Raw genomic sequence first — 143,505 nt, 5'->3', positions numbered from 1 at the left:
CTGATAAAGGCCTGAGCTCATCAGCTAGAACTTGGCAGGCCTTAAAGGAAGGCAGCATGTGGCTAAGATTGCGTTTGCTCCTAGTGTGGCCACAAGCCAGTGGGAAGAAAAGCCCGCAAGTAAAGCAGAGATACTGGGCGGCTGGTCTCCCTTCAGCCAGAGAGTGACTGACTGGGCAAATGGGAGACATGCCTGCCCCCCATCACGGGGGTATTCAAGTCCATGCACGTGCCTCAGAGGAACCCAACCACTCGGAAAGGGGAGCTCTGCATGGGCCTTTCTATTCAAAGGGGGGCAGATGGACGCAGGATGTGAAGGCAGATGCCTGGCGTGCTTTCTGGGGCGGGGGGCTCCTCAGGGAGAATACAGGGGCTGCACTGTATAGCTGAGAGGGGCTGGGGGGGGAAAAGAGGCAGTTCAACATGCAACAGGGTTTACAAACAGCCTTGAAGTAAACAATGAGGTTATAAAAGTTCATGGGTCTGTGCTTTAAATAGTCCATAACTAACTGCGCCCTGGGCCCATCTGGCAGCTCATGCATTGGCTCCTGACTGAAATTCATTGCATTGCACCAGAAAGCCTGATGGGTGGAAAACTTTAACAAGAGCCCGGGAAGCCTGTTTCGGTGTCAAGCTAATGGGAGAGCACAGGAGACAGGATGGGGTTGCTGGACTCCACTTTCACCTACCCCTGCCCTTGGCATGTTCCCTGGCCTCTCCAGGGAAAACACCAGTTTTCCCAGCCCTGGGAAGGCAGGATGGGGTAGAGCAGAGGGAGAGCAGGAGGCTTCAGAAAGAGAGAGAAGATCAGAGCTGAGAAAAGGGGAAAGATGAGGGTGGTGAGGAAGAGAGAACACAGCAGAGAAAGGGGCATGTTCCCTCTTATGGGGAAGAGCAGGTTGCCCAGGGCCGGGACTGGGGATAACCAACAGGTGCCCAGCACCACATGGGCAGAGTGTGAACCCAGTGCCATTAGATTGTGAATCAAGGGTTTGAACCCTGCCATGTTTGAGTAGATTCAGAACCAGGCCAAATAAGTCCATCCAACCTATCTATAGCTATGGCTAGATAAACAGATACATGGCACATGCAGACATGCACAATGCACATGTTCACAAATGCATGTGCACTCACACATGCCGGCCAAAAACCTACACACATACAGACACTCTATTTACACCGATAGAGAGAGAGAGAATTAGCTTTCTGATGCTACTACAGCCTTTTTCCATTTGTTCCCAGATCCCACCCAAAGCCTTCCAGCCACACCCTCTCTGGGAAGTCCCCTTACTTCTTACCTTTGGGATGCATTTGAACTAGTCTCTGTCTCTCCATGAGTCTAACTCATGCAGCCTAAAGATGGATTCTGGGATCTCCGGGGTGCTGTACATACAAGCTTCCCAAAAGAGGACAGAGGGACATCCCTGTTCCAACCACATGCAGCCCTTTGCAGCCAGCTTAAAGTGTCCCTTGTGCAGGAAGGAGGAGAGAAAAGTCCTTAACAATAATTTATTACAGCAGCAAGTGCATTGACTTCCTGGTCAGTAGCAAGTCTGCTGGCTGCATTAACTCCAGTGCCTGTGCCAGTAGAGAACAATGTGCCAGTCAGTAGCTGCTGTTGGAAGGTATTTGTGTTTAATTCCTCAGGGAATCTTAATTCCCTCTGCCTGGATTACTGTGCACTGGCGAACCAAGGCAGTCTGCACAATGGAAGTTCCTTAGCAAAGGCGTAAGCATCATTTCCCAATGGAGATAGCCCATGGCATCAGGACAGGAAGATGCATCTCCTCAGATTACTGTCCAGGACTTTAGAACAACGAAAGAAAAGACTCCACTCCAGAGAATCCGACGGGGAGGCGGCTTTGGGTGTTAAGACACTTTGTGGGCTGGCTGATGCAATGCAGACATGGTCCTTAAAGCTCAGTTATGGACCTGGCTAATGAGGTTCAGTGCTTCGATTTAAGGAGACCTCAGTCACATGGGACAACGTAGGAGGAACCAAAGGGGCAAATAACTTTGGAACATAAGAATTGCCATATTGGATCAGACCCACAGTCCAACTAGAGTGGTCACTAGGGCCAGGAATTGTCACTAGGTTTTTGGCATGCCCAGCTTCTGCTCAAACCAGAAACGCCAGCCAAACGGTTCTGTTCACAGGCATTTGGAAAGAGTAACAGGATGAAAAATGAAGACTAAAAGAAAAGTCATCCCAAATACTTCAAACCTGAAAAAAGGGTTCAGGACCTTGCTGCCAGATTATTATGATCTAATCCAGTTTGTCCATTCCTAATTTTGTCCTTTGCAGATGTTCTGATGCCTTGGCCAACTCTGTTGCCCCATCAAAGCTTTTCATCCTCATTTTTGTCAATATAAGAGAAATAAATAGGCCAAATCTCTGGGGCTCAGGCCTGTAGGGATGTTTCTGTGCGCTCATACAGAGCTTTGCTGTCACCCCACGGACCGGGAGAGAAGGCGCTGTTCCTGCCAGATGTATTATCATACTTTTTGGCTCATGTAATACATTTCCCAAAGAACACACACACAGAGCAAGCAAGATCACAGAGCTAAGGCTACCATAATAAGGCCAGATTAGGCTGTGATATCATTCTCCCATGAGGACCTGCTCATGGATTGATATTCCAAGACCACAGCCCTCACAGAAAGCACAATGGGGAACACATGTCAGCTTTAATCAACTGTTGCTTTAATTATCCTCTTTATATTATGTGATCGTATTTTTATATGATTTGTTTGTTCTGAGCTGTCTGCTAATTTGGCCTCCATTATTGTGAATCTAGGAAGTGTGTGCCCCACACACTTAATATCTGTGGGTTATGGTTAAGTGTTATCTATAGCCAAGGATGCCTCTTGTCTTCTCTGGGCAGGATAAGGGAAAGTCTTCAGGACCAGAAGTCTCTCTGTGGGATAATGAAGAGCCCATCTGGCTATTGCTGTAATAGTTAGCTGTAGCAGGAATACTTGACATTACTAGAGTGCCTCCCATCAGAGGGTCTCAATGAACACTAATGACCCTGGAAGTCTGGTACTTATTGTTCTCTCTTCTGGCCCCAGTGTCCCAATCTGATGCCAGCATCGGCCCTCTGCTTCTTGGTAGCAAATGTCCGGGGTCCTCCAGGTTGGCCTCCCATTGCAGGGGAAATCAGTTATGTGCATTCGGAGTAGGTTGTAAGTTTAATTTGTTTTTGTTTGACACGTATAGAACAGTTCTGGAAGTCTTCCCAAGACTGAGCATTTGCCTGCACATTAAGAATTTGGAAGACTAAGTGTAACTCCATCTGGTGACTCCATAACAATACCCTGCCCATTTTCCAGCAGAGTAAACGGAAACACAGAAAAGTTAAGTGATTCACTGAAGGCCAAGCAGCAAGTAAGTGGCAAGCATGTGTCTAGATTCCCAGTCTTCTGCTCTAACTAGTAGATGACATTTCCCAAAAAAACAGAGAGGACATGCGAATCGGTGAACTACTTGGAGCATTTAAATCATACAAATTACAGCCTTCCTGTCACCGTTACCACCCAGGGAAGCCTGTTGGATCTCAATATTGTTGCATTTTATTGGTCTTCCTGTCTGCAGTAAAGAAAAATTGACGTCTGCTGAAGCGATTGCCCTGTTCCGTATTGAGGTGTAGTGCAGCCTGGGAGTGTTAAGAAGGTTAAAATAACTGGTGACGACCGTGCATTGCAGAGTGAGAGCTTCACAATAAATCTCTGACAGGCCCAGCTTGTGTGGCTGAGGGGACACAATGGCAGCAGAGAGGGGGTGATTGACAGGCCTGTTAATCCCAGAGAAGGCCTGACTGACAGCTGCTGTGGCCAACGCCCAGGGCCTCTTCACAGCTCACTGAGGTGCAATGTTCCGTCAGAGAAGGAGAGCTTGTCCCCAGAGGGGCATTCAGGACCTTTAACCTGTTTTCTCCCCCTCCTCCTCACCCCCGTCCCCCTGCCTTAGCCAGGCTTTCGACTTCTGCTGAACCCCAAGCCCAGCAGGGCTGGCGCTGCTGGTGGCAAGGATGTGTGTGTGTGTCTATAGGTATGTGTGTGCAGGCCCATGTGTGATTGCATGCACACACATGTGGGTGCAGGTGAATGTATGGAAATGCGTGCATGCGGGCGTGTCTGTCTAGCCATGTGTTTGTTCATGTGGGAGAGCCTGTGGGTGTATGTGGAGAAATGTGAACATTGTGTGTGTGTGTGTATTTGCATGTGTGTGTAAACAGGTGGCAAGTGCCTGCGTGCCTCTATAAGTAAAATAGTTTTATGTATTTAGCTGGTCGTATTTTTGAGATCAGACATTCCCCTTTCTGACTCTCCCCGCCCGCCCAATATTCTTTGAGCCAGGAGAGACAACAGACCCTCCTTGGACAAACCTACACTCAGGTTCACTGTGGATCCGGTCGTGAGACCAGGGAATTAGTTCTTGTCTCTCATCCCCAGCCTTCCCTGGTGCAGGAGGGGATGGGTCAGCCCAGGGCTTGGGATGCCCTGGTCCGGGAGTTGCAGGCTATATCACGCCTGCCCTCTCAGTAATGGAGTGGAGGCAGGAAGGGAAAGCCATTTTTCTAATCTGGTATTTAATTAGGAAAGGTTGGGGTTTTTCAAAGTCCTCCTTCAGGCTGAATGTAAAATAGGAATGTGGAAATACCACCTATTAATATCCCAAGCAGCTGAGGACACAGCCTTAGCTCCTTGCCTCGGAGATTAATTATGCTTTTTTCACAGCAATGAGGCTATATTAACCATGTCAGCTGGAATTTTAAACAGCGTGAAGAGGTTCCAGCCTGCGCTGCCACGGCTCACAGAGGGGGGCGCCGCGGCTCCACTCATGGAGGGTGTGAACTGGAACCTCAAGAGGGGAATGAGCAGCCAGGGCCGCTCAATTCCCCCCCGCCCTCCACTAAAGGCCATGCAGTACCGTGCTCATTAGCGGAGGGGGCGTACAGGGCTTTAACAGTTAGAGTAAGGCACTCAGAGTCAGACCTGGGTTATATCCCTGCTGTGGGAGGAGAGTGGGGTCTAGTGGTTAGAGCAGGGGACGTGGGAATCAGGACTCCTGGGTTCTCTCCCCAGCTTGCTAGTGACTCGCAGTGCAAAGCTAAGCAGTTTAGAAAGGGCTGTGCTGGAGAGGGCACAACGTTGGAACAGAGTCAGGTGTGGGATGGAATTGCTCCCTGAGCTAGGAGCATACCAGGCCCTGGAAAGACAGGGATCCTGAGTAATGCTAGCTGAGCTCATTGGAAGCTGCGCCCAGATCTCTCCTGCTCCATGATAGGTCAGCCTGAACCAGCCTCTCTGGGGGGCAATAGCTCCCCAAATCAGATCCCCCTGGGCCTGAGCCCGTTACAAAGGGAGTATTGGAGCTGTGCGTCATGGAATTGTTTCTATCTGACTTTATCAGCCAACCCTCCATTGGGCTCCCAGGGAGATGACCCTTAGCCGCATCCTAGCCAACTCCAGGGGTTCCTGGCAAACTGAGCTGTCCCCTATCATAACGCAGAAAATGTGGCGTTGGGAGAAGTAGGGATGGGAGAGAAGCGGCACGTTCGTGCGGAGCCCCCGCGCCGGGGATGTGGCCAGATGTTCCCGATAAGGGTCTGTGATTCCTTTTAATTAATCGCAGCTGTTTTCTTGTGCGCTGGGCTTTACGGGCAGGAACGACGGGTGATAGTGCAGGAGAGTCCTGGGCGGGTGGGATATGGAGACACGCCACTTCCCCAAAGCAGGCAAAAGTGGTTGCTTTCACAGGAGGTGACAGCATGGGTCTTCTCCTCCCCACCCTTCTGCAGAGTGATGCAGGCAACAGAACCTGTCTCCTTTACAGGGAGCACTGGTTTGTGGGTAATCACCAAGCTACCTCATTCAAATAAATCATTTGCTCATACTTTCGCCCTTCTCCTAGGGCTATTCACTTGGCGGGACTCAGAACACTTTGCAGCCATTTAGCACAGGACTCCTGTAAGACAGAAAGGGAAAAACAGAGACATCTAATTCACCCACCACTGAGCTGCGACCTCCTCTGGGGCAGGACAAGACACCTCTTTACCAGCCATGCAGAACAACCACTTAAGACAGGAAATGCACAATGCTGTCCCAAATTGAAACCGCACAGGGAAATTCGAAGGAGGCTGAATGTAGTGACTGGGATTAGGCTTGAGCCAAGCCACCCTGCCTCCAGAGGGAAGTGCTATGAGATCTTATTGACCACAAGTCGTCCGGATGTTGGCTTTACACCCCATTGGAAGGAATGCTTGAAGCTCTATCTTCCCTTTGCCTGTACTTACAGGCTATTCCAGTGCCACAGACTCCTCCCTTTGGAACTTAGTCACTAGCTGACTTGAGGGAGGTGATGAAGGCAAGCACAGAGCCCAGGTGAGGTGAGCGGGAGCTGACACTGGGAAGGCTGTCGCTGGGGAACAGGCAGTGCTCTTTACCCTACCAGGATGGAGCTCAGCGCATTAACCTGACACCTCCAGAGATCTCGGCTCAACTCCTGACACAAACCAAGAGCAAAAACAGGCTTGAGAGTTCTCATTTGTCCACCTCACAAAACCAACATGTTTCAGCGTGACCGGCAGCCTCCGTTCGAGAGGCTCAGGGCGGGATGATCAGGGCCAGGAATGAGAGACGCTGCAGAGCTAAGGGGGTCTGGGCAGGACTTCGGTGGGAGGGGGCCCAGGACTGGACTAGGAGGGGGCTGCTGGCTGGGACTGACCTTCACCAGAAGAGCTTTGTGGAGACCAGGATGGGCCCAGCAGGGAACATGTTGTAAGTGAGAAAAGACATTATTATTTATTTGTGCTGGAGTCCAAGCATGGCCCAGTACCCTCTTGTGCGAGGTGCTCTATGAAGTGCATTGGGAGAGCTGCAGGGCATGGGAGAAGCTAACACATGAGTACAAAACTACAAACCCCAGGTGGCGCATGCTGACTTCCTTTCTGTAGTGCCAGGGCCCAGCAGGATGGTAAGTTTCTTGACACGGAAGTTACTTGTGGGGGCCATTGCTTGGCACTTACCTGTCCTCCCCAGTTGCTGGGGTCACAGCCAGTGAGAGCAGCTGGTGTGCAGGGCCTCCATCCAGCTGCCCCAGCCGCAGAATCTCCATGTTGGTGTTAAATATAAAGGAGTCCCAGTTTATCCCCAGCACAAGTCCAGCATGTTCCGCAGTAGGGCTAGTATTCCATAGGCAGGGGGTGGCCGTCTCTTCGCACATGGGCCTGGCAGCATCAGCCAATGACAGCCAGCTCCGATCAAGTAAAGCTTCAGACGTGGGTTTAGAGTAGGTGAGCATGTTGGCACTTAATATCCTTGCTGGAGCTTTGGCAAGGGGTGGAGTTTCTCAGGAAACCTCGGAACTGGACTTCACCAGGCTGGAGAAGTTCTCAACCTACTACGTTTTGTCTCCTACTACAATAAAAAAGAAACACTGTCATTAGAGAAGGAAAAGACCTGTTCTTTCACGTGGGGTCCACCTCCCTCCTAGCTTAAATTTTCCCTCTGAGTAATTCATTCAATTTCTCCTATTTTCATCCCCCGCCTTATAGCACCCGTGTCCAGATGGATGCTGTCATCATTCAGAACACACAGCATATGTGCTCAGGTTTACAATATGTCCACAGTAGGGCCATTTGCATTCAGAAATATCATCTCACAGAATGAAGTAGAATAGGGCCCCCGATATAAATAATTGACTCATACATAAATTGCCAAGTGCTGCTGCATCCCTTGGAACATAGATTCTTGTTCTTCATGCTGCACAGGAAAAGTGCGGTAAGCAGACGGGACTGTTCTTTGCTTGGGAGTGGAAGACTGATAGCTTAGGCTGGAACACTAAAGATGGATACTGATAACTGTAGTTAGGTAGAGAAAGTGAGAGCTCAGACTAGAGGGTCTCTTCAGAGAAGTCCCCAGTATTGGCTGCTTCAGGATAATGTGCAAGATATCCCATAAACTAATATCTATCGTGGGTATTTGTCTGACCCCCATTATCACAATGTCTGGGCATCTCATAATCTTCACTGGGATCCTCCCAACAGCCCTTCATAGTAGGGAAATTCAGATGGGGGCACAGAAACGCTAAGTGACTTGCCCAAGGTCACACGGGCTGACAGGAGGTCTGTGGCAGAGCAGGGCTGGAATACAGGGCTCCTGAGTTTTCATATCTGTACTGCTCTGGCCCAGCTTGGACTGAGACTCTGAGCCTGACTGTATCAGCACCTGCAGAGAGCACCCGAGAATGAACAAGGCCCCTGAGTGACACACGGCTTCCTAAATTGTCTCCATTGTTACAAGGGGCTTGTCAAGCCCTTTGAGCTTTAGAATTAACCCACCCTCTGAGCGGTCGCATTTGCTGGCAGCTGGGGCATAAAGACAGAAGGAGCTCTCCAAAAGAAGGCTCTGGTCAGTCCAGTCTCTGATCTTCCACAGGTTCCAAGGGATCAAGCTAATGGTGGTCCCAGGAGATGAGCCCAGCGCATCTCACCCCCACTGGATTTTGACAATTGGACCATGACAGCAAATGTAAATCATTCAGTCCCCGAGCTCTTTGCTTGTGCAAGCCCAAGGGCGGCTGCAGAAGGTGCAGCCTGTGGCTCTCAGCATTCTCAGGGAGGCAGGTCAGGCACAACCTGGGCATCTGGATCCATTCGCTTTGAACGGAAAGCCAGTGACTCCATACAGAGCAGGTACAGCATGGGAACAGCCGAGGCATGCTGGGCCCATCCTCCCTGCCCAACAGTGTGCTTCACTCCTGACCTGGAACAACCGGCCAGCAAGAAGGGGGTTCATTTTCCAGAGCTCGCGTGATCCTTGAGCACTGTGCCGAGGCTGCCTGTCTGGGGGCTGGCTCCTGCCAGCGAAGATGGGGAGCGGACTAAAACCGCCCACTCTGCTGGTATGGACGATGCCACAACCACCAGACCCTAACCCCACTGTGGTGACCGCTTACTTGGGCCACCTTCCAGCCCATCACTTAGATGAAATGTGTCCCAAGAGCCATCCCCTGACCATCCAGCCTCGCTGATCCTTTCTGGCTGCTTAATCAGCCCTTGTGTTGTCTCTCCTGGCTCAAAGAATATTGCGGAGGGAGTGTCAGGAAGGAGAATGTCTGATCTCAAAAATACAACTAGATAAATACATAAACCTATTTTTACTTATAGAGGCACGCAGGCACTTGCCACCTGTTTACACACACATGCAAATACACACACACACACACACACACAATGTTCACATTTCTCCACATACACACACAGGCCCTCCCACATGAACAAACACATGGCTAGACAGACACACCCGCATGCACACATTTGCATACATTCACTTGCACCCATATGTGCGTAGGATCAGATCAGGAGGTCAAAGATGAATGAGGCATAATTTTAAATGTTTGCAGGATCATTAGGTTGTAAAGAGAGAGAGAGCGAGAGAGAAATAATATTTTCTGACCAAACCACAAACAATTTTCAGGTGCTTTTAGAATTATGAAAACAGACTGACTGACAGATTGATTTCCCAGTTACAACTAGCTGCGACCGCCATGTCTGGAACACCTTACCTGCTTTAGACAGGCGTTAAGCCAGACCTGGTCCAGTAGGTGTGAATGGGACTTAAATGGGATCTTCTTGGGAGGGCCTTTTGGACACGGGTGAATTTCACCCAGAAAGCAGATTTTAATTTTGCATGCCTAAATGCTCCTTTTGGAAGTGCTTTTGCGCTCATCCAGTCAGGGAACACAAAAAATAAACAATATCATGTGACGTATCCAGCCAAACACCTCATCTAGAATTTGGAATATCCTGCACTGAACACTCTCAGCAAACTGCCTGCAAGCAATCCAGAGAGTGTGAAAATCCAAGATGAAAATTCTCCCAAGTAAGTCCGAGTAGTAAATAAATTGTGATCAGCTCCCAGATAGAGGCTAATTTTGTTATTGGTTACTAAATATTCACACTGTTCAAATGACAATAATCTACCCTGGGGTTTGTCAGTTACCTTGCTGAGTGTCTGTTTTCCTCCAGTGTGGCACAGACTGGGTTGATCACCTTCTGTGCATCGACTGCAGCTTTTCAAAGCTCTGATATTCCAGCACGTGGTGTAATTATTAAAACCAGCAGAAAACAAATAAAACCTTTAATTGGTCATAATTGAACTGAACTGCACAAAGCATGAGCAAATAGCCTGTAGGAAATGAACCATCCTGAACTCGCTGAAGGCACTGGAATGGACGCACGTGGCTGGTTTTCCCACCTCTCATTTCTATGAGTCTGTACTTTCAGATCCCTCTTCAAAATACACCTTTTGCTACATCCTTCAATTGCTTCCAGCCCATCCCAACATCAGTTGCACTATGTGTTTTGTCCATGTCTGAACTGGCTTATAAGCACCTGGCAGCAGCTGCATCGTATCCTTTGCGGCTGAACAAACCTGCCTGAAACATTTTAAAATTTCAATGAAAAACAGTGAAAATGTTCTGCAAAAGTTTTCACTGATTTCCCCCTGGACCATCTATTTTATCAGACATGCCTAGTGTTTATACAGAACTCGACTGAATGGTAGAGCTCATGAAATGATAACATCAGAACAGCCATAGTCAATGGTTCATCAAGTTCAGTATCCTGTTGTCTGACAGTGGCCGGTGCCAGATGCTTCAGAAGGAATGAATAGCACAGGGCAATTTTGAGTGATCCATCCCCAGTTGTCCTGTCCCAGCTTCTGGCATTTGGCAGTTTAGGGACATCCAGTTGCATCCCTGACCATCTTGACTAATAGCCATTGATGGACCTATCCAATTCTTTTTTGAACCAAGTTAGACTTTTGACCTTCACAACATCCTGTGGCAATGAGTTCCACAGGTTGTCTGTGCGTTGTGTGAAGTAGTACTTCCTTATGTCTCCTTTAGACCTGCTGCCTGTTAATTTCATCAGGTGGCCCCTAGTGCCTGTGTTATGTGGAGGGGTAAATAACACTTCCCTATTCATTTTCTCCACACCATTTTATAGACCCCATCATATCCCCCTTCGTCTAAGATGAACAAATCCAGTCTTTTTGATCGTAGATGGAAGCAGTTCCATACCCCTAATCACTTTCCTTGTCCTACTCTGTACCTTTTCCAATTCCAGTGTATCTTTTTTTGAGATGGGGGCAACCAGAACGGTTTGCAGTATCCAAGGTGTGGGCAAACAATGTGATGTGCATCACTGCCCTCTCCTGGAGGGAGTCAGAACAGCTCACCTGTATGTCATAGACCATGTAGTACCAACAGCTGTCAGAGATTTCTCTTTGGGCTTGGGCATCTGGAGCAAAAGGATCGGAGTTCTATCCCCATGGCTGCCATCAAGTTCTGCAGGCCTGGGATGTGCCGCACAGAGACATCTGGGAAGTCATGGCTGCCACTAATTCATTACAGTGATAAATACTAAATTATGGGGCATTACCATTCAGGACTGGAGGGCTCTCAGAGTAACTTTTCCCTGCCATGTCCTCTTCTTCCTGAATTTAATTTTCAAATGGGAGTTTTAAAAACAAGCCAGCCGGGAGCGACCAGCCCTCCCTGCCCCTCTGCTTCCTCACCTCCACTAGCTCACTTAGGTCTGTATTTTCCTGCTTTGCCAAAGTCCTAAATGTAGCAAACTAAGTAGCATTGCTGGGTCCCGTGGCTTTGTCCCAGGCTCTCACATTGCATCGTTGGCTGAGGCTGGAGGAGGTTAACGTTACAATGGCACCATCTCGTGGCCACAGCATGCAGGTTTGGAAACTACCTGTGCTGCCAGATCACTGTTTTGTGGACATCTGTGCTACTGAAATATGCTTTTCACTATGCACAAACCCTAGGAATCCTGCATTAACAGCACACCCCTGTGTACATCACTTGGGTGACCATCCCCTTTGCATTTCACAGTACTAGGCAATCACCTCACACTTTCCCTGTGGCGGCAGAATGAATTCTGATTCATTGCAGACACTGCAGCAAACTTGTTTCCCTGCACAAGTTTCATTCTGGACACGTGGAGCACTGGGGACTTGAAAACTCCCTCCTTATCCACAGAACCAATGGATAGCAGCTGGTCGAGCCTGTCCTTGGCCAACCTCCCTCATGAGAGGATGAGCACCGTGGGCCAGAGGAAAGTTCAGTCTCCGGGGTCTGTTCTGTCTGCAGTGCTAGCCGGGCCTGGCCTGCAAATCACAAAGGCTCAATGGCTCTCAACCATCAGTTGCTCAGTTACCCTGTCCCCGTGCTTGGGCAGGGGTGGAGAGTGGGGGGCAAAGCTGTCCTTAAGGCACCTTCATGCTCCCTGTATTCAGGGGTCTGCTTGGCCCTCAGTATAAATTACAGCAGCCTGACAGCTGCTCTAACTCATGCTCTGCTTCCCATAGGCCCCTATGGTCCACGAGAACAATTAAAGGATTAGAAAACCTGCCTTACAGTGATAGACTCAAGGAGCTCAATCTGCTTAACAAAGAGACAGATAAGGGGTGACTTGAGTACAGTCTAGAAGTACTTATATGGGGAAGAAAGAGTTAATAATGGGCTCTTCAATCTAGTGGAGAAAGGTATAACATGATCCAGTGGCTGGAAGTTGAAACTAGACCAATTCAGAGTGGAAATCAGTTGTACAATTTTAACAGTGAAGGTGATTAACCATTGGAAAAATCTGCTAAGAGTTCTCCACGCCTGGCAACTTTTACATCAAGATTGGCTGTTTTTCTAAAAGATTTGCTCTAGGAATTATGCTGGGGCAGTTCTCTGGCCTGTGCTGTCCAGAGGGTCAGGATCACAATGGTCCTTCTGGCCTTCGAATCTTAGCGTAGTTCAGTGAAGTGACGCTACTCCCATCTGTCCCCAACACCAGTGGGAACACTGGGTCAATGCTGAGAATTTCTGAACATCCCATCCCTCATCCCCTCCAAGAAACAAGAACCATAGAGCACTGTAGCCTCAGCCTTGGGTGCCTGAGTGCTTTCGAGGCACTCCAGCCATGCACTGGGACATTCATAAATGTCTAGCCATATTCCCCTCCAAAGGAAATAACCCCCCCACACCACGCTCCCCAGGCTGAACCTTCCTCCACCAGCCTGCACGGAGGGAACATCATCAAATATTGAAGCTCAGTAGGATGCCTCAAGGGAAACCACTCTGCATGATGCAGTCAAACAGCCTTGAGGTGGAAGAAAAGTCTTGGCTAAAAGTAAAATCCACCTCTTGCAAAGTTATAAGATTTGGGGGGTTTCCCGTTGGGTGCTGCAACCTTTTATGCCATTTTCCTGACTTATGGCCGGTTCAGATGTCTCCAATCTGGGCAAACATAGCTGGGGTTGGTTTTTAATTGGGGCTCTGAATGATACAAGAGAAAATAATGACCCCGAGGACCCAGACTCTGGCCACACTACTGTGCTCACAGAATTATAACGAACTCTACCCACAGACAGTAATACGCAATGAACCTTTTGCCACACAATTCAACCACTACGCTTGACCCTAATGGCCCAGAGCGGTAGAACAGTTCGTATTTATTACCCACTAGATCTGTTTGTTTAGTATGCAAAGAAATATTGTTCTATTCCGCAAAGTCAAAACTACTGGAAATTGAGGCCTGGGATCTGTTGTCAAAATTCAGGGAGTCCCCATAAAAGGCTCAAGTTAAAGCCCATCTCTAAAGAGAACATCTGTGGTTAATGCAGTAGTAAAGACAGGAGAATAATATTCATTGGCTCTCACCTGGTGAGCATCTTGTCTATTTAAACTGGGAGCTTTTGGGGGCAGGAGCTGTCTTTCGCTCTGTGTTTGTACAGCACCCGGCACAATGTGGCCTGCCGTCACCACTGTACTATACTTCACTTGTAATGCAAACACTTAACAACATAAGCAAAAGACCCAGGGATCAGTTCATGCCTCGCATCTTCCTGCAATTTACCTGCTTCAATTTGCTACTTTCCCAATACTTCACAAAGTCCAACTCCTATGCTTTTTTAAGGGGGCAGGAGGAGAGGTACCTGCAGTTTCGATTTAACAGCCTGCAGGAACTAGGTGCCAGGGATGTGCCAAGGAGCCTGCCACAGGCTCTGGTCTGCTCAACGTTTAGCAAAGGTTCCCTGGAAACATACACCGTCTGACTCATTCAAGACCCAGGATTGCTATTCTCACTGCTAAGTCCCTGGTGTCTTTTATAAACCATCTCTCCTAATGTGACAGGTGGGATTCAGTGAGTGATTTCCTTGCCCTGGCTCAGTCTGGGGCTTCGGAGGGTGGGGGGAAGGTCTCCGTTAAATTTCAATTTTCCCACTTGCTTTCAGATCATTTATAAAGCGTGGGAGTAAGGGAGATGTTGGGGGCCCTTTTGACACAGTGTTAACTTCATCACGACTCCAGCACTGAGCTGAGATGGATGGAGCATCCCTAAGGTCTGTCACTGGCAGATTAATGTGGTTGGCTAAATGGCCCTTGGATGGCTAGGAGGCCAAAAAATTTCATAGTCATAGGAATAGGAGGGGGGATAGCTACTCTCCAGACCCAGGCTAGGCACCCTCATCTGGCAGAACGCACCATAGATTGCACTGTCTGCGCCTGGAGGAGACAACGCCTTGGAATAAATACAGCTCGATCAGATTTTGGGGCTCTGTACCTTTTTCATTTCAACGGGCCCAGAACAAATACATGTTCCAGGGGCAGGTGAGCCTGTTTAACTGAGGAGCAGGCCGGGGAGAGAAGACTGTGCTGTTGCGCCAGATGCCGACAGACAACGCAGCAAGGAAAACTGCATCCAGGAGCTTTGACAGCGCAAAGGTTGGGTGTGGGCTAAGACAGCATTAGACTGAGCCGAGGCCCAGTGAAACTGCTCAGATCAGGATTTAGGCTGCCCCCAAAGCTCAGGGCTGCTCCAATCCAAGGTTTGGGTTGGACACAGCATAATGATAAAAGGGCCCACTGGAAAGTTCTGCTGCTGATCAGGGTTTGGGTTTCAAAGCTCCCCAAGACTTCAGACTGGGGTGTCAGTTCAGGCCAGTCTCAGTTACTGTTACTATTAGTAGGGCCCTACCAAATTCATGGTCCATTTTGCTCAATTTCACGGTCATAGGGTTTAAAAATTGTAAATTTCATGATTTCAGTATTTAAATCTGAAATTTCACAGTGTTGTGATTGTAGGGTTCTGATCCAAAAAAGAGTGTGTGTGCAGGGGGGTGGACAGGGTTGCAAGGTTATCGTAGGGGGGTTGCGGTACTGCTACCCTTTCTTCTGCACTACTGCTGGCAGCAGCGCTGCCTTCAGAACTAAGCAGCTGGAGAGCGGCAGCTGCTGGCCGGGAGCCCAGCTCTGAAGGCAGAGCCCCCGCCAGCAGCTCCGCAGCAGTAAGGACGGCATGGTCTGGGATCGCCACCCTCACTTCTGCGCTGCTCCCTGCAGAGCTGGGCCCTCAGTCAGCTGCTGCCACTCTCCGGCCACCCAGCTCCAAAGGCAGCAACACAGAAGTAAGCGTGGCAATACCACGACCCCCTAAAATAACCTATTGACCCCCCCGCAATTTCTTTTTGGGTCAGGACCCCCAATTTGAGAAACACTGGTCTCCCCTGTGAAATCTATATAGCACAGGATAAAAGCACAGCAAAGACCAGATTTCATGGTGGGAGACCAGATTTCACAGTCCGTGACACGTTTTTCATAGCCATTAATTTAGTAGGGCCCTAACTATTACGCCTATGGACAAGTTTCTGCAGCATATCTGGTTGAAATAAAGACATGGTCTGGGATGTCCAGGGCCAAGAAGGGGCTGGCCCAGGCTTTAGGGGCCTTTAATCTTCTGATTTCCTACTCACCAGGCACTATCTAAACTCAGCGCGGTCCCGTACAGCACACTGAGCTCCCTTCATATGCCCAGCAGTGGCTCCACTTCCTTTAAATTCACCCTGCCAGTGTTTCTATGTCCCAGGAGAGAGCTGGTGAATCACCAATCAGTCGGTTGGGGGCTGGAATGAAAAAACAAACATTTCAAAAATGTTGATGTGGAACAAACCAAAGTCTTTGTTTCTGAGGGAAGGGAGGGTGTTTCTGGCCAAAATTGTTTGCTGAATTTGACCCAACCCAATCATTTCAGAGCCTCCAGCCAGATCCTGCACCCAATGATGCCCAGGTTGCCCTGTGGCGTTTCACCAAATCCCACAGGAGCGACACGGTGGGATGACATCAGTCGCCATTTAAACCCTCATTGAAATGACACTCAAGGGGCCACACTCTCCTTGCTCAGCACCCCAGCACTGAGCCCAAATAGCAGCTATTCACCGAGACACAAGCTGCTGTTAGCTCGCCTGTCCAGTTCTCTGTGTCAATTCCCCGTTCCCTCGGCCCACCCACTGCTACAGCCTTTATGGCTCTGCAGGTCGGTGCAGAGCAAAGTGCCCAGCTCCACCTGGCTCCCCCACCACCCCTATCAAATCCAGGCACCCCAGGACACTAGAGACAGAACAGCCCCCAGATTCCCCTGGGGCTGCCAGTCTGCCTAACACAGCAAGTTATGTATGTGCCCCTCTCCTCATAACTGCACACCCCCAAAAAGAACAGGCAAAGTCTGGCCCTGGCTCTGATCAGCAGCACAATGAGAAATGACAGCAAGCCAAGGCAAGTATCAGGGCAGAGGGGGACAGCAGCAGGCAATGGTCAGGGAAAGCTGCTTTGTGGAACAGTCTCCAGCCAGTAAATCCTAGGAACATTTATGTGTGTTTCTCCCTTGGTGCTTCATAACAATTTTCATACATGGGCCCTAGAGTGGAGCTGAGGAAAAAAGGGGATGAGCCTAGTGATCAGGAGAGGGGCATCCCACCCTGAGCTAGCTTGGGCTGCATTTCTGGCAGCTTATGACATAGGCACTCCAGGCCCAGCTTCTGGAGCCAGTTGCTTACATCAGAATCTCAGCAACGTCTGCCTGAGTCTGCTGAGAGCCTGGAACAATAACTCTAAGGGGCATAAACTGAGGGGGACTCTCTGCTGCAACCATGGCAAGTGTAGGGTGGAGCTACTGCAGGCCTGTGTCCTGATGCGCACAGGGTCTCGGATTGCCCGAATCCAGCCCTGTTTCACTCTAACAAAGGAAAAAAGAATGGGGAACCAGAACCATGGCTCTGAATCGGAGAGAAGTAAGAAGTAACTAAGGAAAGACGCACGGCAGCCTTCTAAGCCAGCCATCTTTTTCTTTATGACAAGGGAGAAAATTAAATTATCTGCGTGCTTTCGCTAAAAACACAAAACCGAATGTAGAAGAAGAGAAGAAGAAGAAGAGAAGAAGAGACTTTTCCCCTCATCTGTTTCTGCTTCTTTATTTTCCTCATTGCATTTCTGATAACAAAGGACCTGAAGGAAAAGATACTGATGCTGAGTTAGTCACCTGCTCGGTTCCAAAAACAAATGCACTCAGTACATAGTTCATGGCTCTGAGATGTGCCCCCATCCGTCACTCCCAGAGAGGGGATGTGCCAGCTAATGAAATGGTTGAAAACCAGAGAAGCTAAATAATTGTGACATGGCTGTTTAGAAGACACTGCTCCCACCCCTACTCCCATTAACTCTTGAGGGGGTCTTTTTGTCCTTTAACCCCCATAGCCAGGTTTGGGCATGTAATTAAGGATCCAGGCAGATGAGGTTCAAGAAGCTCACATGTTCTTCACGCGCACCCCCTCACACACACACACACACACTCTCTTCCTTTCACATGTCCACTTTGATATAATTTTTCACATTTTGAAAATACAGATGATTGTAGCCTGGGTCCATCTGGTTTCCCAAATAACCTGTCTCTTGATAAATAACGTAAATTAAATTAGACAAGACAAACAAATAGTTTTTTTTCTCTCCCCCTTTCGGTCTGTTGGAAAAAGAAAGGGAAAAAAAAGAAAAAGAAAAACATAATTCAGTGACTGCCTTGAACCCCCTGAGGAGCCGTGCAGTGGTGAAAGCTATGATTATAAACGTGTCTGCAATATTAACCTTTAACATGACCAAAGATCATTGCTTCCCTCTGCTTCGAAGCTCTTTAATTTCTTTGCCATGATATGATTTCCCATGAGTTGGCCAGCAGAATAACAATGGTCACTTTTATCACTCCTGTTATCCAAAGTGCTTTGCAGAAACATTCATGAGTGGCACCACATACCTTGGAGGTATTATTTCCCTTTTTATAGAGAGGGAGGCCCCAGAAAACTGAGGCCCAGAAAAGTGCAGGCCAAGGTCACACAGCAAGACCATGGCAGAGCTGGCAATACAGCCCAGGTGTTCTGAAGAGTCCCCTGCTCTAACCACTACACCACGTTCTCCACCAGAGCCAGGAACAAGCCATAGGAGTCCTGATTCCCAGTCCTCCCTGCTCTAATGATTTGACACTGCATCACCATATGATTAGAGGTGGGAAACAATGAGCTAAGCAGATTATTTCAGGTGCAGCTGCTGCACCTTTCTGCTGTGATTTCTCTCCAGGCCAGTCCCAGCCAGCTGGGGTCTAAACCTCCTTCCGTCTCACAAGATCTGGTATTGTCCTACTTTACTGGATTAGCGCAGAACTGCCGGAGCTCAGCAGACACCACAATCTTAACGTCCCTTAGTATCTGCCCCTCACTCCGACCTGGAAGGTCTGTCCCTAGACAGTGTTAAACTCTATGGCATCAAAGTTTGGTGTCATGAAGGCCAGAAGGAACCACCAGATCATCTAGTCTGAACCCCTGCATAGCATAGGCCACTATACCTATGCAGCACCGGCTCTAAAGCTAGCAACTGAAATTAGACCAAAGAATCACAGCCCACAGGAGACTAAGCTATTATGTGCCCAGGCAGAGAATAGGTGGGAGTCAGGGACTAAGGTGTCCAGTTCCCTGCCAGGGCCTCGGGCACTGGATTTGGTGAAGTATACCCAGATAATCCTGGCCAGTGACCTGTGCCCCATGCTGCAAAAGACGGTGAACACCCCCCTGCCTTTTCCGTAAAGGACTTTGCCAATCTGACCTGGGGGGGAAATTCCTTCCCAATCCCGAACGTGGTGATCAGTGTTACCCCAAGCATGTGAGCAATTTAACCAGCCTGCGAAGTGCGAGAGAATTCTCAGCACCACTGGCCACCCCGACCGGTGTCCCGTCTCCAGCCAAGGCCATCTCTGATGCTTCAGAAGAGGAAGACAAAACCCCCTGCCATATTCAGAATACATCACTGCGGGGTGGGAAGGAGAAGAAAAATACCTCAGATTCCTGCAGATGATCAGTAGAAGCCATGAAGCAAAAGATTTTAGGAATAAAAAACACATGAATGCAAGTGACCCCCAGGAACTGCTGAGTCCAGCTCCCTTCCACCTCAGGCAGACCTGTCATACAATCCCACGCATCAATTTATCACCAGTTCAATGTCCCACTTTAAAAATACACAAGTGAAAGCAAGGAATGGGAGAACGGGCTAGAGCCATTGGGAAATGGAGCTATTGTGTGAGCTTCCCCAAAGGCGTATTTGTTTCCCAGTCCAGACCAACAACTATCCTGCAAGTTCAGACTTTCCACAGAACTCTGCAGGCCTGGGCGGAGTTGTACTAGCAGAGATGTTATTCTCTGATTTCTAGCTCTCCTAAGTCCTGCCTGGAACAATCAATAGCTCTCTACCCAGACTGAGAATTAATATTCTGGTTATGATTTTCCAACACACCCTCCCCATAGGACCTGACAGCCAACAAGACTTCACCCTTGTTTTGCTGCCTTCCTGACAAGCACTTTGCCTCACCAGGGTACTCTGCCCCTTAATTAGTTAATAATGTTTATAGAGTTGTGTGTCCATTTTCCAGATTGAGCTGTGAAGTGAATTACTCAACTTTACACAGTGGCAGAGCTGAGAAGAGAACCCATGAGTCCTGACTTACAGTCCCCTATTCTGATCATTAGACATCACTCTCCTCCCAGAGTTGGGAACAGAACCCAGGAGTCCTGCTTCCCCACCACTAGTCCAGCCTGATGTCTTGCTTAGTTCAGAAAATTCAGCTGGCTTGTCTGGACTAGAGATGGCACTTGCTGTAATGGGGAAAGTGGGGAAGTCTCTCTCTCTCTCCGCATCATCCCAGTGCCGGGAGGAGAGAAATGGATCAATACCTCAAAATGAGCCGAAGAGGCTGAGTTAATATGAGAGACGGAGGTGGGGTGGAGCCTGGAGGGATTATACCTCAGCAACAGAAGCAGGGAGTGGTGAGATGGATGGGAGCAGATGACAAAGATCAATAGCAATTGGAAAGTGACAAAGGAAGACAGACTGGGGCTAACGGTGGGATTCTTCAATCCCGGAGAGCAATGTGCCACCTGGAACATGGGATGCTACTGCTCAGTCTCTCCCAGTGCCTCACTTCCCAGTATTACAGGGAGCTTTGCCAGCACCCTCCCACTTACTCACCCCGCTGGGAAAGACTAAAGAGTTGCCTTCCCACCACTGTGCAGCCTCAGGATGTGTCTGAGCTATGAGGGACAAACAGCAGCCCCGCTAATTGGTCCTTCCACCAACAAACTCCAGATGCTGGCAATGGGACAAGGGGTCTGAGTACCTCAGACTTGAGCTGAAGCTGAATCTCTGCATTCCCTGCTTTGAGACTTTACATTTGAGACTCCATATATAGCTTTGGGGAGCTACAGTTATATACCTCGACTTATATAATTAAATCCCATTAACCATATTCCCTCCTGCATCCCCCTCCCCCAAACAGATACCCCTCTCTGACACCAGGATTATACTGCTGCCTATGTCACTAGTTCACGGGGGGGCCTTTGGACGTCAGTTTATTCCCGTTTAGGAGAGGATGGTAACTCACTGACTCGGAGGAGTCTAATTAGATTGTGAATATCTAATTAGCTGCTAATTGTGAAGCCTAATTAGATTGGGTGAAGTGCTTTGAGATCATTCGACCAAAGGCAATTAATAAATACAGTATATTACTATATCCTTACCCTTCGCTGATAGGGAATATACTGTACACCAAAAATGCTTATAGCTCGAACTGGGTCTCCATTGTGCTAGGTGCTGATCAAATGTAAGCTCCCTGGTGCAGGTACTTCAGGTTAGACATGACAAGACACAATGGGGTGGGCAACAGAGGTAAGAGTGAACCAACACTGTTTTTGCAGAAAGCACCTGTAACTTGCAAACCACAAAGTCCAGTCATACCATTTTCAGGCCAATTGCACATGCACTGACTCTGGCTGGGAAGTGAAGTAAGTGACAAACTACAATCAAACATGCATTACCCTGTTGCTGAAAATTCCTCATCATCTACTGAAAGGTTGATTTGATAGCAGGCCGATCATCATGCAAGCTCCTAACCATTAAGGCAGAAAATACTCAGATGAGAATTCCACAGCATTGTTAACAATTAGCTGTCCACATAGGTCCTGATTCAAAGCCCGTTAGAGTCAGTGGAAAGACTCCTATTGACTGCAATAGGCATTGGACACAGCTTTTGATGACCTCGGGAAAGGTTGTTGCCTGCCCCTTTCTTTCTCGGGCTCCCACTAACTCTGCAAGAGGCTAAATACTAATAGACTAATTCCTTTAAAAAAAAATAAAAGGAATTATGTGTTTGTGTTTTTTCCCCTTTCGCTCTACTCCATATTTGCCCATAACACAGCCAGAGGTAATCATTAGGAAAAATGGATCTAAACAAGAGTTTAAAAATCAGCAATAATTATGGTATCTTAAAATTAAAGGTAGGGCATGATACACTTCATTAAGTCACGTTTAATGTAACATTAAGGGTTCTCTAGCTGCACCGCCTAATATAAAGCCACAAAGAGAGCTCTGCTTTGTGCACATTGTTGTTTAAAAATCTATTTTGAGCTGTGGAATCAGTCTGGCTTCTGCTGCATCACATCCACACAGGCCCTCCACCTCCCCCCCAGCTTTATCCTCCCTAAGACGTACCTCTGCCATGATGCCTACAAAACCTGTTGCATGATCTGAGCTGGCTGTGGCCAGCTGCTTACCAGGTATAGCTCCTGACTTTCATTATTGCCCCATTTCCCCCACTCATCTATTTGTTTCATTCGCCTCCTGCATGGTGTTGTAAACCAATAGTGGAAGCTTTTGGGGGTATTGACTCTTTGCCTTTCTTGCATGCACAGCAGCTAGCACAATGGGGCCCTGATTCCTGAGTGGGGCCTCTAGGAAAGACTCTCATAAATGAATAAGCACTTAGCAGAGGGCTAGGAGCTGCTCAGTTGTACCCATGTAAATCTGGAATAGTGGTTAGTGGACGGAATTAATCTGGATTTACACTGATGTAGCAAAGCCAAATTTGGCCCATAATGTATATTCACAGCTGGTGACTGTACTGGAACATTTTACACACATACTGCAGATAGCCAGAGTTGGTCCAAATGCGGCAGCTCCACATGGTTTAACTTTAGTGTCAGCTTCATGTGGCTTAGCATCTGACTATGGCAGAGACTGATTCTGACCCTGTCCACTACCACACCACATATACTGACTGAGGGTTTCTTACGGACATGCCCTAGTTTTATATGCCTGAGGATGGCAGCAAGCCTGCAAATCGAAGGGTTCTCACCTCTGTCACTTACTCTATATAGAAGCATACCACAGCCTGCTTAGTGGTCATCAGAGCATGAGACAACAAAGCTCCTAGTTTTAGGCCAAGAATTTGCACGACTGGGTGTAAACCTCACAAATCGCTCCCCCACTATGGTGAGCATGAGTGGTTAACAGAGGGAGGCAGAGATTATTGCTTGCCCCTATGAGCAATCAATCACACTCCCTACTGCCCATGAAATAAGGGCATAATACATTCCTATATAAGCAAACTACATACCTGATGTAATTTAGTTTTCTTCCTTTAACACCGACCATTCCTCTCCACACATTAACATAGTCCCCACCGCATGTACATGCCCACCCATCCACACACACCCCTTTCCTACTAAAATAAATCCTAGAGATGGAGCAAATCTTAGAGCTGGTTACTTCTTCCTCCCTCACCAAAAAATCCCCCAGGATAATAACCTAGACCCCATCCTCTGAAGACATACTTCTCTTTACTGCCAGCAGTCCCACAGATTTCCATGGCACCAGAGAATAACCCACAAAAGAACTCTGTTTTTACCTCTCATGGAATGACAGCAGTCTGCTAAAACTTCTGGGATTTGAACCTGTCCTTCCAAAAATATATAGCTGCTTTCAGTTCTACTATATAGACAACTAAGCTGCTAAATCAGAACAGCTTCTTTATTTCTCTTATTGATACATCATGCAGAAGCAGGGCTATTTTACACAAAGTAAAAATAAATGTATTGCTGGTTGCTACAGGCCCAACTGTTCTATCATCCACAGCATCAAGTTCTGTTATTTAAACTAAATTTACTGACTCATGTAGTTACTTAATGTGTTATGATCATGAGATTAATGGCAGCATTTAGTAATTGCCTGAACTCCTGCACCTTTGCTGGGGGAAGCAAAGTGGTTTTTTTCTCCACTCCCAAAGCTTCAGAAGTTAAATTTTTTTCCTATTTTTGTTATAAGCTCTTCAGGCCTGATAGTGTTTTTCCATTTAGGAGACACCTACCTAGCATGCTATGAATAGTCATCCCTGGATAACAGTTCTAGGCTTAAAGGAGAGCTAGGTACCACTCTTATGCTAGGTCATCCCATTGGCCTCTACTCAGATCTATCAGAACCACGGCAGTTGGACAGGGTGAGCCCTCTCTGGGTACTTTACCTCACCTAGGAGGTGGTGGTCGACTTAAGAGCCATCCAACACAGTGGCAATCCTGAGTCTCTTCATCATCGATGATCCCTCGATTCGAGCATGATCTCTACCACAGATTTACAGATAGGTCCTGAGATGACTCAGGAGTCCAATCCTGGAACCATAGATCCGTCCACAGTAGTCCTGAGTCTCATTAGGTGACAATGGATATTTTAGGATTCCATGATGGAAGACTATCATGATTAAATTGCATTTCCTTTTCAAGTCACAGATACTATTTAAGGGCTTGTGCAATTCTAAGAAGAAACTAGCTTCTCTCCTCTTGCCTGATCATTCTCTTGGTGCTCTCTAGGGGCTGGAACTGTTAGCAGAGCCTTTAGGGAAACAATAGTGTAGCTTCTCATGAGATGCAAAATTCAAAATAGTTTTCTATGGTTAGAAACAGCCACATGTTTAAAAACAAAGTAAGAATCAATTATTTTGAGTCCTCTGGTTGTTTTCCTGTAGGCAAGTCTGTGCTGAATTAGCTTAATTTGCACAATAATATAAATAATTCCAGGAACCAGAGAACAACCTAGGGAGTTGCGACTCCATCCTCTTTTCTTTTAAGTCCCTCATTAAAACTCACCCTTTTGCATTCTCTCTACAGAGAAGCAGTAGTCAAACTTGATGGCTGAAATCCCAAAAATCCAGATACAGAGACCATGGAATTACCAAGAAACGTGCTAGGAGCACTCTGGATTGTCCAACCTAATGCACACTTTGTGGATACAGCAGAATTACACACAGGGCACAAGTGTTTGCATGAAACAGATCATCAGTCAGCAGGCTAGCAATGGGTACTATATTGGAAAGTTTTCTTAGAAGAAAACTACTTTTCTCAGACTAACTTTGCACTTCTATAGCACCCTACAACCAAGAATCTTAAAGGCATTCACACAAAGGATAGTCAGACTGGAAATAAAAACAAACCGAAAATACAGATACACTGTGTGTCTATACTACACCTAGCACAACATGGCTTCAATCCTGATTTGTGAGGGGTGGAGGGAGGTTTCAACATGGCAAACAATTAAAAAAAAAAATACTACAAGACAGGATTGTTCTATGGAAGCATATAGGAAACAAACATTCCCTGTCAGATACTATTGTTTTAATATAGATGAGTAAGAGATGTACTATATTACATTCCTAAGGTAAATAAATAGTTAATATATCATAACTTGCCAATAGCCAAGACACACCCCTCACCTTTTGGGGCGGGGGGAGGCGGCGCATGGTCTCTCACTATCGCAGCAAGCTCTAAGCCAGTTTCTCAAACTTTTGTACTGGTGGTCCCTTTCACACAGCAAACCTGAGTGCAACCCCCCTTATAAATTAAAAACACACTTTTTTTGTATTTAATACTTATAAATGCTGGAGGCAAAGCAGGATTTGAGGGTGGAGGCTGATAGCTCGTGACCCCCCCATATAATAACCTTGTGACCCCCTGAAGGGGTATGAGAACCTCTGCACTAAACCCAATTACAACCACTCTAGACAGAGTAACTGTTTGTGCTAATCTGTGTCACATTAATGTGACGTTCAGGGAATTATGAACACCTTGAACTTTGATTTAATGTGCCTTCCTTTTCTCAAAGCATTTTATAGCTCAAGTCATTGAGTACAACACTTTTTACCTTATTAGCACATTCTCTGTTCAGTAGCTCTCTGCTACCCTATTGGGTTGGTGCAATGCTCCTGCCAAACCATAAATAACTGGAGATTTGTCTAAATTTATGGCAGCCACACAGCCTAAATGCAAAGAGCTATGTCTGAACAAGTTGGAAGCCAAAGTTACTGTGTGTGCAGAGCTAGCGATGAGGAGTTTGACTGATAGTAACAGCTCAGCCTACTGAGTAAAATGAAGTAAGGAGGTGCAAATATTTATTTGAATATATTTAATGAGAGAAAAAGTGCACCAAGAGACTGAATAGCACAGATATCTGGTAAAGAGACACTGGCTACTTCTAGGAGTACAAACCCACCCAGACCCCAGTGTTGCAGCAGCTAGCCCATGCTACTGTGGCGATTCTATTTTAGCACGCTAGTTCCAGGGGAACTAACATGAGTAGGTCTACTCGAGCTGAGAATCACACCCCCAGTTCCAAGAGCAGACGCAGCCAGTTTCACCTCTAGGTCGCCAGTTCAAATCTGGCGAAGTGTAGCAGTTCATGCATATTTTTAGCCAACAATAAAAGTAGTTTTGTTTAGAAACTAACAAAACCAAACTATTAAAAAAGGAAGTTAAGGAAATTTACTCTCAAGTCCAAGAACGTATATGAAAATATAACCCCTATGAAAAAGACCTTACATGGAGTAAAAGACACCTTTTACTAAAGCAGTTCCTCTTTGTGCTAGCCCATAATAGGGCCCTCTAGTGTGGCAGCGGTGACAGAGAAAGCAAGCTTGGTAGATAAATATATTCTTTGAAATACTTACACACAGCTGCATGAGATTTTGTAAATTAATTTTAAACTTCCACAGAAATTTAAAAACAAAACAAAACACATTTATTGTAAAATTGTACTCCAATAGTACCATAGTTCCTTATAAACACAATATACATTAAAATATTTTACACCACCAACACACCAAAAAGTGTGCTTATGAAATTACAAAATGTACAACTCAGGATTCTTCTGTTATCAGGTCAGCATCTTTAGCATTTCAAATCAAGCTTTAGGAACATGTGGAGTCTTTAAGAATTAGCCTGCATGTTACAGTGACTAAGTTTTAGCTTCACACATTCACAATATAGCCAGGTGCACGTTGTACACTCTTACTGATCTTCCAAGTTTCTGTTCCTGCCTCAGACTTTAGAATCATTGGGTACAGTGGTTCTTTGCTAGTATAAAATCTTGTTTCTTCTTTCTAAAGAAGGCCTTACATTTCTGTCTGCACTACAAAGGGTGAATTCTAATGGAAGATGGCACCTTGGTCCAAAACATGGCAACAGGCAATTTAAAAAAAAAAAAAAAAAGTCTTCATTTGTGTAAAATGAACCTCTTCACATACACATCAGCATATCATGTCTACATGTATGTGAAGTTTGGCTGTAAAAGTTAGGGGAGGGGGAAGAGAAGAAAAGCTACACTGCTGTTCTATAAAAGAAGGTTAACTTTATAAAAATAAAAAAAGTATTTAAAATGTAAGCCATAACCTTTGGGATATCAAGTCTGTATATAGTCAGCATTAGAGAAAGTAGTAGATATAAAAGGAAGATAGTAATACCGTAATACTGCAATTGTAAACAGCGTATGCACACCAGTGCTATTAAGGACATCACACATCCCAATGATGCAGCCCTCGGTCCTTTATATATCAGTTCTCCACAATACAGAGGTGGTACAGTTATCCTAAAAACAGACTACTTCACTAATAGAATTGTCAGGAGGAAGTGGCACTGAGTAAAAACATTTGAGGAGTTGTACTCCACAAGATCTGCATCCTGTAGTGTAATTTCAGTAATGCTTTGGCACGAAGTATTAACTCAGTCTCTGCCCATCTAAAGCATGGACTATTTTAGGTTTTGCTGGTTGTCCTGGAAAAGACCTTGTGGGGTATACAAAGACTTATCTGGCAGCACTGACACAGGTAAAAAGAATCCAGGCAAAAGAGAAACAGTTTTCCATTGGTGCTTGAAGCTAGAAATTTGCAAAGCATATACTGCCACTGGCAATGAGACATGATGTAATTACTGTCCCCAAACAAAAACATTCAGCTCTCCAAGTATCGGAATATGCTTCGGCTCTGGTTCCCTGGTGTTGCAGAATCATCAGTCCTGGGCCGTTTGGGTGAAGGTGTTACCATCGCTGTAGGACCTCTTTTCATACCCTATAAGAAAGCATGATACGTTGGCAATACAAATCTGGGATTATTCAGGACAGTTACAACAAGATTTCCCATCACCACTGTCCAATGAGAGCACATATGCACATCCTAATCCCAAATATTCCACTCGGTTTTCCAGTTTGTCCCTTATTTCAGGCAAAGCACACAAAACAGCTCTTACTAAATTGTGCATAGTGCTATAAATTACAAGGTCAAATTTGAAACAAAGTGTAGCTGTCCCCATCTGCCTATCAGGATTTTGCACCTACACATTCTTTAACATGGCAACATATGCAAATTGACACTATTGGCACATCCCACAAATCTGTACCTGCGGTTTTGATTTCTCCTTTGCCTCTTCGCTCTTGACTGGGGAAAGCGTGTGGAAGACGAAGTTTCGTGAGTTTCGAGGAGCATTTGGATTAAGGTCTGACATGGCTGCAAGCTTCTGAAGGACAGCTTTAGGTCTGTTCAGAAGTGATCCATTCTTTAGCTGAAGACAACCAATGAATGTCACATTAAAACACACTGCATGAATAATTTTAATACACTGCAGTTCCTTAGAGAGAGGACCACACTGCACCCACACTCCCCAAAACCCTTCTCTATCTGGTCAGTCATCAGTTATCTGTATTTTTAAATGCATTCTGTAGATGCAACATGAAAATACACATCCAAGTTCATGCCATGCAGGTACCAACCTGAAGGTCACTGGTAGGTCTGAATGTTTCAAAGGGATTTCTTGGTAGTGATTTTGTTTCTTGTACAGCTGCTACAGGATTGGCTGAGGGGGGGAAGAAAAAACACAGAAAATAAATTCAATTTCCAAGTATCATTAGAAAAAAAAAATATTTGTACCAGACAGAAACACTCACAAATGACAGCAATCCTGTTCCAAGAAATGCTGCAGTCTGTTTTAAACTGACCAATGAGTCTTATAAATTGATCAACAACAACAGCAACAAAGTCTATCACCTGGCAGGGAACTTGTTTATTTCTGAAGTAGTTATGTAGTCTCAGAATCATATTTTTGCCATGTGCAAGTTAAAAATTGACTAGACTATTTGATCTAAACCACATTATGCAATTTTTCCTTAAGCAGCTTGCCCTCTGGGAAGTGGCATGCTGTGCTGACTGTCACTACACTCAAAGAGTCTTTATGAGGCAGTGACCAAAAGAGGAAGACGACAGAGCACAGGGACATACTGCCATACTAACTTTAAAAAAAAAAAAAAAATTAATGGAAAAGAAATATTTTAGCAAAGAAAAATGTCCGAGGCCATCAAGGTTGCAGCTACATCTCTTAGTGCCAGACAAGTCAAAGCACTAACGAACTTGGAGCCCATCCTGCACTGGCATGGGGGGAATGAGAATAGATCTCTAGTCTAAGAGCAACTTTCACTAGTGCTTGGAACAGTCAGTAGCTAGTCAAGGTTTTCTTTCTTCTTGGATGCCACTTCAGTGTGAAGAAAACTTACCTTTCTTCTGCAAGGACTTAGCAGTCACCTTCTTTGCTAGTTTCATGAACTGACTATTTTCACCAATTTCTTCTTCCTCCTCCTCCCCTTCGTTTTTTCCTTTCTCTATCTGAAAAATAAATGTTTTTTAGACTGCTAATTCATAAATAAGCAATGGCAAGAATCAGAATGCACATTTCTTTCAGTGACTTGAACATACTAACTCTTTTTACTACATCAGTTTTAGGATACAAGGCCAATATAAACCAGCATTTAAAGTTTCCTGCAGTTTTTCAGGTCGTTTATCTTTTTATCTATCACAACAGTCGAAGCTTCAAGATACCAACTAGATTTCATTCCTCAGATCCTATGTTAATTAAAGCAACTTGATCTGGAAATTTATAGGCCATGGAATTAGGATTCTGGAGCAGGAAAAACAGGATTCTGGCTCTGCCACCAACTCAGTGCATGACCTCAAGACAGGGAAACTGCTTGCTAAGATCACAGCGGAAAAGCAAAAAGGTGCTATACAAGAGAGAAGTGAAAAATTATAATCGATATGGTTTTTAAACTAACAGGATCAACAAAACCGAGAGCTCTGCCAACAGTCTATCATGCTTTGTTAATGGTATACAGAAGTATTAAGCAGTCAGCCTTTCTGCAGGCTAACACAATACCTGCTCACGGAGCCACTGCTCTCGTTCAAATCGCTCCTTTCTCCATTTTGTCTCTGTCTCATCAAGCTGTTCTTCATTCTCATCATCATTATCGGAGTCTCTGTGAAACAAGTCCATCTGGGAAGCATCATCTAGAAAAGAAGAGACAGTTCTCCCAATCAGAGAGGCATGAGGAATGCAGATGAGCTTTCCTGTCCATTAAAAAGAAACTTGTACTTCCAAAAAGGTTCCAGAAAGCACATAGGTTTTGTTTAAGAATGTAGTAAGTGCACACACAGAGTTTAGGTCTCTCCCCATCAGAAATCAGTAAGAATTTCAGAAACAATGAAGACAGAAAAAAAAAAAAAAATCCAACCCACACAAACAAGTTATTAGAACTAGTTAAGCTGCAACGAAATCCTTTCTGTCCAGAATTCTCTTCTCCTAAACAACTCCTGGCAATGAATCTCTGAAGTGAATTACATGCAAAATGCTTCCTCTCATTTAGATGAATGACACAGATGGAATCAAAGCATTTAGCAAAACATCCAGTGGAAATGTTTCCTGTAAGGCGTTTTAGAAAGCATCATTCAACAAGATTAACAGCTTTAAACAATGTAAAGAACTAAAGCAGGGTACTTAAGCAACACAAATTTTGTCTGCAGAATGCTCATTCTGTTTAACCACATTCTTGTTTAAACATACAAGATAATGTTCATTTACTCTTGGCTACTAAATTAAGATTACCATACATTTACAGTTGCCACAGTCTACTGCTTATTCCTTACTGACATCAAAATTAGCAGAAACATTCCCTGTGCACACTGTTTGTATACACTGCACATAATGGTACAGGCTGGAGACCGACTTATGAATAAACAAGTCTTGTATCAGAGGCACAGTCGTTATACAAGAGATCTTGCCCCAGCAAATTAAGTGCGCTATGGAGTACCCAGGAATAAACCCTAAAACCAAGCCATCAAGAACAATTTGTATATTTCCAGTAGAAACGAGCAATACTCAATCAGAATGTCTGTAGGATTCTTCTTTTTGCCCAACTAACCATTCCTCCTGCTCCCAAGCAAATGGGCAATGGCAGTCAATACTAAGAGTCTGTTTAATATGTCTGTGCCAAAATGCAGAGATAACAGGGATGTTTCAGAACAGAGTAGAAGAGTTACAAAATCCAGCAAGAGGCAGGGAATTCCTCACTTCACATCTAGAAAAAAAAAAGTAAGTGACTCCTTAAAGGAAAGCTATTGGGGGGAAAATATAGACGGTATCTTGTCACAATAGTATTGTCCTAGGGGAGTCCAGAACAGCAACATATGAAGTCTTGCTAAAAATATTAAGTACATGTGTGTGTAACAAACTGGCTCTGTTGTATTCCCCTCTAGTGGCTACACATAGAGTAAGAACCTTCTGCTGACAAAAAGTGATTGGAGATGCTCCTATACCTCCTCAAGTGGTAGAGGCCTGTGCTGAAAGTTCCAGGTTCAAGTCCTGCAGACAACCTATAATGGGGATCATTATATACACCTTAACTAAAAGATTCAAAGTCATGCCCATCAACTTTCTGTTTACTTTTTCCTGGACTTAGCCTGCAGAAGAGCAATAGACAGCATCTATATTCTATTTTAGTTAGATGGTGGGATTTAAAACCACTTAAGACTGGGAGAATTTTTTTTTTAAAGTTATTTCTTTATATTAGCTTGAAGTTATCGATCCCCCAGGAGTGTTCTGTTTTCACTAGCCTGTGATCCAAAAATGGCTTTAAATGGTTTCTTCTTCAGACTTTTCAAGCCAAGGTTCTACTGTGGTCTGAAACCAGGCAAGAGAAGTCAAAGCAAGTCCCCCACTCCCAGTTACAAGCAACGTGTGTATTAAAACAAACTAGGGCTCAGTACATCTTACAACCTTAAGCCTCATATTAAAGTACTTGCTAAAGAGTTTTCTTCCCCTGATCTCTCTCACTGTATTTTTTACAATACAATAGAAGATTAATATGCCAGCATTATACCTATGTTTTTCCATTTGAATTTTCTCATTCTCCCAGGACCATCACTGTGCAGGTCTCCATCAGCAAGGTATCTTTCTTGGTACAAGCGTAACTGACGCTTATCATCGTCAAGCATCGCCTTCCTAATGTTATTGTCCAAGGGAGAGAAGCCTAGGTTAGTTTTGCAATTCCAGATTATAACCGATTATAACTTTAGATGTGCATTTGCTGTACTGTACAAGTATACTAGAATTGCTACTGACATGTGTATTTTGTTAATTTGATCCTGTAGTTCCACTTCAGTAGGGAGTTCTTCATCAAGAATCTCTTCTTCATATTCATCCAACTCTTCACCATCATATTCATCCTCACTTCCTACTTCACTCCCAGACAGTTCTGCCTCATCTTCCAAGAAATCCTGCAGTTTTCTATAAGAGAATTTCCAAAGGAGTTAAAGTTAGAATGTTTAGCTGCATCACGTGAATCTTTGAAAGCAAGAGCAAAGTCTTTCTGGAACTACTGTGTATGCTAAATTAGAGATGCTATTATTCAGTTTTCATTTTCAATTTGATTAAGTTATTCAAGTTTAAGAGTACATGAACGTATGAAAAGTCTTCCAGTTTACTTCACCTCGGTCCTGCAGTGCCCACTATTATTCTAGTTCTGAGCTTTCTTGCCAGTTGACCATCTGACAAGATGACAACTGCCTTCTAAGAAAAGAAAAGGAAAAAACAAAAACAAAAACAAAAAAAAAACGCAAGATCATTTCACTTACAAAATGTGTACCACAGCACCCACGGAAAGACCTTAAGTCACGAGCAACATTAAGATAAGTACTATTTCATCAAAAACAAAAAAGTCATTTTTCCTTTTATACTGGTCTCTTGCTCTTTATTTTTAAAGATTACTAGCTCCTTAAAATGCATCCGATGAAGTGAGCTGTAGCTCACGAAAGCTTATGCTCTAATAAATTTGTTAGTCTCTAAGGTGCCACAAGTACTACTTTTCTTTTAGCTCCTTAAGAGCTCTTTCCACTCTGACTCTTAACTAAAAACTAAATTTCTAGGGATGTGGTTCTGCTTTTCTCGCAGGTCAGATAGGGAGAAAGATTTACTCACAATTTTTTCTTTAAGCCCTGTCTTTGTCTCAATAGCTCCTCTTCATCATCACTAACTTCTGCTTCATCTTCGCTTCTCTCATCACCTTCACTTTTTTCATCCTATCAGTCAACAAGAAACAGTTTTCAGAAATTCCTAAGACATTCCGTAGAGTGTTTACTCCCTATAACTGCAACTGCCTCTGTTTTTCAATAGCTAAAAACAAAAACAGACTAAAACCTCCTGGATTTTTCTCAAAGTGCCCACAAAACCAAGATATTTTACCTAGTACATTAGAATTCTAAAGTCATCACTTCTTACACTGACCCAAATACTGCTCTTCAGCAGCTTCAGTAATCTATGCTGGAAGTTTAGATTTGTGCACAAATGGACAGAGAACTGAGAAAATAAACTGAATGTTTACGGGAAGAGCTCTGAAGTTATTACTTCATTCCATCAATACTCACCTCCTCGCTATCAAAGGCATGGTCATCTGTTACAAGCTGAAAATTGCCAAATTCTTCCTCCTGCTCCTCATCATCTTCCCCTTCCCTATAAAAACCAAACCACATCACACACTTACAACTGATCTCCAGCAATGGATATGAAATGGATTGAAGCAGGGTTTTAACTGCTGGATGAGCTAGTGACAAGCAATTATCCATGACAGCATCTGAAACATTGCAGTCTCCCAACACTGTGTAGCATGGAGCTTTAGGTGTTTAATTCCCCATTAGCATTAGTGGGAGTAACGTTGGCAAGTCATTATCTTTTGTGTTAGTTTCCCCTTCAGTAAAATGGAATGCCTTTTGGGAGTATGTTTGGCACTCTTTGAACAACATCCTTGTTAAGTGCACATGAATCAGTCCAATTTTAATGAGGAGGAAAATGAAGGTGCAGAAGTTAAAATGACTTGCCCACAGTTCCTGCATTCAGCTGCAGGACTGGGAACACAAGCCGAGAAGTTCCCAATCCTGTGCTTTGATTTGATCAAAATTTTCTACCCACTTTCCGCCTCCACCATCAATAGCAGTAAAGACTTTTTCCTCACAATGGGCATCGGGAACGACACTGCCTTAGGAGCCTCTCAACTCTCACGTATCACTGGTCAAAGGAAGAACTGTTGAGCATGTTGTCGACAGCTACCGGTGTGGTGCTCTGCTCTTGTTTGATGATTATAACAGTTGGCTGCGTGCGTGTTCCCTCTGTGTGCTGCCCTGGCTCTAGGCAGATCGCTAACACAGCAGACCCCAAGAGAACCCCCAAACCCACAGACTCTAGTAAGGTACGAAGGAACCTGAGCCAGGTTTATTGTCAAATGAAGCACCTTATAGTTCCCTATAGACTCTACAGGTCATACTACGAATTTGTGCTCCCTGGCAATGGACACAGCTCAGTCAGTGGCAGGACACTCCACTGCCCCCTAGGCTGGGCAAAGATATGCGCTCCCGGACCTACTTTACAGTTGCAGGACAGATTACTCATCATACTTCAAACGAATCTATCCATCATGTTGTCCTTTTGACCCTGTTTTTAAGATGAACCTGCCTGTTCCTTGTTATGTCTGTGGAGTGTTCTGATGCCGTCTTGGTGCAAGTTCTTCTCATTAGCACTTATGAGTGTGTGCACGTGCTTCGAACAACCTTTTCTTTCCAACTTCTGTGAGTGGGACCTGCCTCTGGCTCACAGCGCAGCTTTGCTTAAAACTGCCTGGAAGAACTTTGGTTCAGGCCTCAGACTGGGCCTCTGATACAAGAGTTTATGTTTCAGGGCCTCCTCTTACTAGAGAGCACTGAGACACTCAACTCCTTCACCTCCAAGGCAAACCACATTTGTGTCAATAGCATTTTGAACTCCTGTTGAACCAGAGTGAGACACATCAGAAGTGAAGTCAGACCATGATCACCATGCAGAACTAGAACTCCTGTAATGCTGACCTGTCAGTTGGGAAGGAGCCTGAACAAAGTGCTAGTGCTTCTGCCATTGGATCATCTGTGTCACTCTCTTTTTCTGGTTTAGAGGATGCTGAAGATGCCCAGATTGGAGATGTTGCTACAGAAAGAAACCAAAAGAGAAATCATTACACAGCTTACTTTTGGCCTTTGGAACATCACTGAATGTCTTGGAAGGATAGTCAACATATGCCTATAACTATTACAAACAGTTAAAGTACTCTAAACTCTTAGGGTTCCAAGTACACTATTACAATTCCTTAGGTGTGACCAGCACTGAAGGATTAGCTAGTACAAGACTTTTTTTTAAAACTGAGATTTGCCCCCAAAAGTCACAAATCAAGGTCACTGGGAACAGAACTCGGGACTTACTCTGAGAGATGAATTTCCCTGAACAGAGATTGAGCAGTTCTTCCATGTTTTGCTTTTTTCCAGTATTAGCATTCGGCATGTGCTCAGCCTGACTGCTGAATTGCCCAGAACACAAGTCCAATAACTCATCCATGTTGGCATCCATTGCATTCTCATCCATACTAGCCAGAGACAGCCGATGCTTTGAGGAATGGTACTTATTCCTGTGGTGTCCAACATTCAAGAACCTGAAAGTAAATTTTTATTTAGAACAGGGGTCTCAAACATGCGGCCTGTGGAGTTATTTCCTGTGGCCTGCCATAGCTCCCCTCACGCCCTGATTCCCCTCAAGCACGCCGCATCCCCTCTTCTCTGCCTACCTTCCAGCGCTTCCCACTGCCAAACAGCTGTTTGGCGGCGCTTAGGACTTTCCGGGTTGGGGGGAAGGAGTGGGGACATGGCCTGTGCAGGGGAGGAGGCGGGGCAGGGATGGGACCTCATGGAAGGGGTGGAGTGGGGGCAGAGGTGGGGACTTTTGTTATCTTTGTATGAAAAGATGTCAGTGATGTGGCCCTCGGGTTAATGTACTAGTCCTCATGTGGCCCTCGTGGTGATTTGAGTTTGAAATCCCGGATTTAGAAGTTGGCAACTACTGTTTAATACCCACCACATATTGGAGAATTTTGCCCTTCCACCTGTGCGGAGGACTTGTCCACAGAGACAAAGCAGAACTCCCAAAAAAGAGTCTTAACACTCAGTTATAGCAATACTAAGCATGACATTGGGGGAGTTCCATGTTTGTCTCTCATTGATTCTAAATCAACTTTGCTTGATTTAAGTAGGTAAATGGCCTCTCTAACTGCCAGTCTTTCAAACTCAATCTGGAATAAGAGGATCCCAGTTGTTTTTCAACTCAAATTGACAGTAGTAATGGTTCTGCCAATGCAATTTAGCTGTTCTGGTGATGTATGTTGCGGAATAAAATCCATCTTGCTCTTCCAAAGCTGCAATGGCTCTACATTGGCTAGCAAGAGTAAAATGCATTCAAATATTTTTAGTCAGTAAAGTTAACAGAGGTCAACAGATCAGCTGATTAAGAAAGTTTTAGTTATTACATGGTTTTCTGATCTTAACCACTGTTTCAGCAAATGAATACTATACTGAAACCCAGAAGATAAAAAACGAATTAAAATCTAGACCTACTTCAGATTTGTGGAGGGTATTAAATTAATTAAATTTAATTAAGGAATTAAAAACACAAAAAACTTGCAAATACCAACTAAAAATTTGTGAGGGACAGACACATGCACTGATACCTTCGGGATTCAATATACTAGCCACTCCAGTTTCCAACATTAATAAAGAGGTTATCATTGGGCCAATCACACTGTGTAAAGCACAGCATAAAAAGACCAACAGAGCCATTTAAATAGCATGTCTTTTCACGTAACCAAAGGGAGTAAGAACCTCACAAAAATCTGTGCTACTGCTGTTAACACGCACACAATGCCACTCTGAAGAATGTATATCAGTAACCTACCCATCTGCATCAAGCAGTTGACTCTGAGTATCATCTTCCAGAGAAAACTGAAACTGAGACTCTCCTGCTCCTGGAAATAAACTCTTGGGCTCAGGAGAGGCGTTGTACAGATCTTGGGAATCCTCTATGGGAAGAGAGGGCTCAGACATCTTTCCTGAACTCTAGTCAGGGAAAAAAATTAAAATAAAATTAACAAGATCTGATAATGAACTAGAATATAAAAAAACACTTAATCTTTTCACAGTCCTACAAGTTGGAAGCAAAAAGGTTAATGGTTTTGCTATTTTAAATAGCTGAAAATACAGAAGAAGAACAAGTATTCATGATTGTCCTGCTACCTAGTTAAGAATGCACTAGTGTGAGATGTTGTATAGGCCATGGGAATATTTTTATATAGTTCATAAAGAGTTACCAAAAACAGATTACTCAGCAATGGGTTTCCTCCAATACTTTTTGAATTTTTAGAATTTGATTTATGTATTTAATAAATCACCCTGATTTTTTTTTTGATAGATACATACAGTATTTAAAAAATTCATATCAGTTAAGACAGAGATTCTGCATTGATTAAATCCCAATTAACCACAGAGGGGACACTGGTTATCTGCTACGCTTACATTCTTGACCTATAAAAGGAACCTTGGCGTTGGCCTTAAGTCACAGAACATATGAAGTTGTTAGGGGAATGAAGGTAGAAGAGGTGGGGGAGGAGTCTTACCTTGGAAGCAGAGCTGATAAAGCTTGCTTTGAACAAAGCTGGAGACGAAGACCTGAAACCTCCTACTGCAGATAGAAAATTGGCCCCACGTGCCATCTGTTTGTTACAAGGCTGGTATGATGGAATCATGGAGCCAATCAACTCAAAGCTGCTGTTGTGGCTGTTCTCTTTCGCTGAAGTTGGCAGTGAAAATGAGTCGTCATCTTCTAAGGAAGAAAGCAGCTACTTTAGATGAGTTTTAGGAATGCTTCTGTACTATGACAAATTTCAGAGTAGCAGCCGTGTTAGTCTGTATCCGCAAAAAGAAAAGGAGGACTTGTGGCACCTTACAGACTAACACAGCAGACTAACACATTTATTTGAGCATAAGCTTTCGTGAGCTACAGCTACATAGGTGCATCCGATGAAGTGAGCTGTAGCTCACAAAAACTTATGCTCAAATAAATTGGTTAGTCTCTAAGGTGCCACAAGAACTTCTTTTCTTTCTGTACTATGAGTGCAGACAAACCAAGGAATGTGAAGAGTTACATTGGCTCCATCAGCAAGAGGAACATGCCTCAATAGTTCACGATGAATTGGCATCAGCAGCTCCCCTAAAATACCTAATCAAATGACATTTTACCATTCAAATCCAACCCACATCCTGAATATTTTGGCTTACAATCTGATACAAGATGTTTTGATTAGGAGTCCTACTCCAATCCCCACCACAAAGAGGTACCAAGTGGTTTAAGTTTTTAGTAAAAGTAGCAAAGCAGCATTTCACAGTCCCAGTGCAAGCATGTGATAGGAGAGACACACCAATGGTAACCTAGATACAGAAATGCGCAAATCACTTGTGTGCCAGAACTGAAAATCCCAAAGAAAAATGCTTGCTTTAAACAGCAGTTTCACTTTACCTAACTTGCTAGGTCTTTTGCCTGGAGCTTCCTCCAACTCAGCTTTTTCATCAGGAAGAGAGTATCTGCAATTAACAACAAAAACAAACCAAAAAGAGTATTTTGACCACGTTTTGTTTTGTGTGCATTAACTCTCAGGCCTGGTCTTTTATAGACAAGGTAACGCATGGGGAATGCACTGAGACAAGCTGAGTAAGGCAATATCTTTTATTGGACCAACGTCTCTTGGTGAGAGAAAAGTTTGAGCCTACAGAGCTCTTCTTCAGGGCTGGGAAACTAACTCAAAGTATCACCACTATCACAGCGTCACTGTCACGCGCAAATTATTATTTTTACATGTGACTATTGCAATAAAAACACTCCTAAAAATTACCACAAATGGTGAGAGACAGACAGCAGGCATCCTTATATTTAAAAAACACTCATGAATCCACTAGTTCTCAAATCAAAATATCTCAGGTGTATGTTAATCAAATTAAAATATAGTTGGGGCAGGCTGGGTTCACCATTTCTAAAGACCGATTTACCCACCCCATTTTAGAGGAGTTGTCCTTAAACAGCATCAATGTAGACTCTGTTGAGGAAGCTTTGGGAACAGAGTCACAATGCACAGACTTGTCCACCCTTTCCTCATCAACTGATTCTTTGTCAGTTTCTTTATCGCCATCTTCAATACCCTTCTCTTCCAGCTCCTCATCATCTTCCTCGGCCTCACCAAGAAGGAACTCTACAGACTAAAAACCCAACACATATCCATGTAATGAGACAGCAGGAATTATTATTTTGACCATCTACTTAAACTGCATACCTTTATATGGCCAATTCTAACATGGAATTATTGAGGGGAGAATTGAAGGATGTTTCCAACTCCTGGACTTCTCTATTCCAATGCCTGCTCTGAAGGGGCTTAGAATAACCAAGTCATGTTGACCCCTCAATAACTGTTTGAAAAAGAACGTCTAGCTTCCAAGACTGACATTACTGCATCTCTGAGATCAGCCATCAGTAAGGGATCTCACTTAAGTCTTCATCCATCCTGTTGGAATCAAACTTCTTGCAGCCAGAAGCTGAAAATACTGGCATCACTCAAAATGGAACAATTTTAAAATATATATATATATATATAGGCTTTTTGTTTACTTGGCTAGGTGAGACAGCTGGATGGGCTTCACCTCTGTGTGAAGGATCAGATATTGGCCAATCCTGGAGGTAGCATACCTAAACTGAGAGGGGACTTATTTGAACTCATATGGCAAAGCAAACGAACATTTACTCTAAGCAGAAAAAAGGTTTAAGTTGCTAAGACAGTCAATCAGCTACTAAAATGCTGTAATAATTTTAAAAGATTCTGATTATTCATATATTTCAAGTGTTTTAGGTCAGCCTGAAACTAGCATATGGACTGGTAAAGATCACTTAATAGCCTGATGCCAGAGCAGTGGTCTCCTTTTCAGGGTCATGTCCCCACTTACCCCTGTCTGTGCCCCCCACTCCACCCTCCCCAGCCAAGGCCAGGAGCGGGGCCGTGGCTTGGGGGGGTGGGGGGGCAGACAGAAGTAAGGGGACAGAGGCTGGGGTAGGAACAGAGCCCCAGCCAGGGGCACAGGGCTGCCAACTGGGGCCAGGAGCAGAGCTGGGTGGTGCTCCCTCCCCGCCCCCCAAACCGTCCTCCGCACACAGTTTGGGGACCTCTATGCTAGTGTCACTGAACAGTCAGGAAGAGACTGGTATTAAAAAAAGATCAATTGGATACTGTTCTGTGAGCACATGGAATCTTCAACATTCTAATTACAGTATTTTTTAAGTGTCAAAGAACGAACGGTCTCCATTTGGCAAAACTGTGCAATATAAATATTGCACAAAACTCTAAATTTATCTCATTTCCCTATTAATTATGAGGAGTCAGCAGACATTAGACATTGACCAAGTTACGTAAAAATGTTGCGTATAGACCTCTGGGTTGCATTCCTCTTCCTCAGACTCGTCTGTCATTTCTTCCTCCTCTTCTTCTTCCTCCTCAAACATGTCCTCATTATCCAGTTTAAGCAGTGCTTGCCGCTTCTGGCGTTCCTCAATCCTGCGGAGTTTCATGGCCTCCTGTAGTTTAGCCTTCAGCACTTGTAGCTTTTCACCTGGATAGAAATGAATAAATGACTACATTAGATGCATTACAATGAAGCCTTAAACTTCGCTGCCTCAAGCACACAATTTAATGTAACTACACACACAGAAAGAAGATTTAAAAAAAAATTTAAAAAAAAGCACAAATGCCTTTAAATAAAAGGTTTTCTGACTTGATCTGCTGATTTAGGCTAAGAGATGTAGCTCTTCTCAACACCATTTAGAGAGGTAACACAACTTTATGAATTATCAGGAAGATTCCTCATTATCAACAAATGCCACTAGCACAGTCCCATGAGCTAGCAAAGGGTTTTTCTTTCCCTTGCTTCCTATCGGAGCAGTGACTTCCAGTTGCCCTGGGCAAATGAAATATTTCACCAACAGCTAGAAAGCATGCATGTCGTAGAACAAGCCAAAATTACCTACCTCTAACATTTAAATATTATAGGTGATTCAGATTAAGTTTCCCATATATTTATTATTTTCAATACATGCAAATAAAAATGATCCAATACACAAACAGCCTGTATTAAGAATTGCAGCAGGGATGAAAGTGCTATTAATTATGAATACCACAAGAGGGTTAATCTACAGATTTTATGTAGATGATTGATGTACTCTAGATATTAAGGATAAATGTGTTTTATATGAAATTGTGGGGCAGGAGGAAGAGAGATTCCAGAGAGCGAATGGCTAAATTATGGTACAGGGCAACATCCTCTTTAATAGCTAACACAGTTCAAGAGTTACCTTTTCAAGTTTCTAACATACTAACCTGGTTAGAAACAATATAGCTAACTGGAACAATGCCTGTTAATTATGGAAGCAGTGATTCTCATTTGTATTTTATATTTTGGGGGGGGGGGCGGAAATATGGTTGCAATTTCAAAGAGAATCACAGATTAAACACTCTTTATGTTCTATTGACCATGATCAACCAGTTAGAGAATCTGAGTGTTTTTCTTCACAATTACTTTATCGATTGATTGCAGCTCATTGCGACACTGAAGCAAACATGTAGTTTTAATTGTCAATGCGTTCAGCACTTTGCATGAAACATCCTAAGATGATTCTTGCCCAGGGAAGCTTATAATCAACCAGGCAGATACAGGTAAAACAAGATGATCCAGAGGACATACTGAATTATCTTATACTTGTATTTTGGTGAAAGTAAACTCCAGTTGAAGCCTGAGCTTCCAGTAGAGATGTAGGATATCAGATATTATAGAAGAGTCTATAAGTCTATATATAGAGCAAGAAAATAGACTTGTTTTCCAACTCAACAACTATGACCCTCACCCCAAACATACCTGGCTTTGCATGGACTGTATCATCTAGATTTTCTGCAGCTAAAGACACCGGCACCACAGCTGCTTTTAGTTCCTCTTTTCCCTCAGCAGTGGTCTCTTTACGAATAATGCTCAAGTTCACAGTCCGTTCTGGTTTTGACTTGGCTGTGTGAAGTGTATGCTTCAAGAAACGCGCTTTCAGAGCTTCCAGTTCTTAAAAAAAATATATATATTATATTTAAGTTCAGAAGAAAAATTCCTGCTAAAATCAAGTTAATTTGAGGCCCCAAAAAAATTCAGGCTCTTTTCATACGTACAGTTGGTAACATACGTTTCTAAAATAAGTAAGTTTTAAAGCACTTCAGCATCCAATGTGTAAGAGGGGTCAACATTATTTGATTTCAAAACATTAACAACAGTGGCCCATCTCTGGATAACTTTGCACTTAGGATGGCTTACTTTAATATTTGGGCATATGATCAAATGCCAGTTGAAAACCTTAAAAAAAACCCCCACAACTAATTATTCACTGGAGAGTTGGATATCAACTTTCCATTTCATTAACTGACCCCCCCCCAATATGGTGAGACTGACATATATATTTAAATCCAGTTTGATAGTGAAGGAATCATTTCATGGCACAGACCACGTTTCTGTGTAATTTAAAGAACAGACTGAATGTTATCAATAAATGTATGTAGGTATAAATGGAAACTTACTAGAATATTATAGGACCTCAAAGTATAATGCAAACTTGAACTGATATGGGACCACCTATCCACCACTGAAACAGCTGAAATTTTCAAACATGGGTGCCTAAAGCTAGACACCTATATCCTTAGAGTGATAAATAAGAGTGTGACCTGATTTTCATTTGCTGTGCAGCCATGACTTCTAATGAGATAATCAAAAAGGTACTCATGCTCATCATCTCTGAAAGTCAGGTTTCTTATTCAGATGCCTGAATAAAAAGATTTAAAGGCCTAATTTTAGGCACCCCAAGTTGAAAAAGTTGGCCTTCCTGCTTAGTACAGAAAGCGACCACCACCTTATTTAACTTGAACTGCAGGGAGAATTGAACTATGCAAAACATCATTAACTCTTCCCTCTTGACAGATCTGAGAGATCTTTAACAATCACAAAGGATCAGGATTTCTGTTTTTAAAATCTCATCTGAAAGACAGTCCAGCCACCAGCATAGCCAGCACTATGCTGTGACATTAGTTCTCCTCAAAAGAAAGTTGTTCCTCAGAGTTCTCCCATCTAAGTTCTGACTTAACCCTGCTTAGCTTGTGAAATCTAGCAGATTGCAACAGGTAATATTGTACCTTTGTTTGATTCAGGTTCATCAAGGATAATAAAGGAATCACTATCAGAGCAAAGTCTTGGCTTGATGGATAGATCCACTCCCAGCTCCCGAAGTTTATCCAGTTTAGACTTCCTTACTTTTTCAGGTTGAATCCCCACCACTGGTACCACCCGTTGAACAGATTCTTCATGTTCTACCCCTATTTTTTGTGACTGGTCCTCTCTTTGTACATAGGCACATTCTTCAGATGCCAAGGGAATGTCACTCTCCATTTGTTCATTGCATTCATTATTGAGTAGGCTAGACTGCTGCTGTTCTTCTGAATTATCAGCAGTTGTGAGTCTCTCACAAATATCAGAGGCACCATCCTCTCTGTGCTTCTCAGCACAGTTTTCTATCAGGTTCTCCACTAAATCAGGGGAAGGTTTGTCCACAATGGTAATACCAGTATCCTTACTAAACCCCATTTCCAGTTCTCTAGGTGCCAGCTGATCAGCCTCTTCAGTTTGATTATTGCTGCAATTTACAGCTGAGTTCTTAGCGGCTGTACTTTCTTCATTTAGACAGGACTGATATTTGGTGGACCTGTCAAGAACAGAAAAAGAAAGTCACCAACCAAAACACAGTACATCAGTCCTTAAAATGACTACTGTTAAATGTGAGAAAAGCCTAAATCAAACTGAGGCAACAAAACCATGTTTATTTATTGTCCTTGAAAAATCAATTTTGGAGGGAGTGGATCATCTTCATAACTGCTGCTTATTTTAAACCTATCCTCATTTCAAATTCCATTTTAAAAATGGAAAAAAATTAATCTGGTACATTTTTACTACGAGGTGTTACAATAGGTTCACTCTAAACGGTGCAAAGTCAACTGATAAGTAAATTACATTATCACAACTTGGATTAAGTTAATTCCTCAGAGATTTTGTAGCCATGGTAGAGTACAATTTGTCTACACTATTTAAAACAAAAAAGATGACCCAAACTTTCTCTAAACTCATGGTGGGAGGAGGTATGGGAGAGAGGGTGGCAACCAGGGTTATTCTAGGGTGCTCAATCAGCCCTGCTTACTTAACATATTCACTTGAAGTCAACTGTAGTAATGCAATATTGTAATTCAGATCTTAGATGCTCAGAAGCCATATCACATTACAAATACCAATTATCTAATATTACTGTACACTATAATTTTTATGCCAATGTATAATACTCTATTCAGTAACACAAATTACTAATTATTGCATTTGCATAGATCATCAGGTTAGGGTGATTCTAGGAAACAGAACAGTAAATAGCCTGACATTTGGGCATTTAAAATCTCAACCATTAATGCAAATTCATGTAGGATTCTCTGGATTTCATTTTTTTTTTTAATTAAAAAGGAAAAAAGTTCCCTAACTGCACCCTGAACTCTCTTTATTTCAGTGTACAACACACCTTCTAAAATAGGATTTGGTATTAAATTGAGCATGGAGCAGTGGTTTGAATTTGGAGAGGAGAATGGGACACTGTCACAAGAATTTAGATGAGCATGTTCCTTTCAAATTTTACTTCTGTATAGCAAGTACAATTTAACCAAAGATTTTCATTTCACTCCTATCAGAGACTAGCAGGTAAATAAATCTATTCAAGGGAAAACAAATGTGCCCAGCTATTACTAAACTAGCAGGTTTGCCACTTAGAACATTGATCATCAGTGGGACACAGATCACAGTCTGAAAACCAATCAACACCCTTGCTGCTGGTCTGTGGAGAGTTGGCTAGTCACATGGTGATGCTTCTTGTTTCCAGCTGTTAAACTGTATTAAAAAGATAGTTAAAAACATAATAAATTCTTCTCTAGTATTACTTTCCCACAGAGGCAATGACTTTAGTTGCCATAGAAGCAGTATGGGATTACCAAGGAAAGATGGGAGGCCTATGCAGTTGCAAATAAGCAGGGAGGCTGTATATTAGATAGCTTTTTCATAACATGGATCACATGAGCTTCAGGAAGCTTGAGAGCCCCGATTTAGGAAAAAGAGAGACTGAGATAAGCTTGGTCCTTACTTTAGCAATGCCATAGCACTTCCCTGCAATGTTGGTCGAGGTCTACGCTTGAAGAACTCATGGATGGTTTTGGTCTCAGGCATATGATACGGGAGAGACAGAGATGATTCTGCCAAAAGGGAAAAAAAAAAAAAATCATTTAAATTGTACATCAAAACATGTATATTTTTAAATCCTATTGCTCTTGGGACAAAGTATTGTCCAACTAAAATATCAGAGCAGAGATGAATAGCAGAGCTCTACTGTCATGAAGAGCAAGGACTGCAGCACACACAGGGACTCATAAGAAAGCAGATTGTACCATCAAGAACAGAATTATAAAAGACCAATTCTAAAATCTGTTGGCAACTAAGTACCCAAGTCAGTTATATGTAGCCCAGCTATAATTTTTAAAAGACTCCAAGTGACTTTCCACGCTACATAAGGCAAGTTTTAAGCTCCAATCGGGAATCTTGCTTGCACCGAGAAACCATCCTTGAACAAGGTTTTGACAAAATAGTGCAGCCTATCCACTTTAGATCCTGATAGTTCAGGTTAAGCAACAGCAGAATCTGGCCTCTAAGGAGTTTCTGCTGCTCTCCTGAGATATCTTAATAGCTCTCACACATACCCACAAGAGGAGAGGCAATTCTTAATTTAGTCCTGAATGCAGCACAGGATCTGGTCCAAGAGGTGAATATAGCTGGACCACTTGGTAATAGTGACCATAATATAATTAATGTAAACATCCCCATGGCGGGAAAACACCACAACAGCCCAACATTGTAGCATTTAATTTCAGAAAGGAGGACTACACAAAATGAGAAAGTTAGTTAAACAGAAATTAAAAGGTACAGTGCCAAAAGTGAAATCCCTGCAAGCTGCATGAAAATTTTTTAAAAAGACACAAAGGTATACCCCAAATTAAAAAACATAGTAACAAAACCAAAAAAGTACCATTATGGCTAAACAACAAAGGAAAAGAAGTGAGACAAAAAGGCATCCTTTACAAAGTGGAAGTTAATTCCTCGTGAGGAAAATAGAAAGGAGCATAAACTCTGGAAACTGAAGTGTAAAAATATAATTAGGAAGGCCAAAAAGGAATTTGAAGAATAGTTAACCAAGACTCAAAAAGTTATAGCAAAATTTTTTTAAGTACATCAGAAGCAGGAAGCCTGCTAAACAACCACTGTGGAGAAACTAAATGAATTGTTTGCATTGTCTTCATGGCTGAAGATGTGAGGGAAAATCCCAAATCTGAGCCATTCTTTTTAAGTGATACATCTGAGCAATTGTCCCAGGCTGAGGTGTCAGAGGAGGTTTTGGAGAAAACTGATAAACTAAACAGTAATAAGTCACCAGGACTAGATGGTATTCACCCAAGAGTTCTGAAGCAACTCAAATGTGAAATTGCAGAACTGTAGTCTAACCTATCATTTAAATCAGCTTCTGTACCAAATGACTGGAGGATAGCTAATGTGACACCAATTTTTAAAAAGGGCTCCAGAGGTGATCTCAGGAATTACAGGCTTGTAAGCCTAACTTCAGTACCAAGCCAAACTGGTTGAAACTATAGGAAAGAACAAAATTGTCCGACACATAGAGGAACATAATTTGTTGGGGGAAGAGTCAACATAGTTTTGTAAATGGAAATCATGCCTCGCCAATCTACTAAATTCTTTGAGAGGGGTCAACAAGCATGTGGACAAGGGGAATCCAGTGGATATAGTGCACTTAGATTTTCAGAAGCCTTTGACAAGATCTCTCATCAAAGGCTCTTAAGCAAAGTAAGCAGTCATGGATAAGAGGGAAGGTCCTCTCATGGATCAGTATCTGGTTAAAAGATAGGAAAGAAAGGGTAGGAATAACTGTCAGTTTTCACAGTGGAGAGAGATGAACAATGGTGTCCCCCAGGGATCTGTACTGGGACCAGTCCTATTCAATATATTCATAAATGATCTGGAAAAAGGGGTAAACAGTGAGGTGGCAAAATTTGCAGATGATACAAAACTACTCAAATAGTTAAGTCCCAAGCACACTGCGAAGAGCTACAAAAGGATCTCACAAAACTGGGTGACTGGGCAACAAAATGGCAGATAAAATTCAATGTTGATAAAGTAATGCACATTGCAAAACAATCTCAACTATACATATAAAATGATGGGGTCTAAATTAGCTGTTACCACTCACGAAAGATCTTGAAGTCATTGTGGATAGTTCTCTGAAAACATCCACTCAATGTGCAGGCAGCCGTCAAAAAGCAAATTAGAATGTTGGGAATCATTAAGAAAAGGATAGATAAGATGACAGAAAATATCATATTGCCTCTATATAAATCCATAGTATGGCCACATCTTGAATACTGCATGCAGATGTGGTCACCCCATCTCAAAAAGATATAATGGAATAGGAAAAGTTCAGAAAAGGGCAACAAAAATGATGAGGGATATGGAACAGCTTCCATATGAGAAGAGATTAATAAGACTGGACTTTTCAGCTTGGAAAGAGACGGCTAAGGGGAGATATGATCGAGGTCTATAAAATCATAACTGATGGGGAGAAAGTAAATCAGGAAGTGCTATTTACTCCTTCTCATAACACAAGAGCTAGGAGTCACCAAATGAAATTAATAGGCAGCAGGTTTAAAACAAACAAAAGGACGTATTTCTTCACACAACGCACAGTCAACCTGTGGAGCTCCTTTACAGAGGACGTTGTGAAGCCCAAGACTATAACAGGATTCAAAAAGAACTAGATAAATTCATGGAGGATAGGTCCATCAATGCTATTAGCCAGGATGGCAGGGATTGTGTTCTACCTCTGTTTGCCAGAACTGGGAATGGCAACAGGGCATGAATCACTTGATGATTCCCTGTTCTGTTCATTCCCTCTGGGGCACCTGGCATTGCCACTATCAGAAGACAAGATACTGGCTAGCTGGACCTTTAAATTCTGACCCAGTATGGCTGTTCTATGTTCACCCTTACACCAAGAGTTAGGTGTTACCTCTAACAAGTCGCTGGGTCTCACTATGCAGTCGTTTAATGGCTTCTTTACTTAATCTTGCTGCCTTCCGCTCCTTAAACAGAGAAAAGAAAGACCCTGAAGCCACAGGACTGAAATGCAGAAGTGTATCTAGATTACTAATAGTTTTCTTCTTTCAAACAGCAAGAAAAACAGAAGTACACTGTGAGAAGAGTTTAAAAAAAAAATAGGACCCAAATCAAACAGAAGAAGATACTTTGATGAGCAACATAGAGAAGCCTTCAAATAAAGTTATAATGAACTACTGAGAGTTAAAAAGGAACAGATATGCATAATGAAATATTCCACCTTTCTTTTGGGTCCTTTTAATGTAGGTTCCTCATTCTCATCATCAAATACACATTTGTAGTCTTCACTCTCAGAAAACAGATCTTATTCTATAATTGATAAAAAGAGAGTATTAAATTTCAAAACAAATGGGAGCTGTCAAGGGCAAAGAAGCTGCAACAAAATAACTTTGTACATTATTTTCTGTGCCATCAACATTGAAATAGGATCAGCAACACATTTTCATAAACTAATGCCAACTATTGTCCTGTTTTACTGCAACTTCTTTAAGTGCCTTACAGCCTCTGTTTGCAATACTATTTGTGGAATTTTCTGTAACATTGGTGCCTTCTCTGAAGAGCATTATCACTTCACCTCTAGCGAGCAACGTGATAGCGGGGAAAGCGGAAGCACCCCAGTGTCACCAAAAGTTTGTGTTACATACTCAGGTACAATACCTTCTACAAGAATATTATAACCTTAAACTAAAGTATGTTACCTTATGTTTTTCATTTTGTCTTTCACAGCAGCTCTTATTGATTCTAGTGACTCTTCAGCTTCAAGAAGGGGATCATTTTCCTCTTCTAAATCATTCTCAAAGAGTTTCTTTGTCAGCAAGAGACATCCACTATCATTAAAATGGTATCTTTCACCACCATCCTTCTGGTAAGCAAAGGAGGAAAGTACAAAGAACTATATTAATTACAAGTTTATTTCAAATATTTGAAATTATCTTCATGATTTTAGGGTCATTAAACAAAACAACCATCCCATCATTACATCATCTCCAAACAAAAATCTTTCAAATTCTGTAGGCCAGTCATGTTGACTTTATAGCATTCCAAAATTAGATATGCTAATTTATGGAGGCAGGTCCTCTACTGATAGAATCAGCATACACAAGGAAGAATTACATGAAACCCACCAATGGCTCAGAGAAACCCTGTCCAGAACTTGGGGGCCCCATATGTGGATGTCCACTTACAGTTGTGGTGTGGACTTACATATTGTGTTGGAAGCTTCAGACCACCAAATAATGCTGGAATTTAACAACTGAAAAGACCAGAAATGTTTGCAAGTAATTTTATACCTCCCGTTTGTGTTTCTTTTCCTTCTTCAGCTGTCTAATAGCCTCTATTTTCTCTCTTTTTCTGTCTTCCTTCTTGATTTGCCTATCACTTTGGTCCGTTTCTTTCTCAAAATCACTTTTATGTTTTTGTATTTTTTCCGAGATGTCAGTGAAATCTTTATAGGGTTCCTCGTTTGTGAGCCCAACTCATCCTTAGTCAATTCGGACTTCACATCTATTTCAAGGTTTTCAGGATGCAATGGGTCACCTGTGTCACTCTCATCACTGTCCCGCAGAGCTTGGCGAATCCGATGAGATTTTTGTTCTTCTGGGCAAAAACATTCTCATTTTTCTCCCTGCTTTCCACATCTCATCCACAATGTCAGTCTTCTCAAGAAAAAATGCTTTTCTGCTTCTCCCCTTCACAGTCTCCACTGTCCTGAAGCACGTTTCTTGCTTTTTGATTTTTACTCACAAGATCTCCTCATCTGAATCTGGTGGAAATACATTACGCTCTATAGCACGTTTTTTAAAAAGACATGTTCATTGCCAAATGATTAGTTTGTGCACATGCCAGATACTTTTCTCCAAGACATTTATTATCCCCTGAAGTCTCATGAATACCCATGAAGTTTAGTACAGCATAGCAAATCAAATTTAATCTATGCTTTGAAAACCCATTTCCCCCACAGTAGGCATAAATATGTAATTATCCACCCTTAAAGAACTTATAACCATCTCAAAATGACTGTGTCTTTCCCTTGAGACTAAAGTATTTCTTATATTAAAAACAAACATATATAGCAATAGTAATATACTAAGTAAATTATAATAGACACATTATGGCCCCAATCCTGCAAATATTAAACCTTAACGGGTTTTGTAAGTTTGTGTTTTATTTTTCTTGCAACATTAAACTTCTTTTCAAGGATATGTGGGGGACCTTAACTGAGCATTTCCTGGTTTTCTATTGTTCGAGTTTCAGAGTTCTGATGTTCCATATTTCAGAACAGTGCAGGGAGGGAGAAAATGCAATGTTGTTCAGCAGAAGCCTTAGCTGCACTTTAATTACGTTGTTATGAATATTATTGAAAATACAATATTTGTTTAGTTTTTTATATTTAAAAAAGCCTGCAGTCCAGAATGTCTTAAAACTACAAATGAGCTCAGATCAAAAAGGTAGTAAAGTTTATAACAGTATTGAAATATTTAAAATTTGCGAGTGTGGTATCAGGAAAGAACTGGTTCATCTGCTAGACATGGAACAAAGTGTACATTCAGAATCCTCTTATCCTCTCATTTACTTTTCCAACCATACCAGGTACAGGAAACATCACTGAGCTTTAATAGGAAACTATCATTAGGAGAGCGTTATCTTAAAAAGACAAAAGCTTTCCTTATAAAAAATACTGTTACACTTCTCCACCGAGCTCCGAGCATTCTTCTTGCAGCATCAAAAAAATTCATACTTTTCAAATGGAACATCTACAGACAAATGCTCCTCTTCCAGGCATCAACTCTATACTTCCCTCCCCCCCCCCCCAACAGCCTTTAAAAATTTGGCCAGATTGGATTGGTGTAAATGTAGGAGAACATGACACCGCTAAGCCATTAGAGTTAATGCTGGTTAAATCTGCTTTGCTGGGCTATGCAAGTCATAAAAAAAGAAGAAAACAAACAAACAGTTAAGATATTCAATACCCCACTCAGCATTTCCCCTCTTCAGTCCCAACTACTGCCCTTCTAACCATCATCACATCGCTACCTTTACACTGAGCAACCAAAAGGGCACTTTGAAATTCAGAACAGACATATTTTATATGTTCATGTATTTTGATTATTTAATACGGTATTGGTGTGATTTTCCTACACTACATCATGCATAAGTGCTGTATGTTGTTTTGGATTGGTATGTTAGCAAGCCAAGTGGTGTCAGACTGCAAATGACTATTATGAGATATTTCTTCTATAATATTTAGAAAACACTTATGAATGTACATGTATGTGTTAGTTTTTGCTCTGAAGTTGTTTTTTTAAAATGTAAAAGTCTCAGATTAAAGTCTGTATACATAGAGAAAAAATAAGCAGCTTATGCAGGTACATAGAAAAACTAATCAAGGGTTTAGCAAACAAAATGTGTGACTTCTGAAGGGCAGATAGTCCAAGACCACATTCTCTCAGCCTTCTGCAAAGGAAACACCTATAAGTGCAAAGTACAATACCCAATTTTTAAAACCAAAACCCAAAAGACAGACCTGACAGTATTACAGACCTATGTCATCAAGAGATGCGTTCCCTTGTGGATTGACTTGGAAAGCTTGTTTCACAGCTGCCCTGTCCACTGTCAGAATCACTGTCAAAGGTTTCTGCAAATCAGATTTCAGATCCTCTACTTCTGAATTAAGCTAGAAACCAAGAATAATATTAACGTTAATACAGTATAAGCTGCTTAACAGATGACTCATTGAATTCAATTTCATCCCAATGCTTCAAATTGGATTACACAAGATATATTGAAATGTTATCACTATACCTCTTAGGAATTCAGTTCATTCAACTGAAACATGATTATGCTGTATGCACCTTTATTATTATATAAAGTTGATTAAATGATGAACTCATTGAATGTACAAAGCAAAATCAAACATTGTACCCAGACACTGCTTGGTAACCCACTGCTTGAGACAACACTAAAAGCCATGAGAAAACTTGCAACTTTCATCTGACATATTAACACTTTTAACTTTATGTAACTTGACATAAAATAGAGCCATCCCAAATTGTGTGAGCAATTAAAATCATTCCAGGAAGGTGACAGCCCAACAGATCATTAATTATTATTCTGTGTAATGGACAAATGTAGTGAAATCCCAACAACTTCAGCAGCAGGGCACATAGTTTATGATGACAGAAGACAGACCAGCTAAGCATCTCTTAGAAGGACATCCTTTTGGCATCTGACCAAGATGATGATGGAGGGATAATATGGAGCATGAGGTAAGAGTTCTTAATATACCAAGGAAATGGGAAAAAAAAAAACCATGTCCTTGACAGAAAGCACCGGGGGGGGGGGGGGGGGGGGGGGGGAGGGCGGCAGGGGAAGAGCAGCCAGGACCTCCATGGTCTGTACAGCCAGGGAGAAATAGCCATAGAAATAGTAATAAAGAAAGCTCTTATAGCAGGGCTGCAGACTAATGCAGTCTATGACATTTAAAACAGATGCCATACCATATGTGCACCCCAAATCTCATAGTTTGGGGTCTTCATTTGTATTGTGTGTGGGGTCTTATGCTCTGTGGGCACGTCTCTCATAATTAACAGGAATCTATACTGACATAACTCAGGCATTCAATTGCCCACCCAGGGTAGTGATGGTAGACACAGCAGTAGAGCAAGGGTTCAGGAATTTGAATGATGGTCATTTAACCAGCTCACAGTCCTGGCAACACAGCACTCCCATCCCACCAGGAGATCATATGCCTAGCAATGGGCCAGTGTGAACAACGCCTTTATGGTGTAACCTGGCCAGGCCAGGCATCCAGCATGCCTTACCCCTCACTCTGAGAGGAAAGCCAGGCCAGTGGTTCTCAACCATGGTTGCGCATACCTCCCAGTGGTACATCAATTCATCTAGATATTTGCTTAGTTTTTACAACAGGCTACATAAATAGCACTAGCGAAGTCAGTACAAACTAAAATTTCATACAGACAATGACTTGTTATAACTGCTCTATAAACTATACACTGAAATACAAGTATAATACTTACATTCCAAAAAACAAAAGGAGGACTTGTGGCACCTTAGAGACTAACAAATTTATTTGAGCATAAGCTTCGTGAGCTACAGCTCACTTACAGTGGGGAGGTGAAACGCATCCGATGAAGTGAGCTGTAGCTCACGAAAGCTTATGCTCAAATAAATTTGTTAATCTCTAAGGTGCCACAAGTCCTCCTTTTGTTTTGTGGATACAGACCAACACGGCTGCTGCTCTGAAACTTACATTCCATCGATTTAGTTTATAGTTATACGGTTCGGCAAAATGAGAACGTCAGCAATTGTTCAGGTTTCAGAGTAGCAGCCGTGTTAGTCCGTATTCACAAAAAAGAAAAGGAGGACTTGTGGCACCTTAGAGACTAACAAATTTATTAGAGCATAAGCTTTCGTGAGCTACAGCTCACTTCATCGGATGCAAGCTTATGCTCTAATAAAATTTGTTAGTCTCTAAGGTGCCACAAGTCCTCCTTTTCTTTTAGCAATTGTTCAGAGTCACCTTGTGGCGGGGACAGTTTTGTATTTTTAGGTCTGCTTTTGTAAGCAAGTAGGTTAAGGGAGGTGAAACGTGGGGTACACAAGACAAATCAGACTCTGAAAGGGGGCACAGTCATCGGAGAATGTTCCGAGCCCCTGAGCCAGGCCCCACAAACACTCCCAGCATGCACTTGGGCAGGCCACTTTGCTCCGTGTGCCGAAGTGCAACGCTGGGTAGTGTAGTCCTTACACGGGCGTGGCGCATGCTGGGAGCTGTAGTATCCCCTGAAGCTGCCGTGCAGGGTGGTACCCACCGCCCCGCGGCCGCAGTGCATGGCGGGAGTGGTAGTTCCCGCCAGCTGCGGGAGACCCAGTCCCTCGGAAGGGAGGGGGTGGGAGGACGCTGCACCCCGGCACCCCCTCCCGCGCCGGCCAGGCAATGCAGGCCGGACTGGCTTACCTCAGCCGCCATGGCCCCCTGCTGTCCGGTGCGAGCGGGACCCTTGGCGCGGCTACCCCTCAAGGTCCACGCCCGGCTCTCTTCAGCCGCCGCCGTTAAAGCCAACACCAAGCCAGCGCTTGAGGCCCCTTCGATTCTTCGCGCTCTGCCTGAGCTGGCTCCGCCCCCCTCACGTGGACCAATCATAGCTCGTTCTCCGCCCCTTCAACAGCCCCGCCTCCTGCGTCCCATTGAACGATGAGCTAGCTTCACCCGCCCTACTGCTCTTGGCCCAATCACAATCCGCTCTGCACAGGATGTCCCCGCCCTGCCAGTATGCCATTGGCGCCTCGGCGCTGTCAATTCCCTCCCCCGTCGCCTCGTCTGCTCCGCGGGGATAGAGGTGCCCAATCCCACCCAGCCTGAGCAGCTCTAGCCGCAGAATACAGAGCGCGGGGCTATGGCGCCAGTCAGGGCCGCGCCTCTCTGGTACTTCAAGGGGCGGGGCACCCCCATGGGTGGCCTGGCTCTGGCCAAAGAGGCTAGACGGGTGGTGGCCCAGTGCGTGCTGGGGGGGGGGGGGGCGTGGCTTGGTGCTCTGGGGGCCTGCCAGGTTTGAGCCTATGGCCTCAGTTTCCCCAGGGTAGGTAGGCATGGCCAGGGGGCACCTTCCACTGTTAATGGCCCCATTGTAATGGCATTTCTAGTGCTGGGGCGCTCTTCCCTTCCTCCCCAGCCCTGTGTCATAAAAGAAACCCACCGCGTGGAGCCAAGCAAGACAGAGTCCCTTAAGTAAGTCAAAAAAGAAAGGAGTACTTGTGGCACCTTAGAGACTAACAAATTTATTAGAGCATAAGCTTTCGTGAGCTACAGCTCACGATGCATCCGATGAAGTGAGCTGTAGCCCACGAAAGCTTATGCTCTAATAATTTGTTAGTCTCTAAGGTGCCACAAGTCCTCCTTTTCTTTTGCGAATACAGACTAACACGGCTGCTACTCTGAAACCTGTCATTAAGTAAGTCAGGTGCGATTCCTTCTTGCCCATGCAGCCTGTCATGAATGTAAGCATTGTTACTTCATGCTATCTTGGCACATCAAATTGTTTAACTTTACTCCTCTAAGTTCCTGGGTGCTCGGGGAGGCTGCATCACTAAAAGGTCTCCCTAAGGCTCCAGGCTAGCAGTGGTCTCTTGGGGCAGAACCATCAGCCACTGGAGTTGCAAGGGTCAAGGCCTAGATTTTGTACAGTGCTTGGCAAAACAGCATCCCAAGCAGAACCGGGCAAGGACAATGGACTTAAAATGATCAAACTTTAACAGCTCAGAAAATCTAATGGAAAAGGGAGTTCAGGTAGTTTCTCAAAAAGAGACAATAGTAGAGGTGCCACAGCAAACTATTCTGCTGGGAAGAAAAGAGAGCAGAATATCAAGAGGCCTATATGGCTCATCAGGAATTCCTTAGTGATCTAAAAGGAATCCTACAAAAAGTGGAAATATGAACAAATTGCTAAGGAGCAGTACAAAAGAACAGCACATCATACTGGGATAAAATTAGCTGAGGCACAAATGAGTTTGCACCTAGCAAGGGGCATGAAGGGCAATAAGGAAAGGTTCTATAAATACATAGGCAAGAGAATGAAGGAAAGTAGGTTCTCTTAGTGGGGAAGAAGAGCTAATAACAGTTAACATCAAGATGCTATATGTATGTAAACTATAAAAGAAATAAGCCTGCTTTCAACTGGAACTAGTTATTTAGGTGGTGAAAGTCTCTAGGTGTAATTAAGAATCCCCAAAACCATCTAATCATTAAATATTATTGTATTAGAACAGCTGCCAAAAGGTGTTAATGTTCTCAAAAGGTGCTGTAACTTAGTAATAACCTAAAATGAGTTAGAGGTTCATAGTGATGGAAGAGAATGTGGTATAACAATCACACTTCAAATTGGGGCTTCCATGGGACTTAATGGTGCATACACAGACTATTGTGGCCCATGGCACAGGAGTGATCTTCACCTCAGAGAGTAACCAGGTATAATTCCAACACAAGTGAAGCACAGCTGCTTCCTTGCTACCCAGGAAACATTACCAGTTGGCTTCTGTTATTAAATAGCCCAAGATCACCACAGAATTCTGCATTTCAAGAGGCTCGATCACTGGATGCAAAGTCTATAAACACAAATGCCATATTTGGCCTGGTAGCAAAAGTATGCTGGCATATACTATTATGAAGTTAGTGAAGTGTTTTTTTTGTTTTGTTTTTGTTTTTAAACCAAACAGAGAGAGAATTACTAACAAGGAAGGAAGAAGGAAAGAAAACAAACAGTCATAGTCTACACCAGAGTGTAGTTTACCAAATGAGCCAGGCTTCTGAAATGATAGTAAATAACTATATATAATTTGCTCGTAGGACATATGTTTTAAACAGATACGTGCCTAGCTGTGTTGAATTTCAAATAACAAAATCTAACCCACCAGGTATCCTTATCCTGGTGAGTAAAAAACATCCTCAGTAAGGCTACAATCTAGCAATGATCTATATATGGCAGTATCTCTGTATCCACATGAACCCACTTCTGCCTACCTACAGCTTGTAGAATTGAGACCAAAGGTTGGTATTTGTGCTCCAGGCCAGGTATAACTGGCTGGGATCTAGGCAGATGAAATTCTGTGAATACACCCCCACTATAAAGTTGTTCACAGATCTCTCCAACAAATAAATAAATAAATAAATAGCTACTCCATCCATATCACTGTAGAGGAAAAAACAGTCTAGATCAGGATGTTCATACAAAATCAAACATCTTCACCTTTAAGGGTAAAATATCACTGCAACGCTATGGAGGAATGTACACTTACAAAAATAGATTTCCAAGCAAATAAGCAAACCCTTGCTTCACAGGAAAATGAGGAGTCCAACAGAAAGCCATATGAACAGCTTAGTAGCTATGCTAGTGACTTAAAAGGGATCAAAGAAGTCCTGATTTGTGATCATAATCAATACAGGGGTTAAGCTTTATTCAAGTACTGTTTTCTATCTAAAAAAGAAAAAGGAGTACTTGTGGCACCTTATAGACTAACAAATTTATTTGTTATTTGCCCATCTTTAAAAAAGGGAAGAAGGAGGATCCTGGGAACTACAGGCCGGTCAGCCTCACCTCAGTCCCTGAAAAATCATGGAGCAGGTCCTCAAAGAATCAATCCTGAAGCACTTAGAGGAGAGGAAAGTGATCAGGAACAGTCAGCATGGATTCACCAAGGGAAGGTCATGCCTGACTAATCTAATCGCCTTTTATGATGAGATTACTGGTTCTGTGGATGAAGGGAAAGCAGTGGATGTATTGTTTCTTGACTTTAGCAAAGCTTTTGACACGGTCTCCCACAGCATTCTTGTCAGCAAGTTAAGGAAGTATGGGCTGGATGAATGCACTATAAGGTGGGTAGAAAGCTGGCTAGATTGTCGGGCTCAACGGGTAGTGATCAATGGCTCCATGTCTAGTTGGCAGCCGGTGTCAAGTGGAGTGCCCCAGGGGTCGGTCCTGGGGCCCGTTTTGTTCAATATCTTCATAAATGATCTGGAGGATGGTGTGGATTGCACTCTCAGCAAATTTGCGGATGATACTAAACTGGGAGGAGTGGTAGATACGCTGGAGGGGAGGGATAGGATACAGAAGGACCTAGACAAATTGGAGGATTGGGCCAAAAGAATCTAATGAGGTTCAATAAGGATAAGTGCAGGGTCCTGCACTTAGGATGGAAGAATCCAATGCACCGCTACAGACTAGGGACCGAATGGCTCGGCAGCAGTTCTGCGGAAAAGGACCTAGGGGTGACAGTGGACGAGAAGCTGGATATGAGTCAGCAGTGTGCCCTTGTTGCCAAGAAGGCCAATGGCATTTTGGGTTGTATAAGTAGGGGCATAGCGAGCAGATCGAGGGACGTGATCGTTCCCCTCTATTCGACACTGGTGAGGCCTCATCTGGAGTACTGTGTCCAGTTTTGGGCCCCACACTACAGGAAGGATGTGGATAAATTGGAAGGAGTACAGCGAAGGGCAACGAAAATGATTAGGGGTCTAGAGCACATGACTTATGAGGAGAGGCTGAGGGAGCTGGGATTGTTTAGTCTGCAGAAGAGAAGAATGAGGGGGGATTTGATAGCTGCTTTCAACTACCTGAAAGGGGGTTCAAAGAGGATGGCTCTAGACTGTTCTCAATGGTAGCAGATGACAGAACGAGGAGTAATGGTCTCAAGTTGCAATGGGGGAGGTTTAGATTGGATATTAGGAAAAACTTTTTCACTAAGAGGGTGGTGAAACACTGGAATGCGTTACCTAGGGAGGTGGTAGAATCTCCTTCCTTAGAGGTTTTTAAGGTCAGGCTTGACAAAGCCCTGGCTGGGATGATTTAACTGGGACTTGGTCCTGCTTTGAGCAGGGGGTTGGACTAGATGACCTTCTGGGGTCCCTTCCAACCCTGATATTCTATGATTCTATGATTCTATTAGAGCATAAGCTCACTTCATCAGATGCATCGGATGAGCTGTAGCTCACGAAAGCTTATGCTCTAATAAATTTGTTAGTCTCTAAGGTGCCACAAGTACTCCTTTTCTTTTTGCGAATACAGACTAACACGGCTGCTACTCTGAAACCTGTTTTCTATCTAGTGCTTTATACTTTTAGTCTCAGAAATTTTGTTAAACTATTAAGATTAATTTCTAACCACTTATTTTAGCCTTTCTCTTACTTCTCTGGGGACTGCAGACCTCTCTCCCTACCTATATTGATATTTTTGCTGAATAACTATATTGTATATTCTTACCTGGATGCAAAAGAATGAGAGGTTTAAGACTTAATTTTGGCATCACCTTATCTTGGCATGGAGTCAAATTTAAGACTGCTATATATATCCAGGAGATGTTACTTTACAGCCAAAACACCAGGTTTCTTCACTCTAGTTTACATATGCTATATTTTATTAGATCACATTGAAAAGAAGCAGCACCAACTACAGAATTGTAATTATTAGATTCTTACCTTAGAAGCAATGAATCCTGATATCCCTTATGTCTTAATCTGGATTGCAATTTGTTTATGTATCAAACCTCCAAAACCTCCTATGTAACTTTACACATGTGAGTAGTCCACTGAGTTTAATGAGTCTACTTATGTGAGTAGAGATACACATGGGCATAAATGTTTGCAGGATTGAAGCCTTACAGTGTAAATTAATGTAGAATACACACAAATGCATCCCAAGTGTTTAATGACCAACTATTAACGACACCACCCAATTCCCAAGCAATCACTTGCCAGTCAAATTCTGAGTGACATCCCATGATTATTATTGATCCATCTCTTTGTGTTAACTATTAGCTGCTGGGTATTAATCAATCATTAACACTAGTAAGAGAAAGTATTACACTTACAAGAGGACATAACCCTGCACAAAAAATAGCTATTCTCATTAACGTGAGGATATTGCAAAGTGGAGGAATAATCAAAGTTCAGATTTGAATGGTTTTTATATAATTTTCATTTTCTTCAAATATCTGAAGATCTAATGAGCTCATTAATTAATACAATTTGCTCTACAGCAGGAGGGTATATAGGCTGCAATTAGGTTAAACAATACCCTGCTTGGGGGTATAATGTAGGGCTTGGAGAGACAGAAGAAGGAAATTCTCACATGAAAAAGCTTTGGGCCTGGAACCATGGGTTATGAAACAGTAAAGGAGCATGAGGAAGATGTTCCCAGAGTTTTGAAAGAAATGGTGTTGTATATTTCCAAACTGTGGGTAAGTCTTGTGTTTATTAATTCTAAGCAGGAAAGTGGATGGTAGAAAGTTCTGTAAGGGGGGACTACAGTAAATGTTTCTGAAAGTAGGTGAGGCTTTCTCTCTTACAGATAGATATGCATTTACTCAGCTCCCTGATCTCCTATTCTGTATGGCTACAAAAATGATTAGGGGTATGGAATAGCTTTCATAAGCGGAGAGATTAAAAGACTGGGACTGTTCATCTTAGAAAAGAGATGAGTAGGCAGTGGAGGGTATAATAGAAGTCTATAAATCATGAATGGGATAGAGAAAGTGAATAGGGAAGTGTTACCCCTTCACATAACACAAAAATCTGAGGTCACCCAATGACATTATAGCAGCAGGTTAAAACAAACATAAATAGTACTTCTTTGCACAATGTACAGTCAACCTGTTGAACTCATTGCCAGGGATGTTGTGAATGCCAAAAGTCTAACTGGGTTAAAAAATTAAATAAAATTCATGGAAGATTGGTCCATCCTTGACTATTAGTCAACATGGTGAGGGACATAACCTCATGATCTGGGTGTCCCTAAATTTCTGACTGCCAGAAGCTGAGACTGGATGATAGGGTTTGGATCACTCAAAATTGCCCTATACTCTTCATTCCCTCTGAAACATCTAGCATTGGGCACTATCAGAAGAAAGGATGATGGGCTAGATGGACCATTGGTCAGACCCAGTATAGCCATTCTTATGTTCTTGTATTACCTTTAGTGAGTGAGGATCCTAGAAAATCATTACTCTGCAAAGATGTGAATAGGGATAGGTTTATATTGCCTATGTGCACTTAAAACCAAATTGTATTGTCTGTCATTCAGAAAGTAAACTAGAAAGGGCTAGTTGGGTAGCTGCAAAGGAGCTTTCGTTATTTCCTGTGAAAATTCTAGAGCAACTGGTAATGGCCTGTCATATAGGTTCCAGAGCAATTGAAGCCATGTTATAATAAATCAAAAACTAAAGTACGAGAGGTATTAGAGTTTAAACCAGTCTGTATTAGGGATTAGGATAAGATCTTCAAGGTGGGCAGGCTATCCCAGTTCTGTCTTTCTGTGGGTTTTTTTGTGCCTATCTTTGAAGCATCTGATACTGGCAAGAGACCAAGATGGTACAGGATGAGATAGTTCATGGGACTCAGCCACTATGGCAATTCCTATGGGTTCACAAACTTGTTCATAGTGCAGATGATATCTTAAAAGGCAGTAAGAAAAGGAGTACTTGTGGCACCTTAGAGACTAACAAATTTATTAGAGCATAAGCTTTCGTGAGCTACAGCTCACTTCATCGGATGCATCTGCCTTAATAGGCAGTGTGTCTCAGATTTCCCTCCTGTTCACAATCATACAGGCTCTATGGCAGCTGTTCATATGAAAAACTAATATTAGGAAAGTAGGTGTGAATTTAATTCTAAAATGTGATGTAGCAGTTAGAAATGAGAACAGACACCATGTGCTCAACTAGTTCTGTGGACCTGTGGTCTGTACATCACAGGTTGAGAACTGCCATTCTATGGAATGGGACACTGGAAAGCCAAGTGTGGACTGGAAAGGGCAGGGAAATCCCGCTTTTCTATACGGGAGAAGGATGATCCAGTAGGTAGGGCATTCACCAAAGACTTGGGAAACCTTGTTTCAATTTCCCGCTCCATCACATGCTTCCTGTGTGACTGTGGGTAAGTCACTTAGCCCTCTCTGTGCCTCAGTTTCTAATCTGTAAAATTATATAAATAAATACAATAGCACTTCCCTACCTCACAGGGGTATTGTGAGGATAAATACATTAAAGATTGTGATAGTGCACATAAAGTACTTCAAGATGGAAACATGGCACGAAGGGACACAGTTGATTCAGCCCAACAAAATCAACAGAAAAGCAATTGTTAATTTAAAAGAAATTTCCACAGATGTTTTTGGTTAAGACGTTACTTGTTGCTCACTACTCTGGCACAGAGCATTGTGGCAGCCAGAGAATGAGTGCCAATGCAAATGACACTGACCCAGACTTTTAAGTGCCGAAACGGAGGGATGCTAAAAGTGATCCACATCATTTATGTTTCAGTTCATTTTATTTCAGTTTTGATAACCTAAGATGTTAACAAGGTGAGGTATTAAAAAAAAAACCAATTTTCAACATGAGCAGTTTTTCCCCCCCAAAAAACTTTGGGGCAATTGGGGGATGTAGCTTTCCAGTGTGCAAAAGAAAAGGAGGACTTGTGGCACCTTAGAGACTAACAAATTTATTAGAGCATAAGCTTTCATGAGCTACAGCTCACTTTATCGAAATGCATCCGATGAAGTGAGCTGTAGCTCACGAAAGCTTATGCTCTAATAAATTTGTTAGTCTCTAAGGTGCCACAAGTCCTCCTTTTCTTTTTGCGAATACAGACTAACACGGCTGCTACTCTGAAACCTTTCCAGTGTGTGCACCCAGGGGGTGGAAAGGTATTTTTGGAAGAAGTGTATTTGGGAGGTGGGTTTTGAAGAGGTATTTTGGGTAGGGTGGTTTGGGGATATTTGGGGATTTGGGAGGGGTGAGTTTTATGGGAGGGTTTTTTTTTTTTTTTTTGCAGAAGGCAGGTTTTAGGGAGGGGTGTTGAGGGCTTTGGTGAGCAGGGGGGCACTTGGATTTTGTGGGGAAGGGTTATTTGGCTCTGAGGTGGGTTTTAGGGAGGGAGGATGATAGGTTTTGGGGTGAGCACAGGGTGGGTAGGTGAGGTTTAGGGAGTGGGTATTTAGTGGAGGGGTTTGGGGAGCAGGGAGCATTTGGGTTTTGTGGGGCAGGGTTATTGGGGTCTGAGGGGTTTTAGGGAGGGGTGGGTAGGTGGGGTTTAGGGAGGGGGTATGGGGGGTTTGGGATGGGGGATTTTAGGGTGGGGGTGGGTAGGTGAGTTTAGGGAGGGGGTATTTAGTGGAGGGGTTTGGGGAGCAGGGGGCATTTGGGTTTTGTGGGGCAGGGTTATTGGGTTTTAGGGAGGGGTTATGGGGGTTCGGGATGGGGTTTTAGGGTGGGGGTGGGTAGGTGGGGTTTAGGGAGGGGGCATGGGGGGTTCGGGATGGGGGTTTTAGGGTGGGGTGGGTAGGTGGGCTTTAGAGAGGGGTTATGGGGGTTCGAGATGGGGGTTTTAGGGTGGGGGTGGGTAGGTGGGCTTTAGGGAGGGGGTATTTAGTGGAGGGTTTGGGGAGCAGGGGGCATTTGGGTTTTGTGGGGCAGGGTTATTGGGGTTTAGGGAGGGGGCATGGGGGGTTCGGGATGGGGGTTTTAGGGTGGGGGTGGTAGTGGGGTTTAGGGAGGGGGCATGGGGGTTCGGGATGGGGTTTTAGGGTGGGTAGGTGGGGTTTAGGGAGGGGGCATGGGGGGTTCGGGATGGGGGTTGGGTGGGGTGGGTAGGTGGGCTTTAGGGAGGGGGTATTTAGTGGAGGGGTTTGGGGAGCAGGGGGCATTTGGGTTTTGTGGGGCAGGGTTATTGGGGTTTAGGGAGGGGGCATGGGGGGTTCGGGATGGGGGTTTTAGGGTGGGGGTGGGTAGGTGGGCTTTAGGGAGGGGGCATGGGGGGTTCGGGATGGGGGTTTTAGGGTGGGTAGGTGGGGTTTAGGGAGGGGGCATGGGGGGTTCGGGATGGGGGTTTTAGGGTGGGGGTGGGTAGGTGGGAGTGGAGGGGTTTGGGGAGCAGGGGGCATTTGGGTTTTGTGGGGCAGGGTTATTGGGTTTAGGGAGGGGCATGGGGGGTTCGGGATGGGGGTTTTAGGGTGGGGTGGGTAGGTGGGCTTTAGGGAGGGGGTATTTAGTGGAGCAGGGGGCATTTGGGTTTTGTGGGGCAGGGTTATCGGGTCTGAGGGGGGTAGATGGGATTTGGGGAGGAGGTGGGGGTTGGCTATGGGCGCGAGCCCCAGCTCAGTGCCCCGGGAACCCCACGCACTGCCCGTCCGGGCTCGCCGCCCGGTTTAAAAGGCCGGAGGAGGGCCCCGGGCGCGCGCGCGCAAGCGCGGAGGCCGCTCGCCGGCCCAGGGGACGGCGTGCGCGCTCCCGCCCGGCGGAAAAAGGGCGGGGCGAGCGCGAGCCCGGGAAGGCCGCTGGGTTGGCCTCTGAACCCGGCTTCTCCAGCGGCGCGCGCGCGACCCCGACAGCGACGGGAGGGGGGGGGCGGTGCGCGCGCGCGCGCGACCCCGCGGCGGCTTCGGGGGCGCGCTCCCGGACCCGCGCCGGTTCCTGCTCGGGCTCGGTGGCACCGCGGAGGGGATTGTTTGTGCCGCCGCCAGGAGCCACCCGCGCCCGGCCCCCCCCCCGCCTCGCTCCCGCCCCCCACCTCACCCCAGTCCCCGGTACCGACCCCACCCGCAGCCACCATTCCCGAGATCAAGCGATACGCGGCGGCGGCGGGGCCGGGCGGCGGCCCGGGGCGGCCGCGGCCGGGGGGACCGCAGCGAGGCCGCCGCCGCCGCCGCCATGGAGGCGCTGGGACCCGGTGAGCGGCGGGGTCCTGGCTCCTGGGGGGTGAATTCTGCCTCTGGGTGACTTCCTCCACTGGGGGGGGCTCCTGGAGGAGAGTTGGGGGGTGACTAGCTTCTGGGGGGGTGACTTCCTGCACTGGGGGGGCTCCTGGAGGAGAGTTGGGGGGTGACTAGCTTCTGGGGGGTTACTTCCTGCACTGGGGGGGGCTCCTGGAGGAGAGTTGGGGGTGACTAGCTTCTGGGGGGGTTACTTCCTGCACTGGGGGGGGCTCCTGGAGGGAGTTGGGGGTGACTAGCTCCTGGGGGGTTACTTCCTGCACTGGGGGGGCTCCTGGAAGAGTTGGGGGGTGACTAGCTCCTGGGGGGGTTACTTCCTCCACTGGGGGGGCTCCTGGAGGAGAGTTGGGGGTGACTAGCTCCTGGGGGTAACTTCCTCCACTGGGGGGGATGGAGGTGCTCCTGGGGAGAGTTGGGGGTAACTTCCTCCATGGGGGGGTGACTAGCTCTTGGGGGGTAACTTCCTTCACTGGGAGGTTGGGGGCTCCCAGGTGACAGGGGAGCAGAGGGTTGGTGGTCCCCAGGTGGGCGGTGCTGGGAGGGGGAGGGGGGCTTTGGTTCCTCCTGGAGCTGGGTGTGTGTGTGGGGGGAGGGGGGCGGGTGTTTCCTGGTGACACTGAGTCCTGAGGAGGTTGGGGGCTTGGCTTCCTTTGCTTCAGAGGGTGTCCAGCCTCCTGGTGAGGCCTGGCTCGCACTGCAGGGAACGGTTTGTCAACAAGGATTCGGGGCAGAGCCCAGGTTCAGCTGGGTGCTGGTGTGCACCCTTAATCAGAGGCCTGTCACCCTTGCCCTCTCTTCCATCAGCCCTCTCTCCAGGCCCCACATGTTGAGGGGCCCTATCAGGCTATGGACATGAAGCTCTTTATTGGATAATATCCTTGCTCTTCTCCAGAGTAGTTTAAAATGCATGAGGGAGGGGAAGGAAGTTGTTTCCACCTCCTGGATCCAGGAGGTCCGGTACCTGATGCCAACAAGCTGTGTGCTGTTCTTTAAATCCAGTTATTTTTTTGTGTATCGGGGGTGTGTTCTGATACTGAGTAAAGACTCTGGACATATTGCTAGCAGTGACTGATTCATAGGTGGGCGAAGAAACCCATGCAAATTTCCATTCCCCCTCTAAGTTCTGCCCACAGTAACTTTCCAGCCAGAGTATTTTCACCTTCTCTAAATGTTTTTTTGCTGCAGTGTGTTTAATAATTTGCTAACTATATTGCACTGTGTGGTTAACCCTGTCTGCAGTTCTTAGGCCTTTCAAAAATCAGTGATACTTTCTGTTTTATACTGTTCAGTTGAGTATTTCCTAAGAAATGTATAGGTATTTTTAATAAGAATCGGGGAGGCCATGCTATTAAAAATGCCCTGAATGTAGTGACTATTTCATTCCACCGCTATATATGTAAGTAACAAATTGGGATATGTTTGTGCAAGATTATTGCTGGTGATCAGTGTAGAGGTCTTTCTGGCAGAGGTGATATTGACATGAAACCCAACTAAGTGTATCTCAGCGATTTGTCATTTTTAAAGAGGAACTTAAGTGGGTTACTAAACTTTACCCGCAGATTCACTATACACTTAAAACTTTCTGCATGACAGACAGGCCACTCAGACTGTTACAGGAGTTTTTCTACTTGGACATTCTACAATATAATTTGACTTAAAAATGTAGATGAGAGAGTGTGGAATACAGCCTTAGCCAAGGAAGTGACTTGATGTGAAAGGAGCAGTAGGGTGATAGGTTTACCTTATGGTTGCAAATAAATTGTGTAATTAGTGTCATAAAAACATGCTTAACTTTTGAAGGTGGGCCATTGTAGAAAGAGTTAAATCCTGGGCATTAAAACTAAAGCTGTTGGTATATGACTAAATGTCACCTTTTATTGGATGTGGAACTTGGTGAGTATTGTCATATGAGAAAATGGTTAAAGATTAAAATGTGTGCAAAATGTATTTCTTGACCTAAGTGCGTATATCTATACCTAGGTTCCAGAATACCTATCCTATTAAGTTGATAATTTTAGGAACTAATGTACAGCGATAAGTTATTGATCTGAAGACCAAATCTTCCCTCCATTAATTCCACATCTTGGGAGATGTTTTGAAAAATCACTGTTGTTATAGTTGTTACTTTGAATGTTGACAGTCTGTTAATTGATGTGTGATGCAGTATAAATTCACACATTTCCAAGAGATCATCTTTCATTTGTGTAAAACTGCTTCCCCTCGGAGGTACAGTGGTTATAGGCTGGTAATACATGGCAGGAAACCTAGAGCAACAGTTTTCAGAGTAGCAGCCGTGTTAGTCTGTATTCGCAAAAAGAAAAGGAGTACTTGTGGCACCTTAGAGACTAACAAATTTATTAGAGCATAAGCTTTCGTGAGCTACAGCTCACTTCATCAGAAATGCATCCGATGAAGTGAGCTGTAGCTCACGAAAGCTTATGCTCTAATAAATTGTTAGTCTCTAAGGTGCCACAAGTACTCCTTTTCTTCTAGAGCAACAGTGTGTGGGATACAAATATTTCATCCTAGTGAAGTTGAATGGCCAAAATTAAAATTATGGAAACAAATTATATAAATTGTAGTGAAGCCCTGGCTTCAGATGGAAAATAGCATTTAATTTACTACTTTGTATCAGAAAGAATAAGAATGATTATAAAGAGAAGATGTAATATTAACCTCCTTTCTTGACAACAAATGTCTGGAATTGTTTTGATTCCTAATTTACAAAACTTGCAAATAATGAAGAAGGTACATGGGTAAATATAGTTGGTCATTTAATTTCTTGTAGCAGGTCAGAGCCACAAAAGCTATACTGCTTCAGACTAATTAGCACAGGATTAATGGATCATCTCTCTATTATCCAAACAAGCACAGCAAACTTTGATTGCCCTCGATGATTCATGCTTTTTAACTTTTTAAAAATGAAACTATATCCTACCACAAGCTGTCATTAGTTAAAATAACTATTTATACAAGTGCAGTGCCAAAGGTGCATATGACATGTTTGACAAAATCTGAACCTCAAGGAAGCTGGTGTGCTGTTCTCCTCAACTTCAGAGAATTGATATATCAAGTGGACTACATCTGCTTGGAGTGTCGCCCTCTAAGTACTTTAGCACTTAAAGTATTTTAGTGTTAATAATCACAAATCTATAAATAAATATTGGTAACATAGTAGAAACTTAGAAGTCTTCCTATAAAACAAAGGTATGTGACTTCTTGGGGTTTAGCCTTGCATGCAAAAGTTTATTGCTGCATCTCTAAGGTATAGCTGGTTCCCAACATGTCTGCTTTCCTTCCCGCCCCCTGGGATAAATTCAGACCCTCAGTTTGTCAGCCCTTTGACTGAGAGGGACACTGTCAACCTCAAATTTAGTCAGGTAAAAAAGCTTTTAGAGCAGCTTCAGTTGTTAAATTTCTTCTAAATTATCCTACCAATTTTTGTGGCTTTACAGTCACTCTTTTCTGTTTTTCAAATGTCTTTCTCTCCTTTGTTGCTATGCAAAAGACTCAAGCAGGGAAAGCTGCATACATAAGGGGAATAGTGGAACTGACTACACAGAATGCTGTCAAATGCAGAAAATAAACTGCGGGAGGGGGGATTTTTTTATTCTGTCACTTCAGTTCAAGTGTTTAAACAATAGTGAGTTTAAAAAAAATCAGACAAATTTGACTTACAAATAAGAGCCCCTTTAAATTATGTAACATTCCAGTTATAACTTTGAGGAAACTGGCAAAACATGACATTGGCTATTTTGAGTTCAAATATGTCTTCCTTCTTGAAGCCTCTGCAAATTTTCTCAGTAGAAATAATTAAAAAAACCAAACCCTCAGATTTTTGTAAGCTATCTTGACCAGTTCTATTAACAAGACATGGCTGTCTTTACACTAATAATTTTGTTGAAACATTTTACACTTACTGTTTCCCTTCCTTTAGGGGAAACTCCCCTCCTCACTCCCATCTTTGTGTTGGAATTTGAGATTGGCCCGAGCTTTGTTTACATTGAATAGAATTTCACTGTTAGCATGTCAACACAGCATCTTTTGTGGTAGTGGAAAGTGCAATATTTTGTGTCAGCCCTATATAAAAAGGTATTTTTAATTTATATTATAGAATAAAAAACTTCACCAATTCCAGATACTATCAATTTTCAGATAAAAATTGGACCTCTAATCACTTGATCATGCCAAGAATCCGTCATTAAAATCCTGACTCTGAGCATAATACAGTACAAGGAAGCCTGTAATGGACTTAATAATAACTCTCTATTATTCATTAATGATACTGTATGTGGTGATAAGAGTATATAGAGTATACAAAAGAATAAATTCCATCACAGGGCTCTGACTTCATAAATCATGTTTACAGAGGTAGATTTCTTGTAAACTAATTACAACAGTTATATATGTTTTGGGTACATAATTCTGTTCTTCATGAAAATCATTTAGAGCTGTTAAAAGGCAATAGAGTGATTAAGGAGCACTTTCATTTGTAAATCTTGCAACCTGAGCAAGGCACTTCAGCCTTTGTTCCCTCGTCTGTCATAAGGAGCCTTCAGTTGAATTACAGCCCTATGTACAGGTGGGAGGACATTGTGTTACATGATCATTTATTATCTTAAACTTGTTTCTCTGACTTTCACAGGGCCACCAGCCAGCCTCTTCCAGCCACCCCGCCGCCCCGGCCTGGGAACTGTTGGGAAACCCATCCGTCTCTTAGCCAATCATTTTCAAGTTCAGATCCCTAAAATTGATGTTTATCACTATGATGTAGATATCAAACCAGAAAAGCGGCCCCGAAGAGTGAACAGGTAAGGATGGGTTAATAAACGCTGCATTTTAAGGAAAGTCTGCTTTTTAGCAGTTCTCCAGCTGCTGTCAAGTATAGTTTTATATATGTGATATCGGTAATAGTTGCTGATTTAGCAATGAGCCAGGACTAGGGCTCCTAGGTGCTTTGGGAAAAACAAATTCTATCCTATTTTCAGAGAAAGTTGTATTAAAGGCTTTTATAGTTGGCCTATAGATGTAGAAAATATCAAGAAATATGTTGTAGGAACAGTACTACATTGGTCTCCCATGGGGCCAAATCATTTTTTCTGTCTATAATTTAACTAATGGTGGAATTTGGTAGAAGCCATTTGTTCTTGGGACCAAATGTTTGTGTTCTATTCTGCACATGTGTTTGCCCTATGTCTCTGTTTGGGGCAAAGGGGCCGCTGGCAACTTGGGTATGTGCAGAATCAGGTGCATTGTTGTCTCTGATAGCTACTGGTTTCAGGCTCGAGTGCAGTTATGCCAATTATAATAACTGTGCTAATGCATCACTGAATTTGCCTATTCTTCAAACTAATCTATTGAACAATGCCATTCCTCTTTAGGGAAGTGGTAGATACTATGGTGAGACACTTCAAGATGCAGATATTTGGTGATCGGCAGCCAGGATATGATGGCAAAAGGAACATGTACACTGCACACCCATTGCCTATTGGGAGAGATAGAGTAAGTGTTGTAGTAAACAGCTTTAATCTTCCTGTGACATGTTGCCATACCAACACTGCAATACTATGTATAGTTTATGAAGTGTGCTGGGATAAAAGGTACAATAGAAAGAAACCTTACCGTTGGTAGTATTTGAAAACCTAGGGGCAATAGGAATTGTGTGAAATCCAAGGATCTGGGTTCTTCAGTCGACTCTTTTTTCTAGGAGCTCTTGTGTTTGTGAACTTGACCTCGACAGTGTAAACCAACACACTGTGGTCTGGAGGCTGCTAAGACAGATCACCCTTCTTGGTGTAAATTTTTCTCAGAAGGTTGTTAAAACCACTTAAAGGGCAATACTGTTAGCTGCTTGACTATTGAATGACCTTTGAATTGTACTTTGCAGCAAATGTGCTATTCTGGTGCGACTGGATTTGTTTAGGCAAGTACTAAGACAGGAAAGTGGTGCCAGAGTGCCAATATGCTCTAGCACCAGCTACACTAGTTGCTTCCAGACCTTGTTTTGGTTCTGAGCTTCAAAACCAAGTACAGTTTTCTACACTAGACTCTGTTTTTTTCCCCATCTACTTGAAAACAAAGGCTTCTATAGCTCACTTCCTCTCTACAGACTTAGTCTCATAGTACAGATCCTTAGTTACACAAGTTAATTTACTTATTAGTAATTTACTCATGTAAATTTACTTGAGTAAATCCAAGGCAAGGAACATGTTCTTAAAACTGAAAATTTGAATGGAATCATTTTTCTTAATATTAGGTTTTCTAAGACTTTTAACAGACCATCAACTTGTCTGCCTGATGATGTGATTTATATTATGGTAGCACCCAAGTCCCAAACTTGGAGTGGAGCACAGTTCTGCTAGGTACTATCCAAAGATGCAGGAAGACAGTCAACATCCCAAAATGCTTAATCAGAACAGACTAAAACACAGTTTAAAAGCAAAGAATAGCGGGGAAATATGACATACAAACAGACTGACCAGGCTGATGACACATATGACTTGTTCTAGTTCCTATTTTAAATACATTTTTATTAATGGTGGCAGAGGTATAGAGAAGGGAAATAGCAGAAGGTGAGGTAAATAGGAACAAGGAGGGGGAAGGAAGTTGAGCATAGAGTGTAATGTAGCATTTATGGATCAACAGTAACCAGATATTTCAGATGCTTCCTTTGGTTTCTCACAACAGTGTCAAGGAAGTTAATGGGCCTCTTTAAATTTATTCTTTCTGAGGATAAGCATTAACACACAAAAAGAAAAGGAGTACTTGTGGCACCTTAGAGACTAACAAATTTATTAGAGCATAAGCTTTCGTGAGCTACAGCTCACTTCATCGGATGCATTTGGTGGAAAAAACAGAGGAGAAATTTATATACACACACACACAGAGAACATGAAACAATGGGTTATCATACACACTGTAAGGAGAGTGATCACTTAAGACAAGCCATCACCAGCAGCAGGGGGGGGAAAGGAGGAAAACCTTTCATGGTGACAAGCAAGGTAGGCTAATTCCAGCAGTTAACAAGAATATCGGAGGAACAGTGGGGGGGCAAATACATCCGATGAAGTGAGCTGTAGCTCACGAAAGCTTATGCTCTAATAAATTTGTTAGTCTCTAAGGTGCCACAAGTACTCCTTTTCTTTTTGCGAATACAGACTAACACGGCTGCTACTCTGAAACCTGTCATTATGCATTAACACACAGTCACCTTCCAGTCAAGCCTTGCGTTTACAACTCGGTAATTTTCAACTGAAATATTTTAGTGTGTCCTAGTTCTTAATAGTATGTTGGTAGTTAGAAATGTATACCAAAAATTCCAGATTTGGGTGAAATCTGTGTAAATACTCAGTTTTCTGGAGAAAATAACCCTACTTTACTCTACATTCTGAGAACCGGATTAGTGGTGGCACACTGCCATGTGAGAGAGATCTTGTAGGCTAATGGTGGAAGAGAGTACTTTTCAATTAGCATGCTCAACCTCTGGGGAAGAACACTTTGCATCCCTCATAGATCTTTGCTTCCCTTGGTGATTGATTGTGGTGTTGACTGGTTCCCAAGGAAGTTCAGAGCATTGACTTGAAGACTAGAGGTTAACATACCTTTACTGTGGTGTTATGGACACAAACCAGCCTCTTCCTATCAATTCTTTGGGACAAAAAGTGGATGACTAATCATAGCTCTCTTCTTTAGTGTCACCATATAACCTCCAGTTGAAGAGAATCACTAATACAAACAGAACCTCAGAGCAGCTTCTTGGTGTGACTAAATTACCAGGTTTCAAAGTTCTCTATGCAGCTACTCTTGTTTACCATAGAATTCCCTTAAATTATTACGTCCTAGTTGAGAAACCACCTGTAGGCTCAAAGCAAGTCCATGAGAATGAGTGTTGCGCAAGGGTATGGAGTCTATTAATTTGTTTGTGCTGCATCTGCTCTGATTGTTTAGGTGGATATGGAGGTGACGCTCCCAGGTGAGGGGAAGGACCAGACATTTAAAGTGTCTATTCAGTGGGTGTCAGTGGTCAGCCTTCAGCTGCTTCTGGAAGCTCTGGCAGGGCATTTGAATGAAGTTCCTGAAGACTCTGTACAGGCACTTGATGTAATCACACGGCACCTTCCCTCCATGAGGTGGGTACTTTTGATTGCAAGTTTCCTAATCAGTGTGGGCTTGTATCGATCTGTTTAAAATGGTGCCTATTTGCTGTTTCTCCAAACTTAAACTACACTGCTGCAAAAGGGGTGAAGGGATCTGTTGTATGATTTTTTTTAATAGCTTTTTGATTCATACTTGCATTAGAAGAAATATGGTCTGCCCCATGGCTTAAATTCTCCCCAAGTATTTCTTGGAGCCCCCAGGACTTGGGGCTTCTGCCCCATGGGGCATGCCAAGGTTTCCACAGGTTTGAAAATAATTTGCTAGAGCCCTGCTCCAGTCAGCTCCAGATGAATTTGAGCTCTGGTCCGCCCACAGGATGCATGGATTCTGTCTGAAGTTCTGATAGTAACTTTCTGTGGCCTTTCTAGCTGCTTTATTATCTGTAAAATTCAGATGTTTCATGTCTGTCAGGGCTCTCCCATCAACTCCGGTATTTCACCGGAACGAGAAGCATAAGGTAAGTCGACAGGAGAGTTTCTCCCGTCAACCCAACGCGGTGTAGACACCGTAATAAGTCAGCCTAAAGTACATCGACTTATGAAGTAGTATAGAATATTAAGTAAATTTTTAAACACTACTCAAATGAGTGTACAAGAAATATTGGGTTCCTACTACATATATTAGGACTTGAACTTTTGGGAACCCAGGGAATACAATGAAAGGAAGAATTCAAGTGTTAACTCTTCCTGTTTCATCAGGTACCCCCTGTGGGCCGTTCCTTCTTTTCTCCTCCTGAAGGTTACTACCACCCTCTGGGAGGAGAAGGGAGGTTTGGTTTGGATTCCATCAATCCGTCAGGCCTGCCATGTGGAACATGATGCTCAATATGATGGTATGCAAGAACTTCTGTTTTTTAATGGTATAAGAAAGTTCCTCCTCCCCCTGCCTTCACCTCCTCTAGACTAAATATCCTGTCTTTCTGTTCTTAGTATCGGCAACTGCTTTCTATCGTGCACAGCCTATCATTGAGTTCATGTGTGAGGTCCTGGACATTCAGAACATCAATGAACAGACCAAACCTCTTACAGACTCCCAGCGTGTTAAATTTACCAAAAATCAGAGGTAAATGAATAGTTTAAAACTGCTGGTGCAAAACATTGGAAGCCTGTGAGCGTATTAAGTTGTGCTACCAGAGTTCACAGGTTGCAGACACTGGAAACTGGCCTATTCCTTGTCACTCATCTTTCTGAGTTGAAAGTAAATCTTAGAGGTGGTAATAAGTTGACTGTGTCTGATTTTTATTTTGGTGGCTTTTGTCTTGGGTTTTCAGGTCTAAAAGTAGAGGTTACCCACTGTGGCCAGATGAAGAGAAAATATAGAGTTTGCAATGTTACCAGGCGACCGGCGAGCCATCAGACGTATGTACACAATCTCCTCTATAAAGGGAAATCTATTGGGATGTTAAGTGCCTTATTTCTACAAGGGTAGCTGGCAGGAGTCAAATATCCATATGACTTTTAAACGAATTCTTAATTTTATGAGACTGGAACAGTGGCAGTGGATTTGGGCTACAACTGTACTTTGTCCACAAGATAATTAGGGAGATGCCTTGGCTTTTAAAATGTCTCTAAAGCTCTAATTTTTAACTTGGCTTCAAGTCGAATGCCCACTGAGAAACTATTTTATACATACGTTTTCATAAAGAGAAATAATAAGATAGAAAATGGTCATTTTCAGGTTTTCAAATATATTCTCCATATCACTTTTTAAAAATTAACCACTTCATTGCGAAGTGTAATCAAAGCAGTGCATTTTTTTAATAGATTCCCTCTGCAGCTGGAAAATGGACAGGCTATGGAGTGTACAGTAGCTCAGTATTTTAAGCAAAAGTACAGTCTGCAGCTGAAGTATCCTCACCTTCCGTGTCTCCAAGTGGGACAGGAACAGAAACACACTTATTTACCACTTGAGGTAAGAGTCTGATCATTTTTAACTGGCATTGCATTGTGACTTACGCCCCTTGTTTCAGAGGCAATAAACCATCTCTAATTCTGTTGCTGTGTAGGTATGTAACATTGTGGCAGGCCAACGATGTATCAAAAAACTAACACATCAGACATCAACTATGATAAAGGCAACTGCAAGGTCGGCACCCAGACAGGAAGAAATCAGCAGACTTGTGAGTAGCTGTGGTTCAACTTTTTATAGAAAATAGTCAAGATTTTTTCCTTTCCCCTCAAACATTTTGATAGAAAATTTTCAAGTTGTGTATATCACATTTTTTCACCATAGATGGGTTTTGTGTATATCTTTCAAATGGTTTCCATTTGAAAAATTGTAGCAAAATCCATAGAATTTCTGATCCCTTTTAGGTACCTCTGTATAAGCAGATTAGCTAAAAATAGAAGAAGCTGAAGTCTGTTTTTTTGTTTTTGTTTTTTTTTTTTCCCTTTTAGTGTAAGCCAGTGGTCCCCAAACTTTTCTGCTCTCACCCTCCCCTTAGCAGTAATAGAATGTATCTGTGTCCCACCTCCACATGCCAGGAGTGGAGTCATGGCCAGGTTGCAGCCAGGGGCTGGGAGTAGGGGCAACAGCTGTGGCCAGGGGCAGGGCTGGGGCAGAGCAGAGCTGGGTGGCACTCCCAGCTCCTGCCACACACCCCTGGACATTCCTCCATGTGCCCCACAGTTTGGGGACCACTGACGTAAGGGGATATGGCTTGAGCCACTCTGTGCTTCTTGTGCTAATAACAGCCACCTGAAATACTATGTATGATTGTTACGTTCTCCTGATCTCCAGGTGAAGAGTAACAGTATGGTAGGTGGACCGGATCCATATCTGAAGGAGTTTGGCATTGTGGTCCATAACGAAATGACAGAGTTAACCGGCAGAGTATTGCCAGCACCGATGCTGCAGTATGGAGGCCGGGTGAGTTCTTGGTATCTATTGTAAAATAGCTTGTTGTAAGAATCAGACTTATGAAGCATTGGCGGGTACTTTGTAATTTAAAAGTTCACTTGTACACAAACCTATAGAGAATACTATTCACTGCCTTATCAACCTGATCATAGTTTTTAATTTTTAAGTTATCTTTGTCTTCCTATCTAGAACAAGACAGTAGCTACACCAAACCAGGGTGTTTGGGACATGAGAGGAAACAGTTCTATGCTGGCATCGAGATTAAGTTTGGGCTGTTGCCTGCTTTGCACCTCAAAAACAATGCAGAGAAGACTTGCTCAAGTGAGTATCTTTGTGCTACCAGCAGTTATGATATATAACATGCACCACACTAGGATGGTCTAGATAATATTTAGCCCTGCCTTAGTGCAGGGAACTGGACTAGATGACCTATCAAGGTCTCTTCTAGTTCTACATTTATCTGATAACTTGATGTGAACAAATCTAACACAGTAAAAGCAGGAAATCCTTGCCCTGTAGTAGCTTAAATATTTGCAACTTGAAGGTGGGGAATAACCAAGTCTATAACCTGAAGTGGTTAACTTTTGTAAACTGTTAAACTAGGGAAAGGATTAAGGGTGCTCATATAGCCATTGAAATGCTATCTTTGGAGAAGGCAACTGTGTCTATGGCTCTGCTTTTTTCCTCCCACTGCCTGCATTTGGCCTATATTTCTCTTCTGACTGTTGGTCCCTTTGTTTTCCTGACTTACTTTTCACTTACTCCTCATTCTTGAACAGCTTCCCAGTCAATATGTACTAAACTCCTTCCCTCTCTTCCAAAAGTTCTAAGTATCATCTTGGTTCATTATCCATATAGGCTTTCAGACGGTATACTCTTGATGCCAGAGAGTCTGAGTTAGAATATCCTTCATATTGTCAAGCACTGTAGTAGTGCAGAGAGTGGGATGTAATTATTGAGCTATTTGTGTTTGTGTAATGTTCTACTGAACTCACTTCTTAGAGTTCAAATTTCTTTATTTTTAGATATAAATTAAACACATTATTAACATTGTGTAGCTAACCTAAACCAGACTGTTGAATGTTTAGTACCTTAAATATGTATGGCACTTTACATAACCTAGAATAAGATATTGTCCTTTGTTTTATCTGTTAATATTACATGGAAGCACTAAATTTTTGAGGGTTTTGGTGCTTCATTTTAGGGATTCAGGAGGGAAGGGAGATAACTATAAATGTCAAACTGTTTCAGATTGGATTATTAGAGAGGACTGGCTTAAATCTGCAAAAGTAAGGAAGCTGAGTATCTGGAGAACCTTGCTTGACTGACTGTATTTTCAGTATTGCAGTGGTTTCAGACAATGGCTACTTTAAATGTATGTGCTGGAGTATTTCTGCTCATTGAGATCTGTGCAATATAAGGGCCCAGTGGAGTTGGTCATGTTGAAGGGGATTTAAGACAACTATTTACCTACTTCTGTAGTATACAAAATGAACATAACTAAATGTTTAATGAGTCTGATCCTTTGGTAATGTTGAACTCTCTCTCGCTCTTTTTTGCTTGATACAGACAAGTCTTTTTGAGGCATTAAATCTCTATTAATGCACTTACTATGGTACCTGCAGCAATCTCTTGCAGCACCAATAATTCCTTGACCTTGTGTACATATTTCATGTTCTTATAGGTTCTGTGCGCAATGACGCAGGGTTAGCTGATTTTGGAACAATAACTGAATTTCCTATATGTGCATTTTAATTCTAACTATAATTATTGCATTAAGTTGCTATTTAACATCTTGCTGCAGTTTCAGTTTACAGAAGTAATTTCCCGTTTTAAATTGTTGGATGGTATTGCTTTAACTATCACTGAGTTTTAATGCTCTATCATCTCTACTTTTTCTGAAGCAAATAAAGAAGTAGTTTGCTTTCATTTTCTCTTCAGCAAATTTCAACAGCGCTAGCAATCCTTCTTTGCTCCCGTCAGCTAATAAGCCATCAGGGATTTCACACAAAAAGGCTCTGATTGGAAAGCATTGCAAGTTTTAGTGGTAGGTGTAGTGATTCGATAAAAAAGGAAAGTCCCACCAAATAAACTGTGGCTTTTGTTAATGTGCGACTCAAATGTGACCGTCTGCATGCAAAACTCCTGTTGACTTCAGAGAGTTACCTGCGTGTAAGGACTTCAGGATAAGCCCCATTATTGTTAAGCCAAACTTCTTCAGTCATGCCAAAGGCACCTGTCCTTGGTGAACAATCTATGGCTGGTTCAGGTTTCTAAAATTGTGCTCATGTAACTCATGTGGCTGAGAGGACATTTGAACATTGCAGTGTGAAGACGTGAAAAGTTTCTCTTGAATCAAAACTGGAACTGTGCTAGTGAAGGTTTAAGTTGAGTATAATTAAAGAGAATTTTAGCAGTATAAAACTGACCGTGCAATGGACTAGTGTAGAGCGGAGGTTCTCAAACTGGGGGTCATGAGGTTATTATGTGGGGGGTCGTGAGCTGTTAACCTCCCACCCAAACCCCACTTTGCCTCCAGCATTTATAATGGTGTTAAATATAAGGGGGGGGGGTCACACTCATAGACTTGCTGTATGAAAGGGGTCACCAGTACAAAAGTTTGAGGATCACTGGAGTAGAAGATAATGTGCCCAGTTGCCGGAGGACTGAAATGACTGAAACTGTGTGGACTGATTTGCCAAAAGCTCTAATACTTCATTTGTTTTATAGGAGTTTCACAGACCAGCTGCGCAAGATCTCCAAGGATGCGGGAATGCCAATCCAAGGCCAGCCATGTTTCTGTAAATACGCACAAGGCGCAGACAGCGTGGAGCCGATGTTCAAACACTTGAAGTTGACCTATGTTGGTCTGCAGCTCATAGTAGTGATCCTTCCTGGAAAGACACCTGTGTATGGTATGGAAAGGAGATTATAAAGTTAACTCGCTGTACATCATCTGTACTTAAAGGTGCATAATGATGAGATGGGTAAAGAGTAGCAATGCCTTTTTCTGTGATGGGTTTTCTAGCGGTTAATATCTCTTTACTTTATAATTGTACAGATGTAGTTACAAAGAGTGGACTTTCGTTCACTGTTGAATCTTTAGAATCTTGACCTACTTTTCAAATGTCTTACAAGGGGGAGGTAGGGGAGCATTGATGCTTCTGATGATCAGAATCACCTTGCTTTTCTGTTGCAGCTGAGGTTAAGCGTGTTGGTGACACTCTCTTAGGAATGGCCACGCAGTGTGTTCAGGTGAAGAATGTGGTAAAAACCTCACCCCAAACTCTGTCCAATCTTTGTCTGAAGATAAATGCAAAGCTTGGAGGGATCAACAATGTGCTTGTACCTCATCAAAGGTTAGATCAAATTTAAAGCTTTAATGAAGGCCTAACTTAGCAGGCAAAATGATTATTTTGGTCTGCTTTTTAGTAACTAAAATGGTACTGTTCCAAACAATGGGTGGGTTAGAAATCTTCTGTAGATGTAGATGCTTGTGTATTAAATGGGACAAGCAATGATGCCTTTAGTTTTAGAACTGAGGCTGCACGACACGCTGTGTTACAGACTGTGCCTTAAGACAAAGCCTGCCTCGGGGGTCAGACTTGTCCAGCAACGTGGCTGAAAAGGAGACAAAAGGTTGGAGTAAAATAAAATGAAAAGATGGGAGAGCTCTAAAATTCTCAAGTCCCATCAGTGTTGGTCTTCTATTAACACATGTCCGTTTTCTGAATTGCATTGGGAATGGTCACCTATCCCATGACTACATGTTTTCACTTCTACCTCTATAACGGGTGGCCAACCTGAGCCTGAGAAGGCACCAGAATTTACCAATGTGCATTGTCAAAGAGCCACAGTAATACGTCAGCAGCCCCGCATTAGCTCCCCCCTGTTCTCAGTGCCTCCCCACACCTCCTGATTAGCTGTTTTGAGGCATGCAGGGGGCTGGGAGGGTGAGGAGCAAGGGCATAGCAGGCTCAGGGGAGGGGGTGGAAAGGGGTGGAGTGGGGGCAGAGCCAGGGTAGAGCAGTGAGCACCCCTCAACACATTGGAAAGTTGGCACCAGTAGCTCCAGCCCCAGTGTCGATGCCTATACAAAGAGCCTCATATTCACTTCTGAAGAGCCACAAGTTGGCCACCCCGGTCTATAACCAATAATGTATAGTAAACTGTCTAGACCTACAGTTTGATGGATGACTACATCCAAAATTGTCCTCCCAGCAAGAAACCTATTTTTCTTGCTGCTTTTGTTACATATGGAGCACCTAGTTAAACTGGCTATGATTCCTGATCAGACACCTATTGTCTTTATCACAGACTTCAATTAGCTTTGTAGTAAACTGTAAAGTCTGTTCTATTGCTCATTTCCACTAACCTCCCTGAATAACCCCCACTCCCTTTGTCTGTCCATTCCTGCTTCTGTGTCCTTATCCTTCCACCTGCCCTTCCAAGTATCTCCTTAAACACCCTACTTCTGGGAGGCCTGTACACACTAGTTCTTCCCTTCTTGTAGTGCTCTTCTAAGAAGTGAGAGAAAGTGGGGAGGTGAGTGAATTGTGGCAGATTAAACTTTTAACTTTCAGCCACATGCACCTCTTCTCTCCCCCCCCCCTTTTTTTTTTTTTGGCGCTTCCCTTTTCACTTCCTTTGTCTGGTCTCTCTAGATTGCAAGCTGTTTGGGGGCAGGGACTCTCCTGTTTATATTAAAAAAAAAAAAAAAAAAAAAAAAAATAAACCTGGCAAGTTTTCAGTTGTTAAGGATATTTCAGATCTACTTGTCTAATCTTTCCTTGTCAGATGACTTGCTACATTTAACTCTTTTTTTTTTTTTCCTTCCTTGCTTTTGACTAAGCCTTCTTTAAATTGAACAGGCCCTCTGTGTTCCAGCAACCAGTGATCTTCCTGGGAGCAGATGTCACTCACCCTCCTGCTGGGGATGGAAAGAAGCCATCTATTGCTGCTGTGGTAGGCAGCATGGATGGCCACCCTAGCCGCTACTGTGCTACAGTGCGTGTGCAAACCTCCCGTCAGGAGACTTCCCAGGAGTTACTGTACAGTCAGGAAGTGATCCAGGACCTGACTAACATGGTACGAGAGCTGCTGATCCAGTTTTACAAATCTACTCGCTTCAAGCCCACACGGATCATTTACTACAGAGGAGGAGTTTCAGAGGGACAGATGAAACAGGTATTTTCTAATGACATTTCTTTGGGGTTGAATGAAGTCTTCCCATTGAGATTCTAAATGGTATTGACAAATGAACCCCTACTGGAGGGGGAGACTGCTTAATGGATGGCACCCTGGCACACATGGCAGCCTGAGCTCACCTTTATCTACATCAGCTGTTTAGATGAAGATTCTTACAAATGTTTCTCCTCAGAGTGGCTTGATGGTGCTAAGCTTCAGTTTTGAAACACCTAGACTCTGTAGAACCAGAGGCTTGAATCTTGTTAACATCAAGACAGTCCTTTGTATAGTACTTGGAGAAAGGTAGACTGAGTATAGGTGATCAGATCTGGAAGTCTTTGGGGTGAGAGACTCTCGACAAGACGTCTTGTCTGCTCCATGCGGGTGCTAAAAATCTAATCCTACTTTCTGGAGCAGCTGGGTTTGCTCTGGGTTACTCAAGGTTAAAGTTCTCTTCCTCTCCATTGTGAGTGAAATATTGTGGCTAATAGGCTGCTGCCCTCCACCCCAAAGACGGCTCTGTTAATGAGGCTGTTTTATAGCTAGATAAATACACTATCGGATCCTTTTGGGGTGAATGTAAATCTAAGGTAGCTTAGTTGATCAATTCATACCTTTAAACTCAAAGTTTTGTTTTTTGTTTTTGTTTTTTTTTAAATCCTATTTAATGTAAGTCTCTAGAAACTTAAGGTAAGAATGAAGCTTCTTAATCAAACCTGAAGGACAAGGATTTATTTTTTATCAATCTTCATATAAGCAACATTTTAAATTTTCCTTTTGTTTTTCCCCTCAGGCATGCACACAATTAATTGTGCTTTGAACTGTACTGTTGTGAAATTGCATCTGTTCAGAGAAACCAATGAGAATACTGTCCTGCATACTGAATTCATCACTTGTACTTCTAGGTAGCTTGGCCAGAATTGATTGCAATCCGAAAGGCTTGTATCAGTTTGGAAGAAGATTATAGACCAGGAATAACCTACATTGTTGTGCAGAAAAGGCATCACACTAGACTCTTCTGTGCTGACAAAACTGAAAGGGCAAGTAATGTTGTTGCATACATAAGTGGAAGAATTGTGTAGAAATGCGAGAACAGCTGGCTGGGGATGATGTCCAGTTTACTTACCAGAGTAGTGGAATGATTCTACTCTACAGTAAGCAGTGTTTCTAAGCAAATCAGGATCTTGTGGCAGGGTGATCCTTGGCACCAAATTGGGGGTCTGAAAACTTGCCTACTTTGTCTCTAAATATGTGTGAGTCTTGTTCATTTCACAAAACTGCATCTCTCTCAGGAAAGTCCTGGACTTAGAGTGCATGTGTATTGCAGGTCCCAGTGAAAGGGTTCTGAGCAGGGGTGGGGGTTGGGAAAATTATATTCAAATTAAACTTTCAGTGAAAGCTTGTGATGTGCCTGGATTATCCAGTTTTAGGCCTACTCCCATCTGTAGTTATAATGGTGCTACCAACAGCCCTGTTTTAAATATATACCCACTGGCATGGGCTTTTTCTGGAACCACATTTTTACCATTAAAATGCTCAAGCCTAGGAGGTTAGGTACTTAGAGGAGTTATAGGAAGGTTCCCAGAAAATGACACACCATGTTGGACCATCGTTTAAATCCTTAGTGTGGAAAAGACCTTAGTATTTCCTCACATTCATGAGGCACTACATTCACCAGAACTTAAATAAGTCCGTCTTGGTAGGGCTGCATAAGGGACACATGCAGAAGTAAATGTACTAATTAGTCTTTTTCCAAACAGGTGGGTAAAGTGGTAATGTACCAGCAGGCACTACCGTGGACAGCACCATCACACATCCCTCTGAATTTGACTTTTACCTCTGTAGCCATGCAGGAATTCAGGTAATCTTCAGTCTGCACTAGACTTGTGTCTTTTGGGAGCAAAATATCCGTTGGGAGCTATTTGTCACTCACGGATGACAACATCACCTGTTTACAGTTTGAGCAGACCTGCAGTTATATCAGTTATTTAAAACATGAAAAATCAGTGCTAAGATTCTGAAATATCACTTGAATATAAATCTCTCTAGAAACTACTTCTCAGTTTCAGTAGAATGATACTGATTCAAGAAGTCTCTAAAGCTCCATCTGCTTAGATTGATATAATCCAGTTAAACAGTATTTGCCTCCTTCACCAGGGTACCAGCCGCCCATCTCACTATCAGGTCTTGTGGGATGACAACTGTTTCACTGCAGATGAATTGCAGCTGCTAACCTACCAGCTGTGTCACACGTATGTCCGCTGTACAAGATCCGTCTCCCATTCCAGCTCCTGCATACTATGCCAGGCTGGTAGCATTTAGGGCAAGATATCATCTTGTAGACAAGGATCATGATAGGTAAGGAGTGAAAGGCTTTTGTCTCTCTTTATAGTAGATTTTGTTAGACATGTTTAAACAGTCTGTTTTACTTGTAAGTGAAGAATAAAATCTTAACTCTTTTCCTTTCCCTTGATACCAATCACTGATTTGAACTGGCCTTCTCTGTGAAACAATTTGGTGGGTTCTCAGTCTAGTCCTACCTCAAACAGCAATGTCTGACAGTGTCGAGAGGCTAAGAATTGATTGGGGCATGGAGATAGCGTTGCTCTTCTTGTTAACTGGATCCCTCCAGTTCAGGGCAGGATATTGGCAGAGCAGTGCTCTGTACTGCCCTGTGCATATATAGCAGATGTAGGTCTCCAGGATTGTCAGTTCCGGCAGTAAAGTCACTAAAAGTCATTAAAAAATTTAGCCTTTCTCAATAGACTGGATATGCCTCATAAAGCCGAACTATCACATTGGTGATTCTTACGCCATTTCTTTTTTTTTTTTTTTTTAAATGGATGGTTAACAGCCATGGGAAGAACTGAAGCTGAGGTCAGAAGAGTCTTTATTATTACAACAAGACACTTGTTTTTTTAGATCATTACACTTTCAGTTAGCACAGTGTGAGCTTTTTTCCAATCCTATTCATTATGAAAAAATTAATATTTTTTCTTTATGCAAGTTTGAAAATGTAACTTCAACCATTTTGCTTCCTTTGCCCTTAATGGGTTTGTATTAGAGTTACTGCAGCTAAAGCACTGTAGCAGAAAGTTAGGTTTTCCTCTTCTCCAGCTCCTTGTGCCACTTGGAGGAGGCATAAAACTGAGTTCTGGTGACTCTTGTTCACTAAAGATCCCTTAGTACTTTTCAGGTGGTGTATTTGAGGCAGCATTGGCCAGAAGACCGTATAGGTCAAATGCCAGGAATGCCTCTAACCCAGGTTTTAGTATGGACTTCCTCAGGCTTTGGGCAAGTCACTTCATCTCTGTTTTCCCATCATTACAAAGGAGATACTTAGCTCACAGGTGTTGGTAGGAATTAATGTTGGTGAAGCACTTTGAAATCCTTGGATGAAAGGTGCTGTGGAAGTGGCGATTGTTGGACTAAAATGGAATGTGGTCTAAAGACTTAAGTAAACTATACTAGTGGAAGATTCCTCTCTGCACTAATCCGTATGTGGATAACTCGTGATCAGCTACTGGCCTAAGTTAGTCTGGTCCTGAAGCACTATCTCTATAGTCAGAGATAGCAGGTACAGAACCTTGAGTAATGAAACTGGTTAAGTGTGTTCATTTTTGTCCCATTGTACATAGCCCTCTAAATGTGTCTGCATCTTACAGTGCTGAAGGCAGCCACGTTTCAGGACAGAGCAATGGCCGGGATCCCCAGGCTCTGGCAAAGGCAGTGCAGATCCCCCATGATACGCAGCATACAATGTATTTGCCTGAGTCCATCTGGGAAGACGAGGCAGAAACCGGCAACCCACGCAGTCCTGAAATGTTTTGAAAGCCTACTGCTTATAGCTAGGTCTCAGTCTATTTCAGACAGTGTACTACCAGCAGCTCTGAACAGTCGCACTGAATCTACACTTCACAGCAAAGTCGGATGCACCAACACAATTGAGCCATTTGTTTTGTTGTTTTAAGTAATAGAAATTCATGAACTGTCTTTTCTGATGCATTGGACTGAATTTTTACCTCAAAGCGCAAAGGCTGATCATCCTGAAATTTTAAGACTTGGCATGAAGATTTTTATTGAATATTTTTGCTAGCTATGATTTTTAAGTTCTCCTCATCCCACTAGTTTATCAAGATGACAATTCCCTGTCTCATGCACTGCTTAGTAAGTATGCATATTATGGCAAAACATTTTACTCCAATTCAGTGTAACCCATTCTATTGTGTGGGGCCATAGATTTTTTTTTAATGGAGATTTAGATTTCACTACTGTAAATGCCTTTTAACAAACTAACTTTCACAGGTATTGCAGTTTTTGTCAGTTTTACTAGTTATCTTTTTAATCTCTGCAGACTTGGGCTGCAAAGCAATTGCACTATACTACGGATTCAGCTAGGTGGTTCTTGTTCTGTGAATGTGTAACATAACCAGATAGTATGATGCCTGACAGCAGGTTTTAATTATGATGGTTACAAATAATACTGCCGTGATATGGTAACAAGTACTGAACCATTTCCCCTTCTAAAAATGATAAAATATTTTAAAAAAAATTAGCTTTTAGATATTTTTCAAACTTTTACAAAAGTGCCCACTTTATGCTGCTGTGTGGTTTGATAAATCTAAGTGATTTAAAACTTTTCTCATAGAAGGTTTAACTTTGGCAATAAATTTTTTTAAGCCCCCCTGACAGTGTAAAATTCTAGCTGAGGATTGTGCATGAGTTTAACCAACCTTCTTGTGTCGTTTTCTGAACACACAATTTGGCAGTTTCTGAAACTAATCAGAAAAGACGCACTTCCATGGGTTTTTTTTAATAATTATTTTTAACTGTTTTATATTCACTGGTGTCCTGTCTACCACTTTTTTTTATAAGCTTGGAAATTGGGTGTTATATGTCAGAAAGGCTCGCCAATCTGTACAGTTCTAAGTGTATTGTGTGACCATAGCAACCTGAAGACTGGTACCAGCATTTTAGTCTCTCCCCCCCCCTCCCCCCCTGGAAATCTAGGTTGCTCTCACAATTGCATTCAACATCATGTTTAAAAATTTTAAATCAAATACATTCTGTCCCAGACAAGAAATAAGTTGTTTTTATTTGCTTGGCTTTTTTCAGCTAAAATGTATAAAAAGAAAGAGGGACTTGGCTTCACTTAATACTTCTGGAACTCACAAACATAGAACATTGAGAATAGATTTTTTTTTTTTAGTGGTAACATGAGTTACACAGACTAAAATCTTATTCCGAGATTCAACATAGCTAACATTGCACCACTGCAGAAGCTAAGAAAAGTTTGAAAAGTCACCAGCTATTGCACTGTGGTCTCTGCCATTGGTGTGGGGTTTGCTGCTAAGTTGTGTGTTGTTCCCAAGCGTGGAAACCAGCCCTCTCAAAAGCTCAGCAATATGAAATGCTGTTTTTTTCCTTCAGTCTTCTAAATAAGCTTGTACATAAAATAAAGTTTACATTTTTAATGCTGTCTTTCAGTTGTACCTGAGTAAGCTGAAGTTTGTCTTCAAGACAGTTTTTATAACCTACTTTCAGAGTAGCATGCGTCATAAAAATTAGTTTAAACTTTTTCTGTTGGAAAATGGGACTGAAGCAAGCTCTGCTCCTGGCGTGTAGTGTGGACAGGTTTAGATAAGATTCTTTTTAATTTGTTAAACTTTTTTTAAAGAATACCTCACTTGGATAATCGGGACATGTGGGTGGGAGACTGACTGCTGCTTCAGCTAGACGGCTGCTTTTCTTAATACTTGTTCAGGGAGAATACAAAAAAACCTTTTAGAATGAACTTTGACCCAGTTTATGGTGAATTTTGGCACCTTGAAGAGAAATTGAGCACCCTTTAGCTTATAGGATCAAAGATCGCTGTGGGTTCATGCACTAGGCAAGAATGTGACTGATTAGTCAAGGGTGGATAAGACTGAGATTTAATATTTACCACCAGATAGATAGTTGTCCAGTGCCAAGCACTCCTAGTTCAGATTGAATGAATGAGAGCCTCTCATCTGCTTGCCTGCAATTAGCCTGAATATTTAACCTCAAACTATACAAATTATTAGACCTCAGCTAGCTCTGGGAAGCATGGCAAGAACTTTCTAACTCAATTTTGTGTTAGAACATCATAGGACTAAAATACTGGTAAGGATGCAGTGTTGTCACTTTGAGAGGTAGAGAGAACCGAAGAGCATTTTAGATTTAGAATTATTGTCATTGAAGGGTGTGTCTTTTGGGAGGTTATAATTGCAAGATCAAAGTTGCAGCAATATTATTGTATACAGTTCTGAAAGCTGAGTGATGAGGTGCAGCTCGATGATCTCAATTACCCCTTGGGACTGACTGAATCGTTATGCATGTGTCAATCAATGGGAAGATGTGCATTCTGTAGCTGTAGTTCTTAGGGTGTATGGTTTTTTTATAAATAAAGCCTGTTGGCCACTGTTTAGCTATGTGGTGTGGAAGATTTTAAATGTAGCAAAGTTTTTAATGAGTTGGGGGAAGGGGCAGTTGACAGTAAAGAATAGCAGAAACCCCACTTTTGAACTAGTTCTGCTTTCTTTATAAACAGTTTGGATTCTGAACAAGCTCTGGAAGGAACCAGTTGCCCGTCTCAGACATTCAGATGGGACCAACTTATTTATTCTTACTGTAAATACTACAGTTTAGTGTAGTGCCTGTGGGTGCATCCAAAGGGCATAAAACGTTGTGATAGACAGGCAACCATGCTTCTTTGGCCTGGTCTGCACTAGAAAATTAGGTCGGCTTAACCGCATCACTCAGGGATGTGAAAAATCTACACCTCTCCAGGACGTAGTTAAGCTGACCTGTCGACAGCGCTAGGTGGATTTGGAAGAATTCTTTTGCCAGCATAGGGAGTGTCCGTACATAAGTACTGCCGCGGTCCACTGTAGCATTTCAAGTGTAGACCAGCCCGCACAGTACGTATCTTGTTCCAGACAAATTTCAGAGCTTATTTATCTATATCAAAAGTCTTGCCTGTCACATGGGCAAAGGCATCATCTTGTTCAGATAGCGTTTAACAACATTTCTCTCCCGCCTCCCTCCCCCCCGCCCCAACTACCTTTGTGGATGTGCTGTAGGATTTTTCTTGCTCAATAGCAAGGCAGTAGCTCTACTTTCATTTTAAGAAAGCAGAGTTTGGAGGGCATTGTATCAATACTGTTTCAACTGCAAGGTTTTTTCCTTGTGAAATTTGAGGAAAGATCTTGTAATATCACAGATTTTCTTATACCTTGCTATTGACATTTTCATATTTCTGTCTAGAGGCTGAAACTTCAATGTAAAATGTTTGCATTTGTTCATTTTGACTTATGATGTAATTTTTGTTTCTATATTGTTAGACTTGTAATGTTTAAAATTGTATTTTATTAAATTTGGATTGGATGTATGTCTATAGCAATACGAGGTACTCTTTCTAAACAGTTATGGGTGGGTTAGCAGCCCCATGTTGCGATAAGATGCTGGTCGTGTACAATTTGCAATGTATTTTTTTTTAGCCTGCAGGGATATTTTGTGTTCATGTGTCCAAAAAAATAAAAAATTGGCATTCTTATGCCAAATGTTCTGGTTTTTTTTCCTTGTTGGTATCTAATAAAAAATGCAGTGTACAGAATCAGCAACAGTTATTGTTGCTTGTAAACAAACGTCTTTTTTAAATTATTTAAATTGTAAATTAATATTACATAACATGTAACTGAAACTGTGGAACTCATTGCCACAGGATATTGAGCCCACAAGATCAGGATTTAAACAAAGATTAGATGCTTGTACTGATTATATTTAAGAAGGTAAATAAACCTTCCTGCTTCAGGTAGGGTGACCAGATGACGAGAACAAAATTATCGGGACACATGGGGGGCAGCCACAGGCTCACTCCAGCCCCCCTCCCCTCCCAGACAGCTCTAGGTTTTTTGCCACCCCAAGCAGAAACCCCCCCCCCCAAAAAAGGGGGGGAGTGTTGCCGAAGCAAAATATCAGGACAAATGGTGTCCTGACTGTACATCCGTCGGGATGCGGGACAAACAACTAAATATCAGGACGTATGGTCACCCTAGCTTCAGGGCCTAAGCCAACTCTTAACTGACAAGATTTGGGAAGAAATGTCCCCTATGGGTAGAAAAGGAGTACTTGTGGCACCTTGCTCAAATAAATTTGTTAGTTTCTAAGGTGCCACAAAAAGAAAAGGAGTACTTGTGGCACCTTAGAGACTAACAAATTTATTTGAGCATAAGCTTTCGTGAGCTACAGCTCACTTCATCGGATGCATTTCTGATGAAGTGAGCTGTAGCTCACGAAAGCTTATGCTCAAATAAATTTGTTAGTCTCTAAGGTGCCACAAGTACTCCTTTTCTTTTTGCGAATACAGACTAACACGGCTGCTACTCTGAACCTTATGGGTAGGTCATTCCATAATTATCCACAATGGCATTTTTTTTACACTATTTCCTGAAATATCTGGTATTGGCCATTGATGCAATCTGGACTAAATGGACCACTTGTCATATCCAGTATGGCAATTCCTGTATTATACGGGCACAAATTAGAGTAAGTACAGGAGCTAATCAAAACTGAATAAGAAAGTGAGGGATTATTTCATTTTAATAATTGCATTCTTCCGCAGTACAAGTAGGGGACAGGCAAAAATAGTTGTGCCCGGTACAAAGGGGAAAAACAACCACAACTATAAACAGAAATTCAATACACTTGACTGCTTAAAATAACTTGTATCTTCACTAACCTACTGCTTCCTGCATCTCCAATTTCTTTCTGCATGTATTGAGCAAGAGGAGGAACTGTTCAGGGGCTTTAAATTGTCTAAGCCAGTTAAAGGCAAAAAACAAAGATGGGGGAAGCACTTGCTGATGGAGTTGCCTGCCTAGCAGGGAAAGCTGATGTGTCAATGCCTAGCATGACTTTGGTGCTTCTGAAAGTGCCAGTGGGCGACGGGAGCGGTGCATGTGGGTCTAACAGTTTGTCAGGCCTGTACACTAGGGCTATGGCTACAGAGAGCTTCCCACTCAACTTAATTAATCCACCCCAATGAGCGGTGGACTCTGTCAGCAGGAGAGGCTCTGCTGCCAACGTAATGCTGTACACGCTGGTGCTTAAATCAGCATAAATTGTCATTCAGGAGGTGGCTACCTCACACCCCTGAGCCACGTAACTTATGTTGATTTAGGCTATGGCTACACTACAGGCTAAGTATCATGTTACAAAACTGGTCATTGTAATGCCTGGAAATGCAGTGAGGGTAAACGGTGCATCCAAGGAAGCTCATGCCTAGATCTTCAAAGGTATTTAGATACTTAACTCCCTGTGTTTTTGGCATCTAATTATCTTTGAAGTTCTGGGCCTATGTCCCTGTTGCTGGCTCTGTTCCACAAGGGATTTTTGGTCCATCTTGAAGTTAGAATTTACAGCCCAGCCCAGCTCTTGTCACATGAGCAGCAGCAGGTTTGCGAGATGCAAGCATCACAAATGTGCAGAGAATTCTGGCAGGCCCCCTTCTGTGTTCACTGTATCTGCTTGGGTAAGATTGACAGAAATAGGAAGCGGAAAGAGTACCGGAAAACTCCAGTGACACAAACCTGACTTAACACCATGTCTAGTCAACTGAAACCTTCCTGCCAATGATGCTGGTGTCACTGCTGCCCTCAGCTAAGGCAGCTCCATCTGGCATGATTATCCTTCAGAGGAAATGAACCTCTGACAATGTCAGTGTTAAGTCTGCTTGCTGGGGATGATGAAATCCTTTTGTATTGATCCGTTCCTGGGGGCTATGGCTATTTCCATTGTTTCTTGCCCTTCTGTTTTACCAATTAACACCAATGCTTGTGCCCCAGATTTACAGTACTTTGTGGACAACCCAAAATGAATGAAACAACAGCTGAGCGTTGACCCACTGTTGGTATTGCAACAGCCAAACAAAAATGACTTGTGTTGGTCAAAAAGAAAAGGAGTACTTGTGGCACCTTAGAGACTAACAAATTTATTAGAGCATAAGCTTTCGTGAGCTACGGCTCACTTCATCGGATGCATCCGATGAAGTGAGCTGTAGCTCACGAAAGCTTATGCTCTAATAAATTTGTTAGTCTCTAAGGTGCCACAAGTACTCCTTTTCTTTTTGCGAATACAGACTAACACGGCTGCTACTCTGAAACTTGTGTTGGTCAGTATTAACCCTCATCATGGTTGGTATCCTAGTCTTATTTAGACTACAGATGCTCCACTGCTATGTTGGTGGGGTCTGAATAACTAGTCCAGGAGGTGTTGCTGCTCAACAAGGAACTAATTGTGCAGGTCAGGAAAAGTGGATCTGCCAAGTCTAGAATCCTCTCCTGCCGTGGGATTGAACACCAGTTCTAGGATTTAGCAGAGTGGGTCACCTGTCTGATACACATAGCACTGTTTATATTATCAAATGGCATCCCCATAATAGTGTAATTTACATTGATTAGCATGTACAATGTGTGGTTCAATTAAATATGTTGCCAAAGCTTCTGGTACAGCCTCATATGGGAATGTCAACAATAAATGGGGTTAGAACGATGCCACAGTCAATCACCTTTGTTCTTTGAGGAGTCCTGGGCTTTCAAGGTTGAAGCATAAATGAAAGTGGGTCATTTGAATTCTGGGGTCATTGTTAACCCTCTGCTTGAAGACGCTGGTGTTTTTGTGTGCGTGTCCTCAGAAATGTCAGGCAGGCATTTTGTTTGGTCGTTATTTAACAAATACTAATGCTAAGCATGAAACCAATACTGTTGAACTGACCTAACTCCATGAGAATAAGATGTTCTGTTTCTGAACTACATGAGTTACTGAAGTTTGTGCCTCACCCACGATAAGAATTTACCTCTTCCATTTGGGGATCTCAGCATGCTTTACAAATAATTAAACCTCACCATCCTCTGCCCTGGTAATGCTTGTAGTGAAGTATTCAGGTATAGATTCCAGAGAGGGTGAAACGGGGGCATAAAGGTGTATTTCACAGTAAGTCAGTAGTTGAGCCAAGAATGGAACCCAGGAGTCCTGCTGCCGAGTCCCAGCTCTAACTCCCCTGATTTGCAATGGCATTTTCTATTCAGTTAGCTTCTGCTCATTAAAATGATAATCTGAGAACTGACTGTGAACAAAAGTTAGGATGCGACGGTTACTTTTTTAGTCATACCTGGGTTAATCTATCATGCTTTCAGAGAGGAGTCTAGCACAACAGGCCCTGATCTGGCTGATGCCACTATGCATTGACTACAGCAATATAAAGGTTTTGTACCAGTAATAATGTTAAGGCCCTGGTCAGGCAATCTGATCCTTTGGTATTGAAGGGACAGGCATGGTGGTCCAGCTGCATGCATCAGATTGCAAGATGAGGGCTCGAGAATGTAGGCTGTCTTCTAGTGAAAGGGAGACATTCCTGAAGTGTTTCACACAGATCATCCTTGTGAGATGATTTTGTAAAGTTCACACTTTGTAGTCAAAGTGTTGCTCATTATTTCTGCCCTCTACAAGCCCTTGCAGCAGGACCATGGGGAAAATAACTAGTTCCAAAAAAGAAAAGAAAAAAAAATTCAGTGTCACCAACATCAGCCCAGAGAGTCACATTCCCCTCAGAGTGACTAAGTCAATAGCGGCAGCAGGGATAGATTTGGCCCAGAGGTTATAAATAACTGCTCTATGTGCACTTGCTAATACCACCAGAGAGGGCAGAAAATGCCTGCACATGAGGCAACTGGAAAATGCACCTGACCCCCGAGGCAGATCACTTAGACGCTGCTGTTACCAAACAACTAAATGCTACAGGCTTCAGTTTGCTCTCTGCCACGTTCAGCCTCCAGGGGCCAAGGAGCATTCAGCAGCCAGGTCTGCCTCAGAAATCCAAGGGCACTGTGACCTTCTTCCGTGGATATGGGGAGCTCCCATCAATGCTATCAGGAGTTACTGTTGTAAACTCCTGCTATGCTGATGGTGAATGTAAGGTCTGAGGCTTCTTCTGCAGCCACATTAGGACAGCAGCAGCCATGAGCCAAGAAGCGGAAAGTCACATCCTCACATTCCATCTAAACTACATTCAAACAATGAAATAGCACGCTATAAAGAAGATGCTCTCATCCCAAGAGTACCCACCACCACCACCAGAAAACAGATCTAAAGATGTTTAAAGAAAACTTTGTTTGATAGCTTTCTGTCTGGCAAGGAATCACTTATCTACAGTTGTGGTTGTGAAATCTCTACTTCTTTATAGTTTTGCGTTACGTAAGAACAGCCATACTGGGTCAGAACAAAGGTCCTGTCTTCCGACAATGGCCAGTGCCAGTTGCCCCAGAGGGAATGAACAGAACAGGTGATCATCAAGTGAGCCTTTCCCTATCGCCCATTCCCAGCTTCTGGCCTTTAGGGTCCTTACTTCTCTATTTTTTACCTGTATGGCTTCTGTCTGCATAACTAATTTTGCAAGATTTAAATCAACTAAGGTGGTGCAGTATGAGTGGGTAAAGAACTGTTTTGCAATATGTTAGGATTGGTCAAAGAATTACTTTATAATATTTTAGTTAAATAATTGGTTAAGATATAGCTAAGCAGGACTCATGTTTCACTATATAAATGGGTCCAAAAGGAAGTTAATTGGAACCAACTCCAGGACACAGCCCAAGATCAGAGCTGCCAGATCTCAACACCCTGCCAACTATATCGTGCAAAAGCTGGAATCCCTGGATGACCTGATCCTAACTGGCCACCAGGAAAAGTGTGTCTGCCTTATTGGGAGTGGTGAGCATTGTATGCTTAGCGTGTGCATTCTGTTTTAATGTTTGTTCACAGAGGTTAAGGATATATGTGTAAGGCTCTTACACTAGTAAAAGACCCTGCAAACCCGCAGAAGGTTACGCCCTGTGCTCTAGGAACAAAGTAAAGGTGGGAGCTCTAGAGTGCAGATAAACTGAATGCTTTCACTGACCCCTACATTCTCAGATCCCATTTCCCTTCCAAGGCTTCATAGCAATCCTTACACATTACACATAACCACGAGGGGGTGCTTCTAACACAGCACTAACGAATGCCCCTGATATCAAACAAACCAACCTATCATTCCCATTTGCCAACAAGGTTCATAAAGGAGCAAACTTAAAACAATAAAAGCTGCTATTAAATAAAATTGTCCCCTACTGTTCTCTCATTAGCCTAGCAGAGAAAAATGACTCCAAAAAATACCCTGCCAAGTGTGCCTCGCCATGAACCTGCTAGGAAACCCAAACTGCTCTAGCCCTGCTCAGCCGACAACCCTGAAGGACATCTTAGTTATTAAAGCATTTCCTTTTTATTTGATGATGCTGTAATGAAAGATAGAGTGAGACTGAGGAAAGTGCTTACTGACATCCTTTTTAGTATAACCCCCTGTGCCATCTTGGGCAATATATTACCCAAAGTAACTGGAAAGTTCTTTCACATCCTCCTAGATTCAAAATTTCCCTGTACTGCATCTACTTTAGTTCCATTTTTGATTCTGTGTTACATTCTATTTGGCCTTCCCGCTAGAGCAAAGATGATCATTACAGTGTGACAGTAGCACCACTGCTGCTTGGAGGCTCCGTTCGTGCTGGTTTTCAGATAGGCAGGACTTGCAGGGACAGGGTGGGGAAGGAGAAGAGGTGACCTTTTGGGCTGTTTCTCTTCCTCACTCTCAAGCTAAATGGCAATTGGTGTATGTGGAATTCGTATTTGGCAATAGCTGAGTGTTAAAGAGATACTGATAACTTAAAAATCTTATACTGTAAAATTTCTTTAGCTATGGCTCTGATCCTGTGAACACATAGACACGCTTAAGTTATGCATGGGAGTATCTAAGTTCAGCACATACATAAGGATCAGTGCTCAAATTACTAACCACACTAGAAGAAAAGGAGTACTTGTGGCACCTTAGAGACTAACAAATTTATTAGAGCATAAGCTTTCGTGAGCTACAGCTCACTTCATCGGATCCGATGAAGTGAGCTGTAGCTCACGAAAGCTTATGCTCTAATAAATTTGTTAGTCTCTAAGGTGCCACAAGTACTCCTTTTCTTTTTGCGAATACAGACTAACACGGCTGCTACTCTGTAACCACACTAGATTATTAAATGTGGAAGGACTTTAGAAACCCCATTTCCTTGTCAGGGTTTATGCTCTTTGTTTAACTTTCTGCTTTTCTCTCTGCTTGGACCATGAAGTCAATTTCATCCTCACTGTGCAGCCATGCTAAGGTTTGTGACACTGCAGGAGAATGCTTATTTATTTCAAACAACTATCTTACTGGCGTTAAAACAGAATTGTGGAAACATCTCTATTGATCTTCGGTCTTTTAAGAACTTTTTTTTACCCAAATATAAGTTATGGGCCAAATTTTAATTGAAAGATCCAATTTGGAAAAAGGCATTTTTATACGTCAAAGGAATTGCTCAGCTTCATTGTTGTTGTGGCATTAGATATATTTTTGACTGCCGGTCTGTGTGTGAATTGCATGAGTGGAGTTGGCACTATGTCAGCCCTGCACACCCGGCACTCCCTCCCCAGCCCTCCGACTGCACACCCGGCGCTCCCTCCCCTATTCCCCCCCATTGCACACTCGGCACTCCCTCCCCTACCGCTCCCTCCCCTATTCCCATTACACACCCGGCACTCCCTCCCCAGCCCCCCATTGCACACCCGGCGCTCCCTCCCCCAGCCCCCCTTTGCACACCCAGCACTCCCTCCCCTATTCCCCCCCATTGCACACCCGGCGCTGCCTCCCCTATTCCCCCCATTGCACACCCGGCGCTCCCTCCCCTCTTCCCATTACACACCCGGCACTCCCTCCCCAGCCCCCCATTGAACACCCGGCGCTCCCTCCCCCAGCCCCCCTTTGCACACCCAGCACTCCCTCCCCTATTTTCCCCATTACACACCCGGCGCTCCCTCCCCAGCACCCCCACTGCACACCCGGCGCTCCCTCTCCTATTCTCCCCATTGCACACCCGGCGCTCCCTCCCCAGCCCCCATTGCACACCCGGCGCTCCCTCCCCTATTCCCATTGCACACCCACTGCACACCCGGCGCTCCCTCCCCAGCCCCCATTGCACACCTGGCGCTCCCCCATTGCACACCCGGCGCTCCCTCCCCTATTCCCCCATTGCACACCCGGCGCTCCCCTACTGCACACCCGGCGCTCCCTCCCCTATTCCCATTGCACACCCGGCACTCCCCCATTGCACACCCACTGCACACCCGGCGCTCCCTCCCCTATTCCCCCATTGCACGGACAGGACACTCCCAGCGCAGCGGCTGGGAAACCCGCCCAGCCTCGCTATGGAGCCAAGATGGCGGCGCTGTGCAGACGCACCGGGGGCCCGCGGGGAGCGGCCGCCCCGCCCCGCCCCGCTAGGGGGCGCTGCCCCCGCTCCGCCGCATGTGTGGGCGCTGGGGCCGGGCCGAGTCGCGGGCGTCGGCGCGGGTTGGCCGGGCGGTCGCGCCTGCGCCCTGGGGCCCAGGCGGGGAGGCTGCCCAGGGGCTGCGGCGGCGGCGGCGGCAGCAGCGGCAGCGCCCGCCCCCCCCCCCGTCAGCCCAGCTCGGAGCCGTGCCCGCGTGGATGGGATGGAAGCAGGACCCTCGGGAGCAGGTGCCGGAGCCGGGGTGACGGGGAGCTGGGGGCTGCGCGCGGGGGGGCAGAGGGTGCAAGGGGGGCTGCGCGCGGGGGGGCAGAGGGTGCAAGGGGGGCTGCGCGCGGGGGGTGCAAGGGGGGCTGCGCGCGGGGGGTGCCAAGGGGCGGGGGGGCTGCGCGCGGGGGGGCAGAGGGTGCAAGGGGGGCTGCGCGCGGGGGGTGCCAAGGGGCGGGGGGGCTGCGCGCGGGGGGTGCAAGGGGGGCTGCGCGCGGGGGGTGCCAAGGGGCGGGGGGGCTGCGCGCGGGGGGGCAGAGGGTGCCAGGGGGGCTGCGCGCGGGGGTGCCAGGGGGGCTGCGCGCGGGGGGTGCCAAGGGGCGGGGGGGCTGCGCGCGGGGGGTGCAAGGGGGGCTGCGCGCGGGGGGTGCCAAGGGGCGGGGGGGCTGCGCGCGGGGGGGCAGAGGGTGCAAGGGGGGCTGCGCGCGGGGGGTGCCAGGGGGGCTGCGCGCGGGGGGTGCCAAGGGGCGGGGGGGCTGCGCGCGGGGGGTGCCGGGGGGGCTGCGCGCGGGGGGTGCGCTGGGGAGGCATTGGGGCTATGGTGCGGTGGGGGAAGAGGCATGGGGGTTGTGTCGTGGGGAGTGCAGTATGGGGATAAGGGGCTGCAGTGGGGGAGAGGCTGCACAAAAGGGGAGAGAGAAATTGGTGCAATATGGGGAAGGGGGTTTGTGGTGTGCTGCCGAGGAAGACGGTGCAGTGGGGTTACAAAAGGAGAAGCGGAGTTTGTGCAATATGGGGTTATGGGGCTGCAGTGGAGAGAAAGAAGTGGGGGAGCTGCGCACGGAGGGTGGGGAGACTTTGTTTTATGGGGGAGGGGGCTGTACGGTGAGGGTGTGAAAAGAGACGGGGGGTTGGTGCAATGTGTAGTTAGGGGCTGCGGTTGAGGGAGAGGTCGTGCAAAGGGATGGAGAACCGGTTGATGCAGCGTAGGGGCGGGAGGTCTGCAATGTGGTGCTTGGGATGGCTGTGCAATGGGGCGGGGAGGCTGGCAAATTATCGAGGGGCATGTGCAATGGGTGGGATGGAGGCTGGCATTTGTAGGGTTGGAGTCTGCTATGTGGAGTCCAGGAAGGCTGTGCAGTGGAGAGGCACTGGGAAAGAGGGGCTGCTGGTGCACTGGAGGTGTAGGGGGGCTCCTGAGTTGAGGGCTGTGTGATTTGGGAGTGGGGGGGTCCTCTGAAGTTGGGGCCCCGAAGGCTCTGCGTTGGTGTTTGTGCAGTGCTGTGTATTGTAAAATGGGGACTCGGTGGTGGGAAGGGGGAGGACAGGGCTGCTACCAGGGGGTGTCAAGGAAGGATAGGGAAATGGGAAGTGTTGTAAGGGAGGGGCCTTGGGGGGCTGAGTGTTGCATAGGAGGGGGTGCAATGGGTTGTTGAGGGGGCTGTGGGAAGGGGGTTTGGGAAGGAGAAGAACCTTTAAAGAAATGAGTGAATCCAGCAGCTTCAAGGAGGGGAAGTATGGAAAGAGGGAGATTTCTTGGGCTGCCCCCTAGCGAAGAAGATGCGGTAGGTGCTGCATGGAGCAGAGAGGGCTTCTCGGGGTGGATTGGTAACTAAACCAGGGTTGTGCAAGGGGCTGGTTGCAGAGGAAGGGGACTGCTGGGTAAAGGAGCCGCAAGCCCCATCAGGATGGTGGTGGGAGGCAGCAAGCTCCTGAAAGAGGCTGACTGTGGGGAGGGAGCCTGGGGGACTGAGGCAGCTGCAAGGGGCAGGATAAGGGGCTGTTGAGTTGAGCAGCAGGTGCAAGTCCCTGCAGAGCATGGTGTGTATAGATGAATCCTGCTGCTAAGGTCCTGGACTGCCAGACTCCTTTTATATCTCAAAACCCAGCAAATGGCTTAATCTTTCCAGGATAGGGAGGGGAGGAAGAATCCCCCATTTCTACCCATCCTCCTCCTCTTCCCCCACCTAATGCCTGTCAGAGAGACTTAGGGTGAAAGGCAGCAGACGTGCGGTGGTCGGCCTTGGAGCAGGAGTGTTTCTGTCTCTGTGCTTGGGGCATGCGCAAAGTCTGGGCTTCCTTTGCATGCCTGACAGCTGGAGAGGGGAGGCAGCGACTGTTGCTAAAGAGATTCATTCTAGTGCCCTCAATGGTGTTTAACTGGGTGTTCTGGGGAGAAGCAATGTGAGCAACTAACAAGGCTTCTGAGACTGTCCTTTCCTTGGTTTGCCCCTCCCCTGCAAAACCCCTCCAAAGATGTTTAAACTGCCGCTTTTGTAGCAGTGGATCATTTAATTCTTCATGTGGGTTCCATGGATATTTTTATTTGATCTCAACTGAGTGACTTTAATTTCCTACAGAATATTACTGCCTAAAATAAAGGGTGGTGGGTGGAGAGAAGAAAATCAGTTGCAATGCTAGATCATTGGCTTCTGTTAGGTTCTTGAAACTAAATTGATGAGTTTGGCACTGGTTAAAATAGGATTGGCTTAATTCTGAAGTAAATTAATTTAACTTGAACACATTGAAGCCTCAGTTGTATTGTGGGTGTTTTCAGTGTCATGGGGAAATAGCTCATCTGTACATTGATAACTAGAAGCTAATACTTAACACTGACTTATTAGCATTCTGACTAGTGTGACCTTGTGGTTAAAGTAGGAACCTGGGAACCGGGACTCCTGGGTTCTGTTCCTGATTTTACCGATGTTGTGCTGTGTGACCTTGGGTGAACACTTAATCTCTCTGTGCCTCTGATTTCTTGTCTATAAAATAAGGATAATGATGCCCTCTTCCCTTACACAGTGAAGCTAAAGTAATTTTTAGTGCTTTGAGATCCAAAAATGGAAAAGTGTGCATCAGATTAGAATTGCATTATATTGTTCATCTTTGCATGCCTTGCACTCTACTGTATCGGGTTCAAGTCCTCTGAGTGGGGGAAGTGTGTTTGTGGACTAGACTCCCATTTAAAGACCCTGCTGTGAATGGCTGGATCATGGGAATGTAGCACCTTATTGGTTCTGGTCAGTTACTCATCGGTTATTGCAGGAAGCTGCGGGAACTCTGCATAAATTACAGCAGGCTGCTGCTCTAGGGTGATGGTCTTTATTTTTCCTTTCCACCACACACTTGTGAAAAACTTAATTTGCGGGTGTTGTTACTGCTGCCGCTATTGGAGCAAAAAGGGTGTCTGAGAGTCAATGTGGTTCTTAGTGACCTCATCCACTCGAGAAGCCAGTAGGGATTAAGTCCACTCAGCACCTAACCAGGATCACACCCAATGTGCATGAACTTGCTACAGTTTTCACCCAGTCCAGAAGCTGTGGGCTAGAACAGTGCACTGTGGGGTATGCACCACTGATCTAGGCTCCGGACACTGCTCGTAGAGCTGCTATGGCTGAGCATCACTGACCGTGCCACCCCCAGCAGCTGAGACGCCAGTGATGGAAAAGGTCCACTTTTCTCCAAGCCCAGTGTGGGGGACACGTCCTCAGTGTTTAGTGTGAGTGTGGCTGTGTCTAACCCATAAATCTAACAGATCTGCCAAGAGGCTTTCTTGACTACCTCCCATTGTTTCTGCTTGTAAAATCTGCTACTCTTCACTCGTAGAATGGATCTGAAATCCATAACTGGGTTCTGTACACAAAGGCCACCTTGTCTGTCCCTGAAAATCTTGTGTAATGACACGGAGAAGAACTGTTTTGCTTTCCATTAATCCAGTTAGGCTCATCATGAGCGTTTGAGCAAACACCACAGCAAAGGAGATGAGGGAAAATATCTGTACTGAAAATTATTTGTATATTTGTAATAAAGTACATGGAACTTCTAGGTGCATGGACAAAATAAACAATTTCAATGCAACATGTATCAATAGAAAAAAATTCTATACACTCCCTTCTCAGTTCAGCTCCCTTTCACCCACTCTCTCCCTCTTTGGCTATAGCCTAAGCAGCCAGATAAACCTTGCATCAAATAGTACCGTAATCCTGATCTTTGATTCGATAGTACAGTGTATGGAAAAATTTAATACAGATATGTGGAACATAAGAATGAGTGGAGAGACAACAGAGAAGAACTCAGCAGCCCTTTCTGCTTTTAAATTACATGCAGTTAAGAAAGGAAGTTTTGGGGAAGGAGGAAACTAAACACACATTCATGGTGGTTTTAACTACTAAACCCACTCTCCTGTATTTGGCACCTTCTGTATCCCTTACAAACTTCCTAAATACCGTTAAGATTAACCGTTGTCTTTGTGTGTTAACCTCCACAAAAACCTGCAGCTGTTTCATTCTAAAGGATTTTTTTTATCTTCAGGAAACACGAATTCATGTCTGGGTATTTACTGTGTTTCTAGGACAGGATTATTTCATGCAACAAAGGCGGGAGAAGCACCTTGCCTCAAGACATAACATATGTGATTTATCTCTAAATGCTTTCTTTTGTGTAGCTACAACACGTACAAAAGCAAATGTGAGACTAATGATTAAAATGGCAGATGTTAAAAGAAATCAGGAAAATAAGCATACTGAAATTATCCTGCAGGGATGCTCTTGTTTGGTTTGTAGGGTGGTTTTTTTGGTAAATCACTGCTGTGTGTGTACACTTTAATCATTTTAGCATGGAGGAAACTGGCATTTAGATCCCAGTCTTTGGGCCTGCTCCATTGATAGGGAGTAACTTTGTATGCTGCTACAATAGAATCCTTAAAAAGGAGGAAATAGTGTCTCTTCGCTTAGTCCTGTGTCTTTGAACACAGTAAGCAAGTGTCCAAGTTTGCAGTTCTGTGTGTCTGCAGCTTAGTGGCTTCTGTGTAGAAGTTCTAGATGACTATATGTGTAAAGTGCTGCTGGAACAAGCGATAGTAGCAAGGGCATCTCTTGCCTCTTCTAGACGCTGAGAAGGCAGAGATCTGACACTCCTGATCCATGACTGAAAAGACTGGATTAGCAACCCACACTGAAGATATTGTGAGAATCTTAAGGAGTACTTGTGGCACCTTAGAGACTAACAAATTTATTAGAGCATAAGCTTTCGTGAGCTACAGCTCACTTCATAGGAAATGCATCCGATGAAGTGAGCTGTAGCTCACGAAAGCTTATGCTCTAATAAATTTGTTAGTCTCTAAGGTGCCACAAGTACTCCTTTTCTTTTTGCGAATACAGACTAACACGGCTGCTACTCTGAAACCTGTGAGAATCTTGCAAGCAGCCAGCGTTCCAAAACACTGCTGGCCTTTTCCATACAGTGAGCAAATACATATTTCCATATATAGTCCCGTACTGCCTACTGCAGGGTTTCCTGTACTTCTCGCTGAAGCAGCTGGTACTGGGTCACAGTCAGACAGGATACTGGACCAGATGGACTCCGGGTCTGATTCAGTCTGGCAGTTCCTTTTTTTTCTATTTGTTACAGTGTAATCAGCCTGTATTCTGCAGTATGCTCCTATCTGTGGAGTATAGGAATCAGATCCTAGACTAATTCATAAGTGAAAGTGACTTTAATGAATTCAGTTTCCACCTCAGCTGATGTTAAGGGAGCCAGCCTTGGAAATCAGCAAAGCTTGTCACTGTGGTGGGGCTTCTGTTTTATAAATGTCATGGCTCTAAATTTCCCACCTTCCCTGGTCCTGAGAACTCCCGTGCTTCACGGCTCTCCATACTTCAAGGAGCACAGCAAAGCTTTTTCCTAGTTCCTAGCAGCAAATATGGCTTCTGGCTATGTGGTGCGAGGCATCATAGTCTGGGATTGGATTAAGTGTGTGACTATCCGGAGAGTGTGCTTTTAAAACATCTTAAAAACTTGACTGCTATGCAGAAACTCTGGAGCCAAGAGTTCGGGGTCTGCTTCCACTGCTGTACAGGAGGCTGGAGATGGACTAGGTGTATTTGAGGGACTATTTTTTTCTCAATGACCCTTCCCAGAATTGTAAGGCGGGTGCTGTGCTTTGAGGGGTCGAAGCAAAGTAATGGAGGCGAAGAGCGAGACATTTTCCCAGACTCATTCCGGACATTAATCCTCTGCACAATTGCAAATAATGGAATTGTTACTTTGCTTGGAGCCTATAATCATTATTATTTTATTTGTAGTGTGATGGCACTTAGCAGCCATGTGCTGGGAGCTGTACACACATAACACAAAGATGACCTCTGTTCTAAAGGATTTCCAACTTTAGACCAGAGATGGCAGATGGCTGTAACAAACAGATGGGGAGCACAAGGGGTCAGGGCTGGAGTTGCAGCTTCTTGTACTCATCTGTCATGTCACAAAACCATTATCTCTTTTTAAGTTAACTTGGCAGGTGTCATAAAATCATTCAGCAGATTTAGTTTCATTAGAACCTCCTTGAAATCCACCCCAAAAAATTGGTGGTATCTCCCTAGCTTGGTTTTTATTAGCAGGTGCTGTATTGAGGTCTCATATTACTAAGAGGGATTTGTGCAAAATACACTGCATTATGTTTTCTAGTAGTCTTTGAAATTTTAAACCTAAACTAAAATTAAATGAGCGAAGTACACCTTATGGTACATTTGCTTTCCGTTTCACTCACTAAATTGCTAATTTGCAAAACCCAGTGACTCAAGGAGTTTCCCAGTTGTTGAACGGAGCTTGGCAAGGGTCTAGGGTGTCTCGCAGAAGTTTGCAACCACGCTAGTGCAGACAGGATGCAGGTCTGTGCAGACAAAGGGTGGGTGATGTTTTTAATTTGGCAGTTCCAATTTAGACACTTCTGATTTCCCAGTTAAAAGCTGAGATCCTGACACAGCGTAACAATGTGCTTTACGGTTTAAGGCTCTCTGTGCAGTGTCTACAAAGAGCTAAATTGCTTTCAGAAGTAAATACCATAGTAAAACAGATTAGTGCCTATTTCTTCACGTTTTTTGGACACAGCTACTGAGACCCGGGCCAGAAGCAATACTTGGGTGGCTGGACAATTCAGTTTTTTCCCCCAGAAGGCTGGCCCTGGAGCATGCTGACCGATTTAATGCTTTGAATCGGTGTTTACAGTCTGAGCTCTCTGCCTGCCATGTGGTCATATTCTAATTATACTCAGTTTAGTGTTGAACCAAAAAGCCACTACAGCCAATATTAACCTAATTGCAGTTAAAGTAACTTGTGTGATAGAGAATTAATGTTACAGTGAGTGCAAATTTGCAGAGATTAGATAAAGCAAAGTTTTCAGAGTAGCAGCCGTGTTAGTCTGTATTCGCAAAAAGAAAAGGAGTACTTGTGGCACCTTAGAGACTAACAAAAGGAAAGTGTTTTTAATAAATCTACACTCTGCATATATTTTTCTTCTGTCCCCTGTATCAAATAATGTCTTCCTCTGTGCATTTAAAAATGTTAGCTTGGAGGTGGGAAGTGTATAATCCACTATTAATTACTTTAAACTGGAAATAAGGCACACATTTTTAGTTCATCCAACTAGATGATCACAATGGTTCCTTTGGGCCTTGGCATCTATGAATGTGCACTCACCAGGGTAGACAAGACAGGAGTGGTGGCAACAGGCTTTTATTTAGTTTGGAAAGAGAAAATCCTTTAATCCTGAAACAGTAGGGAAATTTATCTTCCACCTTTTTAAATTAAAATCTCTTCAAGTGAACCTAAGAGCACAGAAACCTCTTTGCATCTAGTGTGCAGCCTTTTATAGCAAATGAAACTGCATAGTCGTAATTTGCTATTTAGTAGTAGCAGATATTAAATTTTGCTATTTTAAGTCCATTTGCTGCATTAGGGAAAACAAGACACTCAAGAAAACAGGTGCTGGTGATTCTCTCGCAGAGTTAAATTTTGATCATAGGCTTGAGAATAAACGTGAGGGGACTGTGGATGAAGCTGTGTTTCTGCTGTGACTTTTTTTGTGAGTGAGCTGCTAAACTGACAAGGAAGTCTGAGCAAATCCTTCTCACCCAGCAAATGTTTTAATGGGACTCATTGTCCAGCAGGTTCTGAGATCTTAGTTTGGGTAATGCAGGAAGAAGAATTGTATTGAATTAGTAGCAATGTCCTGGGAATAGATGTCCATATTTTCTTGTAATTTTGCTTGGCTCTGTGCAAAAGAGAAATACAGCCCTCGTCCCCATAAAATTAATAGACAACCATCTCGTTCTGTGCAGGCTATTGTTAACTCTCCCAGCCTGAATATATTGTCCTTCATCTGGTGTTGCCACTTGCTCTCTGGCTTTTTATGAGAGGTTTCATTGAACTGATTCAGGGTGGAAGATCTTTCAGGGTTTTTAAAGTGAGTGTGGAGTAGTGGTGATTAATGGCCTTTCTCAGTTTATTAACACACCACTTGGTGACAGCCAAATGTGTCTCTTCAAGGCTTTTGTAAAGCAACCGTTTTTTCCTCAAAACCCATTTATAATTTTCTCAGATTCCTAACTTTATTTTTTTAAGAACAGGGTGTGTATGTGAGGGGAGATTATTATACAAACTCTGCTGTGTAAAGAAACTTCTTTTTGTGTGTCTGTCCAATTCCAGTGGCCTGCCTCCTTTTTTTTTTTTTTTTTGAATAGAGCATTTGGAGAGGATTTAAATTGACATGTTAATTTCATGCCCTCCTAAACATTACGGGTTCTCACCCATCAGGCAGCTGTTGGTCAATTGGTTGTGTTTGCCAGCTGTTCCGCTAAATATATAAACAAAGCGTCTTTCAGCCCTAATAACCCCAAGTGGATTTTTACCTTGACTCCTGTTGCACACTATACACACACAACCCTTCCTAAAAGAGCTGGTGAGTTCACGAGGGGCTGTTTTTTCATGTGCGAGAGTCCATAGCATGGGGGGGTTCTGGTGCGAAGTGATCAGAGCTCTCCCATCGCACCTCTATCTTAATGGCTCTGGGGCCCTGCTTTTGTGTGTTAAAGTCTGCAATTCCTCCCAGTCTGCTGAATTTATAATGGCAGGCAGATTTCATACTGCTCACTGAATGCATTGTATTCCAGCAAAACCACTGTGCCTCAGCGCTCTCATTTACATGACAAAATGGGAGTTTATGCAGTTTTACCATGGAGAGTTGAGGTATGTGGAGAGAACCCCCTGTCTCCAGGCAGACGGGTCACTCCTAACAAGCTTCCCTCTTCCAGGGCAAAACTTAAACTTCCATTGCTGCGTCCTTCCCATGCATATGCCCCCTTCATGGCTGGTCTTAACCATTTGTATTTGCTGTATCTCTTCCGGGGGGGGGGGGGGGGAAGAGTGTTTTTGCATCTTGTTCAAGTGTCCTGCACACTTGCACAGTGATGGTTTGCAGCAAGTATAAATCCTGTGAGCAGATGACACACACGTCCACGTGAAAATGAAGCTAGTGCAGGCTGCAGGTGCTCAGCCCATTCCAAGGTATGGCACACAAAGTGCACAAATATTTGTGCCCAAATACTGTTGCTGGCCAGAGATGCTTTAGTTACTGGTTTAATGGAGTTCTCTTCATCTAGACCTGGGTTTGTTTATGCTGGAGGTTGCTCCCAAGCCTGGGTGGTACTGGGATTCCTACCTAGGTGGTGCCCCCAGACCCTGCTCATGGGCCCTGTCTAGCTAGCAGGTGTAAAAGTAGCTGTCTGGCAATTTGCTTTTCATATTCCACTTTAAACCCCCGAATTTCCAGCTGACACTCTGCCTGCCATGGGGTAGAATAACAATTCACTAGTTACGATGCTAGGCACTGTACAAATATAATGAATGACAGCAGCTTTTCACCTGTAGATCTCAAAGTACTTTGGAAAGGAAAATAATTATCCCCATTTTGCTGAAGTGGCACAGCATGGGGTGGGAGGTGACTTGCCAACAGTCACACTGCAGCTCAGTGCCAGCACTGGGAGCAGAATTTAAGTTTTCAGACTCCCGGTCACCTGGGCATGAACTTTCCATACCCCTGAGTGATATAGTTATACCGACATCAGTTGGTTGTGTAGACCAGGTCTAAGGATTTGAACTTCCTCACATCCACTAGAAGAGTCTCGTAGCCTCGCTTTCTCCTCTTATGAAATCCCTCCTTTCCAACTGGTCACGGTGCTAATTTTTGGGTACCATCTCTCTAGCAACGTTATCAAACTTAATTTTGTTGCAGTCACTGTTGCTTAGTGGTTCAAGCTATAATTCTTGAGCCAAATCCTGTTGTCAGTTAGAACTAACTGCTTAATCTGTGATATTAATTCACAGGCTTAATTAATTATGAGGCTTAATGTTTATAAAGCATTTTGAGGTCCTTGGATGAAAGGCTTTGTAAATGCAGAGTCTTATTTATTAGCCTGTCTATATGGCATTAGGCTTGCAGTGCCCTGACACCATGGGCGCTTTGAGAGCCATTTTTAGCTCTTGCATTGCTTTTTCTTTGTATTGAGAAGGCTCTGGAAAGGCTCCTCTTCTACAGAGGTGCAAGGTTTGCTTTTATCACAAAAGCAACAGCTATCATTAACTTCAGTGGCAGCTGTGGATTGGGTAATTGGCAGAGTGGATCACAGGTGGCCAGTGGGGAAATCGGAGGAAAGGAAGGTGCTGGAAAGGATTGTGCTTGGGAACAGATAACATTTTGGTTCTTTTGTCCCATGTTCACAGCTGCAGTGTGTTCATTTCATTTTGTTCTGCAAATGTCTGAACCAGAGCTGCACTAGCAGCACTGTGTGGGATCTGATGTAGTGTGTGCTGCCTGGCCGTTTGCTTTGGCTCCCTTGTGGATGTGAAGCCCTGCTTTTGCTCTTTCCTCTCTTGTAGGACAGACTTCTCAATAGCTCTTGTCATCTTAAAAATTTGTTTGTCGGGATTCCAAGCAATGCACATGTTGCCCATCTGAATTACTGGGCCTGCACTTTCAAAAGTTGCTTTCATCCAGGGAGTTCCTCTCTCAGAACCATGACATGGATTGACTTTGGGGTCTGTCTGGTTCTCACCCTTTTGTCATTTGTGGATCCCTAAAAATTTTGAATGGAGATGGGACCCCTTCGGAAATCTTAGACATAATCGGTGGACCCTCAGGGGTCCATGAACCACACGTTGAAAACAACTGTTCCGTGGTAACAGCAGCATTTCATGGACCCCCGAGACATAGTCTGTGGATTTCCAGGGGTCTGCAGACCACTGCTCTGTTACACTGGGAGACAAGTTTCAGAGTGGTAGCCGTGTTAGTCTGTATCAGCAAAAACAACGAGGAATCCTTGTGGCACCTTGGAGACTAACAAATGTATTTGGGCATAAGCTTTCGTGAGCTAAGATCCACTTCATCAGATGCATGGAGTGGAAAATACAGTAGGGAGATATATATACACAGCATATGAAAAGATGGGAGTTGCCTTACCAAGTGTGGGGGGCGGGGTCAAGATGCCGGAGTCTTTTTTGCAGCTCTGCCACTGACTTGCAGAGTGGCATTTTGCAAGTCACTTCTGGTTCTGTGCCTCAGTTTTCCCATATGTAAAATTAGGGTAATGCCTGCCTCATGGGAAGAGGTTGGTGGGGCTTGATTCATGGTTGTAAAAGGCCCTGAGATCCTCAGATGACAAGTGCAAAAGGAAGGTAAAGTGTTACTCAGTGGAAGTTATGTCCTTTCCCTACTGAGACTATCGTTGGTATCAAATGGATTCCCAGAGATGCATATTAGGAATTGCAAACTATGGCATGTACTTTTTAAAGAAATGCTTTAGCACAGCTTAATAATTTCCTGGAAGGGAACTGCAGGAGAATCCCTCTCCCCTGTCTCGGAAGTTTTGCAAGAGTTGTTAACGGAGCATGGTGGAAAGTAAGAGAGCAGGGAAGTGTGAGTTTAAAATCAGATTAGATGGAACTGTTGGGCTTCATTGTCCACAGGTAACTTTTGTTTGCAAAAGTCAGCAATTGCAGGGACCTTAACCGATTACAACACTTGCACTGCTGTATGGGAGTAGGGTTCCTGGGTTCTATTTCTTGTTCTACGGCTCGTTCACCAGACTTCTCTGAGCCACAGGTTTCTGCCTATAAAACGGAAATACTTTCCTCATGCGACATGATTTGTAAAGTTTAAGTTGCTTGGATGAAAATGCAAAGTGTATTTAGTACAGTATTTGCAAAGGTGTTACATGTGTATTTATGAAAATTACAGCACTTCTGTGCTATATTTAAATAAGTATCAGATGTTTGTGATACCTTAAGATTAAAGTTATAATTTAGCATGTGAGTATCTGGAAAGGAAAAGGGCCCTTGTTAGAGTTATGGAGCGCATTGGCATGTTGTTTTTTTTTAAATCAAACCATTTGTGAAGATGTATGCAATGTAAAAATTAGATTCCATTGCACATTTGAGAAGTGAATTTGAAATTCACATTGCTCTTCCTACTTATTCTGCTGCTGCTATTTTCAGCCTGGAATTGAAATTTGGATTTAAGTAGAACCTGAGACTGGCTGTCAGTGAATATGAGCAAAGGGGTAGGGGGCAGAGACTGGAGCGAAGAGCACCATGTCCTACAGATCTGGAGTTGGAACGGCGCCTCCAGCTCTCTGTCACCAGTTGACACAGACACCAGTTGATCATGCAGGTTGAGAGCACTGACCATCCAATGCAACACAGTCCCTTACACCTGGCCCAGCTGGCTACAAACCTGACCAGACTGCAGGAAACAGATAGGGAAGCAGGGGGTTGAGGCTACTGGGTGAAGATTAGCCAAGTGGGAAGGCAGTGAGAGGAGTGGACAGGATCTGTGGCTGCAACCCCTTGCGGGGGGGTGGGTGATATCTGTTATTGACATTATTTCATGTAATATTTTATAACCATACCAGAGTCCAGGGATGCCATCAGCTTAGTAACCACACTTTTTTCTTCTAGGGTTTCATACTACCTCCCCATCATTAGAGTATCTGGGCACTGTCCGTGTAAAATCAACAGCAATAGTGAAGTCCGTTATGAAATTCATGGGGTTCCTAGTGCTTCTCCCTCTATGGGGTTAAAATGCTGCTTGGAGTTGGGATTTAGTTTGGGAGGGGTGGCATTATTTTTAGATTTTTATTAAATTCCTTTTTTGGCTGGTAGAGGCTTTGGGGTAGGAAGGAGGTTCTTTTTATACCCACTGTTGCCTTTTTAATGATTTCTCTACATAAGAGATTTCCTGCTTTTCCCAAATTGCTCCTTTCTAGCAGTGACTGGAAACCCATGGGAAGATGTAGGGCAAAGTGCTTTACCTTCAAACCACCTTTAACATTATCCACTAGGTACCAGGTTGGCAGCATCCAAATAAATCAGACTGTAATTGTTGCAAAAATATGCCTAACCGTGATTTCTTCCGCCATGCAGGGTTACTGCTTGTGGCTGTGTTCTTACCTAGTGTCTAGTGGAGAAGACACAAACTTCAAGGTAAAAAAACTAGCAAAATCAGTGTGTGTCAGCTGAACAGTAAGTAGCCCCTGAGCTGCGAAGGTTGAGCTAACTAGTCATGTTGTATCATGGCCAAGAAATCTATGCCAGTAGTTTCATCCATTATACAGTAAACTTGCATGTCTTGGTTTTTTCACTGGGGAGTGCTGCTCATCTGGTTAATACCTTCTCCTAAAACAGCCCCCCCACACCCCTCCTATTAGTTGCTAAGGAGTGTTTATCTTCTGTGTATTGTCACTTGAGACCCTAATTTGCGTGTCCTTCTCACCTGTGTAAGGAACAGCTTCGCTACTGGCCTGCTGGGGAGAGCCATAGTTCTGAATACAAGAATTGAAATTGGGATTGCCTGGGTTCTATTCCCAGTGGACTCTGTAAAGCCTTAGGCAAGATGGATTAAGTTCTGTGTCTGATGCAGGAAGTCGGTATACTCGAGATGATGGACACAGTATACCATGGGTGTGCGAAGGGCTGTGGAATAGTTGCTTTAGCCTTTATTATTAGACATGGTCATGCTGAGCAAATAAATGGAAAGTGGGGTTGCTTTTGAGACTGTGAGTTTGCTGGAGTCTGTCTTTGAGTCCTGCTAAGTGCCCAGCATGCCGTTATGTGCTATTAAAATAATACTTCCCAGAATGAGCCTCATTTCTGTTCCCCGGAGCACAGGCCAGTCTCTTGTCTGTCTGCCAGAGCGGGGTTCTTTCCCCATTGTGTGTGCTTCTTGCTTGTAAATCAGGCTGGGGACAGGGTTCTGGGAGATTGGGGCTGGTCGGATTCCTCTTTGCTCGGAGGAGACAATGGCTGTTTGTGCTGTGGGGAGCTACCCTGGGGATTGCCAATGGGGCTTTCTCCACTGTGACTGACACTGAACTCTCTGTGACCTGGCTGGGAATCTACCCCCAAACTCTGTTCACAGAAGCAGGCAAGGGGTTAAATGTTTGATCCCAAGTAAATATTCAACCTGGTGATTTGAAAACCGAAAGAGAAGAAGGTGCCTGGACTAAAACACCTTTAGTTTTTCTCTCTTCACCTGTAAAATGTTGCAAATGCCCTGTGCTCTGAAACCCTGACATGTGACATGGAAAGACACGATCTCCTTTTCTTTTGCTATAAATTATCCTCTATCTTCCACCTGGGGCTACTGGGTGAGGGGTGGGAGTGGATCAAAGCAATGAATGTGGCTGGTAACTATTCTGCATTCCCGCTGCTGCAGTTCTTTCCCCCTCCTTGTCTGGGTAAGGGGTTTGCCTCTGGGGATTTGCCCTTAATCCGCTAAAATCCATGTCTCTTGACCATTCAAAACTTGAAGAACAATTGTCAGTAATTACTGGTATTTATCTCTAGTTGTTATCGGTATTATTAAATCATGATTGGAGGACTTCAGTAACTCAGTCAGAGGTTCTGGGTCTATTACAGAAGTTGGGTAGGTGAGATTCTGTGGCCTGCGATGTGCAGGAGGTCAGGCAAGAGGACAGTGTTGTCTGTGAGTCTATTACTTACTTCTGCTAATAGTGTTTGTTACGACAGTGCCCAAAGATCCCCATTGGGCTAGGTGCTTTAAAAACACACGTGAAGAGACAGCCCCTGGCCTGCAGAGCTTACTGACTTGGATCCAGCCACTCGTGCATCAAGGCTTCACATGGCAGCTGGGGAAAGGAGAGGCTTTGCTAATGTTTAAGTAAAAATCTATTCAGGGGCCTCCAAGCTCCTGTCCCCATCTGCTTCCCGTGTGGCAAGTGTCTACGACAAACACATTCCTCACCACAGTTGTCCCTGATAAACCCCTCTGTGGCCAGGTAAGCGGCGAAGCTGGGGGGGGAATGGACCATCTTCCCTCCTACAGTGGGTTCTTCTAGCTTGACTCAGGCACACTGATGTGGGGGGGGGGAATGATGGGGGGACCTTGCATATCCATGGCCTGTGTCTGCTTTGTGAAGAGGTCTGTCGTCATGGTGCTCCTTGCTAGCAATACGCTTAGCCCTTGCTGCACCCCCACAAGCCAAATGCCTTTGATAATCCACATGCATGGCAAAGCAAACTATGGTTTGGGCTGGTGGGAGCGAGGAGTGAATGGTGGCTGGCTTTCTGTTTTCAGGCCGTCTCTGAAAAACCTGTTCCTGCCATGCCTTCCATCTCCATATGTAGCTTGGGGCAGTATCTCTGCTGTGGCAGGGTGCTGAAATCTTGCTCTTTGTCTGGACAGTGTCTAAAAACGCCTCTCTGGGGCACTGGCATTCAGTGCTGAGGCCGACTGATAAAAGTTCCGTTTGCTTTCAGGCTGTGGGAGAGGGTCTTTGTTCTGTGCAGAAGTCACAGTGGTCCCTCGATCCTTGCAGTGAGGCCTTTCTGCTGCGAAACGGTGCAGATGGCCGGCTTGAAAGCTCGTGGGATTGTTTTTATTTAATCCATCCACTTAATTACTCATGAGACCACACAACTTTGAGATGCAAAGCCTGAAGCTTGCATGCTGCTCCTCTAGCAGGCCTCTGTTATTGCCAGAGGCAGGCCCCTTGCTAACTTTATACTGATGCCAAAGATGGATTTATTTATGGGGCCCACTTCTGGAGGGTTTGCTAAACAATGTCTCCCTCCATCTCATTCTGACAACCATCAAGGCTTCTGCCCCTGTGCTGCGGTGCCTGGCTTGGGAATTGACAGGACCAGAGTCTATTTATAGGGCTGTCCTTATAACAAAGCATTCCATTTGTCATAGCCCAGCATGGATCATGTTTAACTTTACCATCACTTCCGTGCAGCTGAGCAGACGTGCCCTAGAGGCAGGCCAGCGTTTGGCCTTCTCTACATTTCTGTGTCGGCGAGTGTCATCTGATGGAATGGGATCACCGGAGAGGTTCAGGGAAAGGTTCCAATAGGAGAATTTCCTGCTGGGAATTAGGATGGGGTGGGTGATGAAGTATCAGCCCTTCCAGTTTTTTAATTTATCTAAATGTCAGATGTCCGTAATCCCACATGCCCATCTGCCTCAAACACTCAGCTCGTCGCCAGTGCTGCGGCTTGTGGAAAGAGATGGTTCTTGGCAGAAATGCAGTTGCACTTGACCTTCCAACCACCGAAGTGTGTTCCATCTTCCAGAAGTAGTGCCAGGAGGGCTTTTTGTTACTAGTGCTGGCTACTTGTGTATAGTGATGATTTCTTCTGTGCAGCGTGGAAAAGATCAGTATGTAGCTTGGGAAAATTATTGGCTGCTTTCAGGCTCCTTTTAAAATAGGAATTGGGCACAACTGGTCCTCTCGCACCCGAGAAAACTGAGTGCTACCCTGGGTTCCCGCTCTGTATGTCTGAGCAGCGGTTCATGTTTCAAATGTACTTGTGATCAGGGCATGTGGCTGGGAGCCAGGATTCCAGCCTCAGTTCTGTCACCATCTTGTGTGATCCTAGACAAGTTGCTACACCTTGGTGCTTCAGTTTTCCCATCCGCAAAATGGATATTTGCCTACTGGGTGGGTGGTTTTCCTGTGTGCAAGGTGCTCCAGATGCATGGGTGAAAGGCACCACAGAAGGGAAGAAGTCAGTGTTATAATCTGATACATTGACTGGGCTTGGCACTTGCAGAGAACAGGTGAAGCCTCTTCCATCTCTAGCTGCTCTGATCCTAGTTCTGAAGTTGTAAGCACCTCTTGCAATGCTGTAACCTGTAAACTTCTGTAAAAAATTACTTGTAATCGCATCTCCGCCCCACATCCAGGACTGCAGTGAGACTGAAATAAAGGAGAAATAACACATTAGAAAAAACAAACGTGTCATCTGATAACTAGAAGTTCTATTGAGTGCTGCTTCTCTGGCTCTTGTCCCCAAAAGCTCTTTGTGGAATTCCAGCTTCACAGTCCCTGGCTGCTTATTTATTGTGGTCTCCCAGATCTCCTGACCTTCCAAATGTCTCTTGTTCCCTAGCTGCAGGCACTTACCTGCCACCCTTGCAGCAGGTATTTCAAGCACCACGTCGGCCTGGGATAGGAACCGTAGGGAAGCCTATCAAGCTCTTGGCCAACTATTTTGAAGTGGACATTCCCAAAATCGACGTGTATCACTATGAAGTGGATATCAAGCCCGATAAATGTCCACGCAGAGTCAACAGGTAAGGCAAGTATTAAAGGATTCAGCACTCTTTCCCAACTCAGCTCCTTTGTACAGAAGCAGCGGTCGTGAACGCTGTTCCCTTTCCGGGAAGTGTGCGGTGCAGGGGATGCACCAGAGTGAAGCTTCTGTGATCTCTGTTCCCTTCCCACACTGGGATGTAGAACAGAATGTGGAGAAGTTTCTACTGTTCCTGCTTGTGTCCAAGACCATGTGAAACTTCTGGGACCTCTTTGCAAAATCTCCTGTAGCTTTTTGCCGCCTTTGTGAAGTTCAGTGGATAATGTGATCTGTGAGAACACAAAACGTTGCCTTTCCCCAGCAGAACCAATTTTTCAAACACTGTCCCATTCAGTGTGAAAAGGGGGTCAGGTTCGAATGTGCAACAAGATGCAAAGCGCTCCAGATTGCACCGTGTTTGTTTTACTCCCCTCTAATTGCAGTGTGGCTTGTGACACATGGATTGCTTTGTTCCGGAGCGGTGCTGCGCCTGCCTGGGGCAGCAGAGTGAATTCTACTAGCAAGGCTGTCTAATGCCATCCATGCTCGCTCTAGACATTGAGAACATACCAGCTACAGCTGTATTTCTTCTTGGATGGAGCTAGCACACTCTCAGTCCAATGTGCTCCAAGCCTTCCTGTGCCGAATGATGTGGGCATTCCCCTAGCTTCGCAGATGGCTGACCCAGACCTGTACAGTCCCAGCTTTTTTGTGCTGCTCAGCATTTGTTCATGGCCCTGATGGCTCAGGAGATATTGGACCGCAATACTGTCCCCGGTCCCTCGGAGCAGCTGGGATATTTTGGCAACAGATGCAGACTTTAAAAATAGAAAGCCCCAGATCTTGGGCCGTGTAAGTTCTTGTTCCCCTACTCCTTCCCCCCCGACCCCAGCAGCATATTTAATTCAGAACTTGGGAGACCAGTGAGCAGATGCTGCTGCTGTTCCCTGGCCATTTGGCAGCGTGTGTCTGTGTTAGACGCTTGTCGTTCTCCCCTGCCTTTGAGGCACGCTCCCCGGGGCTGCCGCCTGCTCCGAGTGCACAGGTGCACATTCCCATGTGCCTTGTAACCCTATTACACAGTCACTGATTTTTCAAGATACCGGGCTAGGCGCACACTTGTTCATCTGGGGGCTGAAGGGTTGTCTGATTGTTTCTGACCTGCTGGATGTGTTGCTATCAGATCTGGAGATGGCCCAGGTTACAGTAATTTTTATATGACCTGCTCTGCCCCAAGAGGCTAAGCTGGGAGTCAACCAGCCAAATAAAAGATCCAGTTAGCTTTGCTTTTCTCTCCTTTTCTTCTTCCTTTCCTTTGCCCCCCTGTTCTCTGTAGGGAGGTTGTGGAATACATGGTGCAGCACTTCAAACCTCAGATCTTTGGAGATCGGAAGCCAGTATATGACGGGAAAAAGAATATCTACACCGTCACTGCCCTGCCCATCGGAAACGAACGGGTGAGAGCGGGGAGCAGAAACTCCTGGGGGTGGCCCAGCCAGGGGTACTCGGTGCTTCCTGGGAGCTCGGTATGCAGAAAGATTGAATGGGGGCGTGGTTCTGGCTCTAGAAAACAAAACGAAAGCTTGGGGATGGGGAGAGAGGTCCTGTTCCCCAAGCCTGTAGCCAAGAAGTTCGGCCCACAGGTAGAGATGTGGGGATGGGTGGACTCTAAGTTCCTGGGGTGAGTGGGTGAGCTCAAAGCAGATATTTGTGGCTGGCTGCCCATGATACAAGGGAAGTGTCATGGTGTCATTTTGCTGATGAGGAGACTGAGACACAGAGGTGGTTCTTTGTGTTATATTACTGCCTAGCAGTGTCAACCAAGCATGCTTCCTAGAGATTGCCAAGACTAGTGGCTAGAGGTACCAGCCACGTCAGGGGCCCTGCTGTATCAGGCTGTGTACAGGAGGTGATCCCTGCTCTGTAGAGCTTATAGTCTAAACAGATGACCCACAAAGGCTGGGAGGGGAAATCGGAGGCAAAGAGCAACTGCCCAAGGTCATGCATCCAGTCAGTGCTAGAGCTGGAACGTTGACCCAGGACTCTGGGGTGTCTGCTGGACCGTGCTGCTTTTCCTAGCTACGTTTTTTTAAGGTAGAAAGTCATATGCCCTGAAGGGGAAGAGGTGTGGGTGGAAAGAGGTGATGCAGTTGGAGGGGAAAGACGTTGCTGAGTCTGACTAGCAGTGTTCTAATGACTTCTCTCTTCCCCTCCTGCCTCAGGTTGACTTTGAGGTAACGATCCCAGGGGAAGGCAAAGACAGGATATTTAAGGTCTCCATCAAGTGGATGGCGATCGTGAGCTGGCGGATGCTCCACGAGGCCTTGGTGAGCGGGCAGATCCCCGTCCCGCTGGAATCTGTCCAGGCACTAGATGTTGCCATGAGACATCTGGCGTCAATGAGGTAATCTGCTCCCCTGGGTGCTTGGGATGGGATGATGTGTCCGGGGCAGGAGCAGCAGAGTCCAGAGGAAAGCTGGCATAATAACTGAGCATTCATCGGAGTGGAACTGCATGTGCTGGAGAGACATTGGGGGTGTTGCCAAGAGGGGCTGAGATCTCCCAGGGCAGGTCACAGGTAACAGTTACACATCTGCCGCCTTTCAAAGCGAGTGAATGGTGCGTGTGTTTGGTAGAGATGAATGCAATTCCCTGGGCACCGGTGCACCTCGGTCTCTCCTGTTCTCTGCCCGGGCACAGCCTGGTCTCCTGTGGGCTGGGATACTTCAGTCTCACTGTGGTTATTGGGGTTCACATGTGGGGTTGTTGGCCTGTGCCATCACTCTGCCTTCAGTGCTGCAAGGATGGCCCTTGCACCCGAGGGATTGAGGAGTCTGGTGGGTACGTTTCAAAGAGAACTGTCTACTGCTTTGCATCCTTGTGCCTTCCCCCTGCTGAGCGATGGGGGCAGAGGCTAAGGGTCAGCATCGCAGTGCTCATTCTCTAGGCATGGCACGTCCATTAGCTAGCCCTCGCCGTAGCCCTTTGAGGAGGTAGGGATGTTTGGGGAGGCTGAAATTTCCAAACTTGAATGTCCAAAGCCTAGCTTTTCTCAGCGGTCTGCATTTAGCCACCTAACTTCATGGCTTGACTTGTCTTCTGAGGGGCTGAGCGCCTCCAATCTTGGTGGCTTAGGTAGATTGTAATTGATTTGGGGCAGGGACCATCCTTTTTGTTCTTTGTACAGTGGCTAGCGCAGTGGTGTCCTGGCCAATAACTGGGACTCCTAGGTACTCCCACGATACACGTAATGAGACTTCATTTTGGCGCACCCACATGGGTGTAGGTGGCTAAGTTATAAAGAGTTTTTAAGCCATTCCTGTGGGCGTGCAGGCTGACTTGCAGTCCCTGTTCCTGCACAGTCAGTTGCTGACATTGCTTTGAATAACATGAGCCTTGTTTCCCTGGTTTGCAGGTACACCCCTGTGGGCCGTTCCTTTTTCTCTCCTCCTGAAGGTTACTACCACCCTCTGGGAGGGGGCAGGGAGGTTTGGTTTGGGTTCCACCAGTCAGTCAGGCCTGCCATGTGGAAGATGATGCTCAACATTGACGGTAAGTCACCTTCAGTGCTGGCAGACTCCAGCTTCACCTACTAACGTACACCCCCCCATCCCCCTGAACATGTACCACTCAGGCACGTCAGCGCTGCTCGCCTGCCGAAGTGGGATTAATTTTTAGGGTGCATCTATGCAGGGAGCAGCAATGAGTCTCAGAGCTTGGGTCTACAGGCTCCTGGGGCTTGCAGTGTGGCGCTGAAATCAGCCACGCAGACGTTGTAGCTCGGGCTCTGAAGCAGAGGTGTGGGGTGCGGTTCAGAGCCCGAGCTCCAAGCCAAGCTGCAACGTCTGCACGGCAGGTTTTAGGGCTGTAGTGCAAACCCAAGTCTGCAGGCTCTGAGACTCTTATGGAGACATGTATCCCAAGGCACTAGTTACAGGGGTGTCATAATATCTGCTGATTACAGTGGGAAGGACTGCGCGGTGAGGGTGGGCATTTCAGAAGGGCTCAGTGCTGGTCTAACTGCACCCGTTGAGTTGGTGGGCGCTTCCCAGGAGACTTCAATAGGGGCGGAGATAGGTGAGGGCCAGTAGGATGCTAAATGCAGCTTCCTGTCGGACGCTTCGCTTCGTACTGCAGCCAATGCTGAGGATCTGTGCTAGAAGAGGCCAAATCTTTTGACTATCCCTTTGGGACAAGGGGCGGGTTTTTGGGTGTTCAGACACTGCCTAGCACGGTGGGGCCCCACTCCTGACTGGCGCTGCCCTTCTCACTAGAAGTGATGTGCCTCCACAACTCCATGCTTCGTCCAGTGGACGAAGGGCTGGGTAGGGTGGCGCAAGGAGGTGAAGGGTCTGATCCTACTCTCAGGTAGGTCACTAGGAGATTTGTTAGGCAGTCAAATTGTCTCCCTGGGGCAACTCTAGAAGCCCATTTGCTTGGGACGATGGACGCTAGACTGACCACAGCAGCATGGGGGAAACGTGCTAGGTTGTGGTGATCCAGTGTTGACTTAGGGCCAGGGCCGAGATGTCGCATGTTGTCAGGGAGCATCTACTACTCTTGAAAGAGAGAGGAAAGATCTCCACATCTTGCACTCTCCTTCCACGCAGTGTCGGCGACCGCTTTCTACAAAGCCCAGCCCGTGATTGAGTTCATGTGCGAAGTGCTGGATATCCGGAACATCGACGAGCAGCCAAAGCCCCTGACGGACTCGCAGAGGGTGCGCTTCACCAAGGAGATCAAGGGTAAAGAGATGGGGCACTCTGGCGGCAAGGGCGTGCGCAGTGTCTCATGTCCTGTGGGTGGGTTGGGAGGGTGTTGAGATCCCAGGGTACAGAGCAACTTCCTGCCGACTATGACCTTATGGTGAAGACACTGGCCTGGAACATGGGAGACCTGGGTTCAAATCCCAGCTCTGCCTCAATCGCCTTGCAAACTTGGGGAAGTCACTTTAACCCTTCCCACCCTGTCTGTAAAACAGGAAGGATCGATGAGGGTTTTGCAGATGCACTCTTTAACCCGTAGCACCCTGGCATCTTCCTCATTGGCAGACAAACACGTACTTCGGAGGGCATGTTTGTAGATAGGCCAAGTCTCCCAAGGGTTAACGATTTAATTAAAGCACATGTGGAGTAGACAGGAAGCTGGTCAGTGAAATGCTTGGTGGAATTCCTGACATGGATCAGAGATTTGCTGTCTCTCTCTCTTGCATTAGGTTTGAAAGTAGAGGTGACCCACTGTGGACAGATGAAGAGGAAATACCGAGTGTGTAACGTTACCAGGCGACCAGCCAGTCACCAGACGTAAGGCCGGGGGGGGAAATGCCCTTGGAAAAATCTGAGCCATTCTCTTAGTTATTTAGCAGCTGCTGGTAGCGCTAGTGAGATGCAAAAGGCAAACTCTAGCATGTGACGGTAAAGGGATCTCTAGTGTTCAGTTCTCTGCAGATGTGCTGCACAGAGGGACTTACATGGCTGCATGTAGCGTGATATAAATGACAGGAGCAGGATGCAGGGGAGGAGTGGGAGCTGAGGGGAGGTTCTTATGATGTTAGGAGGCATGCAGCAGACTGCATGAGTTAACTCGCTGTCAACCTGGCCAATTTGTATCTCTTTGAATTCGGCTTTGTACTTGGTCAAAAATAGACACTGGAGAACAGAAGGTTTAATCAGGAGGTAAATTAATCCCTTAAATTATTTGCGTGTGCCCATAAGCGTGCGAGGGGGGGTTGCACACAAGTAGAGACAGTTCCTTCCTCAAAGAGCCTTTCTAGGACTCCCCAGTAACCTGTAAAATGCACCAGGAGACACTTGCAGAAGTCCAGGATTGCTACAGATCTTCGGGTGTGGGACTATGAGTTGGGAATTGGCAGTGAATGAGCTGTGGTTTGTCCAGGTCTCTGTGTGTGATGTGTTAATTGGGAATTGTACCAGCCTTTTTTGGTTGCCACTTTCTCCAGGGTGTCCCCTGCACTGTAGCTAGAGCTGCTCAAAATATTTTTGTTTAAGCATTTTGTGATGAAAACGTAAACTGATTTATTTGGGTAGATCTTTGTGGTTTTCGAAAACTGAAATCTGTTCACTGGAATGATTTTTGAAAACCAAAACTTAAAATACATTGGAAACATTGGTGCGAAAACCACTTATTTCACAATTGTCTCTGAAAAATAATTAGTGGTTTTTGGCCAGCCCTTGTTACAGTTGGGCTCACCATTAAATTGGAAACATCAAAGGTAAATATGTGGGAAGAACAGATCCAAGTGCAAGCAGTGGCTCCTTGAAGGGGTTGGAGTTTGTTTCCCAGCAGATCTCCCCTGTGCCTCCCTTTTAGCTCAGGGAATCACTTTCTGGACCCTTGCCTCCTGGGCCAAGCATTGCTGTATGCATTCCTTCTGCACCTGCTATAGAGCGCAATTCAGAGTGCTTTACTTCACCCGCACTGAGTGCTCCCGTCTGCCTCCCCCTATTCCTTTAGTATCCTTAATTCCAAAACCCCTTCCAGGGACTTGCACTTGATATTTTGACCAAGGAAGTCTTGGGCACAGTCAGTACTGAAATAATGTGATGTCTCCTCAGGGGCATTTGTAGCTTGTTTAGCTTTCTAATTATGTCCCCATTAAGAATATCGGGGTGTCTCCGGGTTCTCCAGAAGCTCTTTATGGAGCTGGGAAACGACTGGTGCAGGTGGAGTTTGTGTGTCCTGGATTCCTGCCATTGGTTAGGCAGCATCATTTAATTCTGTGCATTTTAGCAGCACGAGTTAATTCTCCGCTGGTTCTAAAGTGTCACACCTCCCCATACCCCTTTCGCCCTTCAAGAGCCACTGTCCTGTTGCAAAAAGGGATAAATCGGTGACTTTCCTCTTGAGCCCAGTGGTGCTGCTGTAGAGGGCAACCTAGCAAATATAAATCCCTGTAGCCATCAATTTGTGTACCCAGCAAAATTATGTGCAACGTGTTCTGTAAGAAAATTAGCTGATTAGCTTGTGAAATCAGTGCTCGATTTGTGGACCTCAGAGCAACCCAAGGGTCAGGATATTCCTTTGCAGACTCGCTGTGCAGCCACCACTTTGCTTTCTCTCTCCCTCATTTGTAATTGGGGTGTGCGCGCTTTCGACACTGCTTTGTTCCCGCACATCAAGCAGAAGAGAGTGTGCTCTGGTTTGGGAAGTGTGTAGGGTTTCTTGTTTAAGTAGATGCATCCTGAGCATCCCCCTGCTCTGCCAGGTTCCCCCTGCAGCTGGAAAGTGGCCAGACAGTGGAGTGTACAGTGGCTCAGTACTTCAAGCAGAAATACAACCTGCAGCTGAAGTACCCCCACCTGCCGTGTCTGCAGGTCGGCCAGGAACAGAAGCACACATATCTGCCCTTGGAGGTGAGTTCCAAGTCACTTTTAAATGGGGCTGCCAAGGCCTAAAGTGTTCTCCCAGCCCACTTGCTCCTTGGCCTCTGCTGAGGCTGCCCGCAGGGAGACCAGTTCCAAGTGACTATTGTTTGGGAGGGGTGAGAGACTGTAATGTGCTTGTCAATCTGCCGTCCTTCCCCCTTAGTCCAACCTGGGCTGGACTTGAACTGGTAACCTGGAAGTGAAGGTACCAACCCCTCGGTGCACTGGCTGGCTTGCAGAGATGCACGGTGAGCGGGAGTGAATGTTTTGCACCTCAAAGAAGCAAAAGAACCTGGCCCATGTCCTAGAGAGTGTGGCCAGAGAAGACCACCAGATCTTGTCTGACCTCCTGTGTGTCACCAGCACCCGCATGCCAAGCCTAACCACCAACATTAGACCAGAGCATTACAGCCCTCAAGACAGTAAACTGCTGTGTGCCGCAGGGAGAGGGCAGGAGGGGCTGAGGCTAAGGGGAGCTCCCTGACGGGTCTAAAGGGAGCTGCTTCCAGGAAGCAAGGACTGCAGAGTACCTCAGCAGAGCAATGTTACTGATCTTGCTCCTCCCAGCAAAGTCTCCTGGTTCAGGAACTCTGAGCACCCCTGCTGGCTGTAGGGATTGAACCCAGCACCTCTGATCTCAGTGGCTCTCTTCCATATAGGGCTGTGACAGGCTCATCAACTTCTGTCTATGGCCCAGATACCACTAGAGGGGGCCAGAACACCACATAGAAGGGGTGTAGGTTACAGGTGCTCAGGGCAGCTAGCCATGTGGGTCTTCTAACATGCTTCCGGCTGCTGCCTCCCATTCTCTGCCCTGCCCTGTAGGTATGTAACATTGTGGCAGGCCAGCGGTGCATCAAGAAGCTAACAGACAATCAGACGTCAACCATGATAAAAGCAACAGCGAGATCCGCCCCAGATAGACAAGAGGAAATCAGCCGATTGGTATGTGACACTTGTCCCTGTCTGCTGGGAGGAGGGTTTGGGGGGGAAAGAGGAGCATCCTCCCCAAGAACCATGTGGGACTCTGAGCCGCATGGCAGCTGACTGTCACGTAGTATATGAGTGGCAGGACTGCTGTAGTAAGTCACGCTTCACTCGCTTGTATGGTGCATGCAATAGGCCATTCTGCTGTTACTGGGGAGTGCTAAGAGCCATTCAGGACAGCGTAGTGGGGATGATAATCTGATTAGTCTAATGCCATATGGTGGTACAAGTCCCCTTTCATAAGCCTTTGTATTTATATACAAATAAAAACGCTCACAAATAAAATCAGCTCCCTCTGTGGCCATGCAAACTTGATGTGCACAGTGCAGGAACCTTGCTATTGGTGGAATCCCAACCCAAAGAGCTAGAGCGAAAACTAGAATCAAAGACTAGAGAAATAAACCTGACCCCTGAGAACCCATGGGGCAGGGATCGTTAATGGGATCCAGTAGGACTTTCTACCACTAGGAAAACTTCTCGCCAGCCCTTCAGGGGACGTGCTACTCATGGCACGCATCTGGCTGCCCTAATGCTCTGCAGCTGCCTGGGGAAGCTCTTGGGGAAAATCAGGGAGCACTAGGAGACTGGAGACTCCTCTTTGCCCAGATGGCTGGTGGTGAGGGGTTGATGGTTAGTACGTTACTCTAGCATAGATTTCTGGGCTCCAGAAGCCAGAGATGATTGATTTTCTACAGTACACTTAATACAGGTTTCTTGACACTCTGAATCTCTGCTGTGAAGCTTTCAGAGTAGCAGCCGTGTTAATCTGTATTCGCAAAAAGAAAAGGAGTACTTGTGGCACCTTAGAGACTAAGAAATTTGTTTGAGCATAAGCTTTCGTGAGCTACAGCTCATGAAATGCATCCGATGAAGTGAGCTGTAGCTCACGAAAGCTTATGCTCAAACAAATTTGTTAGTCTCTAAGGTGCCACAAGTACTCCTTTTCTTGCTTTGAAGCTTTAATTCTTAGGAACAAACTTTGGTCTCAGCTGTGCTGGTGTAAACCCAGAGTTAGCTCTGCTGTGGGGCAGTTTTGAGAGCAGAGTTTGGCCCTTAGTTTTAAAATCACTGCCATGTCAATGACAACAGAGAATTAGAATGGCGCCTGTTCCCTTCAGCCTGTCCCAGATCCAGATGGCAGTCGTCACCTTCCTGCATCTGACAGTGCAGGCATCTCTGTCTAGCAGCATCTGCTTTGCCCATTCTGCTCTTAACGGCTCAGTTTGGTCATTGCCCAGGGCTGCAAACCAGCTCTGAGCTACCACTCAGAGGTTTCATGCCACCACTGCTTTGTCCATACATTGGCCAAGGAGACCACACCATTTACTGAGCAGCATAAGGAACTGAAATGGTATCTTTCCCCCAGATGAAGAATGCCAGTTACAACCTGGATCCGTACATACAGGAGTTTGGGATAAAGGTGAAGGACGACATGACAGAAGTGACGGGGAGGGTCCTTCCAGCACCAATCTTGCAGTATGGAGGCCGGGTAAGCCAGAGTGTCTCATCGCTCAGACACCTGTCTGTTTTCATACCGAAGGCAAAGTCATTACATTGCAATCTGGGGCTTGGGAAGTTCAACAGCCTGCAGAATCAAGTGTTCAGTTTGTGCCTGAAGGCTGGGATTTCCACAGGAGTCTTGGGGAGTTAAGTAATAAATCCCTTTGATAGTCCCAGCCTACATCATCTAAAGAGAGGGCCCCTATTTAAGGGAGGACAGAGAATTTCTTGCAACTGGGACATTTAAGAGATGCAGATTGGGTCTGCAGTTTTCTTTTCTATTAACTTCTTTTGGAATAGAGTATTTCCCTAACTGGGCATTAATGCTGCTTTAATCAGGGCTGGATGGAGCCCAGTGGCATGGAAGGGCATGTGGGGCTGGGTGGCCCAGCGGATGGATTCTTTGGCCTTTCACCTCTGCAGATCTTGGTTCAAATCTGACATTTATTTTTGTGCCCAGTGGGTCTCCCAAATCCATTTCATGTGGGCCACTGGAGCCAGTACTGAGACCACGAAATCCGTATCACATGGGGCCACTCAGCAGTCAGATGGGACAGCTCTGGATCGTGACCAGCCCAGGTTGGGTTAGAACCAGTCATCTGAAGAGGGAAGATTCTGTATCTCAATACCAAGCCCCTGAGCAGCATGTTTAAACCCCAAAGCCTGTGAAAAAGTGTGTGTGTGTGTGTGTGTGGGGGGGGGGGTGTCTGAGGAATTTCTGCAGTTAGATTGTTGTCCTGCATCCAAGGAATGTAGCAGGGTGGGAGTGGAGAAATGATCATTGCAACATGATAGCATGGATCATTTTATCCAGGTATGTTCCTGGCCCTTCCAGCTGTGGGATCTGGGAGCACCTTCCATTACTCTCCAGATGACCTTGCTCTCGCTTTCTTCCCCAGTTTGATCTCCCCTGTGAAAAGGGGCTTTTAGCAAGGAAATTGCCAGTCAGGTTGGACTCTGGGGGGGTGACCTCTGTCCGATTGCTTGCCTTGCAGAACCGGGCGATCGCCACTCCCAACCAGGGTGTTTGGGACATGAGGGGGAAGCAGTTCTACAACGGGATTGAGATCAAAGTCTGGGCTATTGCCTGCTTTGCCCCCCAGAAGCAGTGTCGAGAGGAGGTGCTGAAGTAAGGAACTGGGCAGTCTGCAGTGGGGGTTGGGGGAAGAGCAGGGGCTGAGGTGCGTCTGGCATCTGAGTGGCCCATACTGAAACATCTGCTTGGCTTTTTTTAAACAGCAGCTTTGTGTAAAGAGCTGGAAGCTCTTTTAAATGTAATGTTGTTCTCTACTGACACCCCCTCAGAGGCCCGGAAATGTATGACGTTTTTGTCACCCTCTGTCTGGCAAACATGAGTTTATTTCCCCCGTTTCAGATTTATGCTGGAATTTAATATAGAGTCTTGGTTTCCTTTATTAGATCGGCACCCTCCCACATCTCAGACTCTGATTCTGGTTCCCAGGAGCTCCCTCTGCTGTCTCCACCCACTCATAAACACTAAACATGGTTTGTCTGCTCTGTGCCCTACAAAGTAAGAGGCTAAGGTGGCTGCTTCTGGCTTTCTCTTCAAATGGGAGAAGTAGACTTAAATTTAAAAGGCAGAGAACTTTCCTTTACTGCTCTTAAGGGCGTTAAACCTTTTGGTGGTGCTTCTTGGAAGAGCATGTGTCTCATGCATGGCTACGCTGGCAATGGTACCTTACCACTGCTGGTGAATTACGGAGCAGTCAGATGGCTCAAACAGCCTATCCCTTGACTGACAGCCACTTAACTTTTGTCCTTGGGAAAGGCTTTTATAGATGAACCTGGGTTCTGTCCTCTGTTAAACAATGGAGAGGAGCTGAGGAGTGGGAGAGGCTGCTTGGTGTCTGGAAATGTTACCCCTGACTTTGGATCTTAAAACTCCCAGCAAACCCAGAGATGAATTAAATCCTCTTCTGGGTAGTGTTGCTCGCATCCCCCCTGTGTATTTGCCTCTGGCCTCACTTGCACTTAAACTCCTTGCACTGTTTAGTCATAGATGAGACATGGCTACTGGGTGGGACAATTGGGGTATTTCTGAATAGGTTTATTGGGGACACTTGGCTACTTGAGTTGCAGCTAGTCGAAGGGAAGTTCTGTCTTTTGTGACTTCTCTAAAGAGCAGATTGAGAATAGCCATCCTGAGCTTGCAGTCCAGGCTTTTGGGTGTGTCTGCTTCAAACGGAAGACGCCTAAAACCAATGGATGAGCTGATCACATGCAGAACGCTAACTTCTCCCGAGTTTGGCAACACATGAACGAGTTACATCAGTGCTCCCAAAACTATGGAAACCCACCAGCCTGCAAGGCAAATCTGCTCACCCTCACTTTCCTGTCATATGAATAAAAGCTGCTTGTAACTTCACTCATCAAAATAAATTCCTTGCAGTGTGGGCAAGATCTTTGCCAGGCTGGATCCGCTCAGCTGTTACACGTGGTCACAAGGCATGTTGATTGAGGGCTGGGGGTGACTCCCTTTCTCCATTCCTCTTGGGATCGGTCAGGCTGTAGTGTCACAGTATTCCGCTAAGTAGTGGGAACGGAATGGGCGCCTTTCCCGTTCCATGCTGCACATGCCAGCTACTGGCTGCTCAGTGCTCCATGTTTAGGAGAAACCACATGTGTATAGGGACTGACTTCTCCTTTCTCTCTTGGCACAGGAACTTCACAGACCAGCTGCGCAAGATTTCGAAGGATGCAGGGATGCCGATCCAAGGCCAGCCATGTTTCTGCAAATATGCACAGGGTGCGGACAGCGTGGAGCCAATGTTCCGACACCTTAAAAACACCTACTCCGGGCTCCAGCTCATCATCGTCATCTTGCCAGGGAAAACACCTGTGTATGGTACATCCATGTGGGGAGGGCTGTCATAGAAATTCTTTAGTCTCTTGTGTCAGCTGCTCCGCCCAGAAACCATCCGCTCCCGATTTGAGAACTGATCTTGCAAACTGCTGATTCCCATCTCGTGCTCTGGAGCCAGGATGAGGGGAGATCCATGCCAATGTTGGTTAGAAATGTTTCATGCTAAAAAGAGAAGGATTTCGATGAAAGCAGCTTCTTGTGGGATTGGGACATCCCCTCAGCAGCATTTGTATCCCAGCCGTGTCTGCGTATTAGCCATTGGGATGACTGACTTAGGAGCACATGGATTCTCCCTCATTTGACGTCTTTACATCCCAAATTAATGTCTTTTTAAAAGAGGTGCAGTAGCTCCACTAGAAGTTATGGGTTCAATGCAGAAATCACTGGGTGGGGATCTCTGGCCTGTGCCATGCAGGAGGTCAGACCGGCGGTTCATAATGGGCCCTTCTGGCCTTAGACTCGATGAATAAGCATGGGATTCAGGAGTGCAGCAACAGCTGAACTGCAGGTGGAGATGAAATGCAAAAGGGAGCCATAGAAATGGTGAAAAGCGTCTGGGATTAAGAGCCGCCTGGGAACAAGGGTAAAGAGAGCTGTTCCTAGAACAGCCTTTAATCTGTGTCCCATCTTCCCACTCAGTGATCTGCCTCTGCGTGCAGAGCCTGCCACGTAGAGCCTGTGGCCGTAAGGCTTAAAGGGTCTGTGGGCATTGGTGCTGTACAGGCATTAAATCTCTGTTTAACGCTGTGGTGGGGAAGAATTATCCCTGCTTTGCAGATGGGCGCCCTGAGGGCAGTGGTGAAGTGACTTGCCCGAGGTCTCTCTGTTTGAGCTGGGAGTAGAACCCAGGAGTCCCGACTCGTGGCCCCAGCTCTCCCTGTAAATACACTTACTTTAGATGCCTTCTTTCCGAGCTGCGGTGTACGCAGCAGCTGCTGTATTAACACTCTGCCTCTCTGCTGGCAGCGGAGGTGAAGCGTGTCGGAGACACGCTCCTGGGGATGGCCACGCAGTGCGTTCAGGTCAAGAACGTGGTGAAAACCTCCCCGCAAACCCTGTCCAACCTCTGCCTCAAAATCAACGTCAAGCTGGGCGGGATCAACAACATCCTCGTGCCTCACCAGCGGTACGTACGAGTCCCCTGCCCGCCTTGGGCCCCAGCGACAGTGGGATGGGCTTGCCCCCCATGCCCTCCACACCTTTCCCTCCCCTTTATGCCTGTGGGCTCTTTCCCTCTTAGGCCTTTCTGCCCTGGTGAAGAGGTCAGGAGGGGAGCTGCTGCTGGAGAGTAATGCAGGGCTTTTCTCCCTCATGTTTCCCAGCACACTGCTTCCGCTCTGCTCCTGTGGGGTTGGGATCAAGGGACCAAACAGGGTCCCCAGCAGAGCCTGCTGGGTCAGCCTCTCTTTGTCTGGCCTTACCAGTAGGAGAGCTTGGCAAGTGGCTGTTAAAATCCCCTGTCTGTCTCTGGGATGCGGGGGTGGAGGGGGAGGAAGAGGGGGAATGAAATATAGCCCAGGTCCTGCCTTGTACATGAACCTGGAAACTGAGTCAACTGCAGAAATGGTCATGGAGACTCCCCCTCCGCCATTGCTAGAGTCACTAGGCAAGTGACCAGCACTGATAGAAACATGTCAAAAAGGCACTGGAACAGATCAGGCCTCAAAACAAACAAACAAACAAACCTTTCCCACCCCAGAACGAACTCCTCCCTTCCTATCCCCCAGGGAAAAATAAAAGTCTTGCAATGTATCCTGAAGGTCACTGAATCTAGGCTCCAAATTGAGGCAAGGAAATGAATTGCAAAGCGAAAAGCCCCTCCCTGAGAATGCTCTGCCACCAGTCTTCCCCTGCGAGACACCTGAGCTGCATGCTTCTGCATATGCCACTAGCTAGGCTATGGCCACCAGTCAAATCTCGTAAGAGTCAAAAGGAGAGAACTTTGAAGCCATGTTCTATGTGAATAAAGAATTCGCACTCTGCAATAGAGGCAGTTTGTGCAGCTGGTGAAGAAAGTTAGTACAGGGTCTGTTCTGAAAAGGAATCCCTACTCCTGGCAGATCCTGAGTCTGTATTTTTCTCTTTGTCACTAAGATAAACGACTCAGACTAAGGCCCCAGTTATGCAAAGACTTCAGCAGATATGTGACTTCATACATGTGAAACACATGCTTAACTTCACCCAGTGTGTCAAGCTAACCAGATGCCTGAGTGTTTGCAAGATTGGGGCCTAAGTGTTTGGTTTGGATATGTCATGGTATTTCCTGTTAGTTTGCCTTTGCTCACCACTGGGGTCTGGTGCAAAGATGCATCTAAACCCAAACAGCTTAGAAATGTGGCTGATTTGTGACACTTTGCGGGGGCTGGCGCCCCAAGCCAGGGTAGAAAGAGGTTGCAATGCCATGAGCAAAGATCAGTGCAAACCACAGGAAAAGGCAGTGGCTGAGACCTTTTCAGACTAATTCAGAGAGGGGTTTCCTCACCGCAGTCTGCCCTCTCCCTGTAGCTCAGTGGCTGCGAATGTGAGTAACCCCAGCGCAGTCTGTGACTCTGACTGGAATAGCGGCAAACCTTTCCCCTGTCTCCTCTCTCCAATCAGCTCGGCGGTCTTTCAGCAGCCAGTGATCTTCCTGGGTGCCGATGTCACTCACCCACCAGCGGGGGATGGGAAGAAGCCTTCCATAACGGCTGTAAGTTGCCTTTCCAGCTGGGAGCGCAGTCGCACCGCGTCTGGGGCTGCTGCTCTGGTGCCCTTGGGGAAGGGTTGGCGTCTGCACGAAGCCGAGGCTGTGTGCTTGGGCTGGACCTTTCGTGCCGTCCAGCCAGAGCAGTCTTGCCCAGAATCCTTGAGGCACGTAGACAGAGGCCAGGCTTGTCTCTGCTCCCTGCGAATGTCACTGCTTGGATGGTGGAGGTGCTGAAATGGGTTAAGTCCTGGGGGGGATCTGTGTGGAATTCCTGATCAAGTGATTGGCCATGCCCGGCCCCATGGGGATAAACCCAAGGGTTGGTACCCTGGCCGTGGGATTCTCCGGGCTGTTGCTATGCAGCATATGGAACTGCTCGGGGGTCTTGCTGCCCAGCTAGATCTCAGCCCCTCTTCAGGAGCTCGAACAAGGAGTGCTGGGTGTGTCGCAGCACCTCCGGGTTGAAGTAATAGTAGCAACCGAAAGCATTACAGTTTGGTTCAATGGCATTCAGTCCTCTCCCTGCCGCCACTGTCAACACTGTTCTAGCATTCTGGCCCCTTCGGCCCCCGGGGGTCTTGCTCTCGCTGACTGCGCTCCAGGGGAATCCCAGGTGCCAGCTTGGTGTCTGTCTAAGCTCCCAGCCTGGGGGAGAGGCAAATGAGCTCTGGCGGCCACCAGCAGCTGGGGCCCATGTGCCGAGCACCGGCCAGCGCTTGCGCTGGTGGAGTGAGCAGTGCTGAACCGACCGCCCCAGGGAAGAGGCTTCACCCACGTGCTGATACGGCGCAGGGCTGCTTCTAGGTGTTAGCGGGGAGCACAGTCCCACCATCCCTGGCCAGTGCTTGGCTGCCTGCCAACGACGGGGGTGGGCGAGTGTTGCTCGGAGTGATTTTGGGACTCAGACCCTGGCACCAGACCCTGGCCCCAGACCTCCCCGGTCTTTTCACAGGCAGCCAGCTGGTTAACGGTTTGGGCTTGGTACCACCCTGAGCTGAGTGTGAACTAAAGGTCAGTGCATCCTGCTGACCCTGTGACACATCAGTCTGGTCTCTGCTGTTCCCTCCAGGGCTGGGATGGAAGAATTGATCTGATGTTTCAGAGACCTGCTAGCTTGCTGCCCTAGCTCTCTGGAGATGTCCAAAGGTGGCTTTTCATCCAGGATAACTGGAGTCCATCCATGTTCAGAGCAGTCACCCTATCCCACTTTCCCATGCAGAATGTTGGTGGGGCAGAGAAGCTCCGTGTATCAGCTCTTCAGGGCAGGGAGTTTGTCCTGCTGACTTAGTTGTCCATGAAGTACCCAGTGCATTAACTGTACTAACAAAGAGAAGAGCCGCCCTTCCACAGAATCACTAGCCCCACTTCATTTTACCCCTGGGCTTGCCTTGCAGATCTACCGCTCGAGTACAAACAGGGCTTATCTGGCTGGAGAAGTGAATTTCAGGCGCAGCAAGCCAGGAAGATATTGCCTGTGCAGGAGGAGCTGAGCCCTCTTTTCTACCACCTGCTGAGGAGTCAGCGGTGTTTAATAAAGCGCCAGTGATGTGGCTTGACCTTGAGCAAGACCTGAAGGAAGGCACCCTCCCTGCCATGCTAGTCACCCCGGTAGGCCGAGGCAGCCAGGGCTGGCCTGGTACGAAGGGAAGAGGAAATAATCTGACAGTGCAGCTTGCCCCTTTCTCAGGATTGTAACATAATGCCCACCCAGTGTGTGTTCCAGCCGAGGAAGCTGTGAGGTTCGAGCAGCACTCTATAACTGAGCATGTCACGGTGTTCATCATGAACCCTTTGCCCTCCAGGATTCAGAGCTCGGGTTTTCCTTGGCATGTGAAATCATCTTTGGGAGCCTTCCTTCTTCTTAATTAGGAGGAGGCGGGGCAACAAGTGCTTTTGGCCATTTCTTCGCACTTGTCGGCAGGACCTGGAAGAGTAGAAAAGAAATAGAAGAAATCACTGTGGATGTTGGGCAGACCAGTCAGTCCAGTTGTTTCTAATGGTCTTATCTTATCCCTTGACTTAACTGGAAAACACATCCTGCCTACGAACCCCTTTCCCATCAAATAATTCCCTACTCCTGCCGTTCCCTCCCAACCTGGGGTACTGAGGGGGATATGAGCCCTGAATTGGATTCAGTCTGTTTCAGCTGGATGTGGTGGGTTGGTGGCATGAATCCCAAAACACGCTCTAGTGTAGCACTGAACATCTGTCTCCAGTAGTGGCCTCTTGACACTGGCTACCAGCCTCCGGCTCAGAATTTCCAGGGCAATTAGACATACCCACGCTAGCTCTGATGGGGCTAAGGTGGAAGTGCCAGGATGGGCTAGCCACCCTGCGTCAGATCCCATCTGCAAGCCTCGGTACGTACTCGGGTGGTTCTTCATGCCTCCACAGCCCCGTGTCTTTTAGTCCACTAGGTTGATCAGAGCTAGTGTGGATGCGTCTTCTCCAGCTGGACATTGCACCTCCAGCTCCAGCTGATTGATGCTGCTGATCCCTACCCAAGTGGTGCAGCCTCAGAGCCTTTGGAAAGAGAGTCAGTAGCTCTTTGGGTGAGAAGTCTTGATGTGGAAGCTGCTCCCTCACGATAGGCGGAGGGAATCGTTCCAGCATCAATGGCGAGGCAGCCTCCCCCGCGTCCCTTTTCTGGACTCCCGGGCAGCTTTGTTCTCTAGTTACAAACTCATCTCTAGTGACCCACACCATCCTCAGGGCTGTGTCAGCGTCGAGTGTGGCTGCTCTTGGCCTTCCTGCCCCTGACATTTTCAAGGTCTCCTTTTCAGAGCATGTTCTTGCTGAATTCCCTGCCACTCCCGCAGGAACCCCAGGCCAGGACTGCTGCCTAGCAACTGGGAAAAATGAAGGGTGACTCAGACCCACGTCACTTCCTTAGGAACCAGAAGAACAGCAAGCAGTGGAGGCAGATTTTGCTGGCTCTCTGAGATGCTCTGTAGTTCTGAGCTCGAGTGGGTGCATTCAAGGACCATTCACCGAGGGTTAGCAGAGTCCAAGGGGACTTTGCAGCCTGCAGATGCCTTTTAAAAATGTTTATCCAGCTAAGAGTTGGTTATTGGGCAGAAGTGCTTCCTTTGGTCATTCCTGGACAGCTCAGAATGCTGCCAGGATGCTCTGATACCATGGTGATGGGCATGGGATAAGGACCTAACTAGAGTCGAGCTCTCAGATGTTCATTAAACAGGAATTTGAATGTAGCCTGACGCAGCAGCATTTCAATAGAGAGCCTGGGTCTGTCTTTCTGGAAATCATTGTCCCCTGGCCCAATAATATAATATGTAGCATTGTGCAGCTTCCCTCAGTGGATTTCAAAGCACTTTACCAAAGTGGGTAAGTGTCCTTACCTCCATTCAGAGGGGGGTGGTTTTGTTCCAGCACTTAAAGGCATGGAAATGGGCATCTCTGCCCGACTCAGCACATGTCCCCTTTTCGCTTGGCCCAGTAAGGGAGGGTGAGGAAGGCTACCCAGGGAAGTGATGATGGTTACTGCAGGAAGTTCCCAAGTTCCTCCGACTAGCCATCTGCAGGGCTTGACAGTTCTGCAGAGGTTTTTTGTTGCATTGATTTAAACTGGGAATAAGAGGGTGACTACAGTAAATTCACTTGTGGAAGGCCATGTGGAACACAGTCCATGCTGTTCCATTCCCTTATTTCTATTAATGCAACAAGTGAACAGAGCTGTCAGGTGCACATGCCTAGCAAGGATCTGTGAACTTCTTTTCCTGTGAATGGCATGTTCTACTTGCTATATGGCTTTGGCAGCAGAGCCTGGGATGGAAGCTCAAGAAACCTTGTCTCCCAGTCCTGTGTTCAGTCCAGCCGGCCTTGAGGTCCCTCTGAAGAATGCTTTGCAGCCTTGGCTCCATGGTGGGAAGGAGGGGAGGCAGCAGTGATCTGAGATCCCAGTACTGACATGTGGACCAACATCGGGGAACCACAGCTGTTGGTTGTTGAAGTGGTTCCTTTTGGATATAGGTTCTCTGTATACTCCTCCTTCCATCCCTAAGCTCCAGGAGTAGGGGTTGGTGCTCTGGCCAAGGGGACTTGGTCATGGGCATCCCTATTAAGGCAGCATGACAAGCCAGGTGTGTCCTTCCCCCTCTCTCTTTTCATTGTAATGGCTCGGCATGGCCCACCTGCTTTGTCACTGCAGGTTGTGGGCAGCATGGATGCCCACCCAAGCCGTTACTGTGCCACGGTACGGGTTCAGCGCCCTCGGCAGGAGATCATTGAGGACCTGTCCTACATGGTGCGGGAGCTGCTCATCCAGTTCTACAAGTCCACCCGCTTCAAACCCACCAGGATCATCTTCTACCGGGACGGGGTTCCAGAGGGGCAACTCCCGCAGGTAAGGAACCTGTCAGGGGGCTGGTTGCTGCTTGCACTGCAGTTACACTGGGGCTTCTTGCATACGCTCCCCAGTTGATTTGCTGGCACTCACTCAGAGGAGGAGCTCCAGACTTGCCTCATTCAGATTTCACAGCCCAAGGTTAGTTGTTTATGTGCGCAATATTCTTTTTGTCTGTGTGGAAGGGCAGAGCTAATGCTCTGGCTAGAGCCAGCCATGGTGCTGGGCAAGCTCTGCATGGGCACCTCTGCCAGCTTTTCTCAATTGTAACTGGAGTAGCCTCTGATGCTTGTCGTGCTGGATATCTGTCAGTCTCCGTTCTGACACAGAACGGTGGGATGGTTTTGCAGAACAGACAGGCTGGGATGAAGTCATTGTATTGGCTTTGGCCTGTCACCTGAGGCTGGATTTGAACTTGGGTCTATAGAAGTGAAGAGCTCGAGTGCGTGGCTGCTGTCACCTACTCTGCATAAAGAAGTGCCCAGGGACTGATGGTGCCTCTTTGTTTGTCGGTGTCCACAGCGCACAGTCCTCGGTGAGGAGTCACAGCTGCCAGAATGGAAGGGAGCAGTGCCTCTCACCTCTCCCCACCCCCAAATAATTGTCTAAAGCAGCACTTCTCCCCCTTTTTGATACAAGGGGCCAGCTTGCTGCCTCCCTAATCTGTGTCAGGGAGATCTCAGGGACTGGTGCTGGCCCACAGACTGGCCATTGAGAAACACTGGTCTAAAGGCAACAAATGTCACTGGGTGCACTGGGGATCTGAGGCAGCCCCTGAAACTGTGTTTGTGGGCAGAGCTGCTGAAGAGGGACCCAGGGAGCTCTGGTTTCCCTGCTGTGGTTGCTGAATTACACTGGAAAGAAGTCTAGAGAACGAGTTCGAAAAATGAGACCTGCAGTTGCCTAGTTGCCAACAGTCCCAGTTGCATGTTTGCTGACGAGTAGGGGAAATGATCACAGTATATGAGCTGGGACTTCTTAATATTTGTCCTTGGGCATGAGATACATATGCACTGAGCTCCTTACTTCAGTGCCGTTGGCTGTAGGGCAGCACGGTTCCAAGCTCCTTCTCCCTGCTTGGGTTGGAGAAGGCTAGTGCCAGGGAAGCTAGGCCAATAATATACAGTAAAGGAGCTACCCCTTGGCAAACTAGCTGCTGTCTTGCCGGCTCTGCCATGTAAAGGTGCGGTGGTCCCTGTGTTGGCTCTGTCCAAACAGTGGAGGGGAAGAGCTGTGTGTTCTCACTCATTCTATACACTGTCTCCTCTAGATTCTTCACTATGAGCTGCTGGCAATCCGAGATGCCTGCATCAAACTGGAGAAGGATTATCAGCCCGGCATCACATACATAGTTGTCCAGAAACGGCACCATACCCGCCTCTTCTGTGCGGATAAGAACGAAAGGGTGAGGATGTTGAGGCTGGGCGTGGGAGGTAATCTTGGGGGTGGGGATGACTGATTAGTCACCAGCCCTGTTGAAAACCTAACCCTGGCTGCAGTAGCAAAGTCTACTTAACTTACTCAAGCCTAACCCTGCATGGAAAGCGTAGCGTTAACCAACGGAGTAGTCCTGACAGGAGAACCTACAACCCTAATCCTGGCTGCAGTAGCTAAGTCTCTTGTGCTGGCTTGAGAGGCCAGGCACAGTTCACTTGCATGATGTGTTCCCAGGAGGTGAGTCTCTAGGGATGATTGAAAATATTTTTTGGCATTTCCTCACCTGAGGAGTTAAAATCGCTCAGAGGGTTAAGAGAGAGAGACTGTGGAAACGTGTTTGATCCCTGTTGTTCTCAGCATGCAAGCAGCAAGATGCAAAAAGCTGGACTTCTCCGTTTCTCTTCCTGGCTCTCGTCACCTGGTGCTGGCTGCAGTGATGGGGTTCTGAACAGCCGGGGCGGGGGGAGTACAGAGGGAAGAGGTTAACTTAAAAAAAAATCAGGGTAACCCTCCTATTGCTAGTAGGGTTCCTAAGTGAAACCCACATTTGGAGCCAAACCTAAGTTGGCAGCGGGCCCATCGGAGGGAAGATATGGGAAAGGGAGGCTTTTGTTGACCTTGGCATAAGAAGGTGTGTGGGTGCATGACAGAGGCACCTGGGTATGGGGTGATTGAAGGTCTCTGCAGAGCCCCTAGAATTTTTGGCCACTGGAAATCCATTTCTGCAGTAGGAGTGCGCAGACATTGGGGCACTTCTTTCCCCATCTGCTTCCACCTCGTCACCCCTTGCACTGTCCTCCAGTGTTGTGTGTGCAGAGAGCACTAGCAAGCCTGCCACCCTCATTGCTCCCTGTGCAGAGGGCCTGATTTCCTCCCATTTCCCACCAGAGCGGGGATGCAGGAAGCACTGTCGGGGCACTGCAGAGACCTGTTCTGTAACTGGGCAAGGGGAGTGTGCCAGGGACCCCTACAGGGCGGAGCTGCTATGGGAGAAACCTGCTTTTGTGGATTCATGGAGAGCAGTGGTCCCTGGCTCTCGCTGAGATGAGTGGTCACACTGGGAACCTGCCAGGCATGAAGCTATTTAACTTTGCACAGAGGGCTCGGGGGAGCATAAATCTCTGAGAGAGCTGGTGTGGGTGGGGTGTATGGGACAGACCTGGAGCTGTGCCACTTCAGGTAACCAGAGAATATAGTGCTTGGGTCTCTGTTCAATCTCTGCAGATTGGCAAGAGCGGGAACATCCCGGCTGGAACAACTGTGGATACGAACATCACCCACCCGTTTGAGTTTGACTTCTACCTGTGCAGTCATGCAGGCATTCAGGTACCGCGTCCCAAGCCTGAGCAAGGCAACACCATCCAGGGCTTGCTTCTCTCGGAGCCTGAGAGATTGTTTACTGACTCTGCCCAGCACCCTTAGCTGATCAGCTACAGTCTCCCTGCCTTGTACAGTCCTCCTCATTAAAGATCCCAACCTCCCTTTCCCCAGCATATGGCCGTTAATGCTAGGGCCTGGCCGGATTCCAGTGGGAAGAAATCTGCTGGTCTCTGCCCCTGTGGCTTCAACTGGTGCAGTGGCGGGGGTGAGGGGGTTCTGTTCTCTTCCCAGTTGCTGAGCAGGGTTGCTGTGGGATATTTCTGTAGAGGGGAGGAGGTCATTACCCATCTCAGGGGAGACTTGCTTAATAGTTCTGTCCATAGAGGCTACCTGTCCTGGGCAGCAAAGGGTGCTCCATTCTTAACTGCTTAGCTTTGTCCTTGGCCTTTGGGGTTTCAGTTTATCCATGGGGGCAGAATACTGTGTAGCGGCTGGTTTGCAGTAACCTGCAGTTTCTAGTTCTCTTCTTCCTAGGATGACCTGGGAAACAGGCAGCCCAAAGTGCCAGCCCTGCTGAAAACTCCTCAGCTGGGGTTCTGTGCTTCCCAGGCTCATCTGAGTTCTCTGGCTCTGAATTCCTGCTGATGCTCCTAATTGGCAGGAGGGACCTGGAAACCCATCCTTGCATGGAGCCTGGGCAGGCAAAGTGCCATTCCAGCAGCTGCTGAAGCAGAGTGAGTCTGCTCTGCAGCTGTTTGTAGGGGGCCATGAAGATTCTGATGCTGCATTGGCAGCTGAGTGTGCTGCAGGCTGCAGTAACTCCGCCGGTGCTTCCACGAGGGAGGCTTTTTGGCTTCCTTTCTCTCACTCCAAGGACAGGAGGCTCCTGGCTACTGGGGAGCTGGAGGGAGCCACTGGTCAAACACAATAGCATACAGCTTACGTTGCGAAGGGTCAGGAGGTTATTCCAGCCTGGGCACCATGGCAATGACTTGCCACCAATGCACTGGCTCTGTGTGTGTGGGGGGGAATGGGCTGGCCAGCTGCAGTTAGTCCTTCGCATTTAGCTTCTTTCACCCAACCATCGTCAAGCACTTCACGGCCTCTCAAGACCGCTGACTCTCCAGCCTGTGAGTAGGGAAGCAAATATTACAGATGGGGCTGAACTTAAGCCACAGAGGGTTAATTGCCTTGGTCCAGACACTGGCAGTCTCAGGGACAGAACACAGGAGCCCTGACTCCCCTTGGCTTGATCTAACTCCTAGTCTGCATTGCTTTCTCTTCTGTGTGTAATCTTGCTAAAGAAGCTCTGCCAGGTCTGTAAAGAGGGAGCTGATACTGGGGCATCTGCTTCCCCAGCTGTTTTGTCAGCTCTGCAGCTTGTTCTCATGCAAAAAGCATCTTTCAATGCAGCCTTTGGATCTGTCTCTCCTGCTCAGACTTTTGGCCAGGTTCCCAGTTAGATCAGGTGGGTGGGAGCGCACGTGTACATCCTTTCAGCCACCCTCTTCTGGCTCTGATCACAAGATGCACTCAGATGGCATCTCCAACTCCTCCCCCTCTCCTCCTTCCCAGGGTACGAGCAGACCTTCCCATTACTACGTCCTCTGGGACGACAACCGGTTTACAGCAGATGAGCTGCAGATCCTCACGTACCAGCTCTGCCACACCTACGTGCGCTGCACCCGCTCAGTCTCCATCCCAGCACCAGCATATTATGCCAGATTGGTGGCATTCAGGGCACGGTACCACCTAGTGGACAAAGAGCACGACAGGTGAGTGGTGCCGCTGCACAGAGGCGCTCATGGGCTGTATGGCACCACCTTAGCTGTCTGCCAGATGTCCTCTCGAGCAGTGCTTCTCAAGCTACCTGATGTGGGGGATCGGCAGTTTTTTTCCCAATGTGCGCGGAGACCAGCAGCTGATGGCTTGCAGACCAGCACCGGTCCGTGGACCGCCACTTTGAGTAGCACTGCTCTAGAGGACCCCTCCAGGATAGGAAATGTGGGGAGGGGCAGGAGAAGAGTGCGGCGGTAATGGGTTCATGCCCGCGCTAGGACAGGCAGCCAGCTGGTCTTTGGGTCTTAGCGCGTGTAGACTGGGGCTGTACTGTTTTTGCTCTGCAGCAGACCGAGGGAGCAGTTCTGGGCTGTGCACAGAGCTCTCAGCCCCAGGACGGGGTGCTAAAATGGCTTTAAGACTTCCTTTGTGCCATCCTGATCCTGGGCTGCTCGGAGGGTTGGAGTGGCTGCCAGCTGAATCTAGACAGCCCTGGGGGCCTGTCTGAGTTACATCAGCCTTCCTGCTTTGCCCTTGGGGCTTCTGTGCTGCATGAGGTGGGTCCGCTCCTTGACAGGTTCTCGATACTCCCACAGTGCACACGTTAAATGATCCAATTGTGTGTTTTGCGCTTTCAGCGGAGAGGGCAGCCATATATCTGGACAGAGCAATGGCAGAGACCCGCAGGCGCTGGCAAAGGCTGTGCAAGTTCATCAGGACACTTTACGTACCATGTACTTTGCTTGAAAGCCTAACCTTTTCTTACCTCACTCAAGAAAGCTTTCAGATTTGTAGGAGCCATACAAAAAAGGAAGCATTGAGACACCTTGTTTGTTCCAATGAGAATCACTGCAGGGCAGGCAGCGTCGCTTGAGGCAGGAGACCAACACCATGTGCAGAAGGAGAGACCAGACACCTTCATAGTGTGGAAAGAGACTGATTATTTTTCTGGTTTTGCAAATCTCCACCTGACCAAACCAATGAAGGTGTTTTAAAGAAGGGATAAAACGGAAACAGAAGCAGGTTTTCATTTTAAAATGCAATACACTATAGACTTCTGACTGCAAAACAAAGGAATTGGTCCTCCATTGCCAAACGGAGGCTGGTTGGTATTTTGGGGGTGGGGTGGGGGGATTTTTAGAGCCTTAAACAGAAGACTAGATTTATAAACTAATATTTTAGGATACAAGATGCTTTAATGGGTTAAGGAAAAAAACTAGTTTATAGGAAAATTCTAACACTAACGTTTTCCCCCCCATGTAATGTAAGGCACCCTAGCACTTAGCTCAGAACTGATGAAATCTGTCTTCCTTATGTTAAAAGCGAGTTAGCTGCTGCCATTTGAAGCAACAGTCACAGACTTTTCCTTGGGTGAGTGCCTTACTACGATGCTGCAAAATTTCAACCTTTTTAGCTTGTAAAGAAAAAAAAAACTAGGAATCTTGTCTTGGTGGTGGTCCATCTTTCCATCCGAAGGAGTTGATTTTATATTCATAAAGTTACAGTTGGTGTTAGATCACAACCTCACAATGGTTAAACTCCATTGAAAGATGTGCACTTTCATATAGGACATGTTTAATAGCTGCTGACCCCTTTTGTTTCCAGCGTACTATTTTGTTATTTAAAATTGCATTTCTGACAAATGGGGGCATTCATCCCATGAGGACAGAAATCTCCAGATTAGGAGGTTTTTTTTCCTGAATTTCGGGATTTTTTTTACTAAGCATTATTTTTATATGATACGAAGTCTGTTGCCAAAATTCACAAGTTATTAACATTGTCAGTTTACATCCCTGCACTTCCTGAGACTTTGTATGTTCATGCCAGAAATTTATAGTATTTCCTGTCCAATGAGTGTATTACTAACTGCAGTCCATGCAGCGTTGGGGTATTCCTTTGTAATGTTCTTGTGTATCTCCCATGTGTCGCGTATATCCATCACATCTTTATGTGTATTTTCTGAATTACTACCTGCCCGACTCCAGCATGTTCAAACTGTCGTGGTAGTTTCTGCTGCTAGGTATTGCTGCTCTTTGTACCACAGATGTTATTGATTTAATGCACGGGGATTTTAAAATCTGAAATGCTGCCAGATTGTTCATCATTCTGAAGAATGAAATGCATTTTACTGTCACTGGGAATTTCCTACTGATTTGTGCTCATAAAAGAAAAAAGCATGGGGTTCCCCTTCCCCTCCCTCCAAACAGTAACACGCTGACGGTATTTTAAGCTCATTTTGCTCTGTGGAATGACCCTTCTGCATGGAAAGCTGCAGTAGCTACTCACTAGTTACAATAAATGGGCAGGTTATCCCACTTTAATATTTGAGCATGCAACACAGATTTTCTTCAGGAGAAGGAATGCTTTGTCCATCCAGTTCCTGGACTGACAAGGGGAGCAGCTCTTATGATTTTACTGCCAAAGCGAACCAGTTTTAAAAGCCTAGCAACCACTGTCCTCCACTAATACCCATTGCTCTAAGCACATTTTATTTCATACCTTCTGATATTTAAACTTGCCTTGCTAGTATTTAATAAAATCAATTTAGATCATGTTGACCATCATACTCTATTCTAATACAATAAATTATTTGAACTCTTCCCCCTGCCCCCCAAATTGGGCACCATGTTTGTTATGAGTTAAAAGATCAGTATGCTATGCAAATTAACTGTTGAGCCCACCACTGCCACATTGTATGAAGAACCTAAATCTAGAACAGTTATACTTTTCAAGACTAGAGTGTTTGGATCATAGTCTCCTTTCCACCTAGTATCAAGCTCTGCTGCCGTTTGTTTGTACGGGGCAGAGGCAGAAGGTCGGGTGGTGGTCATGGTTGGTGGGATACCCAACTCTCAGGCGGGGGTTAGAGAGTAGGGAATGCATCAACACTAAGTGAGAAGCCTACATTCCTTTATAGAAGTGCCTGCATAGTGACACGAAGTCAGCACCTCTCCATTCCCAGAACTCCGCTTGGTTGAATCACTGAAAGGATGATCCCAGAGGGGAGAAACTCACCCAATCTTGTAGTGTAGAAAGCTCCTAATTAAGGATAAAAATTGGGTTTCAATTTAGGTCACACCTTGTTGTGTGTCTTTCCACATGTTCTCCACATCTGTGCTGAGGTTGAGGTTCTCTTTGAAACTCAGTTCATTCACCAGCATTACAAGTGAACGTACCTTGCTGCTGTTGTAAGGTCAAAGGTTTTATTTTTTGTTACTGTTTTAGTTGGGTCTGGAATGCTGAAATGTCTTTTAGTAGTTGTGGCATAGCACATGCCATTTTAACCATTTGAAGTGAGTGTGTGGGAGCATTTACAGAAACAGCCTGTTGCTCTGTAAACATTTTTTAACTAAGACTTGAAATGTAACATGGACCTTAAGATTTGCACTCATTTGTAAGGTGGCTGTTCATAGAGAACTGTGAATGAAGAGACACCGATGTAGGACCTGGTTTTAACAACTTATAACTACACAAAAGCTTCATAGCTTGTGAAGTGCTCCACTGAAAACTTTGCAGATCATGTTCTGCCCTTATTCACCCCATGCACGTTGGATTTTAAACCAATAAAAAAATGAAATTTTGTAGTTGCTGTGCCCTCTGAACCATGTTTCCATTTCCAAGACATTTCAATGGGTTAGATTTACCCGCATGTTATGTATATTGGATTATGCACTATACCTTTAACATGGTTTCAGTATTCTGTATTTCTACCCTTTTCGTGTCTGAAGTATAAAGAAGTAACTGCATGTTGGGGTGCTGTGTGTTTTACTGCCCAGGGGCATATAGGTGTTAACCCGTATACATACCACAATTTATAGTTAGGTACAAATCTCATGTAAGCAACTCAGACAGCTCCTGTGACTTTCTGAATATGCACATGTCCCTTGTATAACTGGAAACATTGCCAAGTGCTTGCAGTTCTGTGGGAGATGGAATAACTTCAATTTAACTGTCAGTTGCTTAATGAGCTTGTTTACATTAAGCTTGTATCCGAACAACTAGGGGTGTCTGAGGGCAGAATATACCTCAAAAGAACTTGGAGGGGGACAGAGAGGGTGTTCTGATATTTGCAAGTCTGAGATGCTCTGATAATTAGTATTGAAAAGCTTGAACCTTTTATAATCTCAAGTGTTCAACACTGCAAAAATGAAGTTTTCTTTTTAGAAAATTAGTGCAAATAGAAGAATGGGTTGATTCTTTTCAGGAGGGGAAGCGAGACAGCAGAACAGCAATAAAAAAGTGAAATACATATCTTGCGCTTGTGATTTGCACTTCAAAATATTTGTGAAAGAAAACTGTTGAGGACTCCAGTGCTTTTGTGTTCAGTTTCTAACCCCTTTTGTACCTCCTTATTCAAGCAATTGTTGAACTGTACATAGATGTTCACGAGACACTCTATTTGCTTTGTTTTTTTTTTCTTTTCCTTGTGTTTGTGTGTTTGCTTTAGATTGAACTTTGTATGGTCCATTTGTTAAATAGCTATGAACAGTTGATGTACAGTACTTATTAAAAAAACAAGCAGCAGCACAACTTATTTTGTAAAGAAAATAATGGCTTATATTTTAAAGGTTGAATATCAATTTTTGTATGAGGGGAATTAAGATTGGTAAAAAGTAATGATATCCTTGGATTAGGCCAAAAGAAAATACATAACCAACTCTTTATTTAAAAAGAATGAATTAAAGAGTTCCAGAACACTGTATTTATATTTTGCTTTATTGCTTCTGTGGATTTTTTGCCTTGGTTCCGATTTATGCTTGCAATTTTAACTTTGCCGTCCCCAGTGTCTGATTCTATAACTGCTGGCAGAAGACCTAATAAATAAAAGCAATGTTATGTTGGGGTGACACTTCTGAGTCAGATGCAGGGAGAACCCCCTGGGGAAAACCACATATACAAAGTGGAGAAGCATAATCGAGACGGGCTCAGGTACAAACAAAAACACTCAGCTGTACTTGGATTGCATCAAATACTGCAGGGGTACCAAGTCTCCTTGGTTTCCAGCCTGTTTTAATTTCATGAGAGGAAAACAATGCAAATAGTTCTCTTAACATTTCCTGGAACGTGGTAACTAATCCAAGTTTATTAATAAAAAAGTGTCATCTCTCTGGGGCAATGCTGACTCCAGTTGGACTTGAACTCCTAGGTTATTAGACATCAAACAGCAGTATACGTTTCTGGAAAGGTAACTTGTTCTTATTTGGCTTGTGATCCCAATATCATCTGATGTTAATGGTTTCCAGACAGGTAATATACAGGCAAATACATGTTCTGTAGATTTTGTTATGACTTTAATTACAAAACCCAATTTGGGAACACTACAATATTTAAATATTAAGTTGAATATATTTGTTCCTGGTCTTGAGGAATTCCCTTCCATTTGTGTAATTTACATCTTCTAGCCAGATTTTTTTATTTCTTGTACTGTTCTGGAACTTAGTTTGTAAGGTGTACAGTGAAACCTCATTATCCAGCCAGATAGAACAGGGCCATAGATCTTACTTGGGCAA

General features: G+C 45.1%; 3 protein-coding genes and 1 long non-coding RNA gene across 6 annotated transcripts; 2 read left to right on the top strand and 2 right to left on the bottom strand.

Moving 5' to 3' along the window:
- Positions 1–25,998: 25,998 nt before the first annotated feature.
- Positions 25,999–54,298, bottom strand: CLSPN (claspin). Its single transcript, XM_038377929.2, is given in 30 exon segments — positions 25,999–27,601; positions 27,930–28,091; positions 28,300–28,382; positions 29,077–29,185; positions 29,733–29,863; positions 31,732–31,853; positions 31,974–32,138; positions 32,829–32,929; positions 33,275–33,359; positions 34,745–34,859; positions 35,132–35,358; positions 36,651–36,811; positions 37,369–37,574; positions 38,268–38,332; positions 38,799–39,001; positions 40,221–40,399; positions 41,699–41,890; positions 43,006–43,571; positions 45,039–45,147; positions 48,024–48,096; positions 48,351–48,433; positions 48,809–48,992; positions 49,420–49,466; positions 49,469–49,720; positions 49,723–49,875; positions 49,878–49,892; positions 51,671–51,699; positions 51,701–51,764; positions 51,767–51,803; positions 54,108–54,298. Coding segments are annotated over 30 exon segments (4,221 nt in total). The 5' UTR covers positions 54,294–54,298; the 3' UTR covers positions 25,999–27,484.
- A 7,746-nt stretch (positions 54,299–62,044) lies between these two features.
- LOC122458254 lies at positions 62,045–62,582 on the bottom strand. Its single transcript, XR_006278180.1, has 2 exons — positions 62,309–62,582; positions 62,045–62,080 (listed from the first exon to the last, which is right to left on the bottom strand). It is a non-coding gene; the product is annotated as an uncharacterized LOC122458254 (long non-coding RNA).
- Positions 62,583–64,269: 1,687 nt separating this feature from the next.
- LOC119845576 (protein argonaute-4-like) lies at positions 64,270–88,274 on the top strand. Its single transcript, XM_038378041.2, is given in 23 exon segments — positions 64,270–64,361; positions 69,050–69,215; positions 69,786–69,906; positions 72,352–72,537; positions 73,260–73,320; positions 73,323–73,409; positions 73,491–73,623; positions 73,770–73,771; positions 73,832–73,919; positions 74,325–74,472; positions 74,567–74,680; positions 75,301–75,429; positions 75,610–75,655; positions 75,658–75,684; positions 75,687–75,741; positions 78,151–78,335; positions 78,620–78,779; positions 80,292–80,607; positions 81,513–81,651; positions 82,368–82,468; positions 82,765–82,887; positions 82,889–82,965; positions 84,273–88,274. Coding segments are annotated over 23 exon segments (2,649 nt in total). The 5' UTR covers positions 64,270–64,342; the 3' UTR covers positions 84,439–88,274.
- A 7,826-nt stretch (positions 88,275–96,100) lies between these two features.
- On the top strand, positions 96,101–142,697 carry LOC119845575 (protein argonaute-1). Of its 3 annotated transcripts, none has more exons than XM_038378038.2 (19): positions 96,101–96,253; positions 113,472–113,655; positions 114,991–115,111; positions 115,877–116,058; positions 117,070–117,206; positions 118,265–118,399; positions 118,870–118,957; positions 120,880–121,027; positions 121,865–121,984; positions 123,393–123,515; positions 124,522–124,655; positions 126,208–126,392; positions 127,377–127,536; positions 129,009–129,099; positions 133,265–133,459; positions 134,730–134,864; positions 136,121–136,222; positions 137,792–137,991; positions 138,634–142,697. In XM_038378038.2, the coding sequence occupies exons 1-19, from the start codon at positions 96,229–96,231 to the stop codon at positions 138,740–138,742; spliced, it is 2,574 nt and encodes an 857-aa protein (XP_038233966.1). In that variant the 5' UTR covers positions 96,101–96,228; the 3' UTR covers positions 138,743–142,697. The 3 variants fall into 3 exon arrangements, with proteins under 3 accessions (XP_038233966.1, XP_038233968.1, XP_038233967.1); XM_038378039.2 differs by lacking the exon at positions 96,101–96,253 and adding an exon at positions 114,098–114,506 and having other exon boundaries at positions 113,520–113,655; XM_038378040.2 differs by lacking the exon at positions 96,101–96,253 and having other exon boundaries at positions 113,496–113,660.
- Positions 142,698–143,505: the final 808 nt, after the last annotated feature.

The sequence above is a fragment of the Dermochelys coriacea genome, chromosome 19, assembly GCF_009764565.3.
Source record: "Dermochelys coriacea isolate rDerCor1 chromosome 19, rDerCor1.pri.v4, whole genome shotgun sequence".
NCBI classification, from domain to species: domain Eukaryota; kingdom Metazoa; phylum Chordata; order Testudines; family Dermochelyidae; genus Dermochelys; species Dermochelys coriacea.
Note: the sequence above shows the minus strand (reverse complement) of the source record. Positions and strands in the feature narration are given on the sequence as shown.

Bases quoted from the DNA above. Each gene is read 5' to 3' on its own strand.
- LOC119845575 (XM_038378038.2), top strand. From the start codon at position 96,229: ATGGAAGCAGGACCCTCGGGAGCAG. The intron at 118,400-118,869 runs GTAAAGAGATGG...CTCTTGCATTAG, and splicing joins CTTCACCAAGGAGATCAAGG to GTTTGAAAGTAGAGGTGACC. The intron at 129,100-133,264 runs GTAAGTTGCCTT...TTGTCACTGCAG, and splicing joins AGAAGCCTTCCATAACGGCT to GTTGTGGGCAGCATGGATGC.